Here is a 143614-nt window from a genome sequence, read left to right on the forward strand (position 1 = left end):
AGTCACTCTAGACTTCTCCCTCCCTCACACCTGTCTCCCACATTCCACCAGCCCCCCGGTCTCACACTGTCTGCTCGGGCACCTCTCACTCCTCACGTCCGCGGGCACCGCCGAGTCAGGCCCTTCTCCAGGCTCAGTGGGTTCACGGTGATAGCTCCCGAAAGGTCTTAGAGGAGGAATAAACTTCCCTCTACCCTCAAGGTCCCTTGGGCTGGTCTCATAATCAGATAGACATGAGACGGATCAGCAAGAGAAAACAATCAAATCTAATGCACACACGTGTACGGGAATCCGGCACACCCGAGAGCATCAGAGACAGACTGGAACGTGGGTATATCAGACATCCCGACCTAGGGATGAGGTGGGGTGCCTTGGGGGCTCCAGGGGTCATTTCAGGCTAAGAAGAGCACATGTTAATAAATAGATGTTTTCCCTCCCCTACGGGTAGGTCCAAAGAAGTCTTTGATCATCTCTTACCATAGGCCAGGCCCCGAATTCAGGGTGTCTGATAGACCATGTTCCTAGGTAGTACAGGGAAGGGCAGAGGTTTCTCGTGCATCTAGGGCTAAAGTTGCCTTTCGCTCAAAACAATCTGCAGACCACAGAGGCACGTCTTGGGGCGACTCATGCTGAACCTCCACATAGTCTCGTCTCTACATTTCTACCAGCGTGCTCTTTCTACAATGAGAATCTGACGTGATTCTCCAGGGCAGTTCCCCTTCTCCTTCGGGAAAAGGCCAGGGCTGGATCTGGTACCTACCACCCGTCTGCGCTCACCTCCTGCTGCTCAGGCACCTCCTACCACTCAGAGCACCTGCCACTGCTTTCTCGTGTGACCTCGCCTTGGCACCTGCTGTACCCTCTTCCCAGGATGCCCCCCCCCCTTATCCATCTACCTGGAAAATTCCTGCTTATCCTTCAAGTCCAAGTCCAAGTGTCACCTCCTCCTGAATGTCTTCTAGACCCCACTGGGCTGAGAAAGGCTCCTCCCTCACACTCTCCAGAGGAGTCCTGGTGCTGGTCATTAATCATTGCTGTTGCACTCATCTGTTTCATATGACAGACCCCAAGGTAAAGGAAGTCTCTGATCTTTGTACTCCTGACCCATAGGAAGTTTTTGCACACAGGAGCTGCTTGGAACATGCTTATTGAATGAGGGAGTGAGGGAACGATCAAATAAAAACTTGATGGTCAGTGGCATTGAAGGGAGCGTGTGTTGAAGGAACTTCGGTCCCATTGAGAAGACTAGAAACTGGAAGAACAGGCTGTCAGGTGAGCCAACAGCACATGTACTGAAGTCTTCAAAAGCAACAGCAAAGAGAGGAAACGTCTTGAGCCAGGCTTACCCCCCGATGACCTTCCCTCTCACCACCCCAAGTCTATCTGGGCCACCTCTTCCTTGCATCTGGCAAAGCTCAGCCTGGACAAAACAAAATTAAGAACATGCATTTTAGAATAATGATGGCAAGACGGAGTTACAATGATGCACCCTCCTTGAGAGTGTCTGTTCTTCATGACCATGCTCTGCCCCTCAGCGTGGACAACCCAGGACTGACCCCTGCTCTTTCTCGGAACACTGTTTCCTGGCGCACCAGAGCGAACGGAGAGCACCCGATGGGATGAAACTGCGCGGACTCACCCAGGCGGCTTCCCGGAGCAGCGGCGCTCAGGTCCCAGCCAGGTGGATCGCTACGGTCTTGGCAGCTTCACTGCCCGGGCAGCAGAGGCCTTGACGGCAGGACCCCACAGCCCAGGTGATTCTCAGGAGCGCGCTAACACCTCCCAGCCTGACATTCTGCACTGGGAGCTTTCCAAGGGCCTTCCTGCCTTCTTGTCCAGTTTTCTTAGGAGGCCATCGGGTGGTAAATGGTCTAATTCCCCCACTACAGTTGGAGAAAGCGAACCTCCGAGAGGGTCAACAACAACCCCAGATCACACCGCGAACTGGAGATCAAGCCAGGACCCGCACCCGGGCAAAAATAAATTCTCAAAGGCACTCCACCAAGGCTTCTTAGAAGCATTGTCTGTTCTTTATTTAAGTCTGGGGGAAATTAAATTTGGGAAAAAAAGAATAGAAGCACAATTAAAGGATCTGGCAAACGACTATAAAACCCAGAGGGAACAATTCATTCCTTTGTGCCTTTTTTTTTTTTTTAGCTGCCTGAGCTCGCACATGAATTTTCTTATGTCTTATTCCCAAATGTTCTTCTTTTCTTTTTTTTCTCAAGTCAAACCTTAAAATGCTGAAGCCCAAACCCTTCGCCATCTGACTTCCTCTGGGGCCTGACCTTCCCTTGGTTTACTCCGCCAAGGGCTGACCAAGCCACACCCCCCTCATTCTTTTCATTTTCCATCTCTTTTTACTCTGAGAAACGTCACAGGTATACCAGAGTACACACACAGCAGCTCAACTCTAAACAGGAGAACAAATAATGCAAAACAAAAATAAGAAAACCCAAAAGCTAGGCCCCAGGGGCACACAGGTATTCCCGTCTCAGGACATCGCTGGCTCGCTCTTCAGCCACACTCAGGTGGGCTGACCCCAGGCTTCAGGAGATGATCTGCCTCTAGCTCTTCCTCCTCTGGACTGAGAGGCTCCTGGACAGTCACTCTGAGGCTCGGTTTCTTCACTCGCAACACAGAAATCATCAGAGCAACCCCACCGAACGGCTGTGCCAATGACGCGAGCTCACGTCTGGGGGCCTGTAAGTCATAAACGCTCTTGCAGTGAGCAGAACCACCGTTGCTCTTTCACGGGGCCCGGGGAGCCTCGCCAGGCAAAGGTGGTCAGGTGCCAGGGTGTCGACAGAGGGTGTGCATCACAGGCTGTGCCACCCTCCGCTCAGACCGAGCCCTTCGCGCCACTTTGCTCTCACCCACTTGACTCCCAACCTTGCCGCCCGTGACTCCTTTTCCTCCTTGCTTCCAGGACAATGGGTCCATCTGGTCTCACCGACTCCCCTGGGCTCCTCTGCTCAGCAGTCCTGCTTGGGCACCCAGGCCATCCCAACTGACTTTTATCAAAAGGCCCCCCTCTTCTTCCAGCCAGATCCGACGGGCAGCACCTCTACCCAGTAGTCAGGACTCGGGCCGAAAGCACGGCGGGCTTAGGAAAGGAACAAGGACCCCTGGTGACAGGCAGCCCCTCTCCTGTGCATCCAGGAGGGACCCGCTCTTTTCAGAAGGTGGTTTGGGGACCAGTGGCGGACAAGATGAAAACTAGGACCTCATGAAGCTTCCCTTCCAGAGGAGAAGCTGGGTATGAACAGACAGATGTCTAAATACATAGTAAGTAAAAGAATACGGTGTCAAGTTGGGAAGGAGGTAATGCAGAGTTAGGGACTAGCAAGAGACAGCAGGTAGGGTGGCTGATTAAGGCAGGGGCCAAGGTCATGAGCTGTGGCTTCAGCTTCGTGAGTGCCCGCCCTCCCCCACTGCGCTGTGAGCCAGGCAGCCGCTCCGCCCTGCAGGGAGCTGCTATGGGGTGAAGCCACCGCTGTAGACAGCAGAATGGAAACAGGAAACACTGAGCCCTGGGTGCTTGGCTAAGCCACGGTGTCAGTGAACCCCGAAGCCCACCTCACCCCGAACCTTCTCGTTAGGAGCCCCAACAACTTGTTCAGGCCATGTTGATTGAGCTTTTCAACACCCAGCCACCGAAGGCATTGTAACTGATGTGCCCCTGTGGGTTATGATCCCACCCCCGGGCAGTTTGTCCATCCAGCCAACACCACTCTTCCCATGAGCTTTCTGACAACCCTAAGCTTCACCATCTTACGTGTCCAGGCCGCCTGACCCAGGCAGGGCGCCTCGTGATACGGCTGGCGTATTAATGACACGTGCCAGGTGTCTGTCGAACCGAACCGAGTGACTCAGAGCAGTGCTTAGACGGAGAAAGGACGCAAGAAGTCTGCGTCTCCCAAAAGACAAGGACACTCCAAAATAAAACTTTGCAGCCCTTTCTAGGTCACAGAGAGCTTTCTGATACCTTATACCATTTTACCTCGTACTACCCCGGGGACCATCATGGCCTTCATTTTACGGACGAAGACAGAGAGAATGAGTGAGGTCGAGGTAGGGACCCAACAAGAGGGGACCCGCAAATGAGTGCAGTGGAAAAGAGGGGACTCAGCCCAGGAGGACATATTCCAGCCCAGCTCATTCCAGAGCACACCCCACACTTCTCGGGTGGACTTGCGATGTGCCGACCCTGGGCTTGGGGGCCGCAGACATGAAACGCCATCCAGGGGTTAGCAGTCCAGCAGAGATCCTCACCCACAAACATCTCTTCATAGAGGATGCTACAGCTCACGGGGCTGAGAAAGGTATCCCTTTCTCATTTTCTGTAACAACCTCTGTAAAGTTCCCATTCTCCCCGCCCCCTCCTGACTGAAGTCAAGCCAGTGCCAGGCTGTCTCGGTCAATTCCATGTTTCCTTCTCTGCCTCCCTGGGACGTGTCTGAGTCCTGAGCACTGAGTGGGTGTTGGAGGTGAGGGAGGCCCCCATCACCATGGTGCTGGCCTCCGCCTGACCCTCAGGTGTGGTTGCCTGTCCACTGGCTTCATGATGACGCAAACACCCCAGGACCCGCCTGCTGGCTGACTCTTGTGGTGCTTGGAGACATGGAGGACCCTGGACTTCTCCCTCCCTGCTCGGAGCCTAGGAAATAATGTGGCTGCTTCAGCCCTCTCTGCTCTAAGCCTCTTGCATCATCTCCACCTCTGCTCTGAGGCCGCAGGGGACGAGGCACACCTGCACGCTGCCCGGGTCCCAGACAGAACCGGGACAGGGCTCCCTGCTCGTGGACATTCATGCTTATCTGGGGGCCCCCATCCCACCCGTTCGGAAGCTGACCGGGGAGGAGGGCCCCTTCTCTGCACACTCACCATCTGCTTTCTTGCTTCCACATCCTTCCTCTTGGGAGACGGCGATGGGCGGGAGGCCCAGCCCAGCAGGCGTTTGGTCGGAGCTGCACAGCTTGCACCAGACTCTGAGGTCGGCCCTGAGACCCGGACACTTGACCACGTGGTTCTTGCTCTGTGGTTCCACCCGGACTCCCGAGGGCTTTCACCTGGCAGTCCGCAGGGAGAGAGTTCCCAACAGGTTCAAGAAAAAGGCAGCATCTTCTGCCGCCGGGGCGGAGCGTGATGAGGGGAGCAGGACAGGGGCGGCCCGTCCTCACCCCAGGCACCTGCCGCGCACTTGGCCCGCTCTTCACGCGCCTCTTCACGCATGGTACGCTCTTGCAAAAAAGGGGTGATCCCTCTCCTCTCGTCTGTGTCGGGGACCTAAGTAGATTAAACGATAACAGGACCTTGCGTTTGCCTAACTCGACACAGCTGACTCAGCCTCGCTCCTCCCTCAGTGCATGGCGTGACCACGTCTCCGTGAGGGCAGGGGTCATCGCCCGTTTTCCAGATGAGAAGACCGAGGCTCAGGGAGCTGAGGGCACTCGGCCCGGGCCAGTCCTCGCTCACAGAGTTTCGGGGGAAATGGGGGTGAAGCAGGTGGAGCAGGCAGCTGGCTGAGGGAGCATCTCAGTGAGGGTGATTATCATCACCTGGGAGACCAGCTTGGGGAGGGCGCGGGGCCAAGGGAAGGCTCCTGCACCCCGAATCCCCGCAGGGCAGGGAGCCCTGGGGCCGGCCACAGCGGATTCAGGTCAGTGTTATAAAGATCGCAGGTTTAGAATTCAGAGGGGGAGACACGATTCATGTTTTTCCCTTTAAGTCACTTTTCCTTTATTTTTCAGCCAAAACCTTTGCTGCTATCAGACGGAGTGACTTCAGGCGAATTCGGAGGTCGTGGCTGAGGGAGCTGGGGGTTAGCAGGTGTCACGGGCCGTCGCCGGCGTCCGAGCAGCTGACCGAAGACCAGCTCCTGTGCCCACCTCCGCCGGCTGCCTCCCTGCCTGGGGGAGGCGGCTCCGTCACCTTTTGGGGGGCTGAAGACCCGACCAACGGACGGGCAGACCCACCTGTGGCTGAGACGTCTTCCTGGCCTGGAGCGGGCCGCTTTCCTGCCCCGTCCTCGGAGTCCACCCCGCGGGGAGTCGGGGAGGCCGAGCGGAACACGATTCTTTCCAGCACGTGTGTCGTCCGCTGCCTCAAGGCTTCTGTCACAGCGGGCGGGCTGGGCGGACTCCACTGTCGTGATCAAGGTAGTATCTTTAGGTCTCTCAGCGGGGGACGCAGCGGCTGGGTTCCCGCGGTCCCCACAAAAGCAGGTGCTGAGACCAAGCAAAGGGGTCGCTGCCAACTGTCATTCTGCCTTCAGAGTGGCGGAGGGCTGGCCTGGGCTCGGACTCCCGGTGGGCAGGGTGGCGGAGGGCTGGCCTGGGCTCGGACTCCCGGTGGGCAGAGTGGCGGAGGGCTGGCCTGGGCTCGGACTCCCGGTGGGCAGGGTGGCGGCGGGCTGGCCTGGGCTCGGACTCCCGGTGGGCAGGGTGGCGGAGGGCTGGCCTGGGCTCGGACTCCCGGTGGGCAGGGTGGCGGCGGGCTGGCCTGGGCTCGGACTCCCGGTGGGCAGAGTGGCGGAGGGCTGGCCTGGGCTCGGACTCCGGTGGGCAGAGTGGCGGAGGGCTGGCCTGGGCTCGGACTCCGGTGGGCAGAGTGGCGGAGGGCTGGCCTGGGCTCGGACTCCCGGTGGGCAGAGTGGTGGAGGGCTGGCCTGGGCCCGGACTCCGGTGGGCAGGGTGGCGGAGGGCTGGCCTGGGCTCGGACTCCCGGTGGGCAGAGTGGCGGAGGGCTGGCCTGGGCTCGGACTCCCGGTGGGCAGGGTGGCGGCGGGCTGGCCTGGGCTCGGACTCCCGGTGGGCAGGGTGGCGGAGGGCTGGCCTGGGCTCGGTCTCCCGGTGGGCAGGGTGGCGGCGGGCTGGCCTGGGCTCGGAACTCCGGTGGGCAGAGTGGCGGAGGGCTGGCTGGGCTCGGACTCCGGTGGGCAGAGTGGCGGAGGGCTGGCCTGGGCTCGGACTCCCGGTGGGCAGGGTGGCGGAGGGCTGGCTGGGCTCGGACTCCCGGTGGGCAGGGTGGCGGGGGCTGGCCTGGCTCGGAACTCCCGGTGGGCAGGGTGGCGGCGGGCTGGCCTGGGCTCGGACTCCGGGGGGCAGGGTGGCGGAGGGCTGGCCTGGGCTCGGACTCCCGGTGGGCAGGGTGGCGGAGGGCTGGCCTGGGCTCGGACTCCGGTGGGCAGAGTGGCGGGAGGGTGGCCTGGGCTCGGACTCCCGGTGGGCAGGGTGGCGGGGGCTGGCCTGGGCTCGGACTCCGGTGGGCAGGGTGGCGGAGGGCTGGCCTGGGCTCGGACTCCCGGTGGGCAGGGTGGCGGCGGGCTGGCCTGGGCTCGGACTCCGGTGGGCAGGGTGGCGGAGGGCTGGCCTGGGCTCGGACTCCCGGTGGGCAGGGTGGCGGCGGGCTGGCCTGGGCTCGGACTCCCGGTGGGCAGGGTGGCGGCGGGCTGGCCTGGGCTCGGACTCCCGGTGGGCAGGGTGGCGGCGGGCTGGCCTGGGCTCGGACTCCCGGTGGGCAGGGTGGCGGCGGGCTGGCCTGGGCTCGGACTCCCGGTGGGCAGGGTGGCGGAGGGCTGGCCTGGGCTCGGGCAGAGTGGCGGCGGGCTGGCCTGGGCTCGGACTCCCATTGGGCAGCCAGAACCGTGGGGACGAGCACAGCCTTTGGTCACGGAAACAGTTTCCTCTGCCCCTCTCCTCTTCCCATTTGCTTCCAGAGCCCAGCTCTTCCTCTGATGTGCCTGTGTCCCCAGGACAAAACCCTCTGAGCGGGAGTCCTGCTCCGGGGACATCTCTGAGTGCCATTGCAGCACCGTGCCCGAGGGCCTCAGCTAGCCCCACCTCAGATGCAGACGTGGTCTGGGAGGAACAACGGAGGGCGTGGGCCCCGCCGAAACCTCTCCCCGCTGGTGGCCTCCTTCCAGGGAAGGCTCACCTCTCCCCACGTCCTCCTGCTAATGAAACAGATCCTCTGTTTCTGTTTCTGCTGGGCACAGAATGCGGCCCAATGCATTTCCTAATGGGTTGTTTTCCAGCCGGACTGAGCAGAATCAAAGCCACGAACCACGCGCGAGGGCCCGAGGTGGTTGGGAGATCAGAGGAGGCCACTTCGGATGCAGCAGAACAGTGTGAAATAAAATCCGAGGCCAGTGGGATTCTCTGTCTTTTATGAGGAGTAGGAGGATATTTCTACGTACCTATAAATGTATGTCATTAATGAATTCTGTTCATGTTATTTTGTAAGTTATCTAATAATCACTGGTGCCAACACTGTGCTTTTAAGTAATGCCTTCATGTAACCAACCCGTTCTCCATGGCTAGTTCCAGACCAGTGTCCCCTGACCCTCTTACTAAACACACTCACAAGAACACCCCGCAACAAACCAGGCCTCGGAGTCGCGTCTGTCCTACACGACCGCCCTCGGCCCTCCCTCAGCTGTCTCTGTCCCTAGTTCACTGGAGACCGAGGGCCCTATTGGTGGTCATCGTCTCTCGTAACCCAGGCCATCCGACTGAAGCACTCTCCACGAGCGTAGCCGGTCACCCAGTGCCCCGTGCGTGCACTCATCGCCCTCCAACCGCACCTCAGCCCCCGTGCCCAGGACCCCAGTCCAGAGGTTGCCATCTCCAAATCCCTGCACCCCTTCCAAAGTCATGGTTTTGCAAATCTGATTTTCAGACCACCTCTTCTTATCCTGCCAGGAATCCCTCAGTCTCACGGAGGCCTCCAGTCTCTTAGTCCAATGACTTATGTTTCTCTTCTCTTCACCTGCCCCCTCGCGACGTTCCTTACCACGTGATGACCTGTTTCACGATTCGGGCGTGCCGCCACCCTGCAGGTGCTCTAGCTGTTTTACCTTTCTCTCCCTTCACCCCACTCATCCCACGAGCTGAACATTTTCTGTGCCTGCAGCTCCAGGAATGGCTGCAGAAAACCACAAAAAATCTTGTCCCTTTCCGTGAAAGACTCACTTTCAATGGGGCCGCAGTGCCCGGGATTCCTACTCTATCTCGCTGGGCAGCTTGATCTCCTATCCCTTCCAGCGATATTTTCACACCTTTTATTTTTCCACTCATGAAATTTCCCATCCTTACCTCATTATTATTATTATTATTGTTTTAAATCCTCACCCGAGGATTGTTCCATTGATCCTTAGAGAGAGTGGAAGGGAGGGAGGAAGACACACACGCACCCATACACACATCAGTGACAGAGAGCAACATCGATGGGTTCTGAAGGTCGCAGGCCGATGCTCTAACCGCTGAGCAAAACCATCCAGGGCTCCCATCCTGACCTCTTACCTTTCACTTGACGGTTAAAATAAAAGCCACCATATGGAAGTGCTCCTGGTTCCCAGACCAGCTCAGTAAACCCGCTCGCCTGGGCATTGATCGTTTCTTCCACCCCTAGTTCCACGGGGCGAGCCTCCTCCTTGGGAAGGCCACTCTCTTCGGTGCCCCAGTTGGCTCTCTCCAAGGCCACACCCCTCTACCGCTGTCACTCATTGCCCTTCCTTCCTCCCACGGGCATGGTGCAGGAGCTCCCATCCTCAGAACCTGACCGCTTGCAAAACTCTGCCAACTTCAGACAAGTCGTCTGTCACCTCTCTCCACTTCTCTCCCCTTTCATACTTTCCCCTTCGCTCCTGGAACCACTCTGATCCCGTTCCCCCCTCACCACTCCAGAGCGCTTCCTCTCCGAGTCCCCAACACCGTCTCTGTCCTCATCCTGCTCGGATTGCTCCCGAGGGGCCAGCACAGCCTCCCTGACCGCCAGGGTGGCTGCCCTCCAAGGACAGCTCTTCTCGGCTGTCTCTCTCCCTGGTTGTCTCTGTTACATTTCTGGCTGCTCTGCCTTTGACTGGCAGCGTGCTGATGCCAACCTCCTTTCATTGCCGTTGTTTCCGCCGATGCTCTTAGGCATGCGGTTGTCCATCCTTCCTTCCAAACAGCTGGTGTAAACAGAGTCTGCCCCTCAGGCAGAGCTGGGAGCTGTCCCCCTGTAGGGCCTGCCTGTCCCCGAGGCAGCGCCCCGCACACTGCACTGGGGCCGTCAGCTTTCCCAGAGCCATCCTCTGTGCGTGGGGACGTGCAAACCCCTGTCCTCTATTTCCTCTGCCCTGCAGGGGGGCTGGGGCACCGGCCACCAGGCCCAGGACCCTACACTCACCATGCGTGGGGCAGGGCTTCCGCTTTGCAAGTGGGGGCCAGATGAGGAAGGGGAGACCTACGGGGAGAGGGAGCCCCTTGGCCGCACAGGTAGGTCCTGGGGAGACTTTCCATCTCGTGGAGCAGGTGGGGAGGGGACGGCTCACGCGCCACAGACTTCCACTGTTCCTACTGAGACGGTGTCACTTTTCTTGAAAGAATGTTTCTTCTTTGCTGGGTATACCTTAGGACACTTTCCACCGAATTTAAATGATGGCATGTTAAATAGTTTTCTCAGTTAAATTGTTATTTTGCTGGGAAAAAGTTCTTCCAAGCTCATTACTCTTGTTAAGAAGCCCCACCTCTTAATAAAAAAAATTTTTTTTTTAATCCTTACCAGAGGACATTTTTCAACATTTTGTTGAGATAGAGTGGGAGGAAGAGAGAGAGAGAGAAACATCAAGGTGAAAGGAACACGTCGAATGGCTGCCACCCACACGACCCAACCAGGGCTGGGGACAAACTGCAACTGAGGTACATGCCCTTAGCGGGAACCAAACCCGGGTCTCTCCGGACCACAGGCTGATGACCTAACCACTGAGCCAAACCGGCCAGGGCAGCCCCACCTCTTAATTCATCTTTATCATTGACCATACTGTTTCTTGGCATGTTAGCCTAGGGGTCAACGGCGCGAGCTCCAGTCTGTCCAGCCTGGATTGAAGTCTCTTGTTAGCCACTTGTTAGCTAAGTTACTTAGTTATTAAATGGCTAGTAGCCACCTCAGAGGATTGTGGTGAGGATAAATGAGCTGCTCCGTGAAAAAATGCCTCCCTAGCATGATATTGGTTCAGAGTAAGAAGCCACTTTTTTTTTTTTAATCCTCACCGGAGGACATTTTTTTTTTTTTTCGATATTTTGTTCAGATAGAGTGGGAGGGAGAGAGAGGAAGAGAGAAAGAGAGAAACATCGACGTGAAAGGGACACATCGAGCGGTCGGTCGCCACCCACACGACCCAACCAGGGCCGGGGACAAACTGCAACCAAGGTATGCGCCCTTAGCGGAAACCGAACCCGGGTCTCTCTGGACCACAGGTCGACGCTCTAACCGCTGAGCCAAACCGGCCAGGGCAGAAGCCACTTTTAAGTGATACTTCTGTTCATCAGGTCAATCTGTGCTTGGTGACAGATGGCCACAAGGGGGCACCAAGAGCCAGGTGTAATGGTGAAGGACTCCAGGAATTCATTTGGCTCATCCCAAGTTATATTTGCAGTGGTACCGAAAGTAGGTATTTTTCTCGAGGACAAAAGGTGGAAGAGCAAGGCCCCTCCTACATACCAGCAGGTTATTTTTCCAACTGGAAGTAGGCTGTGAGGTGGAGTGTCTCGTTCCATTTCCCGGGTACTGTTCCTGTGCAGAAGGCAGAGCTCAAGGACCTGGGAGGACGACAAGGTTCCCTTTAGGAACAGTCAAGTCCAGTAAGTTGGTATTGACTTATCGCATCCTCGCCATGCACTAAGGATACCAAAAGCAGAAGGCATCCCTCACCCTGTTCTTTTTGTTCTCATTGAAGAGGGCCCCAGGGACTCGCTGGAGCATTGACCTTTGCTCAGAGGCTGATAAAAAGTCAACAGATATTCTGGAGCAGGGAGGAGGTCATGGAATGATGAACGCACTCAGTGTGATTTATTTGAGCAAAGTGCCGGGAAGACGACTGGCAAGTCCTGAATGCCCCCTTGGCAGCGAGAGTTTGCCCAGTACCGTGGAAACACAGGTTGAGGGAGGCTAAGCAGACTGTGGTCAAATCTCTTGGCAAGTCATTTAATACTCTGAGCTTCGAGTTTCCCATTTATAAAACCATGATATTCCTTTGAAGGCTTGGCATGAAAGAAAGAGATGTGCATTAAGCGTTCAACGTACAAGGGGCCCAATAAATTGTACTTTGGGGGATTTCACTTCGTTGGTTTCATTCTCAGAGAAATTTCCCACCTTTACTGCCAGATGGCGCCAGTGAGCAGCGCTGCCCTTTCCAAAGGCGTTTCTTTCCACCCTTTGGGCGCTAGGTAATTATCCTCCTCCCTGTCACCGCTCGGGCTGGCATTTAAATCCAGGACTGCACACAGACTCTGTGGTTTTAATCCATCTGCTCCATGAAGAACTGTGAAACTCAGAAATACCTACTCCTAGCCAGACACCCATGTCTCCAACAGGACTTGTCAGTGGATAAGCCTTTGTGATATATAACCAGGCAGTTGGGCCTTCTAAAGAAATCAGACATTTAATTAGGAATCTTTTCTTTTCTTTTCTTTTTTGGGAGACGTGTCTCTCCTATATGTTAGAAGAACTGGAAAGAGTGCAGAAATGCAAAGTTCAGGCCACGTGGCTTTGAATCTCAGTCAGAGGAGTGAACGTGGACAAGGTATCGGGTCTTTCTGAAGCTCACTCTCTTCCTCGGTATGATGGTTGTCATAGTAACTCGGCGTATGCTCAGGTGCACGAGAAGCATTCGCTAAGGATGAGCCGTTCTGACTGTCAAGAGCATGAGCTCTGGAGTCCGGTGGGCATCGACTGGACCTCTAGCTCTTCACCTTCAACCTTGCATGACCTTGAATGAGTGATGGAAAGTCTCTGAGCTTCCCTCCCCTTGAAAGTGCCAAGATCACTGTGAAAATCACAGGGGTGCTTGTGGAATACCATTTATTTACTTTTGATTTGTATCACGATCCATTTCAGACAGGGTTTGCGTTTACCCACTCACAACAAAAAGTAGCCCGATGACTTTCTTTCTAAAGCAGGCAATCAATTCAGGGTGAAGGGAAAGCAGAGTGAGGAAACACAGGAGATAAGGTCAGGATCTCAGATTACACGGCAAAAGTCGATCACTGCTAGTGATGGGTCACAGGCTCCGCTCCCAGCTCCTCAGCATCCAGGCGGCCAGGAAAGGAAGTCTGGTTGGCTGAGCGACTCCGAGTGAGGGAAAATGCAGAGGAGTGCTGAAGACGAGCCCAGCTGCTCCTCGGTCTGCGCCTGGAGGAACTGTACGCAGCACATGGTGAATACACAATGGATGTATAAATGGAAGTGTGCTCATCTCCAAGCACAGAGGGAAGAGTGCATCTAGGAATAGAAGGAGCATGGGAGACGGAATTTGCGAGCGGAACAAAGCTGCATACAAATTTGCCAGGTGCCTGGAGGGCTGGTCCAGGGAGGGAGTCGGTCTGCAAGGGGAGAGCTCACCAGTGTCTGCACCGCCCATCGGTCAGCAGCACAGTGACCTCAAAGCCAGGGACTCCTGGTTGCGGGGTGGAGGTGGTGCTCCGGTCGGACTGGAAGGCACAAGGACTGATACTGTAGGAGCCTGGAAGGAGAGGTACTTGAGAACGTGGTCCACACAGCTGCTTAGGTTTACCATCCCTTCCTCCTGGACATCGGCTGTTTAATGACAATCCCCAGAGGGGAGTTAGTTGGGTTTTTTTGTTTTTGTTTTTTTTTAGTGTGTTTTGCTTTGTTTGGTTTTCCTGAGGACTCCTCTTCATGGCTCTTGAAGGCAGAAAACAGTCAGGATGGTTACAGAAAATACTACTTTTTTCTTTAAGTCTTCTCAGCCACGACTGCCCACGCTGGTGGATTGTTTGATGTGACCGCCTGAGCAAGTGTGTTCAGGCTGGAGAGAACATGCGTTTTAGGGAACCGTGTTCTTAGTCCCTTTCCTCCACACCACACTCTCTGCTCCTTCTCTCTCCTTTTCTTTTGGGTTAACCCTCACCTGAGGATAATTTTTTCCATTGATTTTTAGAGAGAGCGGGGTAGAGAGAAACATCGATGTGGGAGAGACACATTGGCTGCCTTCCACATGCACCCCGACTGGGGCTGGGGATCGAACCTGGTACATGCCCTTGAACAGGAATCTAATCTGCAACCCTCAGTGTGCAGGCCGACGCTCTAAGTACTGAGCCACCCTGGCCAGGGCACGCCTTCCTTCCTGTGCCTTTCCCTCCCCGTCTCCCTCTCCCCTCTCCTTTCTTGCCCGTGTCCCCCTCTGGCCCTCCCCCTCCCTCTTCCTTTGCAGGACACAGTGGATAAACCAGGCAGAAATCTGTGTTTCCTTCTGCTTTAGCCACGTTGAGGGGGCAGGCTCGGAGGGGCATCCAAGTCCCTGCATCCCCTGGGGACCTGATCCTAAAGGAACCTATATGCAACCACAAGATGACCGCGCTCTGCTGCTCCCCCAGAGTTTGGGCCCAGAGGCTGAAAATGAACTAGTTAGTGATCACAATTAGCTTTGGTTCCTGCACACACACTTGGTATTACTGCTTTGCTCTCAGCAACAGCGGAGTAGTAGTTGCTCCTTTTCAGACTTACCCTCTGGGCTCTTTGACCGCTGCAGCCGGGACTGCAGCTTATTATCTCTGCAATCATCAGTTTTCTAAGAATTCTCCCCAGGGCCGGTTCCTGGTATGGTTGCGATGCCTATCTTTGCACCCTCTGTGTGCCTTTGTGACAGGGCCTGGCGGAAGGGGCACGGGGCGAGTCGAGACATCAGGGTTCCCGGTGTGACTGTCACAGACAAGTGGCTTTGGACAAGTCACTTCTGTTTTCTGGAACTCGATTTTCCCATCTGTAAAAAATAAAAGGAATTTGTACATTGAAAATAATTTTTTTCATGTGGGTTTTTCTGGGGAAAGGGTCCCTGGCTGCCATTACTTTCTCTAAAGGGTCTTGTTGATGTATAAACTCTTCCCATGCACCCCGGGGCGATTCTTTGGCTGTGTGTTTCGAGGGATGTCATCCATCTCATTGTTCAGCAAGATGTTGCTGACGGCCTACTGTGTGTCAGATCCTTTGATGTGGTCCAAGGATGCAACAGCAAACCACGGTTTCCAAGGAGACCACACTCCCGTGGGGCAGACAGGCCCACAAACAGAGGATTATGGTTCGATGGCCAAGGTAAGTGAAGGACCCGGACCCGGGAAGTGTTGGCCACTTTCCCTCCACAGAGGACAGGAGCCGGAGAAATGGAGCAGGGGAGGTTAAGGGCTCCCCTTCTGATTTGCAAAGTGGAGGGTGCGTTTCCCATCTGCTGACCCTGTGCCCCCCCCAACACCCTCACACAGGGTCTCTTGCCTCCTGCCTTATGCTGCCAGCAAGCTTGCTGATCTTTTTTTTAAGAATATTTTTTTCCTTTATTGATTTTAGAGAGAAAGGAAGGGAAAGGGAGAGAGAGGTAGAAACATCAATGAGAGAGGACATGGATTGGCCGCCTCCTGCATGCCCCGCACTGGGGATCGGGCCCACAACCTGGGCGTGTGCCCCGACCGGGAATCGAACCGGCCACCTCTTGGTGCACGGGTCGACGCTCAGCCACTGAGCCACACCAGCCGGGCAAGCTTGCTGATCTTAAGTGGAAAAGAGCCTCCTCCTTCCTGGATGTAACCCCTGCTGTGTGTTCCTCAGACCTCCTCCTTCTGGACAGGAAGCCCCACACCCTGCAGGAGCCCAGAGCCCACCAGCCCCCCTTCCTGCCCTCGCTGGGCTCCCTTGGGCCCGTCATGTCCAGGACCATGATTCTTGCTCAGATGTAGACCTGAGCGGTTCCCAGTGACCTCAGGGCTCTGCCAGGAGCACAGTTCAATGGTGGAGCAGAAATACTTACATCAGCACATGGCGAGCCAGAGGGGCAGCCACTACAGGAGGCCAGGGTTCAAGTCCCAGTCCCCTTACTCACCATGTCGGTGCCCCTAGTCCAGCTGTCAGTGTGTCTGCCCTCCACGGTTCCACTTCACAGAGTCTGTTCTCCATGTGGCAGCCAGAGGGCTCTTTTAAACATGCAAATGAGAACATGCCATTTGTCTGTGAAAACTTTCCACACATTTTTGCTGCACTTAGAATAAAATCCAAACTCCTCACCAATTCCTGTAACTCCTTCCATGGTCTGGCATCTGCCTATCCTGGACCCCTCTCCCCCTCACTCAATAAGCTCACTGACCTTCTGCCTGTCTCTGCACGGCAGCAATGTCAGTTCTACCTCAGGGCCTTTGCACTTGCTGGTTTTGTGTACTGAACTGCTCTTTACAGATCTAGGCAAGGCTTTTTTTTTTTTTATCCTCACCCAAGGACATTTTTGCACTTATCTTCAAATAGAGTGGGAAGGAGACAGGAAGGAAGAGAGACAGAGAAACATCAATAAGAGAGACACACATCGACTGGCTGCCACTCACACAACCCCATCCAGGGCTGGGGACAAACTGCCCTTAGCGGGAACCAAATCCGGATCTCTCTGGTCCATGGGCTGATGCTCTACCTGCTGAACCAAACTGGCCAAGGCTAGGCATAGCCTCTTCTTATGATTCAGATCTCAGCTTAAAATGTACTTTGGGGGGGTGTGAGAGAGAAGTCTTCACTGAGGATCTCATTGAAATTTCCCCACTTCACCCATCACAACTTCTTCACTCTTTCTTGTACTCTCTGGTGTGTTTATTATTATCTGAAATCATCTTGTGCATTTGCTTATTGCTGTCTCCTCTGCCCCACTAATGAGCCTTGTCTGTCCCGTTCACCGGTCTATTCTCAGCAACTGGAGTAGGGTATGGCTCATAACAGATCATCGATGTGTGTTGAATGACTGAATGAGCAACGATGGTAAATCAGACCTCGATTCATACGTGTGCACTGTGAACAGCCAGACCCTGACAGGCACAAGACAGCGCCCGGGAGGAACCCCTGGTTTTTGCTAAGGGTCCATTCCTGGTCTCCCCTAGAAGTGCATGGTCCCTAATAAGTTCTGTTAGTCAAATTCTAATCCTTTTAGCTAAATAGAATAATGCATATTAAAGTGCTTATTAGCCAGGGTTCTGGCATGAAGGAGGCACTCAGAGAATGCTGGTGGTGGAGATGATGATGATGATGATGATGATGTGAGGACCTGAACCTCCTTGCTCAGCCAGGCTGCCTAGAAGGGGAGAAAGATATTTAAAATGCCCTTGGCATTATTTCCCCCTTCCAGAGCCATCCTATTAAAAAATTCAGCACACATGACTCTCATTGCCTTTTCCGAAACCCACAGCCTGTACAAGCAACTGAAAGTAATAAGCATAATTTAAATGCTGTGTCTTTCCTAATTAAAATCTATCCAGAAGGGGATGCCAGAGTTATTTTAGTCCATGTAGCAGAGGAAGTTCCATTATATTAATTCAGGCTTCTAAACAGAGCCCAAGGAGAGGGTGTGTGTGTGTGTGTGTGCGTGTGTGCACATGCATGTGTGCATTGCATGTAGGGTAAGTTTGGGGGGCACCATCAGAATGCATAGCTCCGAACAGGTTGCAGGATATGAATTTTCAAAGGGAGCTGTGGACGGAACCACTGGAAACTGCTTCCCAAGGTGCCTGGGGCTAGCGAGTAACCCTGGAGTGCGCCCGGGCCTTGTCGGTGGTTCAGGGGAAAGCTACTGGGGCGGCCTCTCCAGGGGCAGCCACTGCGCAGCCCTCCCTGCTGAGGCCCCGAGGGCCTGGCGGCTCTCCGTGGAGACACCGGTGCCAGAGCACTGTGTCCGCAGCTCCCCAGGACAGCAAGCAGGTGCCCTCTGCTCACCCAGGGGCTCTTTCCAGGGACAACTCCCCTGAGCAAAGCACACTGGAAACCAGCTTCAGACAGAGGAGAAGACAGTGGAAAAACTAGGAGGGAGAGCAGAGAAGGCAGCACACACTGGTTGAAAGGTTAAGGGTTCTTCTCTCCCTGGGGGGATTTGCTTTTCAGGGGAAGGAGTTTGTCTCTGTGCCCGAGGACAGTGGGCTGAACTGTGCAGGCCACTGGGACACACTTTCCCTTTTCAGAGGATCACCTGGCCCCGAGCTTCACTGCAACTGCTCATGTCTGTGAAAGGCAGCTCCCTGTGTTTCTTCGGGTTGATGCATGCGTCCCCTCCCCGCAGCCCTTCGGCCGCGTTACCCCTGGAAGGAGAGGACGCAGTGGTCTGGGGAAGAAGGAAGACGTGATGTCAGAGGACTCGCTCCACACCGGGCGGGAAAGGGGGCAACGAGCATCGACGGGTCTGAGAAGGGGGCTCAGAAGAGACAGAAGACAGGTGGGTGCAAGAGGTATGAGAGGTGGGTATTTCTGCTCCCCAAGTCAAGGCCCAGCCCAGGGTTGTTGCGGATGGGAGAGCAGGAAAGATGACGAGGAGCACCCAGAGAGGGGAACGGGAGCTTCCCCTGGGAAATGTACATGTTTTAGACAGCCCTGGGTGCGCCCAGCACCCACCCAGCATGGCTCCAGGGGGGCTGAGGGAGGTGTCAAGGTGAGGGGGCCGCAGTCCGTCCGGCAGGCAGGCTCCAGCTCGGGGCAGGGGACATACACGAGAGCTCCTGGGGCCCCAGGGAGAAGCAGAGGCTGGGAGACATGAAGGCCCAGAATAGATGCGGGTGTAGATGAAGTGGCTTCAGGAAGCGGGACTCACCGCAGGAGGCCAAGTCGGGGACCACACACAATTTCGGAGGGACAGAGTGGGATTCCCTTCCCGGGAACGTACCCAGGAACCGAAGGTACCCAGAACCTCAGCACACAGAGCTGAGCCGACCCCTGCCCCAGGGTTTGTGGGTTTCTCCTCCACCCGGAATCTGGAGAGAGAGAAGGTGCAAAAATAACCTGCCCTGGGCAGTTGCGTTAGAAACGATTGAATTCTTAACCCAAAGAGGTCACGGTGAATGAAAGAGCCCGTTTTAAACTGGAAAAGAAGAGGTTACTTTTAGTTGACCAACTGAGTTTTCTGGGAGTTCAAACAAAGATGAAATCAATTATAGATCATGTTAAGAGTTACAGTTTCCCTCCATAACTGAATTGCCATGTGAAAATGTTGACCTCTCTATTGCAACGACCTTACACATCTGGAAGTAGATTTAGAGCAGAGAAGTCATTTTCCTGCACGTTATCTTTTCTGAACTTTGCCTCAAATTGGATGTGTCCTGGCCGGTGTGGCTCCGTTGGTTGTGTGTTGCCCGGTGCACCAAAAGGTTGGATTCCTGGTCAGGGCACACGCCCAGATTTGGGGCTGGTCCCCAGCAGGGGGCGTGCAGGAGGCAGCCGATCCATGTTCTGTCACATCGATGTTTCTGCCTGTCTCTCTCTCCCTTCCTCTCTCTTTAAAAACCAATAAAAATATTTCAAAAAGTCAGAAGAGATGTCCTTATGCCATCGTGACAGATGCAGAAAACAGAGGCCCAGTGACAGTCGGAGGACGTATCCAAGGGCAACGACTCAGAAAAAGGCCTCTCCCGGGTCCGTCGTGATGCCAGCTGCTGACGGCCAGGTAAGAGAGCGGTGCTCGCTCGGGGACATTTCCGGAGACGGTTTCGGTTGTCACAAGCGGGGAGCGGGGCTGCCACCGGCCCTGCCGAGCACCCTGTGATGCACAGCACGGCCCGCACGGTGGAGAACATCTGGCTTAGCGGGCGCGGTGCGGGGTGGAGCCCTCCGGTGCGGTCCGGGGATTCCAGGGGAGGGAAGTGTGTCCCTCCCTTCACAGCTGTACAAATGGACGTGGACCCACAGCCAAGGCGATTGCAATTTAATAAGAAAGACACAACCGATACGCCTGAACGCTTGCCAAAGACATAGCCTCAGAAAAGCTTTGTTTCTGAAACGGTGTGTGGGTGTAGGGTGGGGGTGGGGCATGAGTCCAAGGTCCGTGGGAGGACCGAGAGGAAGCTGTGCCCACCCTGCGCTGGGGGCCACCCACCGCTGGACGTGGGCAGGTCATTGCTAACCTCCTTTCCTATGTGCAGCACAATTGTTTCCAGTAATGATCATAAATTAAAACAAATGCGAACAGCCAGAAAACGATGACATGTCTCTTCTCTCGGACATCCTATACATCATCATAGGAGGAACGAAAAGTAAGGAGCGTGAAAGAGGAAAAAGGTAATAAATACTTTTTCCTAACAGTAATCTATTTTATTTATAAAGAAAAATGTACGCTGGCCTGTTGGCCTGTTGGCATAACGAATAATGTCACGGATGCTGGGTTCCTGCGCTAGGTCCTGTGAGCGCGCCGATGACGTCACAGTCGGTGTCCGTCACACATTCATGTTCAGTGGACAAGGCAGCCAGGTCTGTCAAGTTAGCTTCACTCGTAGTGGGTGGAACGTTTTTTCTTAATTTTAATTTTGAAAATTTCTTTCACGCAGAACAACAGGTTTATAGATAGGAATTTTAATGCCTACATAAGGGCCACTTTGGCAGAGATACGTAAAATACCCCATTTCTCGATGAAGCCCAGAAATCGCCATCCTGCCCCGTCTTTTTCGCTTCAGGACTTTCTGCAGTAGCTCTGTGCAAGTCTCCACAGTTGAAAACATCTATTAAAATACTTTCAGCAGGAAATCCATCACATTTCTGTTGCATTGGCAGACAAATGGCTGAGCAGCCAAGAACACTGATATTACTGTCTTTAAAACCCCTTCTGACAGTGTACCCCCTTCTTGCCTACACCCAGGACTCATCCATCCTTTCGCCCATCCCGGGTGCTTCCTGGACGTGTCACCGTTCAGGGAAGGAGCTACGTTGGAAGGCAGGCTGCATTAGCTCAGGTCCCGTGTTTTTTAATTTTCACGAAAAGGATACGAAAATACAAAAACACACAGAAGAATCAAGATCACACCACATCACATGGGTAGGGTTAGTTTTAGATGTTGTTCGTAACGTGCCCCTGGGATGCTGACACTTTGTGGAGGGACAACACTGGACACATCTGTGTCTAAACCACACTGTAAGGTTAGTCAGCCATCGGAGAGGGGGACAGACGGATAGCTTGGAAGTGGGGGAGCTTCAGAGGAGGGGGGGACTACTTCCAGCCAGGAGACCGGAGATTTCAAAAGAAAAGTGACATGTCAACTTGTCTTCAAAAATGGGAAGGTTTGGGTCCTTCAAGACCACGCTGAGGCCTAGAAGACTGGATGGAGGGGATGCAGCCCTTCAGGTGTCCACGTCTCCACCTGCAAAACAAGAATCAGAGCATCTCTGCCCTTTGGGTCCACATGGGAAACAGCAAAGGAGAGGACGGGGTGTCCTGTGAGACAGGTGCCTGGGAAGTAGGGGTTGCTGCGATTGTATTTAGCTGTGTGGGACAGTCAGCACATTGCCCGCCCTCCCTGAACCACCGTGTGCTCATCTGAAAAATCAAAGGATTTGCCAGATGAAATGTCTTCAAGGCGTCCTCCGACTCAAAGGGCACTGCGAGCCTACAAGTGCTCTGCGGTGGGTGTCTGAGAACGGGCTTCCTGCTCACACAGACACTGCTGAGTGGGGATGTGGGAGTCAGCTGTGGTATTCACGAGGTCACAGGCAGGGCCCAGGACGCCGGGGCTCTTCTATCCCATCCTGCCTGGGTCTTGAATCTCCATCCCGACTTCCCTATAGTTATTCCACCTCTCATCCACATCTGCCCCTCACACCCACCCCAGGGGAGGGGAGAAGGAGAGAGAGAGAGAATACGACCATTTCAGCGCACAGACAGCTCAAATCCAAGCTTCCCACGGAGAACCGTAAGGCCAACGGGAAGTCTCATCTTTGTCTGCTTACCCACCGTCTCCTCTTTTAAATTACTTTTCTTCTATTTCTGAGATTCATCATCATTCAAAAGAAAGAAAGGCGCTTTGGTCTTTTACGGGTACCGTTTCATGAAGCTTTTGTCCAAGTTCTTCCCTCTGTAGCTCTGGGAGCAGCAGGGGGTGGGGACTTGGAAGAAGGGTGCTGGGGTTTGTGCGATGCTGCCCGGTGGGGGGGGGGGCATCTCGGTCACACACATGGCGAGGAACAGGGGCAGATTCGGTCCAGGTTTGCCTGCGCCAGGCTCACCCTCCTAACCACAGCGAGTGCCTTTGCTTCCCTGGGTGCCTCCCATGAACCCATGGGGTGCAGCGGTCTAACACCCAAGCTCTGGATTCAGGCTTTGGGCCCGGGTTTAATTCTATTTGCTTCATTTCCATTCTTTCTTCATCTGCAAAACAGAAACGATAACAGTGTCTGTTTCATAGCATCAAGAATTAAATGAGACGTGACAGGTACGGGGTTTGGGTTCGATTTTCCTGTTGTTTCCAGGCAGCGTGCCAGGCTCTGTGGGATGGAACGAAGTCAGCGAGAGGGGCTCTGGACCGTGTCCTCCCTGACCCAAAGCCTGGCGGGGCTGAGGAGGCACAATGCCTTCTCCACTCAGGCCTTCTCCTCCAAAACACTGTTTGCTTGCTTGTTTGTTTTGTTGTTAATCTTCACCCTAAGATACATTTCCATTGATTTTTTTTTTTTAGACAAAGTAGAAAGGGGGGAGGAAGAGGATGAGAGAGAGAAACATCAATGTGAGAGAGAGGCACACTGACTGGTTGCCTACCATAGGGACCCCGACCAGGGTAGTTATCAAACTTGCAACCCAAGTATGTGTCCTTGACCGGGAATCAAACCTGAGACCATTCGGTCCCTGGGCTGACTCCCTAACTGCTGAGCCAAACTGGCCAAGGCCAAAACGTCCTTTTGATTGATCACCAAGAAGCCACCTCCTGGGCACTAAGGCAAAATCCCAGTAATTCTCACCCAGTTCCCGGCTAAGGAGGCCAAGAGCGACTTCTCAGCCAGTGATTTCCAAAGCGGGCACTGAACTCACAAGTTTTGCGGATGGGTTTGACGGCTGGGCTCCTGCCATGATTTAAGTATAAACAGGAGAGCCATCCCACGAGGGCAGCCTCGGGTGGGCCCTGGCCACTGACGACCTGTGAGTGACTGAGCGTCTACACGGTTTGGCTTCGTATCGGTTCCTGCCACCTTGGAATCCAAAGTCTCTCTAGACAGTCATTTCCTCCAACAGATTTGAAGACGCCAAATACAAAATCAGTTGCCCCAAGAGGACCTTGAGGTAAAGCCATTGTCCCCATTCTTCTGAGACAGGAGAGGGCGACGACAATGAAAACAGTGCCCCCTCCGTCTGAGTGGATGCACGCCCAGCAACCTGGGCGCAAAGCTCTGCTCTGTTAGGGCCGGCAGAGTAGGAAACCTCACCGAGGTTAGAACACGGCTCGTTCCCACACCACCAGCCACCTGCTCCCTGTTCTGGGCAGGAGATTTGTTTTCTGTGCTCTCTGAAGGAATAAATGGTCTGAAACACTGAACGGGAAAAAGTACGCCAGGCAGACATTCTTCTTCCCGGACTCCCACGGATGTTATCGATTGAGGGCCTCGGATGGGCCAGCACCTGGGCATTTGTTATGTCATTATTTCTCCCCGGAGCCCTCAGAGTGGAGGTGACAACTTCATTTCACAGATGAGGAGATTTAGCTTCAAAAATGCTTAGTAGCTGCTCAAGGTCACATACCTGCTAAGCGACAGATTTGAATCATCAGGCTCCTCACCCCAGAGCCCCTGCCCCTCATGCCAGAGACGCTGAGCTCCTTGGCCGGCTGCAGCCCCTGCAGCGCCAGTGTTTCGAGCTCCCCAGGTGGCCACTGAGCTGTCTGGGCTGGGAACCACTGGATGGATCAGCCTCCTGTAGCTCGGAGGTTTTATTCCACTTTGCATCACAGACGCCTGGGGAGCGTGTGTGGGCGGGGAAGCCGCGGATCTCCTCGACAGAGAAAAATAATAATCAATTTGGTTATACACAAAACCTGCGTACGTCTTCAGGAAATCATGGAAGTTTTGGAGCTTGTACGAGGATTCCACAAAGGGTCATGAACTCAAATTAAGGCTGAGTTTATATGTAAATCCTTGCCTCCAAGTCCGTGGCCGCATGTGGGTGTTCGCTGAGCCTCGAAAAACGACGATTTCCGGGCCCCACCCCAGATCTACGGATGGGGCATCACTGGACCCGTTGTCCCGGAGCAGGTGCCCGAATGATTCTTGTTGTCCACCCAGAAGACAGCCTGAGGACTGGGTTCAGGGACCACGGCTCTAAGTGGTCCCCACACAGTGGCTGGGAAGTCATTCCTGTCACTTCTACCTACGTAACTCAGGGCAGCTACTTACCTCCCGAGCCTTCTGTTTGTCTTCTGTCAAATGGGAAGAACAACGGTCCCTGCCTCACAGGGTTGACAAGGGGCTACGCAGAGTACGCCACGGTAGGGGTCAGCACAGCCTCTGGCACATAAATATTCGCTAAGTGTTTATCGCTAATTCCACAGTGTTCTTTTATCATCTGTGTAATGAATCTCTGTAAATGGTCTCTTGGTGATAGAAGGGGGACCAGAATGTAATTTCTAGCAGACTGTCAATGCAAATACATGAAAGGAAGAAAAAAGTCAAAGTTTATTAAACATGAAGGATAACAGATACAGAACGGGTTTGCATCTAACAGCGTAAACCACACCACGTCATGGTACACAGTTGAAATGACCTCGGGTGAACTTTCACCTGCTGAGTAGATGCCATCTTTGTGGTGTTGCCAAAAAGACAGTGGTAGATTAGTGTGATGTTTGGTAAGGAGCTCCAAAATGGCAGATTTTTATGTCTCGACTTAAATATTTACACACACGCGCTCTCCTGAATACATGTGGTCCTCTGTGCAATGTCCAGACTTTAGTTGCCAAGTCCTGCTCATCAAGGTCTAGGCTAAGGCTCGTTTTTAAAATGGCATTATCAGTCGTAGAGGAAATCTTCAGGAGACCTTGGCCTCCACAGACGGGGCCTAGCTGCTCTCAGCAGGGAGCTGGCAGACAGACAGCAGGTGTCTACCCAAGGGGCGCAGAGGACCTGGTATCCAGTCCCCTGCAGCCGGGTTAAATCTGGGCCTCCACACCCCCCACACAAGCAGGCCAAGGGAGCCTGCCTTGGGATCACTCTGATTAACTCTGATAAAGTTTGAGTTTTCCTAAAAGGAACATTAGGGGAAAATTAGATAAACTACTGGGAAAAACCAAAAAAACATAACATTGCATTTTACAGATGTCTGTTGTTTTACCAGTGGGACAGTGGAGAAGAGATCCACTTAAAATGCTTCCAAAAATAGACCCAAGACCATGCAAATGCACATTTAGAAGTACTCTGAGCTCCTCCACAAGACCAGTGCGTTGACAGGAAGCTCTGGGTTATCTACATAGCTTCCTACACAGCCAACGCAGTCACCTCTGCGCTCCCCTGGAACCCAGAGCCTCCTGCTTGAAGCAACGGCTTTGCAGGTGCCTGCCACACTTGCAGATGAACAGCCTATCACATCTCGCCCAATGTGGGGTTTCAAAAGGCGGCCACTTTCTCAAGAGGAGCCCTCCCACTCCCTACCCGCCTCCACAGGTAGCCCCAGCAGAAGGCCAGGGTGATTTGTTTTTGCCTTCCTTTGCAAGTCTAGTCGAAAGAGACGATGATGCGACCTTCTCAGGAGGTCCTGGACCACTCATCCCCAGTCGTATCTAAGTGATGTTGGCACGATAGGATTTGGATTCATTTTTAATGGCCAAGTAATTAATCTCTGAAAGATGCTGATGATGAAAAGGTGAAAAATGACAGCAGGGCTCATAATAGCTGCCGTCTGCAGAGCTCCTTCCACTCTGGTTGATCCAAGTCGTTCCAAACCGGGCCATGCCCTCCCACGCCGTTCAGCAGCACTGCCGTATTTGCTAGTTAACTGCCCTGGACAGAAGGCAGCAAGTCTAGGAGTGAGTGTTCATGTGTGTGGTGACAATGACCTACATATAAGGCACCTGTACAGACTCCAAAGTTAAAAAATGTTAAGACGAGGTAGGTTTCTAAAACCTTTCCTGGCACCTGAAAGAATACGTTTTATTATGATCTTTTTATTTCTTCTGCAGAAAACATTGGTGATGCTCATTTGATACAAACAATCTAATTTAATACAAACCAGTGCTCAAATACAGGTGTTTTTTTTTTTCAGCTACCATTTTATACTGCAGTGAATTTGGGTGGTCCAGGGTACAATCCCTTCAACATGTCTCCTCTTAAATATGTTATTTGTCTCTGCTTTAGTGAATACTGACTGCCATTTAACAACTCCGTGGCAATTAGCCTCTTTACCAAGAAAAAGGCCCGTCCCAGGCTCAATGGTGTCTCCCTGAGCATCACATCTGCAGTTCTGCTGGTGATCGCCACAGGTCTTGTTTGTTTCTTTCCTCTGTTCTTTACCTGAGCAGTGCATTCAGTTCCCACACTCTTCCTTCTCACACTGTAATCTGTAGCTCACGACAAAATGAATACCTAGCAGGGAGCTCCTGGCCAGGTTTCCCAGGACTATCACACCACAAGACAACTGCTGAAGGACTGACGAGGAGACCGCAGGTCCCCCAAGAATCAGATACTCGGGAGGCAGGAAACTAGGAAATCCCAAGGATGAAAGGGTATTTTAATCTAGCACAACATGTTTCTTTGCATTAACAGCAGAATCTCTTGACATTACACAACTCAGTGAAACGAAAGAAACAATCTTGCAAGTCAGAACATCCATCAAATCATAAGCCACACACGCAGCACCAAGACCAACGGTACACTGCCTGAGATGCTCGCGCCCACGGGGGAGAACAGAATTGTTTGGGGTGTTTGCAGTGAGATTCCATTCTAGGAAGTCATAATTTTGAAGTGAGCATTTTTGTGGCAGATGCTTTTCCTGAAAAACACGGTAGCATCCAATAAATATTTGACTAACATCCATTTTGTGCTTTTGGGTGACGTTAACTGACTTCTTTCCGAGACCTAATAGGAGACAAGACATCTCCGTACATATTGTGGAGTAGGATTCATCACCGCAAACCTCGATACAGTCATAAAATTTCAAAGCAGAGAACATGCTGATGTGTCAGTGGTAGGCTTAAAATATTAAAGATTTCAAAACCCCCGAGCCCTTCTTCTCTGTACAACATGGACGAATATATATCTTTGCTCTATAATTTCAAAACATGGAATAGTTATCATTTTCTCTTTGCTATATATAATATATGTCTTCCAAAATACATTGTCAGTATTTATATCTGAAAAATACTGTACAAAAAAGAACTTCCTATAATCACTCTGTATAAACATTAGACAATTTAATAATCTCTCCTTTTGGTCTATAGTAAACATTATTTAAACTGATTGGATGAACCACAGTTTGTGACAACACCATCCCCCTCTGAGATACACCAGTGTCTTTTACATTCAGTTTTCAGAAGTCCACTTTATAAAAGCACAGACGTTCAAAAGCAAACAGAATAAGAAACGTAAGCTCCAGAATCATTAATTTATGAAGCATTCAAAAAGGACACCGCTAGGAAAAGGGATCTCACAAAACACCGACTCATTAACTTAACCGATTTTTAAAAACAGCAAGGTATAATTCACAAAAATAGATATATTACAAAAAATGGGGAAAACGAAATCTTAAGTAATCGAGTTGTTCTGAATATCAAGAGGGCTATGGAAAAAGTTAACTATAAAAGGGGGAGGGGTAAGGGAGAAGGGAGAGCACAAAACCAAACATACCAAAGCCAAAAACTGTTCCAAGATGCTTTTTTTTTTTTGGCTCTTATACTGAGAAATGAACCCCTCCTTCTTTTGGACCCGGCATTTCCCTCTGCTTCCCTGTCCTGGGGATGTTCAGGCCATGCTCAAATGCATTACTGTAATTTTTGATTTTTGAAAAGAGGGTGAAATCCTTAGGGAGGGAAAATATCCTACGTCCACTAGTAATACTCAGGCAGCATGCGCTAGCGTACAATAGGGTTATTGCTTTAGGTACAGACAGTGCGGAAACACGCTGTTCTACGTAGTACTTACTTATCGGGGGTTGGTGGAATTCAAAGGAAACTTAGTAGATAGCGGTAAGTAAATATGAGATCTAATCCATCTAAACAGCACTTGAAATCTGAAGATTAACCACCCAAACTGAAAATACGAGGAGAGCAACCTGTAACTGAGGAGCGAGGTGGAGCAGCGCTCAGTCCCTTTGTGCACCGTGTCAGCGTGGTAACTTACAGACTGAACAGAAGCAGAGCTTGTCGTCTTGGAAACGGAGAGCTACTGTTTTCCCAGGGCCCTTTGTGGTGGCTCCAAACCCGGGGTCCTGGGCAAGCAGTTGAGGGCGAACAAGACGCCACGTTGGAAGGGCGGGAGTGGGGAAGAGGGAAGGGGCAGGAAAACCCACGAGAGGTCCCCATAGTCCGTAAAAACTTGGCACCTTTCTGTTTCTGGAGCTAAGTGGGGGTGGGAGGGTTCTCTGACCGTGGCAAGTGCCCAGGAGCGCGCGCGCGCACCACCCACCACGCGCGTGAGCGCAGGCACGCCGCCGCGGGGCCGTGGTGCTGGGTGCTGCCTCTGGTAAAGTGCTGACGTCGGGAAGGCCGGTTCGCGCGTGGTGCTGTCAGACGGGAAACGAAGCGTCCATCGAGTCCAAAGCCAGCCCCCTCCGAAGGCCACCCTACAGCGGCCCGTGCCTGGCCTCGTACTTGGCCAGAATGTTCTTGCACTTGCCCAGCTCCTTGCGCAGGTCAGCCACCTCCTGGCGGAGGGCCGAGTTCTCCTTCTCCAAGAACGAGGCCCGGATGGCGATCTGGTTCTCCTTCAGCCGCCGGGCGTCGCGGGAGCGCTTGGCTGCCATGTTGTTCTTTCTGCGCCGTGCCCAGTACTTGTCATCCTGCTCGGTAGTTACAGAAGGAAGAAAAACAAGATATTAGATTTCGGCAGGGCGGAGGCTCGGCCGGGCGCGGGCAGGCGCTGCGGCACCAGCCCGGGTGTCTGAGCGCGTGTCTCCTTCCCGACCATCTGCACGTCGGAGAGAGCAGTCCCTGGTCCACGGCTCCCTTCCAGGGGCGGGGACCGACTTGTCACAACACGCTCCTAACCCTCTGCCCAGCAGAGTATGTGCCCGGAGGAGCGGCCAGAGGCCGCGCGGAAACAAGTGGCTCTCCGCGCGCCCTAAATTGCATCCCAGATTCCTCTACTCTTTCTGCTGAACATTTTACTTTAGGAATCCTTGTCTTCCGTGGCACTCACATGCTTTTTGATCGAAGTTGCTACACAGGTTGTTGGAAGGCAGCTGGGCAATATCTGTGGACTATTGAAATGCACACACCACTGTCCTAGCAGCTCCGTGTCTAGGACCTCATCCTGTAGCAGTGGCCCTGGGTGGGCCCACAACACGGGCACGTTTTCACTGCAGCGCAATTCCCATCTGCAGTGGGAAAAGGCTGGGGAGGAAACCTAATTATCGGTAGAGACTTAATAACTACATAATGATGGAGGATATTCGGCAGCCGTTAAAAATAATGATCCAGTTGAACCAGAAAGATGTTCATGATGTACCACTGTGCAGGTGGAAACAATAGTAACCCGTAGATAAACAGGTATGGCCTCCTCCCACTTTGGTTAAAACGTCGTAAGATTAGGTATTCATAGAAAGAGGCCCAGAAGGAGTTATGCCAGGCTCTTAAAAGTGATGCTTTTATAAGGGGGGGGGGGGGTTCAAGGAAGGAGGCCAAGGAGAGAGGGAGGATCTTTAACTTTTTATTTTATAGCCTTCTTAACTATTAGAATATGATATAACGGGCATGTACACTTCGGTAATTAAAACAGAAATTAAAAAAAATAAACTTCTACCTGGCACTGATCAACACGCTCATATTGGTAGCTAGCATTTAAATAATTTATTCCAATTTCCTGTTTAACTGTTCTCTACCCCTTAATTGGCCTGAGTATGTTTAACTGTGGTCAATAAGAAAGCAATCCTTCTTCCCCATCCCCCCATCGCCGCTCCCCTTGCCAAAAGGAAGGAAAAGGTTCCTCGGAAGACTGGAAAATGCAGGCCTTCTTTTAGACCTTCCTGAATGATTTACGGCGCCACCTGGTGAACTCAGCTACCACCTTATTTTTCAACAACTTGCAAGAGCAAATCCCTCGATCCTAACAAGCCTAATAATACCTGCAGTTACATGCCACCCAGAATAAGTGGGTGAGACCAGTTCTCACCCTCTGCCAGGATTTCAAGAGGCAGTTGGCACTGGGGGAAGGTCACATGGGTTGGGGCCAAAGCTGCAAGCCAGGTCCAGGGTCAGTGGTCTTCCCCATACCTGCCCATGACCCCCGCAGACACCTGCCCTGCACAAAGCCCAAGTGTGAGATGGAAAGCATATGCAGCCACCTTCTGTCTGTGGTCCAAAAGCTGGGACTCCGATCTTATTTACAAAGCACTTTCAGCTTTCTAAACATTTTATAATACCATGTAACATCGTGCAAACAGGGATCTTCCTAGTAGCTGGCACCACACTATTCTTAGAGAGGAGGGAGCTTGGAGCAGGTGTGCACGGGCTGTTGGTGGGATTTGTGGCTGTGTTTTCAAAGGGAGCAGGGAGCCAGAGGATGGGGAGAGGCCAGGCGCTGGGCGAGGGGCTGGGAGGAGCTGGGGCAATGAGGGGCTTCCCCGGGGTGAACGGGCCCCAGTGAAGCCTCCAGTTCTGAGGAAGTTGTTTGTGTTCCTTTGATGTCAGCCCCAATTCTGTCCCCCTTGGTGGTGTCAGTAAGTCTCCATACTCCTCCGTGCTCCTGGGAGTGTGGCTTCCAAGGTCAATGGAAAGAGGGGCTGACTTAGGATGCATGAGAACCTGCACCCAGGGAACAGGAGCTTGGGAGGTGATGCAGGACATGAGGACAAGCCCCTGGGAAACTGTAGAAGCTGTGTGTGTGGTGGGGGGACAGATGGGGGAGGAAACCATGGACTTGGTGGTCTGTGACCAGGTCATAGGGCAGGGAGTCACCAGCTGACCTCAGTGTCACAACCAACTTCTCTGTCCCTTAGAGCTCGTCTCGCCTCTAAGGTGTTTTCCAGCCTCACCTGCCCACACATGCAGATGAGGTAGGAAAGGTGAGGAGCGGGGCGGCGGGAACGGGAATGGAGCAGAGGTCGCAGAAGACAGGAATGACGGAAGGACTGTCCTGGCCTAGAAAAGCCAGGTGCTGCCCTGGCCGGTTTGGCTCAGCGGTTAGAGCGTCGGCCTGCGGTCCTGAGAGACCCGGGTTCGGTTCCCGCTAAAGGCGCGTACCTCGGTTGCAGTTTGTCCCCGGCCCTGGTCGGTCATGCGGGTGGCAGCCACTCGATGTGTCCCTTTCACGTCGATGTTTCTCTCTCTCTCTGTTCCTCTCTCTCCCTCCCACTCTACCTGAACAAGAAATGGAAAAATATCCTCCGGTGAGGATTAAAAAAAAAAAAAAGAAAAGCCAGGTGCTGCCCTCTGGGTGGTTGGGGAGGCGAAAGCAGGGCACTGAGTGGGGCTGATAAATGTGGCACTCCATCCCGTCTCCTTCCCGTCTACCTCCCAGGTGCTGATGCCATCTGGCTGCCCAGCAAGGTCCCCCTCAGTCCTGTCCTGTCATCCTGCTGAGGGCCTCGTGTCTGATGCCTCCTCCCCTCACCAGTCATGTCCTGACAGTCAACATCCCCTCGAGGGTAAGAAACATCGGTACCGGCTCACCTTGGAATCCCCAGCCCGGTACAGGGCTTGGGCACAACAGCATTTGAAAAACATTGGTCAAGTGAATGAATGGATGTTGAAAAGCATTAAGACATCAAAGTAATTAAACTGATGCTCAGCTAGGCATCCCAGTGTGTCACCCCGTGGTTCTCCCAAGGGATGCACGCCGACCCGACGAACTGCTCAAGGGAGGACGGGCAGGGAAGCCCGTTTCACTCAATAGGTGTGCTCGTCCGGTGCTGGGGCCACAGACGCCCCTCCCACCCACCAGCTCCGCACGCTCTGCCGGATGGAGAACTGTTACGGCTCTGCTTCTTGGTTCGCACGGGTCACGGTCTGTGGCCTGAGGCTTCACTCCCAGCTGAAGAAATCCAAGGACACGTGGCAGGAGAAGGTTCCTGTCTGCTCCCCACCTGCCATGTGAAAAGGTCAGGCCTGCCTATGACAACAGTGATAGGAATAATCTCCGCACGGAAGGTTTTCGTGGTCTCTTTGTTGCCAAGGTTACCGGGGCTATTAGGTAAGCTTGCTCTGTGCTTTGAACTTGTCAATCTGGAGACTCTATGAAGGTCCGGCTGGAAGTTACATCTATTACTCAGCAGCATCCTTTCAAACCTCCCTCCATTCAAAAGGAAATCCACACTGCATGGGTTCCGGGTTTAGTAAGAGATGAGCTTTAGAATACAACAGAACTGGACAGCTAAGAACACAAGATGAGACAAACCATCCAGATGAAAGAAGATGCCTCGTCGCCCGCGGACCTGATCCTACGGCGCCCCCTTCGCACCCCGTCGTGGGCTAACCATCCATTCCCTGACTAGTTTAGATTTTCTGGTGTTTTACTATGCACTTCCTCTTTTGATTCCCAGGGTGACAGCAACTGGTCTGTCACCCAAACGCCCCTGTCGCAGCGCTGGTCAGGGCCAGCATGCCGCAGTGATCTTGGAAAGCTGGGGGACTTGGGGACCAGGCTAGGCCTTACTCCACCTAGTGGTTAGCAGCGCTCACCTCATTTCACCTTCCTGCTTCTCCATTTCTTCATCTGCAAAACCATAACTGAGTCTGATGAGTGTCTGCGCCCCCTCTCCACCCTGATATCTGAGTTTTGCATCACTTCAACCTCAGGTACGTGCGTGATGCAGTGGCTGGAACCTGCCAGATCTTGCCCTCCAATGCTCTGTCTAGACAGGAAACGTAGAGGTGACCAGTCCAAGGCAGAACCAGACCAATGAACCGTATTTCGGTCTGAGAAATTGGGGTCAGAAATGAGGAAGGGGGCTAATCATGCCTGGTTCCAGTACCTTGAATATATATAATCATATCTTTATTGTCCATATGATGGGAAAGAAGGGCAAACACTGAAAATTCGAAGCAACAGCTAATCAGAAGTGGTTCTAATTGAATATTAGTGGACACAGCATCGTTTTGGAAAGATTTCCTCTCCTAAGGTATCATTAAATGTGTCAGAATAATTTTATTTTAAGTAGCATCTGACTTCTTAAGATAAATCTATTTTCCTTTACAAATACTGTGTCCCTTCGACACAGCAGAGAAAAACCTACCTGGAATTAACCTTTTGTTGAGATATTTGAGTGATCGTTATCTGAGGTACAGTGTGAACATTACATAGGAATAGTGTCAGGGAACCCACCAGCCTCCTTAACGAAGGCCCACCCTGGTCGCCCAAAGTTGACAATGTGGAGAGAGGTCCTGTCTCCAGCTGTTGTTCCCTGAGGCCCTCAGGGAAATGGCAGCAATTAATTATCAATAAATTCCCAAAGGGAACTTCCCTTGGCAGAGTAGGAGGTCAAGATGCCCTTCCCCAATCCTTTTCCTTCTCCCAACCTCGAAAGGTTGCAGTTTGATTTCATTAGCCTCTCACGGGTTTTCTTGCACAGAGTAGGGAGTTTGCCTCCTTCATCGGCTGCAAATCACTCCCACACTTTATGGCCTCTCTTTTCTCTCTGTGCGTTACCAAGACATGAAAGGCATGTTTCAGTAGACACCCGGAGGAAGCGACTGGCCCAGAGTCACATGCCAAGAAATAGGATCAGAAATCAAAAGTCCTTTGTGCGCCAGCTTGTGTGATGTTCCCCGGGTCACCCTTTCAATCTGCCTCTTGATCCTCCCACTCTGCTTGCCCACGGCCTGATCACCAGTTCCAATTTACCTTCAGATCATCAGGGATGAAGACTTTCCGAGCTTTCTTAATCATGGGCTGCGGCTTCAGTTCCTCCTCGGAGAACTTGTGTTTGCGAGGGTCGAACATTTCCTGACCAGGGATGCTGGAGAGGACGAGGTCTGCCGGGTCCGGCTCATAGCCCACCGGGACCTGGATGGTGTCGGGATCGATGGGGCTCGGCGTATTGCGGTTTGCGGGCAACAGCTGACCTGGAACAACACAGGAGTTTCAAGTCATCAACATCCTAGGGAGACCCCGTAGACACAACTTGGTGACGGACGCTCCAAGATGAGTGATAAGTCTTCACGTTACTTATTTCTGACCCTGACATTGTTTATCTTACTCATCTTCACCATGTCCCCAATTACACAGGTGCCTGAGCACGCCTTCACGGCGATCAGGCACAACCAAGACCCACACACACACACGTAGTCGCAAACAATTTAAAAAGCACCTGCGCTCATTCTTCCCTGCGGCACATTCATGGAGCACCAGGCCATGAGCTAGGCACTGTGCAAGGTGCAACGGGTAGAAACACATGCCTGTTACCTTCCAGGGGTTTTCCAGGGAAGTCAGGGAACCAGGACAATGATTAGCCAGTGAAGATGTGGTGCAGGCGCCCGGATGGACCACAGGTGCTTTGGGAGTGTGGGGAGCCGTAGGTGACACAGATGGGGGTAGGGAACATTTCCTAGAGATGACGCCTGGGGTAACTGCATCTTGAGACAGACAGTCATTAGCCAAACCAGGTCATCTGGGCACAGATACGCAGCAGAAGGCTGTGATTTTGAGGAACCATAAGCAGTCTCGGTGGCTGTGGTGCTGAATGGGGGGGGGAGGGGGGCAGGTCTAAGTGCAGGAAATGCCATGAGGAAGGTGGGCAGGGGGATGGGATAAAAGGCCCTGAGCTGACCTCAGCGAAGGATCTGGGTGCTGAGGTGGGAGGTCTGGAGGGGAGACCCAGGCAGCGTGAGAAAGGACTGGGGGGCAGGGCTGGGTGCGGGAGGCCCACTCCGGGCAGTGAGGGTAACCCACCCACGCAGGACGGTGGGCAGTAGGGACAGTGAGAAGGGGACGGCCCGAGAAATATTTAACAAACTAGAAAGGGCACAATGGAGACAATCTCACTTTGGCCTGGGGGTCCCACAGGCTAAAACAAACCACGGAGATTCACGAATGACCCGGGACCTGGGGTTTGCTGAGGTCCCTGACCTGTCCTAGTGCTGAAGGTGAACTTCAGTAACAGACCACACTGCTTCTGGGGGAGCTCGGGATCTCCACTTCCAGTTTCCCCTGAAGTTTTCGCGCGCTCCTTTCCCGCCCGGAGAATAAATGCGTGGGTGCAGCTCGGACAGCCGTCTCCTGTCTCCTCCTCTTCCTCACTGCCAGGGTCTGACGGCCAGTGCATCCCGCAGATCTCATTAAAACCCGCCCTGGCGGAAGCCCGAAGCCACGGGCTGGCGTTCTAGCTGCGCCGTGCAACCCGGCTGGCGTGATTTCTGGAAAGGCCTGGTGGGGAGCTTGCAAAATGAATGTTCCGGGCGACCTTTTTGGTCCCCACTCTGCTTTGAGCTCTCTTTGTCTCCTGCTTGCCAGAGAGGAGGAGAAGGGCCCGAGGACGGCGCTTTCTCATTAGCCAGCCGCTCAGCTCCGGCTTCTGGAGACTGCTGAGCTCTGTACTGGACGGCGCCGCCCGATTTGATCTGTGCCTCCTGACATTGCCTCAGAAAATGAACCCTGTCTGAGCCGAATGGGGATTTCATTTTCCCTTTAGGATTTCTCTCTGAACTCATCACAAAGCTATGGTGCCCCATCTCCACAAGCAGGGCTCCACCCACACACACTCTCTCAGGGGCCCCCTACCCCTGGAAGCTTCTCCCTTAGTATGTCCTCAAGCTAACTGCTCCAAGTCACTTCACTTCCTCCTTCGGTGTCCTGCTCGTTATGCTACCTTAACAAAACGAAAGTGCTCTCCCTGATGGCTGCAGGAATGCTAATTTTTACGCACACACCCTCCCCTGGCAGACACCAAGGTCTTTGTGTTTGTGTTTTATCTGGTTTATCCCCAGCCCTCACCACGGCGCCTGCATTAGAGTTCAGCTGCTACAGAAAGTACTGCTCATTTGTCGGTGGCCCCTTGCGACGCGGGCTCTGACATCCGTGGGCCTTCTAACAGTAACACCCCCGTGTGGGCAGAACCGTCCCCCATTCTCTTTCCAGCCCTGTCTTCCAATGGAAGTAGGTCAGCCCTGCTGGCAGAACGGGGAAAACCTAACTGGACCCCAGACAAGGGCAATGGCTTCCCCAGGGTCAAACCCCTTCCAAAGGAGCCAAGATAAGTACCCCCGGGCCCCACTTCTCCCCAAAGCTGCCCTCGCGCCATCTTGGTTGACTGCATTTTCTACTGAATCAGCTTGGCCGGACTCATTCCCCCCCTTTACTCCAAAATGTCAAGTGTCACTGGGTCACAGGGAGGAGGACTTTACTTTCCGTCCTACCTTCTGTGGATTTGCACAACTGTAATGTAAACATTTTCAATTGAAGAATGCATCATGCCCTGGCCAGTTTGGCTCAGCGGTTAGAGCGTCGGCCTGCGGTCCGGAGAGACCCAGGTTCGGTTCCCGCTAAGGGCACGTACTTCGGTTGCAGTGTGTCCCCGGCCCTGGTTGGTCGTGCGGGTGGCAGCCACTCGATGTGTCCCTTCACGTTGATGTTTCTCTCTCTCTCTCCCTTCCTCTCTCTCCCTCCCACTCTATCTGTACAAAAAATGGAAAAATATCCTCGGGTGAGGATAAAAAAATTTAAAAAAAAAAAGAATGCATCATTACAGAGCTTTTTAAAAATGACCAAAATTTTAACAAATGCAGAAATGTATCGGCAAGTCATCCTCTCCCTTGCCTCCAATCCAGCTTGTTGCCTTTGGGGAGGTGGTCCCCCTTCACTGCTTGTGTGAGCCCTTCAAACCTTGGCTTTCACACATACGTGATTTAACTACCTGTACACCTTAAATAACTTTTCAACATACCATGCACGATTTCTCATGTCCGTGTGAACAGAACTACTTCGTTCCTTTCAAAGATTTACTAGTAGCGACCTAATCATTCTCCAGCTGGGGGAGCATTTGTAGGTACGCGAGTGTTTTTGTAGGAAAGAGCCCAGGAAATGGCACTGCTCAGGAAAGGCAGGTCCATTTGCTATTTCTAGACGTACTGCCAAACTGTCCTGCCTGGTCACACCTGCACCAACGTTTGTGAGAACGCATTTTCTCACAATTAAATATTCATTGTTTAAATGTTTCCCGTCTGATACACACAATTATCTCCATTGTTTTCATTTGCATTTTGCACCCTGGCTGGTTTGGCTCAGTGATTAGAGCGTCGGCCCATGGACCAGAGTCATGGGTTCGATTCCGGTCAAGGGCATGTACTTCGGTTGCAGTTTGTCCCCAGCCCTGGTCAGGGTTGTGCAAGAGACAACTGGTCGATGTGTCTCTCTCACATCAATGTCTCTCTCTCTGTTTCTCTGTCTCTGTTTCTACCCCTCCCTCCCACTCTATCTGAAAATAAATGAAAAAAATATCCTCGGGTGAGGATTTAAAAATTTTTTTAAAATAATTTGCTTGTTCCTAGTGAGACAAAACATCTCACATATTTATTGGGTATTTACTTCTCTTGTATACCACCTCTTCATATCTTTTGCCTCTTTTTAGAAGAGATTTTGTTGCTTATTCACTTGTAAGAACTCTTTATAAACTGGATTTAATCCTTCCATCTGTTTTAACTACAGAAAATATTTTCTCCCAGATTGTTGTTTGTTTTTTAACTTTGCTTATAAAGTTTTCCACTGTTGCCGAGATCTTACATTGTAATGTAGTCATATCTTGAGATCGTCGTATGGCTTCTAACCTTCATACCTTCTCTACCCCAAAATTATATGACATACACACATATGTATATATACATGTATATACATATGCATGTGTTTCTCTAATACAAATACAATTGATTTATATTTTCAGAAGTTTGTGTGGCCTAGAATTTATTTTTGTGTATAGTATAAGCACGGGTCTTTCATTAATGCTTTCCAAATGTCTTAATATAAATGGATCAGTAAAGTCTGATATTTGACTGGGCAAGTTCTACCTACCCCCACATCATTGTTCATTTTAGAAAATTTTCTTTGATATTCTTATACTCTTTTTTTTTTTAATTCTCACCTGAGAATATTTTTCTATTTATCTTCAGATAGAGAAAGAGGAGGGGGAGAGAGAGGGAAGGAAGGAGAGAGAAACATCGATGTAAGAAAGATACATTGACTGGTTGCCTCCCACACGACCCCGACCAGGGCCGGGGATGAACCACAACCAAGGTATGTGCCCTTGACTAGAATTGAACCCGTGACTCTTTGGTCTGCGGGCCGCCGCTCTATCCACTGAGCCAAACCGGCCATGGCTATTCTTATACTCTTCTAGATGAATTTCAGAATATATTTATTAAATCATGTTTAATGTTATTGGGATTTCTGAATGAAGATTACATGAAAACCATAGGTTAATTTGGGGACAACAGAAATCTTAAAAATATTGAGTATACCCAGAGTCTATTTCTCCATTTTTATTTTTTTGGTCTTTTTCTTATATCAAGCAGTTAAGTCTTATAGTTTTCTTCATTTTAGTTTTCACATGTTTTTGTTGTCTATCCCTTAAATGCTTTATAGTTGTTCCCTGTGTACGTTTTCCCCATTATACCTTCTAACTGGTTACTGCTGTCTTGAAAATGCTGTGTTTTATCCAGCCTCTTTACTCTTACTAGTTCCAACAGTTCTAACATTTCTAGCTTCTTAGTTTTCTAGGTAAACAATCTTATCTTCTGCCTCTAGAGACAGTTGTTGCTTCATTTTAATGTTTATAATTCCTGCTTTAAAATAAAAGTCTGACTGCATTAGCTGGACTGCGCCAATGAGGAGTGAAAGGGACGAGAGTGAGATCCCTCCTGTCCCCGACTTGAACGGAGGGAGCCCATGACGCGGCTTCCCCTTCGACGGGAAGGCTTGTTCTAGAATCCTCGGAGACACGGTTCGACAAGGTGAGGCGATTTCAGCCTTCCCAGCCCTATTCTACTGAGTTTGGGTTTTGTTTTTGTTTTTTATAAGAAATGATGTATTAAGTTTCCTCAAATGCCTTTTTAGAAACTGTTGAGATCATCATGTGGTTTTCTCCTGTACTTGTTAAGTCCGAGCCTGGTATTTCTCCAACGCTCTCTTTGAAAGAACCAGGGTGGACGAGATCAGCCCTCTGATGTAGACTCTAAAACTTACTGGCCTCTGAAAGCATCTCGATGAAAGTAGCTTCCAGGAGGGCCAAGGCGGATTTTCGGAGGAAAGGATGGAACCAAGGAATCAAATCTGGAAGCAGGTTAGAAGTCTCCTTCAAACCCAAAGTTGGCCTCCACCTTTGCAACAGACTAGGCATCACTAAACCTGCAAGCAGTATAATTAAATAGAGGATTCTTCTTATTCTTACATACTTTAACAAGAATTTAGTATCGCACATTCAATTAGCTGGTTAGCTAGAAGTCACCAATGAATAGGAACAGCAGCGATCTGCGTCCTGTGCCCTCATCTCTTCTCATGTCGATGGTTACGGCTGCATCAAAGTAATACATTATAGTTGCATTTACTAGTTAACCCTCAAGACTAATTGCAACACCTCCAACCTTTCTGATGTGTTCCTCATTCAGGCAGTTAAATACATAAAGCATTGGCTCCACAGCAGCGATGTCAAGGCAGACACCAAACCCTAGTGTTTTCATTGATGAGCATTAGCTGGTGAACATTATTCTCCATGAGGAAAGGTCGAGAAAAGAGAAAACGATCTGGTTTTGGCCAAAGGGTTCTCTATTAGAGCTGATGGGTGAAATTCCTTATGATTCCAAGTTGAGTCCCAGTTCTTGGTTCAAGGTCTTTCTCCTACAACCAGTCTGTGGTCTGTTTGCTTATCATCACCTCCTGGACCCCAGCTAGTCATGATTTGAGTCTGAAATACAACCACTTACCCTCTTACACATCGCCTTCAGAAAAAGCAAAACCCACCATCAGGGCTCACAGTCTACTTCACTACAAAACAACCCTGCTTCTAAGAATCCCTGACGTTCCAGGGAGCCAATGCACTTAGAAGACTGTAGGAACATTATAGGGCCAATAGAAAGTGCTCACGCTATATACGGAGACTAAATAAAAATATTACAACTATATCCTAAAGATATGGGCTTCCTGGACTCTAAGGGCGATTAGCCGATCTCTGTTCCAATGGCAGGAACCCGTCATCTTGTCTAACAAACACTCTGCACAGGCTGCCTTCTCCTCATGGCCAGAGCTCCCATCCACACGTGTCCTGTTCCGCGTGGCTTTGCAGAGCTAGGCACAGTCTGTTTCCCCACCTCTTGAATCTCGGCGGGCCCAGTGACTTGCATTGGCCAACAGAAGGTGGCAGAGGTGACCAGTTTCAAGACTGGGCCAAAACAGGCTGTGCGTGTCCCTGCTTCTTCGCTCTAGCACATGAACATGCTGTCTAGTCTGCTGGGGGCTGAAGGACACATGGGGCAGGCCAGGTCATCCTAAATCACCTGCTCCCTAGACCTGTTGAGTCCAGCCAAGATCAGCACAGCCACCTGACCGGCCCATAGCAATTTCAGATGAGTGAACAAATAAACCCTCATTCGTGGATGCTACTGAGTATTTGTGACTGTTTGGTCAACTTTATCACAGCAACAGAAGACTTATCTACAGGCCGAGCTACGAGTATGAGGAGATGCTCATACGACGTGGACATCATTGCAGCATTTTTAAATGCACAGGGTAGTTAAGCTGTGAAGTTACTCAGACTTGGGCTTGGATTCTGATTCTGCCGCCTGCATTTGTGATGAAAGGACCAGAAAGGAACAAAACCTACTCTTAATAAGGTCTATTTTAGGCAACAGGGACTATTAATGATTTATTTCCTTTTAACAAAAAAAATCTACCTCTCTGAGTTCCAGTTTCTTCATTTAAGAATGGAGATTACTATGCCTGCCTCATAGGGTTGTGTGAGAAATGAATGAACTAATGTATATAAAAATAAAGTACTTAGCATAACACACAATACTTAGAAAGTTCTCAATAAATGGTCTATATATAAACACAATAATAAAATATAGGTATATGATCACAGATGCTTTAAAAAAATCAAGTAAGGCCTGGCCAGTGTGGCTCAGTGGTTGAGTGTCGACCCATGCACCAAGAGGTCACCGGTTTGATTCCCAGTCAGGGCACATGCCCAGGTCGTGGGCCTGATCCTCAGTGGGGGGCATGCAGGAGGCGGCCAATCAATGTTCTCTCTCATTGATGTTTCCATCTCTCTCTCCCTCTCCCTTCCTCTCTCTCTAAAATCAATAAAGAAAAAAAATAAAAATTAAAAAACCGAATAAGCAAACACTGGCCACTTGACCAGGCAGCACGTCGCTCCCCAGATCTACTGCCATGCCCTCCAGAGGCGCCCCCCCCCACCCCGAGTCCCTGAAATGCACTCTTCACCCAGCCCCTGGAAGGCATTTCAAAACTGCAGGTCCGCACAGGTCACTCCCCCATGTCCAACTCCCCAGAGGGTTACCATTGCAACATATGATAACAGTCGCGGCTCCTCCTCACCCCGAGCCCAGCCAGCTGGCCCCCCTCACTCACCCAAGCATGACCCTCCCAGGCCTCCGTACTGGGCAGTCCTTCTACCTCAGTCCCTCTGCCCTGCTCTCCACCTGCCCGGTCCTCTGGCACCGTCCAGACACTCGCTCAACGCCATCTCCTGGGATCCCCTGGCTTCCCTCTGCCATCCTGCTCCATTTCCTTAACAATACTTATCTCCACTCAAAGTTATCTTCTGTGTTCGCTGGACATCTGTTGACCACCTCCCTCCACTCACGGGGAGCTCCGCGGGGACTGTGTGGCGTCCCCAGCTTCTCGATGGAACCCACGAGGAGAGGACACGCAGTATAAACTAATGAGTAACCAGAAACAAACACCCCCAGATCCTAACAAGGGCGGTTTTTGGAAATAGTGACGATTTCTTCTTATTGCCTTTTGCCAATTGTCTATAATAAGTATCTTTTACTTTAAACATCAGAAGGAAAAAAAAACCAGTATTTTTTAAAAAATGGGTTTTGCTTATCACTCTGCACATAACATCCTCGGGGGCTATGTCAAATATTGCCAGGCGAAGACCCAGAAAGGAAGAGGAGGAAGACGAGGAGAAAGAGACCAGAGAGAGGGGACAGCGAGGTGGAGGAAGCAGAGAGAGAGAGAGAGAGAGAGAGAGAGAGATTAAGGAACCAAAGAAGGACTACAAGGAAAGAAGAAAGGAAGGAAGAAGTCAGGAATGGAGAAAGAACGGGAATGTGGAAGGAGAAGGACACAGAAGCGAAAGGAAAAGGATCAGAAAGAAAAGGCTTAGGAAGAGATGAAATGAGAAGGTGTCCTCTGGACCCCGGTGGCTGGGAACCTGTCAGGCCTCTGACACTCTTCACAGGTCCCAGGCCACACGGCCGATACACTGACTTGAAGGCACGGACACATCACACAGGCACCTTCCTTTGCTCCCACTTCAGACAGGGCGCCCGGTGAGTGCCCTGACTCCCGGACACCCCGAAAGGCCTGCTAGAAAGACCCCTTTCCTCTAAGCGGCTGTTGGCCAGCCGCCCTCTCCGCAGTTACAGGCTGTCAGCAGAGACATGGGTAAAACCAGAGCCGGCTCAACTGATCTCGGAAACAGTCACCGACGGGCCATTGGGATGGAGCCCGTGGGGGCCGGCCGGCCTCCCAGCCAGCGAGTCATCACTCTGGTCCCAGGGACCGAGACTGGGTGGGGCCCTTGAGGCGGTCCCCACGCCTTTCTGACCTGTTACCTCATGTAATCCTCACGGCAGCTCTGCGAAGGCGGAAATACTAGTATCCCCATTTTCCAGATGTGAAATCAAAGAACAGAATTAGACATGCTTAGGACAAGTTCAGAGATGATCGTCTGCCCGGGGCTGCCCAGCTGGGAGAGGCGGCAGAGACCAACCTCGTCTTTCTGACTCTAAAACTCGAGCCGTTAACCTCGGAAATGGTCCCGGGAAGCCCTGGGCTCGGTGCTGCCGGGGCGAGTCCTGCACCAGGACCTGGGCCGGAGCCGCACGTGGACCATTCCGCTGACCCACCAGCCACAGTCCGGGGCGGGGGCACTGCGCCCCACATTTTTGCATGAGGAAATGGGGGTGGGTCAGCTGGAAGCCCAGGTGCAGCCCGTCTCCAGTCTGACCCCACAGCCCAAGCCCTTCCCATCCACTTGCCCTCCCCTCGAAGGAGCAGGAGGGAAAGAAAGGGGAGGACCCCGGCAGGCCCCTCCTCTCTAGACCAACAGGTTCCTGGGCAGCAGAGGGTCCCCCAAAAAGGCAGGAATGGCCTCCCGTCATGGGCAAGAGCCCCCAGGAAGTTGTGGGCAACCAGCCACCCCATTTTCTTTTCCTCTCTTCCTCCTCCTCCCCACGCTCCTCCATCACCGCAGTCTAGATGGCGGGCGGTGCACGTTCCGTATTCACGCCCGACACCTGTATGCGGATGGACGCCCGTCAGGTTGGGGTGAGAAAGGCCGTTGGGGCTCTGTTCTGAGGTTCTGCTCTGGCCCTTGTCCCTCCCGCTGACCTGTCCCGTGAGTCAGCTCATCAGAAAGCGTGGACAGACTTGGACTCGTGGCTTTGCCCCTACATCGCTCTGTGGTCCGGGGCCTCCAGTCCAGCACTGAGTCTTGTACCCTCACCTCTCAGGGGTGGAAATAACACTCCCCTCGTGGGGCTAGACGGGGCGGGCGGTACCTGGAAGGGCCCCTTGAGGGGTGTGGGTGCACACCTCCCCTCACACACTCCCCAGCTCCCACTGCCCTCTACCTGCAGCCTGGGAGGCCTGAGGGACGTCACCCACGTGACCCCGGGCCGAGGACAAGCACTTTGCCCGGGATTGCACAGCAGAACCCAAACGCCCGGACATGACTCGGCAGCTCCTAACTTGGCAGGGACTGGGCTGGACTAACAAGGCCTCTCATTCCAGGAGTGTTTATCATCCTGCTCCCGGCCAATGGTGTCAGCAAGAAACCTGGCACCTTGACCTGCCCGATGGGGAGGCCAGGGGAGCTCAAGCCAGAGACTTCGAGAGGCGGTTACGTGGGGGTGGAGCAGCGGTTCTGGCGGGTGGTCCAAGCACGTGTGGGCCCACTGGCCTCTTCGCCCAGGCTGGGACACAACACCCTCTCCCCCTCCCTGTGCTGACAGCCTCTCGTGTAGCTGTCGCAGCACTTCAGGGTACAGAGAGTAACAGAGTGGCCGGAAATGAACTCACAGTGCCGGAGACTACGGTCCCCTGACATGGGTATGGCGGGTCGTGTGGGAAACAAGAGGCGCTGTCCTACACACACTCACGTCCCTGCTCCCACGCCACCCCAAAGTCACGGAGCTACAGCTGAGAAGGCAGGCCTCCTGGCCTCCGAGGACTTGTAGGGGACCCGTGGTGAGGCGAAGACCTGGGAGCAGAGGGTCACGTCCCAGCCAACTGCCAACTGCTCCAGCCTTCGCACCAGGGTGTGCGCCGCTGTCCTTCGGACAGGCTGGAGGCCACTCCCTCCCTAGGCTGCCGCGGTGACAGAGGGTGTGACAGCCAACGACCATGTCAAGCCTCCCTGCAACTCCACACACTGGAGGCCAAGCAACAAGAGACATTTGGGAGGATCAAGTGGAGACTCAAGCCCAACGCGTGGTTGCCTGGGCCCGTCCTCAGCGCCCCCAGGGTGTGCATGGGCTGACGCCTTCCCCTCCCGAGGAGAGGTGCAGGAGGGGCTCCTGCCTTCCCCTGCACGCTGTGTCCCGACCTGGTGGCCTGCGTGCTACATCCTGACAGCTCCTCTCCGTCGTCCCTGCGAGCAGAGCCAAGGGGTACATTTCACCTATGGAGCAACTGAGCCACCAGGCAATTTACCTGGGTGCCCTGAGGATGGGGACACAAGCTCCCCCAGATCCGGGGTCTATTTTCAGAGGCTCTTTCCATGTCTCATGACACCCTGCACCACCTGAATCAGCACCCGGCGGGCCCCTGGGGGCTCCTTGACTGGTGAAATGTGCAGGCCTCGTCATTGGAGCCTGCAGTTTGCAAAGGGCTGCCATGGGGGGTTACCGCACCGACTCTTCTCCTTCGGGAGATGTTACATTTCTGTTTGAATTTAGAGGAGAGAGTGAAGCAGGAGATCAGGTAGGTGCATGCTCCCGACGTCCACCGTGAACCCCGGAACCAACTGTGCACAAACAGCCCTCTCTCTGCCTGAACAACACCCTTCCTCCTCTCCCCAACCCCAAACCAAGCCAAACAAACAGAGGAAGAAAAACAGGATTGTTTTAAAGCCCCAGCTTCCGGATGAACATGAATAGGGCTCAGGTGTGTCTGTGGTTGTGCAGCCTCTCAAGGAGACCCACGAAAATTCTTTCCTGTGCGCGTCTCCAAGTGGCACACCCAGAAGTCAACGTGCTTTTCCCAAGCCGCCTAGCCTTGGCCCCTGGCCAGCGCTCACTGCCATTCTCACACCAGGCTCACAGAGTCCTAACCAGCCTCGACCACTGCCGACGTCTCTAAGCCGAGCCCACCCGACTCCCAGTGACCACCAGCCTCTCCTCCCGGTCTCCTCGTGCTGGGAAGGATTCCTCCATTCTGTCAGCTAACCACCCCTCTCACGCAGGAGGGAGAAATGAACCACGGGTCACAATCCAAAGACCCCATCCGCTATGGGCACTTTGGTGACATTTCCTCACTTCAGTCTGATCACCCATTAAATAACGGCATGAATGGCCGGCTAGTGTGGCTCAGTGGTTGAGTGTCAGCCCATGCACCAAAAGGTCACCGGTTCGATTCCTGGTCAGGGCACATGCCCAGGTTGTGGGCCAAATCCCCATTGGGGGCATGCAGGAGGTGAACAATTGATGTTCTCTCTCATCGATGTTTTTATCTCCCTCTCCTTCTCCCTTCCTGTGTCTCTAAGACCAATAAAGAAAAAAATTAAAATAATGGGATGAAAGTCTGCGAGGAGAGAAAAGACTCCTTCTAGCTCCAGCAACACATTTTCCCGGGAGCGCAATGGAGGTTTTGCTTTGAGGTTCAGATCGCTGTCACAGGCCAAGTGCAGGCCATTCCACGAGGACCTGGACGACTGCAATGCCTCCCGAACTGGTCTTGCTGCCCCTACGGTCCCGTCTGCCAGGGTGCTCTTCCCAGAACATCTCCACCATGATCAGCCCGAACTCTATCTTGTGTTCTCTGCTCGAGCCAAGCTGCTCTGCCGTGTTTCCTGGGCATTCTTGTGTTGTTGTTAATCCTCGCCAGAGGATGTTTTTCCATTAGTTTTTTAGACAGAATGGAAGGGAAGGAGGAAGAGAGAGAGAGAGAGAAACATTGATGTGAGAGAGGCACATCAACTGGCTGCCTCCCAAACGACCTCAACCAGGGCTGGGGATCGAACCTGCAACCCAGGTACGTGCCCTTAACCGGGAATCGAACCTGTGACCCTTGAGTCCGGAGGCCAACACTCTCCTAACTACTGAGCCAAAGTGGCCAGGGCTGCTTCCTGGACACGCTTACCTCACATCCTCCCACCTGTACCCTGTACCAGGCCTACCGTCCATCAAGGTCTAAGGCAAGCCTGCCTCCTCCTGACTGCCCCAGCGCTGACGGCAGCTCTGCCTCCCCTTACACTTAGTATCTGTCACACTGCGCTTAGCATATGCCAGCCTAGAAGTTTTATCAGATTCAGTGACTCTGAAACTTTTTTAAAAAAAATTTTTTTTAATCCTCACCTGAGGATATTTTTCCATTTTTGTTCAGAGAGAGTGGAGAGAGAGAAACATCGATGTGAGAGAAACACATTGACTGGTTGCCTCCTGCATGACCCCAACCAGGGCCGGGGACAAACTGCAACCGAGGTACGTGCCCTTGACCGGGATCGAACTTGCGACTCATGGGTCCACGGGCTGATGCTGTAACCGCTGAGCCAAACTGACCAGGGCATGACTCTGGAACTCTTAAGCAATGTCTACTCTCAAACTAGATGGGAAATCTCTCCAGGCAAAGTCTTTGCCAATGCCTTGCACATAAGATTATTAACTGAGGCTTGTTGATTAAAACTCACTTGTTTAACATTTACTGAGCACCTACTATGGACCAGGCTCTGAGAATATGTAAATAAAGCCCAATCCCTAGGAGTAGACAGTCTGGAGGTGGGAACAGTGAGCCAACAGGTAACTAGGGTGCAAGTGCTAAAAGCTACCAGAGAGGCTTGTCCAGGGAGCCAAAGGTCGGAGTTCAAAGGTTGATCACTAATCCAGATTTCTGGAGGGTGTGTAGGAAATGCGTCTCAGAGGAAGATGGCATGTTGGCAGATTCATGAAATTGGCCAGACAGGTCAAGGGTGGAGGTGATGGAGGCTAAGGGAACGGACTGTGTGAAGCTATGAAGTTGTGAGACAATTCCTGGCAGGGAATTGAAAGTAATGGGTACAGTTGCAGCTCAGAGAAGGAAAGTTGAGAGCAGACAGAGAAGGGCTTTCTATATTCGATCGTACCCTCAAGGGGATGGGGACCAACTGATGAATCCTGGAATGGCCACCCAGTGGAGGAGGCATCTGAGGGGGGACTGGAAGTGGTAGGCGTTCACCCCACATCGACAGCAGAGGACCAGGCACGGTCAAGAGTTATTACTGGGGTGCGTCAGTCTGAGTCTCAGCCAACTGGATATGGGAGGAAGAAGGAGAGAGCATAACCCCCAGGGCGGGACAGCTGTTAGCGAAGTGGTAGCATTCACCAAAATCGGGAATACCGCGGAGCGAGCACATTCGGAGGAACAGGCAGCATCTGACTGTGGACCCGGAGCTGGAGGAAAAGCCTGGACCTCGGAGGAAAAGGCCGAAGGACGTGGAGCTCAGCTTCACACATGACGAGGCCGTCCAAGAGAATCCTATAGAGAGGCCCCCGGAGAGGAGACAGAGCAAGGGGGAACCAGGGAAAGGTCCCGGGAGCACAGACGTTTCAGGGATGGACTGAGGAGGAGCACCCCGGGAGGCCGCTGCTCGGAAGGCAAACTGGTTCTGGACAAGCTGGGGAGGGTGCTGACCACACAGCTGGACTCCTAATCACACTGCTTATTTCCTGGGCAGTCCCTGGCCTCCTCATCAACAACCTGCATCATCACCTCCACCAGACAAAAGAGAAAACAGGACGAGACAGAGTAAGTCACTGGCTCAAGGTCGAAGAGTCGGAAGAACACACTCAAACGAAGGCTCACGCCAAAGTCCTTCCCGCCTCCGCCCACACATGTCCGCCAGCAAAGTGAATGCCAACAGCGAGTGTCCAGCGACCTCCTTCAAGAGACACGCATGCTTCTCGGGACGTCGGGGCCTCCCGTCCATTCTCGGAGGGAGTGTTTGCCAGGCATGCTTGCATCTTGACGTGTTGAACGACCCTGCCCACCAGAGGTCGTCCCCTTTGCCGTCAGTTACACTAATACCTAAAGTTCCCACAGCATCTTCTTATTTTTTTGTTAATCCTCATCCGAGGATATTTTTTCCACTTTTTGGAGAGTGGGTGAGAGGAGGGGAGGGGGAGAGAGGAAAAGAGAGAATGGATGTGAGAGAGACACATTGATTGGTTGCCTCCTGCACGGGCCTGACTGGGGCTTGGGATCAAACCTGCAACTCAGGTACGCACCCTTGACAGGGAATCGAACCCTCAACCCTTTGGTGTGCGATCTGACACTCCAATCACTGAGCCACAATGGCTAGGGCTCTATTTATTTTTTTTACTCTTGGTCTGGCAGGTGTATGTTTGGGGTGTTTGGGCTACGGAGGTGGGGAGGGTGGTGAGCAAAACCCTGTCGAGACCCCCTTGACTGCCTGCGTTTAGAGGTGTCTGTACCATGGGCAGTGTGAATAACACAGAATAGGGACACTGTCTCCTTATTAGTTAATGATCATTCTTAAAGGTTACTAAATTAGTGTTGCTAAGCAATCGAAGCTGCCCGGCGGGGTGGGTGGGTGGAGTGTTTATGCTAAGTCAGGGTTATGGATCCTGGGGGGGAAATCAACTTAATTCCACGAAGTCAGCTGGTAACGAAACAAAATGGATTCTGTGCCCCCAGTGTGTCATTTGGAGTGAGGTGAGTGATGATGTCCTCATACCGCGGCCTCCGCAGCGGCCAGCGCCCCGGCTTCGTGTAAGTGTGCGGCGCACGAGCTGGTCCGGCCCGGTGGGCACAGACCGCTGAGATGAGGTGCTGAGGGAGGAGTCACAGGATGAAGAAGTGACAGCTCGGACCTCCGTCATTTTAGGCAGAGAGAAAGGGAAGATTATAGAGCAACAGATATAGTTTACAAGCAATCTATACGCTGGATTAACCCTCAGCAGGCATGCATCTGATTTTTACCTTCACATGCAAGCCAAGACCTGGAAAAGGCGTACAGTCCGGTTTTCTCGAATAAATTCAGGTCCCACATAGGAGAAAGATGTAGACCAGTCACAGATGTAGACCACGGATAAAGACAGGGGCTTCTTACATCGAGACCTTACCACCACCTTGTTGGGGGGGGGGGGGCGCAGGTAAATTTCCAGACATATGTATAAGCCAGCCTATAGCCATCCAGTTCCCCAACATACACGAGAATAACATTCTAGACCAGACAATTTCTTAGAAATGTGTCGTTTGGGAAAAGCTGAAATTTTCCAGCTTGCACTAAGGTTAGCCAAGCTACACCCATCTGGCTCCCGCCTCATGTCGTCTAAGGAGAAGCCTGTCTGGGACAAGAGTCCGCCTCTGTGTTTCACAGGCACGGGTGAGGCCTGTGTGCTCCTGGGTAAACAGAAGCTAGACGCTAAGTCATTATCAGACCCTGATGCAGGAGCGGAACTCGGTAGCTCATGTTCTCCTTCAGCTTCTGAAGCCAGAGCCCACGGGGAGCGTGCGTGGGACGGGAAATCCCACCACTCTCTGCGACCCTCCGGCGGACCGTGAATATCCCAGCGCCTCTGAAATCTCTCCCAAGGCAGTGTGTTGACACCCGCCACCCCCGTCCCAATCGGCTCAGACGTCCTAACACAAAAGTCCCCAGTGGAAGGCAGCTCTTACCTCATTGGGGAGTGGGTGGCTGGTAGGGAGACCAACTGTGAAGATACGCCAGGCAAACGATAGCTGGGAGGGGGCCGGAGTCAGCTCCCTCAAAAGGAATAGTTAGCCCTGGCCGGTTTGGCTCAGCGGTTTGAGCGTCCGCCTGCAGTCCGGAGAGACCCGGGTTCGGTTCCCGCTAAGGGCATGTACCTCGGTTGCAGTTTGTCCCCGGCCCTGGTTGGTCGTACGGGTGGCAGCCACTTGATGTGTCCCTTTCACATCGATGTTTCTCTCTCTCTCTCTGTTCCTCTCTCTCCCTCCCACTCTGTCTGTACAAAAAATGGAAAAATGTCCTCGGGTGAGGATAAAAAAAAAAAAAAGGAATAGTTAGATGAAGACAAACGGTCTTCAGGTTGAGGGGTTGTCTGGGGAGCAGGTGGAGGCGTCTCGGGGCTTCACAGTTGGGGACACTGTGCTTGGCAGCTGCTCGGCAGACAGAGACCCACAGAGGAGGACGGCAAGGGGTGGCCCCAAGGGGAAGGATCAAAGGCCCCAGGGTCGCGAGCTTGGTCTGAAACAGGGTGTGAAGAAGGCAGGCCACCAGAATAACTCCATAAGAGGGATCATCCTTAGAACAGGTTTTCTGAAGAGAAGTCCATTTTCTCCGTCCCTCTCTCTCCATCGATTGAGGCTAATGAAGCAAAAGGAAGGAGACAGTTCCCCAACCGGCAAGCTGTTATCAGCCTGGGGACTTCTACTGAAATAAGATAAAGCAGTATTGACTAGTGACATCCACACACTACCTGCTTCTAATGGAATCCGAGGCAACACCCAAAGAGACGACATAACTCTTTCTTAACCGCCTGTAAGAAGAAATGGTTTATGACTAAACCACTACGGAAAAGTGAGAAAAGTATCAAACTGTATCTAGCTGTTACTGCCCTGGCTCTTGGAGCTTTAATCCCACACTATTTCATTAAGTTCAGACTCATTTCATCTGCAGTGTCACAGGTCTGCGGAGGGAACGGGGTTCCGGATCGACCGCGTTCAGGGAAACCTTGCTGCTTGGATCTGAAAGGACGTGGCCCACGCACCCTCCCTGAGCACCGTCTCTCCATTTCGCCCCTCCCTCGAGGCCACGTTTTCCACGCCGGTGAGGGACCAGAGCCACTGCCGCGCTTTGCAGCAACACAGATGTGCAGCAGCTCTTCCGCATCCATCAGGAGCTCTGGAAATGGGGCCTGGGCCCCACATTTTTGCTTTGCTTTGCTTCTTTTCGGATCTTCGTTTGTTTCAGGGAAGAGGAAAGAGCCTCCTCACACACTGGTGGTGGGGGTTTGAACCAGCACAGTTCTTCGGCTCAGCATCTAGGAACGCCACATCTAGGAGCAGGAACTCTAGACGTGCCATGCAAATATACGAAGAATGGCACCCCTGCGTGAAGACAAGCTAAGAGTACTTGGTAAATAAACTGTGGTGCAGCCAGACAGGAGGCTTCTGTGAAGCTGGTAGATCTACATGGACTGATATGAAAACATATCCAAAAGATAGTACATAAAAATGGCCAGGTGCATACCATTATGTATAATGTATATCCATATATTTCCATATTCCTATATACACACTACATATATGATCTTGTCAAATAAAGTCAGAATTGTGTGTGTGTGTTTACAAACACAAAGAAAATGTCTGGAAGAGTATCCAAGAAGCTGTTAATAGTTAAATCTGTGAATGGGACATAGACTCCCAAGTGGTACACCTGCACAGTTCTGACTTTATTTTTAAATGATCATATAGTACTTTTAAAATGAAATAGTTTGAGGTCATCTTTTTTGAAAGGGGAAAGAACCCATCGACGATCGTCACGTGAGGCCACGGTTGAGAACCAGTGGTCTAGAGCAAACAGCTAGCCCCTGTGGATGTCAGTGGCTGGTACCCTCAAGCTGGTAGGGAAACCCACTGCCCACACAGGAGGGCCCTGTTCACATCATGTCATACCTCTAACTTGCCAGAAGGTGGCGCGCCAGAGGAAATCGCCCAGCTCTTCAGCCAAAACTTGTCAAAACCAATTTTTCATCAGCCTGTCTCTTTGCTACTGCAAGGACTATCTTATTTATGCCCAGATCCTTCTTTGTCGCTGCTTCCATAAAGAAAGTTTACACACACTTATGCCCTATCCCTTTTTTCCCCCATAGAAACCCATGGGTCATTCAATATATTCAAATACAGCGCTGGGTAGATGGTTTCCCGAAGGGACCGGGCAGCGCTTGCTCAGACCTCCCCCTCCCCCTCCACACTCTTCTCCCTGTGGTCTTGGTTCGCTCAGCTCCTTATCTTATTCCAGAGTCAATTCCACAAAGGTGGGCGTCCTTCGGCGACGTGGGCCATTTGTCCTGAGCCTGTCCACACCTGTGGCCCGGGACAGCACTGTGAGGCCTGGGGCAGCCCAGGGCAAGCCCACAAGTTTCCTGCCCTCCCACGAACACTGATTTTCTGGAAGTGGGTGTGTTGCCACAGCAACTGTCAAGTCACATCAATTATGCTGCCTCTAACCTCCCAACATCTTCTTTAAACATACGGCATTTCAGACACGTGACTCGGGGCCCGGGGGTGCGGGGCCCCGGCCCACTGCTCAGCAGTCTCCTTCATCTGGGGAGGAGGGAGCCAGTCACTTTGTAGATTAACCACCACACATGTTCTTGGTATTTTTTTTTTCCTTTTTTATTCCAGTCCCGTGTCTCTTAACACGACGATGTGAATTATTTCCTGTGTGTATCTAACGGAAAATAACTCTTAATATCAGTCAAGAGAGACCTCAAGGACTCGTTTAAATGTTCCCTTCCTGTTGATATAATTTTTGCTCATTCTTCAAGGCCCAGTTCCCGGAGCACCTCTGACCTCCCCTCTGCACCTCATTCTTGCCTTCCTGGCTCCACCATGTACCTGCCCTACACACTGTTATGTACCTGTCTCTTTGCAATTCGTAAGCATTTCAAGTTCCAGGGACGCCACCTTCCTTCTCTCCGAACTCCCAACACCTGGTTCAGTGCCTGGTACATAGTGGGCCCTCGGTCAACGGCCCTCAGAAAAAGGGTAAATGCAACTCCAAACCAAGTATCTGTTTGTTCGTGGCTCTCCACTAATTTTCATTCTTACCTAACAAGGACAGTGACGTGACGACCATGTATCCGGGTGAAAGTAAGGTCCAAATAACAACCTACAGAGATCCTTTCTTAAAGGGAGACTCCAGAAGGTTCATTCCCTGGGATTTTTCTACCATCCTCTTTTTTGTTCTTGTTTTTCAGACCCAAGGAGTACATCAAAAGGGAAGCTTCTCCATCTAGGGAGGAGCAATGAAGCCCCGAAGAAGGAAGCCATAACATTCCTGGCGTCCTCGCCAGGCAGCCTGACATCTGGTCCACACTCGGGGAGGAAAGGCCACATCCCCACATGGAGATCTATTTTTGCATTCCGAACTGCTGATGCTTCTCCCGAACAACCTGCCCCAGACACAGGAAGGGGAGGGAACTCATGTCTACCAAGAGCCGCTGCAGGCCCTGGGCTGGCCCTGCTCATGCACAGATCCCAAGAAGACGTTCTCCCCACGTTCCGCTTCTGCGAGGAGCCCCCACCAAGCGTGCCTCTGGAAGGCACTGGGCAGCGAACACAGAGTAAGCACCTCCCACTCCCTCCATTCCTCCAACTGATGGCCACGTGCAGAGCTGATGGCCAGCCCATCCATACACTCATGCATGCTCCTTTATTTTTTAATTTAATTTTTTTTTTTAAGAGGGAGAGGGAAGAGAGAAAAGAGGAAGAGAGAGAAACATCGATGTGAGAGCAAAATATCCATCAGCTGCCTCCTGCAGGCCCCCTACTGGGGATCAAGCCTACAACCCAAGCATGAGCCCTGACCAGAAGTCCAACAAGCAACCTTCCAGTGCATGAGACGATGCCCAACCAACAGCTACGTCGGCCAGGGCTGATGGATGCTTTATATTCAGAGAAAGATTGGTGCACACTGTTGGGTGCCCGATTCTCGGGATTTCTCCAGTCGGGAGCCGGAGCACATGGTGGCAATCAGCCATCACCCAGTGCAGCTGCCAGTGGGATGGCCATTCTACTGGTGCCCCCGTCACCCTGCAGGCCTGGGGGAGCAGCGTCGCAGCACACCGCTGAGGTCTTCAGGCTGCACCACGCCCTACCTTTCAGGCTGGCTTTGTGCATCTGTCTGTTTTTCTTTGGCACCGAAGAAAGATCACTCTGGTGATCTGGTGTCTTCTAGGGTTAAGGAATACGCCTTCTACGTTCCAAGGGAAACATCCAGGGAATCTGTGCAAAGGGCGGTCCGCCCGCCCTCTGACAAGTACAACCAGAGGGAACGTAGCATTCTAATGAACGAGGCTGTCCTGTTTTCCAACTACACTCAAAACAGGCGCATTTATTAATACAGGGGATTGAGGCCTCAGGAAACACACTTGGAATTATTACCGTTTGGCCTTATGAGTTAATGAACACATTTCTCTTTTTCAAAAGTTCCCCAAGACCTCAACTGGCCTATAATGTTTAAATTCGTAAATAAATAAATGTATATATGATGATATACGGTAAATACGTCGTTGCTAATTCTGGGTGGTAGGAAGAAGGGTGCATGCTATGTATTATTTCTATTCTTTAATGTTTTAAATCTTTCTCAAAACAATTTTTCAAACACAGCAGTTGTCTGGATAATCTTCTGCTCTCTCCTATCCAGAGACCTCTGCTATCTCACCCTACCGACTATGAAATGGAGACGCAGGGACTAGGAGCAGCCTGCGGGAGGGATCAAACCTCCAGGGGTCCAGGCGGTGCAGTCTTTTCCCTGGTGTGGGCATACAGCGTGCAGGGGGCTTGGGGTGAGCCCTGCCCAGGGAGGATTGAGGACATCGCAAATCTCAGGATCAGCGGGTCCCAACGCCCGACCTGCTGCTGCCTGGGCAGCGAGCCCGAAGGGCAGGTCCTGCCGCACAGCCCGCGCCTGGGTGGTGGGCCGCACCTGCTCACGGTGTGGACCCTGGAAGCCCGTCCTCCTCAGCCAGGCCTTGACTGTTTTGGGAACCCCACCGTCTGGCTGGTGAGGGCAGAAGCGCCATCCCATAAACCGACGGAAGCCCACACTCAAAGAAGCCATGCCCTGACGTGCCACACGGAGGCCCCCTCCCACCTCCGCTAACCAAACACACACAAGTTGGTGTTTCTTAATCTATATCCCTCTGCACCCCTCCCTGCGCCCCATCCAACATGGAACTTCTCTACTTACTTGGTTAAAATCCCACTTAGGAAGGTGTCCGACGAGTGCTCAGAGCTCTCACAGGTGATCCCGGAGCAGGAAGGCTGGAGCCCCGGAGGCGTGGAACACCGCGGGGCGGGGGCTGTGCGGAGGTCCACCTGTACTTGTGAGCACCTAAATCCTCTCGTCCGAAAGCACCTTTCTCCTCCACTAGTGCATAACCAGGAGAGGGGCAGCTCGCCGAGGCCTCGTGCCAGCAGGGGCCGGTGTGCACTTCGTCCCCAGACCACCCAGCCCCGGAGCTCGTCCTGCCCTCACAACCCTTTGCAAAGACACACCGTGTTGAGAAACATTCTGCCGGCACCACTGACGATGTTACGTGAACACATGAACTCGTTTGACATCAGTAATCGTGAAAGTAAGGTCTCTGTCATTTCCTTCATTCAACACCCCCTCTGTGACAGCATGAGCGGACCTGGAGAACACTGTGCTAAGTGAAATCAGCCAGTCAGAGAAAGACAACTACCATGTGACTTCACTTACATGTGGAATCTAATGAACAAACTAAACTAACAAACAAAACAGGAACAGGCTCAGAGAGAGAGCACAGACTGACAGCTGTCAGAGGGGAGGGGGTTACTCAAAGCACTGACAACAGTGTGGTGATTACCAGAGGGAAAGGGGGGGGAGGAAGAAGGGGGTCAAAGGGGGATAAATGGTGATGGAAGGAGAATTGACTGGGGGTGGTGAACACAATACAATATACAGATGATGCATTGTACACCTGAAATCGATATAATGTCATTAACCAATGTCGCCCCAGTAAATTCAGCAAACGGTGTTAACGGGGTACCACCTGTGATGTGACGCACATGCTTAGGAGCTGGAGACAAAGCTTACTAGTCCCTGACTCTGAGAAGCTTCCACATAAGTGCAGAGAGTCAGCAGGCGCCTCCCGAGAGTGCACAGAAATGCTTTGGGAGTTTGGAAGATGCGTTTCACATCCTTCACCTGTTTGAGGCAAAATGAAAAAAATCCTGCAGGAGTCAAGTGCTCACGCTGGCATGAGAACAGTCCAGACGCAGGTCCAACCGCGTACCCTACTGACTTTCAAAGTAGGCACATCCGGTGACACCTGAGTGACAGCTGTCCTGTCACAACACACACTAAGAAATAGCTAATTATGAAATGAAATGACATCCCCTGCACTCCTCCCCAGCTGAGGGCCGGGCTACAGCCTTGAGGTGTGGTCTCTCTGGGTGGCAAATGGCAGCCAGCCAGGGCTCGCACGTTCCCTGTGGCTAAGACCCCAAGCAGATAATGCCCAGTGGAGAACGGCCACCCGACACCGCCGGCCGATGATCTCGATCGTCTGCCAGAGCTTCTGTCCCTCCAAAAAAGACAACGTGCCACCAAAAAAGTACCAATCTCACTTGCAAGGGGAAGGGGAGCCAAGTTTCAAATACATTTCTGAACTTCGACCCTTTCTCAATCCTCTCAGTCCTCTTTGAAACCGCAGGGCAGCCTTCCTCTGGCCAGTAACCTTATCTGACCCCACCCAGGTGACTAATGGGACTGCAGCAGCACCCTCTGGGAAACACCCCTCCCCCACCCCCACATGCGTCCATCAGCCATGGGAGGGCTTGGCGCTCCTTTCGCAGCTAATTACCAGCAGGTTTCTGAGACAGGTGGAATGGAATTCTGTCACCTCCCTTCTGCAGAGTAGGCAGAAGCGTCACCCGGTGACAGGCAGGAGACCGCATCCTGGTACCCGAGGCTCTGCACAGGCTCCTCACCGTGGGGCCTTCCTGTCCTGCGTCTATGCGCCTTGCTGGAAAAGTTTCTCTGAATCTTGATTCGCCGCTGCTGGGCTGGGTGGCGGTGACAACTGACGCAACAATCCAAAGCAGTAAACACTACAATCATAATGGGGCCTGCACTTGGGAGCTCCCTATGGGATCTATGGGTTGGTGTGATGGGGGGAGGAGTTTGCCCATGGTTTCTTATAGGGGGGTCTATTCCCTTGAGAAAAGAGAAGTCACTGTTATTCCAATGAACCTTTGTTGTCTCACCATTCTGACCTTTCCTAAGGAGGGTCTGACATTCTAAAGTCCACTTTATTTCCAAACCCAAGTCCGGCTCCGGCAGCCACCTGTAAGGACGGGGTATGAGGGAATACAGAGAGAAGTAAATCTTACTGCCTTCCCCTCTCTCTGAAATGCAGTATTTGTTTTCCTGCCTTTAAAACGATCAGCCCGGGTGGAGAAAAGTGAGCCGGAGTTGGGAGTAGGGGTGGAGAGGGGAGGGTACTACAAAATGGCAAAAGACATAAAAATAGACCAGTAAGGGAAAACTGAATGGAAGAGGTCCGTTTGTTTATTTTCACAGTGTTCGCCACTCCGGGAGGCTTGCTGGAGTTCCTTCCCTCAATGGCTGGCCTCCGACCAACATCTGAAAAGTCTTAGATCTTTGGAAAGAAAGATTTGGACAACAACACTGTTTTATCTGGGAGGGTAGCTGGTTTACTCAAGAGTTCCAGGACTTTGGTTTTGATGTTATTACCTTGGCCTAAGTTTCTGTGTCCTGGGCGGTCCTGGGTGTGTTTACTGATTTAGCAAGTGAACCGGGAGAACCTGGGAGGGAGGAGGCTTCTCTGCAAGGATGCTGCCGCCTGGCCGGATCACCTGATCACCTGGGCACCTGGGCACCTTGAAGGCGGCAGTGACGAGGAGAAGGTCGAACTGTTTTTAAAGGTCCTATCTCTGGACACTCAGGAGAGGGAAACAACACTTCTCTAACTTACTCCCCAAATAGACACCGCCGGGGATGTTCTGCCAAGGAGGGATGCGAAAGTGTGTTCCAAAGTGAAATGTAAGCTTGGCCGGCGGCCCGGCGCTCGGCTGCGCTTTGCAGGCTGCAGGCTGCAGGCTGGCTGGGGAGGAGCACATTGCTCTGCACGTGACGCGGCCCCGGCCGCCCTGCGGATCGCTCTGTGGCCATAGCATAGACGGCACAGCAGCGGCCCCGGGAGCCGGGAGCCCGGAGGAGGACCCAGGAGCCCAGGGGCTCGCAGATGCCTCCGGCTGCACCGAGGCCGCGTTCCTGGCCTGCCGACAGCAGGAGCCCGGAGTCGGAGACGCACAGAGGTGTCCGTGGCTCGGGCGAACGCTGCTTAAGACATAAAAAGAGTCCATCAAACCCGATCCCCTGTGCATGTCCCTTCTCCCAAGCAGGCCGTGGACCCGAGTCCTTCAGACGCACTTTCTCAAGATCTGCGGCGAACCTGGGATCCAAGGAACCTTCCCCACCCAACTGAGATCGCTCCAAACAGGGCAGGCGCCGGACCCCGGGTGAAAGGGTGTGTATTCTGGTCTGGTGTGAGGTGTGGAAAGTATATTTCTACTCCTCAGCCCACAGGGACCTGGAAATGCAGTCAACTTTCTATGGCCCTATGTCGCCTAGGGAGGGACTCATGGCCACCCAAACAATCCCTGCGGGGGCCCGGGCCCCAGGAGCTTGCTTCTGTGGGCTGCTCTGGCCCCTGCCTCTGTGGCCTTGGCCTCCTCTGACCGCAGGAGGGGTCCCTTGCTCAGTGTCTCAAGCTTGTCAATCTACATTTTGGCGGGGCTTTGGGGAGGGGTGGTCCGGGCTGAGTTGAAAATCAGCTGCCCTGCTCGTGGGCCTGCTTTCAACACACTAGATCACTAACCTCCGGACCTTCAGACTCGCTGCGCCCTCCAGCCAACCCGATCTCCCCGATTTGGAGAGTGTGTTGTGGCCGAAAGGTGGCTGGGGCAGAGGACCAGGACCCCAGGGAGCTTCTGAACCTCTCAGGGACTCTGCTGGGGTTGCAGGACTTGGCCGGCCAATGGGCTCCTCTGGCTCACAGGAGCGGAAGGTCCTAGAAGACGCTGCTCTCGGCTCCCTGACCATGGGTCGGCAACCGGCTGAAACCAGGTAATTACAGAGCAGGCCGAGTGGACGGGCACCTCCCCGGCCCAAGGGAGCCTTCACCATGGTCAATCCGCAAACCGGTTAACCAGCCTCAGGACAGTGGACAGTTAATCTCAGGCGGAGCTCAAATGCAGTCATTGGAAACAGCAGGAAACCACAGCAGGAAGAGGAAGTCAGGCCCCCTGTCAGTGAGAGAGTCCCCACAGTCAACGTTCAAGCCAGCCCCCTGCACCTCACTGCCCCACGCGCTCCTAGACCCAGTCCTGGTCTCACAGCACCCCTGATGCCAGGGAGCACCTAGTCAGTGCTCAATAAAATGCAGCTGTGAGCATGCCACGGGTGCAGCACGTGGATTTGAACTGGGGAGACCTCTGGGATGTCTGGTTGGCTGTGGGAAGCATACTGGGGGAGCTGTGGACAGCACCAAGCCCGTCCTCCAGCGTTCGTCACAGGAAGAAAAATCTGAAGAGTTCGAACATCACCAGGAAAGGAGATCAACAAGAAGCACATTCCAAAGGTGAAGAGAAACAGGCTTCAGTATGTCTGTTCCGTCTGCATGGACAGCTGAAGGTCACCCCCAAGCCTCGGGAGACTGGTGAATTCCCCAGTGCTTTCCTGAAGAAGGTGGTGGCACTTCTGCCTGAAACATAAGGATCACAGGGTGCGGCGGACTGGGGCCAGCCCTCGGTCCTTCCAAGGGCTGGGTTCCAGAAAATCCACAGCCGTGGCCGCTGGCCACACCACCCAGGCTCTGTGGTTTGTGGGGGGAGCCCTGAGCCCCAAGCCTGTGCTCACTGGACCCACGGGAATCTGATGGGGATTTACTGCTGGAATTACAGCTTCCGTCAACCTTGCAGCTCCTGTCCTGTGACCAGGGAGCAGAATCAACAGCCTGCCCTCCTTCCACTCTCTCTGTCAAGCTAACTAGAAGAAGCCTCCCTCAGAGAGCGAAACAGTACGTGCCAGGAGCTTGGAAAAACACTTCTCCAGGACACAGGAAGTGGCACTGGCCCCAGTCCTTGACCTTGTGCCCGGTGGAGGGACAAGTACTGAAAGATCTTCCCAACCTGCTCTGTCCGGACCGCAAATACGCGGCACAAAGACTGTCTCGCCGCGGCCTGGGGCAGTCACCCTAACTAATCACAGAACTCCCTTCACTGAGCCCAGGCCAAGCCTCCGTCCGACAAGATGACATCCCGAGTCCACTGAGGCAGCCGTGAAACCTGCCGCGGTCCTGCAGCCCTGCACCCTGCCACCCAGGGCAGCAGCCAGGGAGCACGTGGCCACACCTTCCAGAAAAGTTGCCAGCAGAAGACCGAGCTGGGAACCTTGGGGGGTTTCCTTTTCTTGTTTAAAAATTATTTTGTCTGGCTAACAAGCCACTGCTAAAAAAGTCCAAGCCCAGCTGGATAACTTGCTTTCAGGGTGACTCTGGAATGCTGAACGCCAGGCAGAAGCCAGTGGCTCCCATTCACAATGAAGGCCATTTTTTTTCTTTTTTCTTTTTTAAAAATTATTATTAATTAATTTTGTTACAGATGTTTCTCCTTTTTCCCCCATTGACACCCTCCTCCATTCCCCACCCCCAGCATTGTCGTCTGTGTTTATTGGTTATGCTTATATGCATAAGTTCTTTGGTTTATCTCTGAGTTTTGCAGAAGAGTACCCACAGTGCTCCTAAGTTTCAATCAACTAAATGCATGGGAAACCACAGCAGTCCCCATTCTGTGTTAAAGCCGGGATGGAAGAGGGTGCTGGACATCAGCTCCTATTAGAAATGACACTGGTTCTGGAATTTAGTCTCCCCCTGCCCCCGAAGTTTGTCAGTCTGAACACCCTACTTCTATGTCTCTGGGTCTATTTTGTTCATCATCTTATTTTGTTCATTATATTCCACAAATATGTGAGATCATGTGATACTTGTCTTTCTCTGACTGGTTTATTTCACTCAGCATAATACTCTCCAGGTCCCTCCATGTGGTCTCAAAGAATAAGAGATCTTTCTTTTTATACAGCTGCATAGTACTCCATTGTGTACATGTACCACGCTTTTTTATCCACTCATCCGTTGATGGACACTTGGGCTGTTTCCTGATCTTAGTAATTTGTAAACAGTGTTGCTGTGAACATAGAGGTACCTATATTCTTTCCAATTGGTGTTGCAGGCTAGAATGAAGGCCATTTTTAAAGAAATAACTAGATATGCGCAGCCTGTGTGGCTCAGTGGACTGAGAGTTGTCTCATGGGCTGAGAGGTCCTGGTTCGATCCCTAGTCAGGGCACATGTCCAGGTTTCAGGCTTGATCCCCGTAGGGGGCGTGCAGGAGGCAGCTGATCAATGTTTTCCCTCACACAGATGTCTCTCTCTCTCTTTCCCTTCCTCTCACTAAAAAAACCAAAAAACATATTTTCAAAAAAGAAATTACTAGATTTAATGCTGTTGCATCCCCCCACCCCCACCCCAAAGGTATCAGATGTCTTTTGCTTTGCAGCTTAAGTTTTTAATCCCATCACCCTTTACAGGTGGCAGGACACAAGCCTTAATCCACCCATTTGCTTGGGAACAGTATCATCACCCCAAGAAGCTTGATCTTTTTGCACCAAAATTTGAATGCTAGTCTTCCAGTTCACAGCAGTCTTAGAACACGAAGGCACGGAACTAAAAACAGTACCCACGTTTTACAGATCAGGAAACTGAGAACTTGAGAGATTCTGTGACCTGTCCAGGGACACACAACCCAACCCTGGCAAAGCAGCTCTAGAACCCAGAGCTCTTTGTAAACGGCCTACCTTGAAATTGTTGCTACAGGGTTTCCCCTCTTGCCACCTAAAACCCAGTGGCAACCATAATGCTAACCCGATGTATACTTTGATTGGACTTTTTTTGGCCAATTTGGTAACTGGCTGTCTTATTTTACACTATGACACACTTGTAAGTTAGAAGACATAGACGATTCCCACCTTACGGGTGATGACTCGCTCTGGGTTATAGTTCTGATTGACAGCATCGCTGGGACCACACATGGGATCTCTCAGTGACCCGAGGAAGCAGCATGATTCTCGCAAAGTTCGGCCCAGCAACTCTGAAATCAGGAAGTGAGACTCCAAAGACTGAACTACAAGTACGTTTTAGCAAAGCATCTCTAAATACCAGACTTTCGCTCTGAATTAAAACTCACTGGGTGACAACTCTGACCAGGTGCAGCCCCAGGTCAGATCACTGGTAGCCCATTGGACGTACTGTAACAGCCACGACAACCCCGTGCAATGGGCTGCCATGTTGCAGGCAAGAAAACGAGGGGTTCAGAATCTAAGTGACTTGTCCAGGGCATCTTGCTTCTTAGGAGACCCCCAACTCCAAACCCAATTTAGTTGATGCCTAACGGGTCTCACAGTGACATGCTGACCCTCTGAGGACTGTTTCTCTGACTGTCTTCACGAATGCCTTGCTATTTCTGCTTTGAAAATGATTTCATCCTGATCTCCATGGTTTTTGGCCACTGAGATACGCCCAAATGTATTTTTAAGCTGCCTGTAACCGGAATGCAAGAGCTGATGAAGGAAAGAGAAAACATACTTTGGCAATGCAGCCACAACATTCAATCCTCTTGGGGACAGACTGAATTCCGGAACCAGTATCATTTCCAACAGGAGCTGATGTCCAGCACCCTCTTCCATCCCGGCTTTAACACAGGATGGGGACTGCTCTGGCTTCCCATGCATTTGCGTGATTGAAACGTAGGAGCACTGTGGGTACTCTTCTGTAAATCTCAGATATTTGACTGAAGGTAAAAACACGCCGAGGGAGCGTTCGCCAGAATGCAGCCTCCCTCTTGAGGCAAACCCCTGCCTGGTTTGATGCTGGGTCTCTGCTGTCCTGAGGCAGGACCGGTGCGCTTCCAGAAGCCGTCCCGGCCTCCCCCACGTGTGCGGTGCTTTACCTGCTGGGTACCACTGCCAAGAATTCCACCTCTTGAATCTGCTGGAGAAATTGTTGTCGGGTGAATGCCAATTCTTAAATGACCCAACGTTCAGTTATCCTCTTTGTATAACATCTGTTTTCACACTTGTCTTCCACGTCATCTTCTTTCGCTTCCTCAGTTCCTCAGGGTTCCACCCCACTTCCAGCGAGGGGTCCCTTCTCCCTGCCTGGAGACCTCCCTGCCACGCTGCCTTCTTGCAGGGAGGGCTAAGAAGAAAGTGAGACAGTTACACCCGGGGGAGCAGAAGGCTGGGGAGTCCGCTGCCGCTGGGGACCTGAGATCCTGCCTGTCCCCACTCAGCAGCCCCTCACTGGCAACTAGAGAAACTGCCGGTTCCCGCGAAATGACCCGAAGGCATCTCCAACAAGAAAGAGAAGAAAACCCCAGGCGCACACCGGAGGGCGCGCTGGAAAGGCGGACAGCACTCACGGGACCTATGTAAGTCCCACTTCCCCCTCCCCCACCCGCTCAAGGTCTTCGGGCGCAGTCAGAGGGCGGTGGGGGGACAGAGATGAGAGGCACAGCCCTGGCCATGGCGCAGACATCTCTCAGTGAAGCCATTTCAACACGGCGGGCACCGCACTGGTTACAGGACCACAAACGGGGTTTCGGGGTGAGGACCTCTTTCCACAGAGGCCAGTACACAGCCACTCTGCCTCTCCATGCCCCTTCCTCACCTACAAGGGCTGCCCAGGCGGGGAGAGTTCCAGGCCATCGCCGCGACAGCACGACACGGGCTCCCACCTGAGTGTCCGCAGGTGACCGTGTGGGCGGAGGAAGAGAAGAAACAGTCATCGCAGCCTCGTCCACACGCTGAGCACCGTTCCGAGGGCTGCACGGACGTGATCTCGCCCGCTCTCCAGGCCCGCTCCGGGGCAGGCAGACCCAGCCCCACGTGCAGAGGAGAAAGCGAAAGTGAGGAGGGGTCACGGAGCCGGTGAATGGCAGACCCAAGGGCTAAGCCAAGGCCGCAGGTGTAACCACTGCATGATGCTGCCCGTCGAGGAGGAGGGGGAAGAATAAGAGGAGGCTGCTCAAATAGATGATTATTTCATTAGTAAATGGCAGAGGAGGCCGGCATCCTTGGGGATTGGTCTATGGCATCCTCTCTGATGCCAGGTAAATAAACAAAAAAGCTTTTGATTCCATACAGGGATATGAAAACTGAAGTTCACAGGAATCAACCAATGAGTACATAAAGAGCGGAACAACAAATCGATGTTTCTCTCTCTCTCTCTCTCTCTCAAATCAATCAATAAAATAATTCATTTAAAATACAAAAATTTAGTGAGGTAGAGAAAGTGGGAGAGCAGGGGGGAGCAGAGGCAGAGATAAACTGCAACTATTTTATGGGAGTATTAATCCGAATTACTGAATGCCAAGTGACAGGACTTCTTTGGCTATTCCTAATGCATGCTGTAATTAAGAACATCAACTTAGCCCTGGCCGGTTTGGCTCAGCGGTTAGAGCGTTGGCCTGCGGTCCTGAGAGACCCGGGTTCGGTTCCCCCTAAGGGCGCGTACCTCGGTTGCAGTTTATCCCCGGCCCTGGTCGGTTGTGCGGGTGGCAGCCACTTGATGTGTCCCTTTCACATCGATGTTTCTCTCTCTATCTCTGTTTCTCTCTCTCCCTCCCACTCTACCTGAACAAAAAATGGAAAAAAAAAAAAAAAAGAACATCAACTTATATACACACAATTAAGGTCTTTAAAGCCTATTTTGTACTCAGATAAGTGAAATGTGCCGCCCCAAATTGTGTGTGCATAATTAATGTGTTTGGCAATATCTTTATATAGAAGACAAAGATGACGATTTCAGTGTAATCAATTCAAGATCAAATGATCACAGAATCTGAATCAGTGCAATGTTACTGCCAGGCAAGCGTGCGGGGAATACGAGGAAACTCACCCCGCTTCCTCACACCCAGTGTTGGTAACCCTGAAACTTCCTGTCATTCATCTTCAAACTTCTAAGGAATTCAACAACTATATAACACTACACGACTTGCTCGGGCTGGGTAAATTTCACTTATAATGCTAAAAAAATACTTATTTTTTGACACGGATGTAAACATTTCACAAACCAGTCAGGTGTCACTTGCCATTTGAAATAAAGATACTTTAGATTCTACCAGGAAAAAAGACACGCCCACCTCCCTGGGGAAAGCGTAGTAATATAAAGGAATCAACTGGAGCCAAATCAATTCTATGAATTTCTTACACAGCCAGTTCTACAAAGTTATCTTTTCTTCTTCCCAGAAGCTCTAGCAAGGCTTTATTTCCAACTTTACATTTTATATTATCTATTCTTTTCTTTGTACATCTTTCCCAGGCCTTTGGTCTTTCAGAAGCAATGTTATTTTGGCTGGTTGTGAGATCTCCATCCTACTTTGGTTTTTAAAAGCCTCCATAATCTCCTTCAGTGATACAAGGCACACTGAATCCATTCTAAGGTGAATTAAGTCTTCTGTTCGACTCTCAGGGCAGGTGGAGTTTAGCCGTTTGCCACTCTCAGTAGAAGAACCCCGCATATCTTGGGGAATTGTGAGCCCTGTTCTGAGTAATCTGATTACTGCAGAGCTAGATGACCTTGTGTGGCTGGTTCACAGCATGGCTTCCCATTGGCCAGGGCCTGGTGGCATCCCTCCCCAAGCAAACCTTGGCTTTTCCCATTCAGTTCAATCCAAGAGGCACTTCCTGTTCATGAATGGACAGCCTTGCTGCACTCTGTCCATTAAGGGCGGCCGCTCGGACGGCGCAGCCATGAGACTCTCCTCCTCTGCTCTCCTGGCCACGCCAGGCTTCTCAGCAAAGACATCCAAGCACACTGCTCCCCAGAGCTAATTAGAAAAGAAAGCATCGCTCTATCCCACTCAAGGAGTTTCTGCCAAAGCAGTTATTTCTGCTGATCCATTTATGCAATCCCACTTTCTAAGAGAACATTTTGTCACAGATGATTTAGTGTGGTAGCTCCCTCGAGCACCTCTCTGCGGCTCGCACGCCTGGCTTCTGGGACTCGAGGGTCTCCCGGGCACGATTCGAGAGGGAACAAGGTTTAATGAGCCATGAGCTATCTCTGATTTTAAGACCCCAAATTACAAAGCATCTTCCAAAAATCACCCATGAAAACACAAAGCCCTAGATTAAACTTCCCCAAACAAAACTTTTAGGAGCCTGGTGTGACGGGGGAACTGTGTGACTTTCAGGACAGCAAATGAGACTGGATCCCCGTGACGAGCTGGATGGGTAGGGACTTGAGACAATAACAGTATCTGTCCAAGTCAGAGGAGAAGGAAAACATGTTAGGAATGTTCATGCTAAGTCACGGAGTGCGTATCCACCGGAAGCCAACTGAACAGAAACAGGTACTGGATGGTTTTTCCCCAACAGACATTCGACTCTGCCAACACTCCTGTGACTGTCTACCACACATAGCTGGAGGTGACTGCACACACGGACTGTTATTTCTGATTGCGGTGAACCAGTTTGGGTCACGACAAGGCCAGCTCCCCGCGACCTTAGCTGGATGGCAGAGCACACTTCAGGGTCCCCGCACGCCTGCGCCACTCAGCAGCCCCCCGCCCTCCCGCCGGAGGGGGTGTCCCCCCGCAAAGCTCCTGTCCTCCAGCAGCACTCCCAATGCGGAGCACGTCCGCACCCCGGGGCCACCACATCTGAGCACGATGTGCAGTTACTTCCAGTTTCGGGAACGAAGGAAGCCACACATACAAGGTCAGACTCAAGAATGCAAAGCTGCAATAATGATTCCTTTGTCTCTCAGGAGTAAAATTAATAAGCTGGCCAGAAACGTAGCTAAGTATTTTTAGTTTGATGACACTGCTGCAGGTAATCCTTATAAGCAAGTACTCTTTGTTGTCGCTAAGGAATGAAGGCCTTCGTTCCCATTCTCCTTCTCTCACGTAGACACACACACGCTTACCAAACACACACACACTCCCAGAAACCCGCTCCGTGTACTTGTTTGCAAATAACGTGCGCTTTATAAAACAGAAGCATTTGAAAGTGATGAATGCTAGCGGGTTTGGGTTTGTTAAAATCTATTTTTCTACTCCTCTGAGACCAGGCCTGCTTTCAGACTTTTAAATTCTGACCATTCAAATCCCTCAAATCGTTTCCTTGCCAAAGAGTGTTTCCCCCAATCACCCAAATTACGGGCTTTACCAGTGAAACCGAAACCCTGTGTTTTTGCATTACTTTGTCTAGATCATTAGAACACTGTGTTTTGAAAAGCTGTTTGATGTTCAGGGCAGAGTATTTATTTTCAAAACAATAATAATAAGGAAGTCCCGGTTTGCCAGAGGAAACTATTGTGAAGTATCTAAAAATGTTTCCAATCCAACCTTGAACCCAAGTGGAAATGTCCACATGCAACTTCCCGACTCAGAAACCGTCCAGGGCTCCCCACTGCCTGCTGGACCAGCTTCAAGTGCTGGAGCCTGGCATTCCTGAAGCTGCCAGCCTGGCTGGCACCCACCTCTCCAGACTCATCTCCCTGACTCCTTCATACGAATTTTCTGCACCAGCCAAATTGGATCTACACCTTGTTCCCTAAACACCCTGTGGGCATCCCTGCTTCTACAACTCTGCCGCACCGCTGCCCACGCACCAGCCTGGCTCCTCCACCTCACTCCAGGCCCAGCAGCAGGGCCAACTCTTCCAGGAGCCTGGCCCCGGGCACTCTTGCCCTGGGCCGTGGCTGCTTCCTGTGAGGTCTGGCAGATCTTATTGTCTGCACCGCTCCCTTATTTATTCTGAAAGTCTCTACTCACTTTCTCTCTCTCCTCTTTTCAGTGGGCACTGGGGGCACCAGGACATGTTAGCCTGCTCACTCATCCTTGTACCGGAACGTTCTGTCTTCCCTGCTGCTCGGCAGTCTCCTCGAGACCAGCAGCCCAACAGTGCCCTTGCCCATGGTCCCCAGGGTGCAGTGCAAAGCAAGAGCTCCTTCTGGGGACCGTCCACGTGGCTCCTTGCTCCTGCAACCTCCGCTGTTGCTTTCTAGTCTTCAGATCACTCACTACAGAAAAGTTACAGGACTGACGTGGGCAGGGGTCTGCCTCCTGGGTGCCAGGCGCACGCCGGACCTTCCCTGCACTTCGCTTTAGGAAGCTCACATAAACCCATTCTGCAGATGAGAAAGTGAAGGTTCAGAAAGAGTAGGGATTTGCCCATTAAAGGGCCGCCTGGGGGAAGGAGGAATGATCATTCTGGGGCACTATGTGAAGTCTTCCCTGGAAGCAGGACATTGAAGGGAGACCTTTCTCCTCTCCCAGCACCATCACCTTCCTTTACAGTCTCTTTACCCCCGAGGCCATTCTGTGGCCTTCAAGGATCATTCCTAATGCCTGGTATTAAAAATGCAATAGTGACACTGATTGATTGGCTGATTTACTAGCAAACAGGTCGCGGAGAAGTCTTCTAATCGAGAACTCCTCTGAACTGCATTTTGTTTGTTTGACTTTCTAAATCTCATGAGCGAGGAGGGATGAATCAAGATTTCCCTTAGCAACCCGCGGTTACCAAAATCTCAGAGGCTAAGAGGGGCAGTCAAGACTGAGGGAAGCAGAGGAGATATTCAAATGACTTGATCAAAGGCCTTCACTGACCAGGAAGGGACACGTTTGGAGACTCGGGTGCTAGGTCCTCCCGTGAGAAACGAGAGCAGATGGCCGCGAGGAGGGCACGCGGGCTCAGAGCGCACCGTCCACAGTCCTCCGAGGCCGGTCCGGTGAGTATGCCGAAGTCCCCGGTGGGGAGTCAGACGCTCAGCCCGTTAAAATGACCAGCTGAAGACCCTGAGCAAGCCAGGCGGGGTCCGGATTCACAGCCAGGGTGGTCTGTTGATCGACTGCACGCTCTAGGACAGGGCTCCACAGCCCACATTAGAACCGGGTCTCATACACGGGTCTCGCACACGGGGCACGCGATGGGCACTGTGAACGGAGAGCCAGTAGGCACCGACGCCTGGGGGGAATTTAACTTTATTCCAAAACCAAGTTTAATGGCTTCAGGTGGACATTTGCTGGGGCCATGCCAGAGATTATAATAAATGAAAAATATTCTCATCCATTCCCATAACAGAAACAAATATAGACCTTGTACCTCCCTGTCCTATCTCATATATTCTTTTCCAGTGTTCCTTTTAAATTGTATTACTTCCCCTACTACCTTCCCTCTTCCCTCTATTCTCACTGCTGAGACCAAAAAAAAAAAAAAGATTCCTGGGTAAAAGTGATTAGTGCGGTTGGCAGAGAGGTTTCTGGGAAACCTAATAAATCACCGCTGTCTTTCATCCTCTGGTTTCTACTTTAGGATGTTATCAAGGCTTTTATTCTTCCCACCTCCCCCAGCCCCTTCCTTCTCCTCCACCTAGTTCTGTCTTTATACTGCTCTTTTTCTAGTCTGGTAGGCACAGTGCTGAGCTGCTAAGACTCTGCCAAGACCCTTGGCAGGAGCTGGCCTGCAGGAACCCTGCCCGCCACAGCGGTGCAGAGAAGACAGGGCCTCTGGGCAGACGGGCGGGACAGAAGGCCAAGTTTGGGGTCTGGCTAGCATGTTGGAGAGAGCAGGTTTCCCTGGCATCTGAATTGCCCCACAGAGCTCCGCCTGCTCATGCCAGGGTCAGCGTTACAGTTTCTCACGGGCACTCGCTGCAGTTTGCCTGGGAAGACAGGCGAGCGTGGGGGAGGGGTGGAAGCCGGCCAGCACACCACCTCGAGTTGGGTGAGCTCCCCAGGGCGCAGCCACGTGCCTGCAGCACACGGTCACACAGGCAGGCAGCCAGGGCTCTCACGAGAGCTGGAGGGGCAGGGGGGCTGGGCACCGAGCAAGTGGCTGTTTCCACACCGGCAGAACAGGAGGTGCTAACCCAGAAGTGATGTTGCTGGTTTCACATCAGGGGAGTGACTTGTCCTTACCCAGAATGAAGGAGAAAAGTCAAACAGGCTACATAGAATACGGGGCATGCTGAAAAGAAAATGCATGTCCTATTTCTGCAGAGGGAAGGGGACTAGATGAAACGAATCCCAAATATGAAGAGCAGGGGTTCAGAGAGCAGTCAATCATTCCTGTTCCTGCACCCAGGCCACTGACAGTATATTGACAGCTGCAGGCACTGAGTGCCCAGGTACCACACACCATGCCATCCTCTGCGTGAGTTATTTCACTGAACCCTGCTGAACCCCATGGGAGAGCGACTATTTAAAGAGGTTGAGAAATTGACACAAAGTTCCACAGAAAGCCAGTGTGGGTCTAGGATGTGAACCCAGGTCCCTGGGGCCGGAACAACCAAGTGGTCCTGTGTCCACACTGATCTGCAAAGACCTCTTGCCAGAAGGCCAGGAACTGCCATCCTGGAGAGTCGGCACGCTAACGCCAGGAGAACAGGGCACGCCCGTCCTCTGCAGGGCTTGGTAGAGAAGATAGAGTCTTAGAAGAAACAGAGAAACGTCTGCCTGCCTCCAACACAAAGCTGACTCTCTCCCGTGCGTGACCTCCTTGATCGGGTGCTCTTCCAAGCAACCCCAGGCACCACGCACAGCATCCACCAGCCTGCAGACGCGTCAGCAGGCTGGACGGGAACATATATGAACGGTCTGCATGTAAGGAAAGGGAAAACCGAAGCTTCACCTCGTGAGTTTGGGAAAAGCAAGTGAGTGCTGGAGCCTCAGCAGGACCTCCCCTCATCCCAGAACCACCCTTCGTCCCACAACCACCAGCATCCTCGCCAGCATCACTAGACCCCACGACCAGCGTTTTCCTCCCACGCCAAAACCGTCTCACAAGGGAAGGTCAGCAGAAACGACGCCAATTCCTTCTTACAGAGGTACACTGGGTTCTCCCCGGCCAGCCCACTCTCCTGCGCCTCCCGCTGATGCTCCCCTCTTCCCACAAACCCCCACACAGAAGGATTTTCACTAAGCCCATGTCCGGGCTCAGACCCAGGAAGAGTGCCTTCTCAGTTCTCAGTGGACTAGGGTCTAACCATGCAGGACACCCCCAAGCTATTCAAAGAAAAACCACCAGAAGAAACGAGTTCAGCTCTGGATTCACAATCATGTGATTTAAAAATAATCCTGCCTTTGTTTGCTATAGACGACTTTCCCCAAAGAGATCGCTGTCCTTCAAGCAACTGCTTAATTCTCGGGCCATCAGATCCTTATTTTTCCAGTACCTGGCGCTTCCCAGTACCACCTCGGAGGGCACCTGCAATGCAAACACTGGCGTGGTCAGGACGACTCCTGCCATCTCTGCTGGCCTGCGACGCCCAGGATGCTGCACCTCAGATGACTGAGGAGACCGCACCAGGTGGCTGGAGCATCCAGTACACACTCTAACCCCTTCAGCAGGATGTCACCCAGAAAGCCGAGCAGCACCCCAGAGCCACAGCAGGTCTCAATGGGTCCCTGGGTTGTTTCTTCGAGGAAAAGTACATGTCTTCTGATATTAAAGTCATTCTTTGATCGGACAGCGAGACAGAAGACTAAGGATGGGTTGCACAAAATAGGACAAGGGGGTTGGGGCAGTCATGGTACATGGAATGAGAATTCACCAGAACGCTCACCTTGTCGTTCCAAGACATGTTTTGGGCAGACCTAGAAATGCACAGCGTCAGCTCATGCTTCACCTCCCTTCAGCCAGACAGGGCGCCCCAATGACATAATGCGACTGAGTGTAACTCAAAAGATGCCAACAGGAGAAAACAAAGGCTGAATAAAATTACTCTGAAATCGTCACCTGGTTAACCTGATGGCGTAGTTTTACAGACTAAAAGTGTGTAACTATGCTCTTATTGATATTATATTTCTCCTTGAAAGCTAATGTCTCCCAACATTCTCGAAGGTTCTGCCGCAGAGCATTCCAGGAGGTAAAAAGCATCCCTGTGCGTTGACAGGATTTGGAATGAAGCCCTGAGTTTGCTGTCCAAATGGAAAGTCTGCATCAGAGGTTCTCAACAGGGGCGATTTTGCCCCCAGGGGACATCTGGCAGCGACTGGATTCATTTTCATTTGTCACAGATAAAGTGTGTGAGTGTGCGTGTGAGTGTGCGTGAGTGAGTGTGTGTGCACTGTTAAATGTCCTGCAATGCACAGCAAAGGCTGACCTGAAACATCAGTACGCCAAGGCTGAGGAATCCCGCTCTAGACTGGGATTATACGGTTCCCAGAGGCTCAAGGCTACATCTGTGCTCCTCCTTGGAGGACTTGCTTTCCTCAAAATTACCGGGGCACTTCCATTCCTGAGTGTGACAGTCACCACCGTGATTACATGGAACCACTGAGAACTTCCTCCTTTCTCAGGTCTGCTTGTCAGAGAGCGTCCATCAGGTCCACCCCCTAGAGTTTTAGTTTGTATCATAATCTTTGTAACAATCAACACTGTGTAAACAGCAGAGGGGTATTTTATCTGCATTTGGTGTTTGAAGAAGAGCTTTAAACATTTTTCCTTTTTCCTTAGGAGTATCCAGTTTTCAAGTCAAAGTAGATTATTTTGAAGTGTGTTTCCATGATAAAATAAAATAAAAAGACATGTAGCCTGGCTGGTGCGCTCAGTGGTTCAGCATCGACCCATGTACCAAGAGGTCGCTGGTTCGATTCCCGGTCAGGGCACACGCCCAGGTTGTGGGCCGGATCCCTAGTGGGGGGCATGCAGGAGGTGGCCAGTCGATGTTCTCTCTCATTGATGTTTCTATCTCTCTCCCTCTCCCTTCCTCTCTCTCTAAAATCAATAAAGAAAAAAATTATTTTAAAAAGACATGTAATTGAAGAGTTTATTTGTAGATCCCAGTGTCCTCTTTGATCCTCGTGCCTTTCCTTCCTCCATAGTCTGACATGTGACAATCACTGAAACTCAGGAGTGCTTTTCTGAGGACTGCAGATCTGACCAGGGCCCTTCAAGTTCCTGAGTCACTGACGAATACTGATCCTAATGACAAATGACCGTTACAGACGCCTTAAATCCCCAAACCCCGATTCTTGAATCTCACTAGGAACCAAGGTGTGAGGGCCCAGTATTTGCATGCCTCTCGGGAAAATATCTAGTATTTCTAACATAGTATATCTTGTGTTGGGGCAAAGGATTGCAAAATATGTGCCAATTGATGGTAAGTGCTAGGGTTCAGACACCCCAATCCAATAACTACTGGTCCAAACCTCCGGATATTTCTCTCCAGAAGAGGAAGTTACCCACGATACCTAACTACTCTAAGAAGGTATTTCAGAAGATGGGAATTGAAATAAATGATAAAAGTTGACACAGATATAACAACAATCATGACTGCTCTCATTAATAGAACACCTGTGCTAGTCATTGGACCTTTTATACACCGTACCTTTAATCTTCACAATAAATCACATAGAAATTATACCATTCTACACAAAGGAAACCCGATGCTTCGAGAGGCTGTCACTTTGTAAGGTCACACAGTTACAAAGCAGCATGTCCCATTCTGCAGAGCAGAAAGACTGAGGCACCACGGTGCCGTCTCACTGGGGCTCTGTCCCCTTCTCCCTGGTTTTTTTCCACTTTGCTGCTTGTCTGTTCCTGGGAAGAAGCACTGTATGTTCTTAATAACAGGGGCTCAGGTTCACATAGAGGAGTATTTTCCTAAGCTTCTGCAGCCTTCTGGGTGGTCAGAGGTTAAGACTTAATTCCATTCCGGCCAGGGGCCTTGAGCTGACATTCAGAGGAGGTTTCGGAGAAGGGGGATGGGCAGCACAGAGAGATCTGAATGGGAGGACTTGAACGCCAATGCTAATATTTCAAGGCTCTTCCTCCCTTGTATCATTTCCTTCATTTTAACCTTGCTCTGTGTGTCACAGAAATTCGACACGAGTCGAGGACGCCGGGTTCAGGAACGCTCTCCAGCACAAGCCTCCCATTGTCCTGCTTTCTGTCTTCCCCTGCAGCTCAGGCCCTGGGCTCCTCGACCTTCCTGACGATTTATCTGGCTGGATCTTTGTTCCTGGTTACGTGCACACATAAAATGGTCTTTCTTCCTGTTCGTTCTGTCCGACGGGGTGCTAAAGGCACGAAGCCACAGATGCCTCAGTGTGTGTTTACCTCTGGGCAGCAGTGGGTTCTGAAGTAGCGGTCATTTCAGGTGATGGTTTTTGTAATATTTCAACACCATTTACAGCTAACCTTGTGGCCTTGCGGGTTCTGATCAAAGTGGATTAAGTGTGTTAGACAGATGAAAATGAGACAAAGAAATGTCAGAACAATTTGCTTTATAGGAATACTAAAGAGAGACACATCGGGCCTGGTGCTAAAAAGGCGACGCCGTGCTTAATATGAGAGCTGCTTTGAGATTCAAGTTCTCAACAAGGACAACACAGACGAAAAGATAAAAAAGCTATCTCCCTATACCCCTAACTCACATCATTTTTCCCTCTAGGCCAGACAAGAGTGAATGTAGGTAAACCATAGCCTTAGAGTCTACCCAAATCATTCAGCAACAACCTGTTCTCTGTGCAGCTGGGGGGTGTGGGAAAGAGACGAGAGATGAGATGGACATCTGGATTAATTACCCAAATCATTAACTTTCAGTTAGTGCCTCTTCAACTGCGGTCCTTGGATCGGCCATACCAGAATCCCCCCAGAAGCTGGTTTAAAATGCATATTCCTGGGCCCTGACCCCAGGCCTGAAAAATCAGCATTTCTAGGGTAGGTCCATAGAACCTGCATCCAGTTCCCTCTCCAGGTGATACAGAGGCTCACTGAAGTGGGACCCCACTGCTGTGAGTTGAAAGACAGTCTGGGGCAAAAATAGGTGTGCAGTTTTGAGTACGCGAAACAGTGTTTATTCTTGCATTATCATTTGTTAATTACTGTATCATCTTCCAGACAACTGTACACCTACTTTTGCCCCACCCTTTTGAGGCTCCTCTTTTAGAGCGAGCTAGTCCCCCCCTGTCCCCCCCATGAAGATGTTTATGCCAACCCCCACCCTGCCCCTCCCTGGAGCCCTCCTCCCTGCCTGGAGGGAGAACCTTCTGAGAGTTTACCTGGTCTGACGGGGCTCTGCATACAGTTCGGGGACGGGATGCCAGGGTGAATGGGGGCGGAGGCCCGACTGCTGAGGTCCATGACGGAGGGGGCCGCTGAGGAAGCCGGCTGCAGCCCCGGAGGGTGAGGGCTGTGGTCATGCTGGGGGCTGGGGGGAATGCCATTTTCCGACAAAAACTCCTCCAGGTCCATGTATTCCAACTGGAAAGTATCTCCATCATAGGGAAGGGTTTTGTCCCATAAGGTGGGTCCCAAGAACGCCGACTGGGGGATGGTCGGGCTATGACTCTCATCATCCAGCTTCTTTTCCTTGTCTTTGTCTTTATTAAACGCTGCAGGAAAAGGGGAAAGTTGGACTTGAACAGAGGAAACGTGTCACTTTTTTTTTTTTTTTTCTTTTACCAACCTCTCCTCTGCTACAAAACTGCTAGTCACAAATCCAGAGTTGTCTGGCCGCCGGATTTGTGGAGCTAGAGTTAAAAGTTCAGGCAGGACATGGATCTCTGACTGTTTTTCAACATCTTCCTATTTACTTTGGAAAGAAAGCACCAGTCCTTGGGACAGGGCTACAGCATGCTCTAGGATATAAACAAGAGAGCACAGTCTTCAGGGCATTATTTGAGGAGGCAAATAATTTAAATCCACAGTGGGAAAATAACACCTGCAATTACATAAAACTGCTGTGACTTTTAAAAAGAACATAGGCAATAACCAGGCATGATTTAGCATCCAGGAAAGTCATTCCAGTAACAATATGAAGTTATTCAGATTTGGAAAGCCACTGAGTTGGTGATTCTAATTTTGGTAAAGCAGGGACTCTCCACCCTTCTTTGAAGTCATGTATTGAACACCTACTATATATCTCATCCTTTCCATATAGCATCTCCCAACATCTCATCATCAACTGTAAATAGCAATTATCCCCATATAATGAAGAAATGGAGGCTCCGAACCTCGCAGGAACTCGACCAATGCCACACACTGGCAAAGAAGAAAGCAGAAAACCCGTCCTGGGCTCACTTGCATGTGTTTCTAAAGCCACTGGGCCACACTGTATTTTACCAAAGGAGCTCTTTTAAATACAAAGTACTTTCTTCCTTCCCTCCCCACAACGACTAACAAAAATTGCACATATATGCAACCTGTCCAGAGCACAGCTAATGGAAAAGGTGGTTCCTCTACATACCTATGCGGGAGGTACACAGCTATGTTTACCTGGAGATACTGCCTCACCCCATGAGGGTTTTAACCAGTGCTTTGAATTCTGCCAAGTCTAGTACTCAGGCGCCAGTGGAATCTGGGATTAAGGAATTTGGTTTCTGAGTTTCTTCCTCAGAGGAACACAGCCTCCACCGCCATCCATTCTAATCCTCTACAGTCTCATCTCCCGAGAATGACTTAAAACACCCACGGAGGCAAAAAAAAAGAAAACCACGGAGGCAAAAAAGACTGCAGGCAGCACCTTCCTCCCAAGGGCCACTCTTTAAGGGGGGGGGGGGGTGACAGGGAAAGCAGTGCTCTGCAGACCGAGAACCAAACCCCTCAACTTTTGCAATGCAACAGGTTGTCCCCTAGGGCAGAAAATGCAAATGCTCCCAAGCTTTTTGTATCCAAAGGATCTTTCAAGACTTTACACTCTGAGCCAAACGGTCCGCATTTGCTACCGTGATAGAGAAAGCAAGAAACCGCATCAGCCCAAATGACAAATCCCTGATGGCACCAGCTTGGTCCAGTGCCTCCTCGCACGACCCCTGAGGTCCCGCTCCAGCCAAGGTTGCCTGGGGAAGGTTTGGGACTTACCAAGAAAGGGCTCAAGCCAGAGGAGGCTTCTGCGCGATTACACGTGAGCCTGCTCCTCTCTCCCCTCCCACCAAGAAAGTGCACCGGGAAAAGTGTCAGCGCTGGAGGCGTGCACAGCTTCCCGCCGAGAGACAATCCCCCCCACCCCTCGCCAGCCCTCATCGCACCCCCCCCCCCCTTCTGAATTACTCTTCACTGGAGAACATGCGTCTCCGCTCACACCTCGTGGGTTCCAAATCCTAACGAATAACAGAAACAATAATATGATCCCAATACCCGGCCTGGGCAGTGAGACCACCCCAACTCGAGCCCCCACCGCTAGGGAAGCAAGCCCTCCGATTTCTCCTGTCCAGCAAAGCAGCTCTGCCTGGCGCAGGCGGGTTCGCTCTGCAGGCAGATAAGCCCGGGTCTGGGAAACACTGACCTGTCAAGTTACATCTCCCACCTGCGCCGCCGGAGCGGGACCCAGAGAGGCTGGGCCGGGTACCCAGCGCTATTTTAACCGTTGCTCAGTGTGAGGAACCCCATTTTTCGAGAAGGGGTGGGGTGATGGGTGAGCTCCTCTATTTCATTAAAGCAGAGCCAGAATGCCAGGGGCCTGGGACGGAGGGAGATGGATGCTCCAGCGAGCTAAGGAGGGTGCTCTGCCAAAGAGGGGGACCCCAGGAGCGTCGTCCCTTCCCAGAGCGGGGCAGCCAGCAGGGCAGCGCTCACCGTCTTCATGATGAAGGGGGAGCTTCAGCGGGTTCTCCAGCAAGGACCTGAGCACGCCGTAGGGAGGCGGGATAAAGGTGGGATTCAGGGGGAGCGGTCGGGACATTTTCTCCATCGCGATGCAATTTTTTTTCTTTTAAAAAAACAAAATGTTGCTGAGCTTTTTCCTCCGTCCTTTGCCAAAAGTACTCGCTTGGAGACGAGGGAAAAAAATTTTTACTTGTATCTTTATAAATGCATCTGCATAAAAAAATAAAAACAAAAAACTTTCAGGTTTCCAGTGCAGACGGTCTCCGGAGAGCGCGCCAAGTGCCCGCCAGTTCCTCGGCGACGTGCGGGATGCTCTCACCTGTCTTGAACCCACCGTCTTGCAAAATGTTCAAATTGCAAAAAAGAAAGACAAAATATGCAGCCGGCCGCAGAAGGGCGGAAGACACCGCGCCAACGCAGCCCCGTCGCGCCAGCACCCGAGGCCGCGCGCGGTCCCACCCCACCCCCCTCCCCGCGCCTGCGGCCGCTGCTCCCCCGCGCTCCGCGGCCCCGCAGCGCCCGGCTCAGCGCATCCGGCCGCACATGTGCCGCGGCCCTGACAAGAGTGACGTCAGGGCCCGCACCGCGCGCCCATAGGCGTACAGGGGGCGGGGCCACGCGCGGTCCCGCCCCCGCCCCGCCCGCCGCCGCTGCGTGTTTAGCGTCGGCGCGCGCGCGGATTTTGGGGGACCCTGCGGAGCTGGTAGATTGCGAAGGGGAAAGAGCCAGATCCTCAGGTCCGAAGACCTGGGCTGAGAATCGGATTCTTTCAGAGTAGAAAGACGAGTGAGGAATTTATTTCAATAGTTTTCAACCTGGAAATAAGCTGGGGAATTAAAAAAATTCCAGATGCCCAGACTACATCCCAGATCAACTCAGACCTCTGCGCTGACATCCAGGCGGTTAATCCTCATCCGAGGATATTTTCTGCATTGATTTTTAGAGAGAGTGGAAGGGAGGGAGGGAGTGTGTGGGAGAGGCAGAGAGAGAGGGAGAGAAACAACTGTGTGAGAGAGACACACCAATTGGTTGCCTCCCCCAGTTGCCCCGGGGCAGGATGGAAGCTGCCACCCTGGGCACCTGATGCTCCAACCACGGGGCAACGCTGGCCAGGGCAAGCATCCTTCGTTGTTAAATAAGCAGTTTCTAAATAAGTGGTTCCAATAAGCAGTCAAGTTTGAGAAGGACAAGTTTAGATCACCTGGAGGTAGATACTCTTCTAAACATTTTTCCTGGCCCCAGCTTAGCACCTCCTTCTCCCGACCTGCTCCCTCAACCACGGAAATTAGCTCCTTCCTGGAAAGTCTAATAAGATACAAAAAGTAGAGTGGAGAGGGGAGCACGGGAAGGAGCGCTGTCAACTGTTCCCCACACTGTGGGGGGGGGGGGCACATGGAGACACAGTCACTCACAATTGAATGAGGGCAGGTGAGAGACACACCCTGATGGGATTTTAGAAATATTTGCTACAGGTGACCATCAGTAGGTCAAGTTATAAGGTCTGTATGGTAATTACAACAATTTCCTAAAGCATTCATAAAGGGGGTCTTGGTGTTCATTGCCCTAGCAGCAGCGTCACCCTCTGTCAGTTTGACCCACTGCAGCCTGGGTGGCCCGGAGCACTCTGCACCCCGGCTCCCAGTGTGGGTGGGACCCCCTCCTGACCTGGGTGGGCCCGGGAGATGGCATCCGGCGGGCAGAGCTTCAGGCCAGCAGGTTCTCCCCCTCACTCCCCACATCGCCTCTCTGAGACTCTGGCAGCAGGAGCTGGGGAGGGTGTGCAAGGAGGAATGGGCACAGATGAATGACATTCTTTCAGTGAGACATAAAGGCCTCTACAAAGGCCACATCCCTGGGCTGCGACACGGTGGAGCCTTGGTGGGTTCTACTGCCCTGCAGGAGGGAAGCCCCCCAGAGAGAAGGCGCCCGGAAGCCAGGAGACCAGGAGGCCCGCGTGGGTGCAGGGTGTCCCAGGCAGAGTGACTCTGGCAAGTGCCTGTTCCTCTCCGAGCTGCAGTTTCCTCATCAGAGGGCATATGATCAAATGACCTCTACACTCCCACCCCCACCCCCAACGCGAAAATGACAACAAAAAGTTTAGGTAACATTCTCAGCGAGGTGATGTTATGTTTCAGATTTCAGCCAAATTCTGGACACGCCAGACTTTCAGCATTCCACATACATTTACTGAGCATTTATATGCCACAGACTGAGTGCGAATGGGGAGGAAAGGGTGACTAAGACTATTCTGTCCCTCAAGAATTTAGTTTAGGGTCTGGCATATTTGCAAACATAATATAGTCTTAGAAGAGCAAGGATGTGTAGATAGCGGTGACAGGGGCACTTATTTGAGGGGAGTCCAATGAAGGTGTCTGAGCTGGGCATGGAGCTAACGGTCTCTCATGAACCTTCCAAATCCCTCAACTCTATTACATTACTCTTCACAGAAGAAGGGACTCCCTCTCCATCCCTGTGGAAAGGCAAAGGCCATTTCCCTGCCTCCATTTCCCCACCTACCTGTAAATCTGAAAAACCTAGTGGCTTAAAACAAGCCATTTCCTTTCTCACCGTTCTGCAATCTGGACTGAGCTCAGTGGGGATGCTCAGACGACTGGCCTCCTTTACTCCGTGTAGTGTCAAAGCCTCTCCGTGGCCTCCTTACGTGGTTTCTACATGTGGTCCCTCCAGCGGCGTAGTCAGACTTCCTACACGGCAGCTCAGGGCTGCCTAGGTGGGTGCCCGGGTGTGCAGTGCTCATCAACACTTCGCTCGCTCGCGTTCCACTGGTCAAAGCATGACACGTGGCCCAGCCCGAGTCAGTGCGAAAGGGACTACACGAGAGCATGGACGCTATGGGGCAGAGTTCATTGTGTGTGGGCCCCCCCGAGTAACAGCCTACCATAGTCATTCAGTTATTTTATGTTCAAATAAAGGCAAATAAGATCAGGGAATTTATCTAACATTGCTGGGGAGAGCAGGAGTTGGACCAAATCCTCTGATCATAAGTCCATAAGTAAGTCCAGTGTGTCACTGGACGAATATATATCCACTTGGTCAGCCATTCAATCCTAGTTCAAAACAACTTGGTAAAGCTCCAAGTGGAGTGCAAAGATACATCAGGCCAGAGAGATCATGTCGGAGGGGAGCTTACACACAGGCTGGGGGTGTGCCACGTGTAACCATGCCAACTTTTGAAGTGATCTTCTAAGAGAAATGTAGAAAGACTACCGAAGAGGCTTGGAGGGTAAAGAGATTCGTTTGGGGAAGGGAGCCAGCAAAGTTCCTCAAGCCAGGGCATTAAGGATGAACATGCAGAAATCAGGGATGGGGACAGGAAAAAGGGAACTCCGGAAGAGAGTGACACGGGCAAAGACATGATGGAGAAAGCAATTTGGCAGAAATCTGTACGTGTTTTCATCTCTCTTGGATAAGCAGGTAGGAGTGGAACTGCTGTGTCATCAGGTAGATGCATATTTTACTTCAGAAGAAACTGCCAAACAGGTGGATTATCTGACATTTCCAGCAGCAACATCGGGTGGTGTTAATTTTTTTTTTTTAATGTAGCCATTCCAGTGGATAGATCTCGTTGTGCTTTTAAGTTGAATTTTCCAGACGAAAAATGATATTAAGCACTTTTTAATGTGCTTATTAGTCATTTGTATATCTTCCTTTACAAATGTCTGTTCAAGTTCCTTGCCCATTTTTAAATCGGGTTGCCTTTTTACTATTGAATTTTAGGACTTTTAAAATATATTTTGGATACAGTTTCCTTGCAGATATATGTTGTGAATGTTTCCTTTCCATCTGTAGCTTGCCTATTAATTTTCATAACATTGTCTTTCCATGAGCAGAAGTTTTTAATTTGATAAGTTCAATTTACCAGTTTGTTTAGCCTGGTTTTTACTTTGGGTGAACTAAGAAACCTTGGACTACCCTGAGTCTCAGAGATATTTTCCTCTAAAAGTTTTATTTATTAAAAGTTTAGGTTTTTCTATTTAGGCCTCTGACTCATTTCAATTTAATTTTTGTGTATAATATTGAGGTACAGATTGAGGTTCTCTTTTTCTCGTGGGGATATCCGATTATTCTAGCAATGATTGTTGAAAAGACTTTCATTCCCCACCTTGAATTGCTTTGGTGCATGTATCGAAATTGTTTGACTGTATATTCCTGTGACCAGAACCTTGAACCCAAGGGAAATGTGTGCTTTATCTCCAGGTGCAGAATAATGCTATTTCTCAGTTTCCCAGGTTCTACTTCATATCAAGCAACAGAACAAAGTGCATTAAAGTTCATGGCTAAAATGAATGACCCACTCTCAACGGCTCATCGTTTTGTTACAGGACCCTCTACCAAGCTGTCCACAGAACTTCAGTAAGAGCCGAGAGGCAGAAGCAATGGCCCCTTCGCTTTTTATGTATACCAGCAAAGAATCAAGTCTACTGGATCCTTTTGGTTACAACTGTCAGTATTTCAACCAGTATATGCTTGAAAAAAATAAAAAGGCCCCAAAGAAATCTCCTTGTTGAACAGAGACAGACTCATAGACCGAGAGCAGGCTGACAGCTTGGGGTGGGTGGGTGGGCAGCTGGGAGGTGGGGGGATTGAGCAAAACAAAAAAAGAGAAAAAAATTCATGGACGCAGACAACAGCGTGATGATTGCTGGGAGAACGGGGGGGAGGGGGAAAGGAGTATGGGGGTGATAAATGGTGATAGATGGAGGCTTGTATTGGGTGGTGAACACACAATACAATGTACAGATGATGTGTTGTAGAATTGTGCACCTGAAACCTGTATAGGTTTGTTAACCAGTGTCACCCCAATAAATTCCCTAAAAGGGCGGGGCGAGCTACTCATTCAGCTAACACAATTGCTAGAGCTATGTGAAGTGGAAGTGTGTCCTATGTCAAAGACCACAGAGAACGGCCTTTGGTTTACTTTGTAAAGTTCTAGAACATTCTGGGGTGATGAAAATGTTCTGGGTCTTGAAAAGAGCGTGGGTTACACAAGTGTGTAAACATTTGTTTCAACCAGGTAAACCATATACTTAAGATCTGAGCACTTTACTGCTTGTAAATCATACTTCAATACAACGAAAATGAGAGTAAAGCAATGCAAAATAAGAGAACGCTCCTTGTTGGAAAAAATCCAAACAAATAAATATTATCAGAAGAAGATGGGACAAGGCAGTGGAAAGCCCTTTAATCGTCTCTTGGAGGAGGGAAGGAAGGATAGCAAAGCGCCTGAGGTTTGGACCTGTTCTAAAAATAGGCATGACCGTAGAAGAAAGGCCTCTCGGAATCAACTTCTTAAAAGATGCCCGGCCCCACTCTGCCCTGAAGCTCTGCCAGTCAGCCTTGTGCCCAGCCGGTGGTTTCCACCTGTCCTGTCGTTTCGGGCGTTGGAACAGTGAGCTGGGGTACAGAGCCTTCTTCGCGGCCCTCTGGGCACCTGCCCTGCAGCTCTGCAGAGAGATCTTCCAGCGCCAGCAGTGTCTGTGTATCTGACTCCCAATGGGTGTGAGACCTACTTGAACACACAATGCCTGCCACTGTCCCCGACCAGGGCCGGGCGCCTGGGCTGCATGGAGGTGAGCACGCGGCTATGAAGGGCTTTTTACGCCAGTGAGCCAAACCTCTAGATGAACCTGTTTATCTTGTTGCCAGGAAGGGCACTTGATCCAGGGAATTAATTCAGAAGTGAAAGGCACCACGTGGAAGTGCGGCTGGATAGGCCTCCCTCGGCTTGTCGGTCTCTCCTTCCTGAAACCTCTAATTCAGCTACACCACCAGCAAGGAAATGATATTTAACCCGCCTAAGTCCTGGAGACCCTCCAATCTGTTCGCTTGGTGCGGGCACAAGCAAACCAAAAGCAATAAAACGTGCTGGGAATGCTGAGCGCCCCTCCAAAGGCTGATGTGGTAGGTGCTTGCCCACGTCCCTGGTGCTCTGGCAAATTTCAGTGTGAAAGACTAGGAGAGATGGATACAAAACGTAGTAAGGCAGCAGATATGTGCTTAGACGTCAGAGGCCTGTGTATGTGTGAAGAAAGAAAGGTGAAGGAAACTGTGTAGAAGAGAAAGGAAGGAAAGAAGAATGTAGATGGCAAGGGGAGAGGCAAAAATCTCTGCAGTGTGTTGCAGTAGAATGAGGACCAGGTTCGGGGCCAGACGTAGTGTCGGTATTTACTATATTTCTACTAAAGTAATAACAACACAAAGGAGAAAAAGGGACAGTGTGCTGAACTGTTCTGGCACAGTGTTACACATTCTTAATATCTCCTATATCACTTGCAACAATTATAGGGTATACAGCATTTTTTTTTTTTATCCTCACCCGAGGACATTTTTCCATTTTTTGTTTAGATAGAGAGAGAAACATCGACGTGAAAGGGACACACCGAGTGACTGCCACCCGCACGACCCAACCTGGGCCGGGGACAAACTGCAACCGAGGTACATGCCCTTAGCGGGAACCGAACACGGGTCTCTCCGGACTGCAGCCCAGTGCTCTAACCGCTGAGCCAAACCGGCCAGGGCATGCAGCATTATTTTATCCCCATTTTACAGACGAGGGCAGTGAGGCCCAGAGACATTGGTGACTTGCGATGGTGCTCTGGCTAGCCAATACACGCCGAAGCTAAGAGTTGAGCATGGCTCCGCTGGACTCCTCAGGCTGTGTTCTTAGCCTCCATGCAGTACAGACAGACATCCATTCAATAAGCACCCTGGGCTTCCAGCCGGTTCAAATTCTGCTTCTGTCCTGGGACCTCAGATAACCTTTCTGATCTCAATTTTCTTTATGTGAAATAAATGAATGCCTGTGTTTCCCAGCACACAGAGCTGGCGGAGGACTACCTGAGACAGGGCACCTGGACGTGCTTGGTAAGTTGGGAGGGGCGAAAGGAAGGGAAGGATGGCTCCCTGCGGGCATTTTTGCATTTTCTGGTTTCTCCGCTCCTTTGTAGAGAGGCTCCCACTGAGCCTGAGCATCTGTCTATATAGTCCACAATAGTAGAGGCTACTTTCCACCCAAACACACGTGTCCTTTTTGCTCCTCACCCTTTTCTCCCTCTCTCCGGGGCAGCCACCTCCCATTGTTCCAGTCCCCAAAAGAAACCCAAGTTAGAAGGTCAGTGACAAATTAAGTACAGCAAGTTCCAAATACTGTAGTCCCTTAGCCAGAGTAGGGGAGGGATGCCCATTTCCTGTATCTTACTAAGGGGCGAGAAATAGAAATCTGTGGGTTAATTAGCACTTTAAAATGATTTCAAATCTAGCCTTGGCTGGTTGGCACGGAGGTTAGAGCGTCGGCCCACAGACCAGAGTCGTGGGTTTGATTCTGGTCAAGGGCATGCGCCTCGGTTGCAGTTCAGAAGACCTGGTGGGGGTCATGTGGAAGGCAACCACTCTCTCTGAAGATGAGTGAAAAAAGATCCCCGCATGAGGATTTAAAAAAAAAAAATTATTTCAAATGTAGTAAATATAGCTGAACTAGAGACGGTTAAGCCAGAGAGACAAGGGATTATCGTGACTCCGAATCCTACCTTCGATTTGCTCAGGATCTGGGGTTGATCAGGCTTAGCAAAATCAACTGGCATCAACCACACTCTAAAATGTAATTTCCAGCCCTGGCCTGCGGTCCTGAGAGACCCGGGTTCGGTTCCCGCTAAGGGCGCGTACCTCGGTTGCAGTTTGTCCCGGCCCTGGTCGGTTGTGCGGGTGGCAGCCACTCGATGTGTCCCTTTCACATCGATGTTTCTCTCTCTCTCTGTTCCTCTCTCTCCCTCCCACTCTACCTGAGCAAAAAATGGAAAAATGTCCTCAGGTGAGGATAAAAAAATAAAAAATAAATAAAATGTAATTTCCAGGCTGCACAGTGGGCTCTTTTAGGTTCAAAGAAAATATAAGACCAGATGTCCTTAGGTAATGAGAATCTACTGTTAGGCTAGACAGGCAGAGAGGAAGACCCCAAAACCCTGTAAGGGAATACATGTTGTCACAGACCAAGTTCCTCCATCACCAGTGCAGACCTGGGAGAACTGGAACAGTGGCCTTTCATCACGCAGAAATGCGGGGCCAGCTTCTCTCCATTCATTGTCTTCTTCCCTGAAGGTCACCGTCTTACATGGAGTTCTTGCAGTGGGTGGCGTTTCCCATGAGCCCTCTCATAAGCGACTGGCCAACCTCATGCCTATAAGTGTCTTTGTTGGGACATTAGTAACTGGTTCAATTACTAGAGGCCAAGGCATCTGGTATAATTCTGACACGTGGCACAAACCATGTACAACCAGGTTTGCTTGGTATGGCCCCCCTTTAGAAAGGAGCCCCGGGCATGCTAGCGATGTTGGATTTCATGCAGTACTTACAACTTAGTGTCAGCTGGACAGTGTCCTCCCTGCCCTGGAGGGAGACTCTCCGTGGGAGCTTTCTTGCTGAGCATGGAATCGGAGGCAGGTGAGCTGGATGGCCTTAAAGATACCAGGCAGTGCCAGCCGGGCGCACACAGCCTCCCTGTAACTTTTTTCCCGGTGCGTAGCCGTGTGGACGTAACGCCCCTGTCACCGGACTCAGAGCCAGGGTGAGAGAAGCAGGAGAAAGGGTCCTGCTTGGCCCGAGGTGGTTTCAGGTCTCCCCACTCTCAGGGCATACACGTTCCTGGGCAACTCATTCCCACTCACCACGTCTCGCAGGCATCGCATCTGCTGGCTCTGCACAGTGCTGGTCGGATGCCACGCTCACCAGCCTCCTAGGACCCTGCTCCCCGGCCCTTCCTGCTGTGTGTTGGGTCAGGAAGGGGACGTTAAGACTGATGGACTTTCAGCAGGTCTGTCTTCCTGAGACCACACCCTGCTCCCCTTCTGAATGCACAAAACACTGATGGAGGCTCTCTGGGCCGGTGCTGCGCTGGGCGCTGAGGGCGAAGGCAGAGAGAGTCTGGGGTTCCTCGCAGTCGGGTGAGGAGACAGCCACTTAACCAGACGCCTCTCTCAGTGTGATACGTGTCATCCGTAGGTAAAGGCAGTGTGCACAGGGAAGTAACTAACTCTGCCTGAAGGGCTGGGGAAGTCTTCACAGGGGGCCTCAGGGAAGATTTTACGGATAGAACAGGAGTAGACGTAGACGGGAGGCGGGGAATTGGAGAGAGACGCCAGTACCAGCACACAGGCATGGGATAGCAGTGGGAAATACAGGCTGTCCAGTTTTCTAGAATGCAAAGTTTACTAGAGGAAGAATAATACTGACGGTCGTGACAGGAACAGCTACTATTTGCAGAGCACTGGCAGGGCCGGGCCCAGCGCAGAATGCTTCCGTTGCATGTCTGAAGCCCACCTTCAAGCAACCCTACAAGACCAGCAGTAACGCTTCTTACCGATGAACAGTCTCGGCTGCAGTCACAGGGCCTTGGCCAGCCGGGGAGGTTTGGAAGCCCACGCCTTGCCTCCTCGCTGTCTCCGGCTTCTCTCTTGCGTTGTCTCCGTTGCCTCTGCAAACGGGCCTCTTCCATACACTGGGGCGTGAGTTCCAGCAGATCAGGGTTCACATCGTTGGCTCTCTTCCACTGGATAAGGACGAACCCTCTTTCTCCGTTTTTGTTTTCAAAAAAATCCCAGGGAAGGGCTCAGACGGGCTTACCTTAGGTCAGCGGCCCATTTTTTGGATTAATTAGCAGTGGCCTGTAGACCATGCTAAGAATGTGATCACCCCAACGGACCACATGGTTAGAGTGGAGGAATGGCAAGTTTCAAGAGGAAATCCTTGGCAGACAAAATCATGTGCCCACTGCCTTCTTCATCTCATAGATGAAGGGTATTCACACTTTGAGAGGTTCAAGGACATGTTGAGGTCACACTGCTCATACGTGGAAGACACTGGACTCCAATACAAGTCTCTCTCAGTCGTTCTCAAGCAGAGAGGATTTTGTCCCCTCCCCTAGGAGATATCTGACAAGGTCTGGAGATATTTCTGCTTGGCACAACTCAGGGGGGCTGCTCTGTGGGTAGAGGCCAGGATGCTACTAAAATTCTACATTGTCTAGGACAGCACCCCACAAAGAAATGATCTGGCTCAAAATGTCAATAGCCAAAGTTGAGAAAGCCTGGTCTATCTGAATATTGAACCACCACTACCCTACCCTGCCTGCCTCTTCTAAGGTCTCCTCCCTACACATTTGCAAAGTGTTGGGTTATTACAACCTCATTCTTTATATTTAGATTCCTACCGGTTTTTTGTCAGAGGGTAGCTACCTTGTTTCCAAGTGCTGGGTTCAGGTTTCACTAACTACATATCAATGCTAACAGCTGGTTTGGCTCAGCAGTTGGAGCATCGGCCTGTGGACCAGAGAGTCCCGGGTTCGGTTTCCGCTAGGGGCACGTACCAAAAAATAAAATAAAATAAAATAAAATAAAATAAAATAAAATAAAATAAAATAAAATAAATGCAAAGCAATGGACAAATTGAACTCAACCTCTTTAGAATTTGTGTTCTGTCCAAACTAAAGCTGGGGTCAATGCAAATGCTTTCCATGTATGAGGATTATAGCCTATGTCTATCAAGAACTGTCTTTTCATGAGCAAAAATGGATTTTCAACGAGATGATCAAATTCTTTCATCTCTCCCCTTAGTTATTTTAGCCAGAGACACTGGTCTACCTGAGGCCGTGGAGAGGTTCTTTGGGGACGGAGCTGGCGAAGCGGCCCGTGTTCTGTGCTCCTTCAGGTGACGGTTTGCTGGGTTGTGACCATAGAGGAAACGGGAGAGGCTCAGGGAAACGAAGCTTCTTACCACCGGTCCTGGAAACAGGACGTGGCTTGTCGCCCGGGGCCACAGGGGGAAGCACAGCGGCGGTCTGGAGCAGAAGGGGCACGAGCCTCGGGAGGGCCAAGGCCAAGGCCTTCCTCAGCGTCTCGGAGGGAGGCGGGACGGGCAGTTTAGGACGGGCTGCTCCGAATAACTTGGGTGGGTGGCCTCTAGTTGCCTGGCACCTGGCCCTGGGGTGATGACGGCAGAAGAACATTGCCTCTGGGGGTGCAGGGCCAGATGGAAGAGACATGACCCTGGACTGGCTCGTTCTCTTATCACAGGCACGGTCTCTGCTGAGTCCTTTCCTCGCTCCAAGAATTGCCTAGCCCCGAGAGGGACAGTCCTCCTCTCCCCACGCCAGCCAGGAAGGTTTTAAAAATATCAAACCATCATCATATGCAGAAAATAAAAAAATATAAACGATGCGGCCTGGCTAGTACAATTTTCCAACTCAACCCAGTAAGCTTGGCTATCACAGTCGCACAGGAGGTCCCAGTATCTGAGAATCTAATTCTCTTTGCAATATCATCTTAATATAATCCCTCGTTCCTGCTACCCTCACACAAACCAGCTCTTCCTCTGTTCACATTCCCTCCCTCCCACGGGGCTCCAGTCACCCAGCCGTCCCGTGGAAAGCTGCATATTTGACCCTGCTTTCTCCCTCATCCCCGCAGGTGGCTTTCTGAGAATAAAATGCAATATTTAACTTCAGAGACAGCCTGTTTCAGAAACACCGTCTCCCTCTGTCCTGTCCCCGCTGCTGTGAAGACTGTCCCCGCTCTCCCTCAGAGGGTTCCAGCAGCCTCCTTGCCGAGCGCTGTCTTCGCACTTCCCTTGTCATTCCCGTCTCCGAGTAATCGTCCACCCAAATTATCTTTCAAAAGCACGGATTCAGTTTTATCTACTTCATGCTGATCAGCCTTGCGTGTCTCCACGCTGCAAGTAGAGTGAAACCCACCTTCCTCCGCAGGAGGTGACCAGTCCCAGCTGACCACCAGTCTCCTTCCCAGCTCCTGCCCAAAGCCCCACCCTCCACCTGCACCGACCCCCACCAGCAGGAGGCAGCATGCACATCGCGGCTCCGCCCTCTGTTCGCTGGGAGACTTTGGGCAAGTCATTTAGCTTCTTGGTGCTTCAGTTTCCTCAACTATGAGACGAGAATAGGAAGTATATGGACTTCACAGGTGAGGATCAAATGCATTAATCCACATAAGAACTCACACTAGAGCCTGGCACGAAGTGTGAGCTCAATAAACGAGAGTTTCCATGCTTTCGCATTTCATGCTTCCTTCCTGTCCCCGTCTGATAAACGCCCATCTCAACCCCTGGGCTCGGCTCAGCTGCCACTGTTGGGGAAGCCTTCCCGACGCCCTCAGCAAAACTCAGTCCTCCTTCGCCTCCTGAAACTCACGCACGTATCCACGCCCCCCACTGCGGCTCGAGGGGTGGTCCTTTCCTCTGATGCCCCTCACCACCCCTAACCCTTTGCTCACTACACAGACCACCTTCGATAACGCTTTGAAGGTGTGACAGTAGATTTCACGGGGGCAACACCACCATCCGGTCATCTGCCCGGCATGTCAAGGTGCCGCCCACTGGGCCGGAGCGTCATGCTCCCCAGGTCTCACCTGTCCTCTGCTCTTACCTGCTCACCTTGGGAGCAGTGCACACTATCACTTACAGGGTTCGGGAGCTTGGTGCTTCCTCCTCTGCTTGTCAGCTTTCATCCACATCCGAATGTTCACCGTGTTTGTTATCAGGGCTTCCCAGATTCTCCATTACCTCTCTAGCTTGGGTTTCTGTTTACCTGCCGCGGCTAAACCTCCAATCGTGCGGCTCGCCTTCCTCATTGGTTTCTGCACACACTGAGTCGAAAGGTTTCCCATTCAGTGAGACCTGTCTCCATGTCTCCAGTTGCTACACAGTCAATGCGTCAGTAATTATAAGTCTCCGATAACCTGTAATCTGGGTATCTCATATCATTGCCTAATAAGCCTGGATTCTTTGCTAAGAAAATAGCAAACAGCCTATAAGATTTCCTTTTTTTTTTTTTAATGAAAAAAACAACAACACAAAACTCTTGAGCCCAGCCAGTGGACTGAGTGTCAAACCCATGGACGCAAAGCTCCTGGTTCGATTCCTGGTCAGGGCACATGCCCGGGTTTGGGGCTCAACCCCCAGGAGGGGGCTTGCAGGAGGCAGCCGATCGATGTTCTCTCATCGATGTCTCTCTCTCTCTCTCCCTTCCTCTCTCTCTAAAAAATCAACAAAAACATTTTTTAAAAAAAATCTTGAAATAGTGAGCCATTTCAGTCCTGAAAGACAGTAACCACACTCGGTGTTCTTTATCAGTAGTTGTCAAACTTTGGCCAAGTGTAGAGGAGTTGTTAAGAGGCAGATTTCCTGGGCCTGCTGCTAAACATTTTCCTCAGAGGGCTGGGGTAGGGTCGACGTTTCTGCCTTCTTGACAGAGGATCAGTTTCCTAAGGCTGCTAACGAACGACCACAAATGTGTCTGAAAACAGAAACTTTCCTCTCTGTTCTGGGGGCCGGAAGCCTGAAAGCAAGGTGTCAGCAGGGCCACACCGCCCCCAAGGTTCTGGAGGACACTCCTTCCGCCCCTCCCAGCTCCTGGTGGCCCCGGCAGCCTTGGCTTGTGGCTGCATCACTCCCGTCTCTGCCGCCGTCCTGGCCTTGGCCTCTGTGCCTGCGGGTCTCAAATATCCCTCTTCTTCCTCTTCTAAGGACACCTGTCATTAGACTTAGAATCCTTCTTCAACACAGGATGATTTCATCCAGAGACCCTTCATTTCACCTGCAAAGATCCTGTTTCCAAATGAGGTCACACTCTCTTAGTAATGAGGGTTAGGACATGGACCTATCTTTTTGAGGGAACAAAACTGAACCCTCTACAGAGGTTATTATGATGTATGGGGTTCTGGGGCTTTCTGTAAAAAACCCTGCCCCAGATTCTAGATCAGCTTTAGAACTTACCTTGACACTAGCTTTTGGGATATTTAAGGCAGTTCTATCCTAGACACTAGTAAGTTAAAATTATAAGAAAGAAAAAGGAGGATGAGCTCCGCCCCAGCAGAGCACATCTTTCTCCTCCCGTGGCTGGGGGTGGGGTGGGGTGGAGGACAGGCTGAGGGCTGGCTTCATTCCTCCCCTCTATACTGGGCACCCCATCGCCCCCGCCACCTCCTGAACGCCTAATCGGTTCCTTTCCAGCCCTTCAAATAAGACTTGGACTGTCAAAGCTCAGTTCTAGGCTCAGACATCGCCTCTTCATCAAATGCAGAGCCTCCTGCTGGAAACATGCGTATTAAATGCATGAATGAACGAACACACAAAAGAATGGACGTCTCTCCTCTTCCTTCAACTCATTCAGAATTCTGTTGAATATTGTCCCTTGAAAAAGAAAATCAGCCCCTCCTCCCTGTAATCCTCTCTAGGTTTTCTCCTTCCTATATCTTATCAGCATAATTTTACCATAGAGATAAGACTCCTCCTCTTTCTCTTCCTGTGTGTTAGTCACCTTCCCCATCCTGTTTCAAACCAAAGAAGCCTTTGAAACCAAGGATCTGCAAGAAAACCTGCGTTTTCTACAAAAGTAGAGGCGTCTTAATTTCATGGCTGAAATCTGCTTTGTCTCCGAGCCTCGTGTCCTTTACCATATGTTAATTTCCTGCACACCTAATCCTCCAACTATCGGTTACAAATCCCTTAGACACTTTTACCTTTCATACTCCACAGTCCCTTCTCCTCCACAGAAGTTCAGGTCCTACAACCCCTCCAGATGCTATGACCCCTTCTGATGTCAGGATTGGGGTGAATCACACTGGGCCCCATCCCAAAGCTCCGCCTTCCCCTTCTAACTCCATTCTCAGCTATTACCCTGAGAGCAAAATCTGGCCAACAGGACCTCTGTGCTGGTGCCCACCTCGCCCATCCTCGTGCCCCTGCTGTTCATTCTCCCTCGGTGAGTCCTTGCCACACAACGAATGGATGAAACCCATGAACTCAATGTGGGCGAAAGAGTCCAGACTGTCCGCAAACTTTCCTCGGGTTCAGAGCCAGCTTAGTAGCAGTTACTCTGGGGAACAGGGGCCGATAAATATGCAAAAATCGTCTCTCAAAAAAAAAAAAAAAGTCATGATTTGTAGCACTGGCTGATTTCCCTGGTGTAAATACTCTGATCTTGGCCAATTTCAAACTGCTGGCGTGATGTCACTTACTGCGAAGCTGGGAGAGGCTGTGCGGGAGCAGGAAGAACATTATGTGGCATTTCCACCAGACACGTCTAAGAGATGTAGCCTCAAGGACACAAGTTATAGTAAACGGAGTCGGATATTAGGAAGTGGTGAATTCTGAATATTTATTCCCTTTTGCTTTGTGCCCAGTGATCTCTCCAGCACACACTCACATTTGAAATCCCCGACAGTAAACATCACCAGAGAATACAGGATTAAAACAACTTCCACGTCCAACTACACTTGGTTTCCACCGTCCTTGATCCTTCCTCCTCTCGTGCATGTTTATGCAGCTTTGCAACAGTTAGTGAGCTACGTTCCAGGCACTTTTTCCTTTTTTGACACTTCCATTGAGGTCTGATTGACATACAGTGAACATAGCCACTGTCCCCTAGACCTCCTCACACCCTTTGTGACCCCTCCCTCTGCTGCTATACTCTTGCTTGCATCATTTTCTGTAAGTTCTTAGGTTTGATGGGGCGGGGGGGTAATCCTCACCCAAGGACATTTTTTTCATTAATTTTTTTTTTTTAATCCTCACTCAAGGATATTTTTCCATTTATTTTCAGGCAGAGTGGGAAGGAGAGAGAGAGAGAGACATCGATGTGAGAGAGACACATTGACCAAGATTCCTTGGTCCGAGGGCCGACGCTCTAACTGCTGAGCCAAACCACCCAGGGCTTTTTCATTGATATTTTAGAGAGAGTGGGAGAGAGGGAGGGAGAAAGAGAGAGAGAAACATTGATTGGTTGCCTCCTGCACTTGCCCTGACTGGGGCCAGGGATAGAATCCATGACACAGGTACTTGCCCTTGACTGTGAATCGAACCCATGACTCTTCAGTAGGCCAGCTGATGCTCTAACCACTGAGCAACACCAGCCAGGGCTTACTTTTGCTTTTCATACAACTTAATTCAAAGTTTATATAGACTTATTTTAATAATGTTTATGTTTAACAACCAGCTCATAAATTCCAGCCCTGGCTGGGTAGCTCAGTTGGTTAGAGGGTCATTCCTGTAAGCCAAGGTTGCAGGTTCAACCGCCAGTCAGGGCACCATTGAATGCATAAATAAGTGGAACAATAAATCTCTCTCTCTCTCTCTCTCTCTCTCCCCTCTCCCTTCCTCTCTGTCTAAAATCAACAAATAAAATTTTTTAAAATAAAACAGAGTAATTCCATTAGTAGAGGAAAAAGAAATAAATGGTCTCTGGTAGAAAAATAACCCTCTCCGTCACAGGAAACCATTGTAGGGATTTGTGCAAAGGAGAGACACATTCGGACTAATGTTTCAGAAGTTATTATGGATACTAGAGGACAACAGACTCCAGAGGGCATGCGTAAGATTGGAAACAGAGAGACATGTTGAAAAATAAAGGTAGCCTGGCCTGGAGTGGTAGCAACTGAGGTGGTGAAAGTCGTCTGATTCAAGATGTATTTGGAAATCTACCTTCAAACATTCTGAGGGCTTTCTGAGGGCTTGGATGTGAAGTGTGACAAAGGACAAGGATCTTTGGATGAATGACTTCCTTGAATCATTGAGGACTTAGCTCAAACGCTGAAGTCGTCTTTGACCCACTGCGGGTGGCAGCCACGTGGTCACATCATCCCGGTCTTTCTTCCTGAAATGTATCTCCATCGAAATGGTCTTGTTTAGTTTTCTGTTTGCTCCATTACTTTCTGCCTCCTCCCACTAAAAGGTGTGCTCCACAGAGCAGGAGCTTCGTGCATCTGGTTCCTGGCGCTGCTGCTGGCATCTGGAACAATGCCTGGAACATGGTCCTAGTAAGAGTGGCAGCCGACATTTGTTTAATATTTGTTGAATGAATGAAGGAGTTCAGATAGACAGTGGTGTTTCTAAAGATAATAACAGAATATAAAAGGAAAAATGAAGTGATAGAATAATAAAGTGAAATGACAGAAGTCAGAATCTACACATTGAAGGGTTTATAATGTTCTTTTAAATGATTAAATGTTGGCTGATGCTGCCACATAAGCTTTGTGAAGTTCTTACTCTGATGTGCCCTAGCAGAAGAGTCAGGTTTTCAAAAGGAAGAAACAACCAGGGACTATGTCATCCACATACCCCTTCTGGAATGAAAAGATATCATCAGGGCCATTGAGCATAATTAGAATAAAGTATTAATGAAAGGAGTAGTGTTGAGGCATACAAAGATTATTGGTGAGCATTGAAATACATTAAACATAAAATTAAAACAATGTTTTATGGTTACAAAACAATACAATTCTTGAAAATATGCTATAAAATGTAAAATAATAATAGAATATTGATTTGGCAGCTTTTTAAAAAATATGTTTGTATTGATTATTTTAGAGAGAGAGGAAGGGAGAGAGATAGAAACATCAATGTGAGAGAGAAACGCTGATCAGCTGCCTCCTGCACGCCCCCTACTGGGAATCAAGCCTGCAACCTGGGCATGTGCCCTGCCTGGGAATCGAACCGAGACCTCTCAGTCCATGGGACAATGCTCAATCCACTGAGCCACACCAACCAGGCTGATTTGGCAGCTTTAACAGATATGAAAGTCACAGTGGTTTATTTCTCCCTCTCACAGTGGTCGGTTGCCAACAATCCAAGGCTAACCTGGGCTCCTCTCTCATTACTCCCCATTCCCCACAGGGTGGCCCTCATTGGCCTCTGGGATAGAGCTCACCACATGTCCACTGGGTCCATATTCTAGTGGCCAAAGAGGTTAAAAGAGGGAGAGGAGCAGAGATTGCACTCATATTTCCTACTCTCATCCAATTAGTTGACCACTTAGTAGCAAGGGAAGCTGGGAAATGTAGTCTCTAGCTGAGTGGTACATGTCCACCTAACACTTCCTTTATTGGAGACCTGGAGACAAGAGGTGTGTGGGGAAGGGAGAAACCTTCATTTGTTGTCATACTACTTCCAGGGTTCATGTGAGGGTGAAATTAAATGTCAGGACAATGCTTGTTACTTACACTCGCAACACAGTAAGTATCCAGTAATTATTAGATATTCTTTTCTAATGAAAAAAAATATCTTTTAAAAAAAATAAAAATGATATATATTTGTTATAAAATATTCAAATAGTATAAAAGAATGCAAAAAAGTGAAGGCCAATCTGAACCCCACCTTAGAGTCAACCACTGCTAATACTATGTCCATATCTGATAACTTTTTAAAAATATGTTTGTAATGATTTTAGAGAGGTGGGGGAGAGAGAGAAACATCAACATCAATGAGAGAGAAACCTTGATCAGCTGCTCCCTGTATGCCCCCTACTGGGGATCGAGCCTAAAACCTGGGCATGTGCCCTGACTGGGAATTGAACAGGTGACCTCTTGGAGCACGGGACAATGCCCAGCGAACTGAGCCACACTGTTTATAGTGTTTATAAAGTGTTTCTTTGACTCCCAGTATACAGTTACTCTTAAAAATGTTTCAACACACAAAAAAGAATATGTATTCCCTATTTATAGGTTGGGTAAATTGTTGGTGTTTATAGGTTATTTCAATCATGTTATGTTTTACACTTTTATGTTATGGTATTTGGTGCAAAGAGATTTATGGTACTTATATTTCATGGCAGTTTTACTTCCACTTGATTTTGAATGTCTGATATTAACATCACAATCCTTCCTTCCTTCCTTCCTTCCTTCCTTCCTTCCTTCCTTCCTTCCTTCCTTCCTCCCTCCCTCCCTCTCTCCCTCCCTCCCTCCCTCCTCTCTTCCTTCATTCTTTTCTTCAGGACACTCAGGTTGATGCAAGAATTTGACCTAAGCAAGTTCAGGACTTTTAACGAGTTAATGTTTTTTAAAGGGTTCGATTTTCTCCTTCCCTTCTCTCATAATAACTAAGGTACAGTTTACAGCCACCTGCTGTGTACTCCTTAATCTTAGGTCCCGTAAGAACACGAGATCTTATCAACACAACATATCCCATTTGAACCCACTTCCCCCATATTGAAAACCATTGTGCCAAATTGTAGCAGCAACTCAACTCGAGAGGGTTCTAGTTTTTACTAGATTGCAAGTGAAGCTACCAGCTCACAGCTACTGTGACGTTCAGAGGGAGCTTTAAGGGCTACTTTGTTTCCCTTGGGAAGGGCACTGACACCTTGGTCTTTGTCCACATTCTGTGTTTTCTCTGTAGAAGGAGCAGCCTCTCCTGAGTTGCCCTGTTTACCAACAGGCAAACTCGAGCCTCCCAAAGTTAGTTTAATTCCCTTTAAATTCTCAAGAAGAGGAAACCACGAAGAAGAAACACTTTCTTGCTTCTTTGCACCTATTCTTTTTTTTTTTTTTTTTTTTCTCCTTAAGAAAACAGTGATGATGGGGCCAGGAACCACTTGAGGGTACTTATTATGTGCCAAGCACTTTCCATACATCCTCTTACTCTGATCCTCATAGCAACCCGGCCCAGTGAGTGTGGCTTTGGCCCTAGTGCGGATAAAGGGTAGTGAGGCTCCGAAGGTGAGGGGACAAGTCCAGTTACGCAGGTAGACCAGTTGCCGCAAGAGGGGGCTGGGGGTCAGGTCAATTCCATTCAATTCCAGAATGCCTGCTTATTCCCCAGCTCCAAGAGCTGGACCGCTGGAGGAAACAGGAAATTCTTTGTTCTTCTGTGTTTTGAGCAATGTTTTTCTCTCCTTGAATGTTCCTCACCGGAGTCCAGTGAGAACACATTGCATAGGCAGCGGCGGGGAGGCGAGTCTGGAGGAGTGGAGAGGAGTGAGGGCTAGAACCCGCCCCGCTTCCCGTTCAGCAAACGCATGCAATGTCCTTACATCAGCCCTCCGGAGGGTCGATGCTATCACGCCCTCGCCTTTTAGTGCTTGTAACACTACACTGTGCCTCTCTCTGATTTCACAAAGAACATGGATACCATTGATAGCAACTGCCACACGCGGTTTTGTAGTCGTTTGGGGACAGGTTAGCTCCGTAGAAAAACATTATACCTGGTTTCAGAAATGATAACTGCATTGAGAATGGCAAAGGAGGTAACATTTTATGAATTACTTCAATTTCTTTTTTTCTTACAACCAATATGTAACATTGGAAAAGGGCTGCCCTTCTTGGGTGCAGATCTACTCCCATCAGTGTGGGCTGCACTTGGAACCCAAGGTGTCGTATACCAGTGGACCTCGGGATGGCCTGATGGGAAGGGGGAGCTGGTTTGGAGCAAACACACTGCTCAGAACTGGTGAAGGGTGGAACCTGTAGAACTTTCCACAAAGTCAGGTCCTTCCACAGACTGCCTGAGTCAGGATTCTGAGGGGTGCAGTCACAGGTGTATGTCTTTTACACAGCTCACAGGTGACTTTGATACGCACCCCTGGTTCAGAGCCTCAGGCTGGAGCAAGCCTTCCCCAGGAGGGTACACTGAGCAGCAATGACAAAATAGTGTCCTCCAAGTCCTCCAAGGGACCACCAATTCGTCCCTAACCCTTCCTCACTCTAGGGAAAAAAATAATGAAAGAATTGTGTAATGAGCCCTGGCCGGTTTGGCTCAGCAGTGGAGCATCAGCCCGCGGACCAATGAGTCGCAGGTTCAATTCCAGCCAAGGGCACGTACCTCGGTTGGGGTCCTGAGGGAGGCAACCAGTTGATGTGTCCCTCTCACATCGATGTTCCTCTCTCTCCCTCTCTGCCTCCCACTCTATCTGAAGATAAATAGAAAAAAATATCCTCAGGTGAGGATAAAAAATAAAAAGAATTGTATAATGAAATAAACACAGGCCAATGTCCAACGAGGAGTGATGGGATCAGCCCACTCTGAGGAACGCGCCTCCGTCGCCTGCTGTGAACACCTGACGCAGATGGTGCCACAGACACTCACAGGCTGGGGAGAGCCTCTGAGAAGAAGGGCAGTTTTTACTAAAAAAGCCCAACCAAGAAAACCAAACTACCGTCTCGTCATCCAAGTATACAATGAATCAATGGAAACATGAGAAATTATGGAGTCTGACGGCTTTGTTTTCCATTTGGAGAACCTGAGCCCACAGTGGGAAGGTGACTTCTGTCACTCGGCTTTTCCTCACGGCACAAACCAGGCGAGTCAGCGGCCAGCCTAGGAATGCAAACCACGCTCTCTCTTCCTCCTCGGAACCTCGCCTTCGTGAAATTAGGAAAAACCCAGAACCAGCTGTTCAGCCCCATCCAGCACCGAGGTTCCACTCTTCAATAAAGAACTAACTAATAGTCCAGCCGAGGCGTTTAAGGGCAAAACAGCAAAACACATTCTGCTTTCATCGTCCATATCAATTACCTAAATTAGCATTTTCCTAAGTAGCCTTCTTTTTAATTGAAATTTTGGGGTGACATTGGTTTATAAAATTATACAGGTTTCGGGTGAACAGTTCTATAATACATTGTATTGTACTGTGTGTTCACCACCCCAAGTCAAGTCTCCTTCCATCACCGTTTGTCCCCCTTCACCCTCTTCTCCCACCCCCATCCCCCTTTCTCTCTGGTAATCACCATACTGTTGACTTCTTTTTCACCAGCCTGAATGTCCTTTTGAATGTCACAGTATTCTTTTCTCCTTGCAGGTACAGATGCCAGCAGAAACCAAGTTGGGATACTTACAAGTTTCTGGCAGTCTGTTCTCAAATACGTGACCAGCCTTCTTCCTGCCGGTATTGATGTCCTCTTGGGTCCGACTCCGGGCCTCTTTGAACTGTTGTGATCTGGCATTTGTGGAGAGGTGTGGCAACGTCTGGGCTTGTTCTGGCTTGTGTGGGGTTGCTTTCTCTGTTGCCGTGGATTCACAAAAAGACAGGAGCAATCAGGGACAGACATTCAGTACCACTTTAGATGGTCTCATTCTTATTCCCCACACCCACATGTACACACCAGGTGGTTCCCTGTAAGGATTAATTGCATTGATCTGATAGTTGGCATTTTTCAAACTTGAATTCAACTAGAATTTTATCACGAGTCTCTCTCTCTGTCTCACACACACACACACACACACACACACACACACAAAACCCAGAAATGCTGTGTTATGATTTATGGCATTTCTAGTAAATCAAGTGTTAATCTTATCAAGTGCTTCATTGATTTGAAATAAATAATGGACGACTTACTGCCTGAATGCTCAATATTTTAATGCCACCTTGGTACAAACTAGTACAATTCCTTTAGAGAATAATTTACAATGTTTTAGCAAAAGCTACACAATATTTGTATCTTCTATAGAGTAATCTCACTCCTGGAATTTATTTAAAAGTGGAGGGGGAAACGCATTATGCACAGTTGTGTTCACTAAAGACTGGCTTAGAACATAAATGGAAACAATATGCATTCCAACTATATGCACCGCTAAAACAATTATAGTAAAGAACTCCTTGAGAAAAATATTATGTAACTGTAAGCACTTCCCTTTGTTTGGAACACTTTCCCACCCCCTCGGTCTTACTTTTCTGCCAGCTAACTCCCACTTAGCCTTCAAGACGCAGGGTACCCACCCCTGCACTCGGCTGTCCCACCGCCACCTCCACGGTGCTTACATAACACCTGGGCTCACTTCTATTAAAGGGTTGTAGCCCACCACGTTGTAACCCATTGATTTTGCTTGTCAGTCTCTCCCACTGGATGGCAACTCATTGAGGCAGAGCCTGTCATTTGTGCAACAAGTAAAACATCAGAAAGGGAGGCGCTCGAAATAAAATCGTTCCCCATACAGAAAACTCAGGCTGCCACTGATTCAGTGTCTTCGGCTCCCCCCACCGCCACCCCATCCCGTGAGCAGCAGCAGCGGCTCTGGAATCTCTTGTGGAAGGTGAGAAATCTGCTCCCAATCCTCCTGGGGGCGTGTCTTTGTAGGAGAGGGGGTGGAAGGAGATTAGAAACGGGCCTGTGCACTACCCCTGCACAGCTCCACGATCCATTAACGTTCTTTTCCATTTCCTTCCACAACTTTGTTTCCATGAATGTCTGAGTTACAGTACTGACAGATGGGACTGCAGGCGATCGCGCTCCCGTCTTCCAGGCAGCACTGCTGCTAAGGCATGAACGTGGACTCAGCCCCGCGCAGGGCCAGGGGTTTGAGGTCGTTCCCTCCCCCCTTCATGTCCAGCCCCACTCCGTCCGCGCGGCGCTCCCTTTTGCCCGCCCGACTTTGGAGCGCGGCGCTCCGTAGGGAGGAGAACCGGCAAATCCTCGCGGGCGCCAGGCGCTCGCGGACCGGCCCGCCCCCGCCCGCGCCCGCGCCCGCGCCCGCGCCCGCGCCCCCGCCCGCGCCCCCGCCCGCGCCCCCGCCCGCGCCCGCGCCCGCGCCCGCGCCCGCGCCCGCGCCCGCGCCCGCGCCCGGCCCCGTCACGTTGGCTGCAGAGCGCATCCCGACTGCGCGCTGGCGAAGAGGCGCCAGGGGTAGCTAAGGGGAGCGGGTCACGTGAGAGGAGGAGTCTGACCTACTTTCCCCAGCGGCCTGCGCGTGCGTACTCGCCATCTGCGCGCCGGCGGGGAGGCTCACGTGGAATCGCACGTGCTGGGTCCTGGGTCCCGAGCTGCGGCGGGGCGCGCGCGAGTCCCTGCCGGCTGGAGAGGTGGGCCTGGAGTGCGGGGCCTGGGGTGCGGGGCCCGCCGCGCTGAGCGGGTGCGGGGGCAGAGCCTGCGGCCGCCCCGCTCAGCCCGACCGAGACCTTGCTCCCGGGTCCCGCAGCCCTCGCCCCAACAACCGCAGCTTTGGAGAGCTGCTTCGACGCCCCACGGGACTTCCCACGAATGCATCGAATTTAACACTCATGAGTTCAAAAATTACAACAGAGGTACTCTACATGTGCCCTTTGAATCAGCAATTTCCACCCCTTGGGATGTGTCCTACAGATAAGCTCCCACTTCGGTGGAATGTCGCCCTGGAAGGACAATCATTACATCACTGACAACACCAAGGATGGGGAACGCTCCAAATGTCCAACAACAAATCTGGTCGATACATGGAAACATAAATCACGATGGGGCTGTGTTTGGAATTCTCTGCAGTGGTTAGGAAATGACAGCTCTGTTGATACTGATCCGAAGAGACCTCCAAGAGTCACCGTGATCTAAAAACTGCCAAAACGACGGAGGATAGTGTGTATGGGATGCTAGCGGTTATCTGATATATATTTGTAACTGTAAATATGTATACACACGCATATACACAACTAAATATATACGTAAGTGTGTATATATATACACAAAAATAAATATACTTATTGTAAATGTGTAGAGTAGCTCAGGAAACATTCACAATAATGAGAGAGAAGCTACAGTGATGACTGAGAGGTCAGAGGAAGGAAGGGGACTCACACACTTTTGTAACCCTTTAATTGTGTACCTGTATGATTAATTTATTTTTTAAATAAAATGTAAAAGCAATTATTTAACACTTACTCTGTGCTGAGCACCAGGTTGTATGCAAATCATTTCCTTCCAAAAAGTTTGTCATGTACGATGTCTACCACATTTCCTATTCTGTTTGGCTTGTATTTTAAAATTTCAAGCTTTTTTATAAACTCCGTTAGGAAAAAATTTTTAACTCTTAAGATAACAGCAAATCATCTATAGCTTTTTGTTGGTGGTCGTATACTTTTCTAGTTTTTATGTCCACAGTAACAGTTGAGATCACAGAATATATGTAGTTTTATGTACTGGTTTTTTTTTTAATTAAAATTTTTAATGTTGACATGATTGCAGGTGTCCTCCTCTAGATTTCTCCAAGTCTGTCTCTTAAAGGGAAAGGACACTCAGCAATAAACATTTGCATGATAAAGCCTACAAAACACATTTACATGCATAATTAAGCTTAACTCTCCCAATTACTCTGTGAATTTGTAATACAGCTATTATTGCTATTCGGGTTTGCCAGTTATAATATATTCGGTTGCAAGTAACAGAAACTCCTACTCTAAGTGGCTCGAACAGAAAGTTCATTTTACTGAACCAGGATAGGACAGACTTCGGGGATAGTTTGATTCACCAGTTAAACAATGTCACCAGGACCTGGTGTCTTTCCATCCCTCTGCCATGCCTTCCATGGCGTCAGCTTCATCTAAAGCTTTGGGCAGATCTCACTTAATGAAAATGCTTCTTTCCCAGAGGCAGCAAGCAAACCTCTTCCCCACATGCGTTGGCCTGATTTGAGGCAACTGCCCACACACCATAGCAGTAGATAGGATTATGCTGATTCGTTTGGGTGAATCCATCAGCCTATGTGCTTTGGGGGAGCGAGAGAAAACAAACAAACAGACTGGGTATGGATGTTGAGGAGACCACCATGATGCCCCTCGCATCACTTCGACTCCTACCATTGCTATTACCTCCCCTTTTCCAGTTGGGGATTTGGTGCTAGATCCTGACTTGCCCCAAACCATGTAGCCAGTGTGTGTGTGCTTCTCCCTGCCCTGTACCCCTTCCCAGGGAGGAGGTAAGAACATCAACACCGCAGGGGAAGAAATCTCTCTCTACTAGGAAGACAATCCTGAGTTATGGTGAGAGATCGAGGGATGCATATAAAGGAAGTAAACAGATACCATGTTTAGGTGCCGTTTCTTTATCCACCCAGCCAATAAGTATTCGACTCCTACCGTGTGTGGAAGCACAAAGGCTCTTGGTGAAAAATGGAAGACATTCATGACCAAGACCCTGAACTCAAAGGGGATATAGTCAAGTTAGGCAGACAAGATAGACACAAGACAAAAACATTAAAATAAAGATACGAGACAGCATGCAGTGAAGGCCTGAGTGGATGATAGAGCAGTGTGGCGGACCTGCAGGCAGGGGGGCCACGTGGGTAGAGATTGGTTGAGAAAGGTAATGAAGAGAAGAGGGCCTTGGGGGATTGCTCAGCAGGTCGGGTAAATACGGGAGAAGGGAAGGGCTGGTCAGCTGGTTGGGCACTATGTGAGCAAAGGAGTGGAGGCAGAAACGAGTCTAATATTTTCGAGAATAGAGACCAGACTTACTGGCGGGGGTGGGGAGGGTTTGTGTTGGAGGGGAGTGAGAGATGATGTTGGAAATGTAAAAACCCAGGTTCATATCCCACGTTGTTATAGATGCAGAGTAATTATTTAAATACTTTTTTTTAATCCTCACCCGAGGATATTTTTCTACTTATCATCAGATAGAGTGGGGGGAGGGAGGGAGAGAGAGAGACAGAGAGAAACACCGACGTGATAGAGACACATCAACTGGTTGCCTCCAGCATGACTCAACCAGGGCTGGGGACAAACCGCAACCGAGGTACGTACCCTTGACCGGAATCGAACCCATGACTCATTGGTCCGAGGACTGATGCTCTAACCGCTGAGCAAACTGGCCAGGGCTGCAGAGCAATTATTTAAATTGCATTGGCTCCTGCTCTCACCTGCTTGACATTTCTAGTTACATCAGAGAGGAACCAAGAGCCTTTCACATGGGCTCACAGGTCAGCCAGCAAATTACTGTCACCTCACAGCATCTGCCACACCCTTCCGTCCTGCCCTGGACCTCCTCCTATCTTCCTTCCTTAGGGTGCGGGATGAGAGATGTCTCACCACCACTCGACTGTTTGTATAGGAAGGAGGAGGAAGAGTCAAGAATGACTCCAAATCTATGCACCATGTTTGTGGCATGCTAGGTCATCATGGTACACGTTCACACAGAGCATGCCCATAACGGACACATTCCTACCCTAAGGAGAAGGATCTCCTGCAGCATACTGTCAAATATTCAGCAACTATCAATTGGAGATCAAGGTGTGCACACAGGCAGGAGCAGGACCGAAGTGAGGCAAAGGAAGCTGCTAGTGAAAAATTTAAGGCGGTACTCACTCCTGGGGTCTGGCAAGGGCCACTTTCCAGGAAGGGTCTGCCACTGTCTTTGTCCTGTGGGCTGGGCAGGCCCCAACTAGAAACCTAAAAGTATCCATCTGAAACTTTACATATATCAAGAAGTCTTAATAGTTGTCCGCAATTGATGTTGATTTTGACTCTTAACCATATAGTATTTATTTCTGTGTTTTTTTTCTCTGTTTCTTGTAAAAGTCTTTCTTACCCATCATTTTTTCCTTCAGCCCAAATCATACTCTAGATATTGAATTATTAACTAGGTGTGAGAATTTACTGGGTATGTCAACTGGCTGTTCATCTGATAACTGAACAAACATGCATTAAGACCAGGGATGCATTTGCTGTTGGGACTATGGCAAGAATAAAAATCAATGAAAGGCTTGCTTTCTAGAAAATCCCAGCCTATTTGGGGACAAGGAGGAGACAAGCTCATAAAACACATAAGGGCAATGAGCAGGTGTAAGTTTGTCAGGGGAAGAGCGGACACAGAGAGTGGGTAGCTCTCTCCATCACAGTTGGCAGTGGGTAGGGTGTAGGAAGAGGTCAAGAGATGTCTTCATGTAGGACGTCAGGCCTGAGTCGGGTCTTCAGAGGCGGGACCTTCTACCCATCCCCCATAAGCCAGGCATGGCATTATGCAGTTGAGGTAGGAAAGCAAGAGTATTTAAATCTCAGATATTCAAATAAAACTCGTGGTCCTCTCAGGGACAGGCGTGTAACCAGAAAATTGCAATGTGGTCAACAGAGGTTTGTGCCCTGTGCCATGAAAACACAGGAGAAAGGGCCAGGTGCCTGATGGGATTTGGGAGACCTGTTTCGGTAGCGTGACAAAGCTACGCATTCCCCCAGTGCAGAGAGCTTAAAGATTACTGTGCAGGGTTGAGCATATTTGCATAAGGAGCCAAGTTTTAAAAGGGCTGGAAACTCCCTTTTTCTTTCTCTTTTGATGTTCAATATTGTTTGAAAATATCTTATGACTGAGATGGTACCAACCGAAACCAATAGGTAAAACAGGATACCAAAATGTCACCACAAAGGAGAGGCATGTGGTTGGTGACTCTGATTGTCAAATTGAGGATGTGACATGTGTCTGAGGCTGTCCATCTCATCACCAAGCGAATGTTAGCAGGAACCATCACTCTGGGAGCACATAGGTGAGCATAATTCTTGAGCAGCCTTTTTGGGTTATCAATAAGCCATGGCCTCCTTCTTTGGCAACGCCCTTGAAACTGGTTTTAGATAATCAAGTTGCTGATACCTATCAGTCAGGATGGGCTAGGGTGGGTCACAGTAACAAACCAACCAAATCCCAGTGGCTTGAAAGAGGAAAGATTTCCTTCTCGCTCCATATCCACGGCAGGTGGGCAGGGGCTCTGCTTCCTCTTGTCCTTAGGTGGTCTCCTCCGCACAGGGGAGACAGAGCTACAGTAGGTCCTGCATCCGCAGTTAAATGCTCCCCCTGGAGGTGACATCATTGCTTCCACTCACAGCCCAGGGGCCAGACCTAGGCACCTGGCCCCACCCGACCGCACGCGGTGGAGTGAACGCAAGGAAGACAAGGGAGCTGGAATATTGGTGAACAGCGTTTAACAACTACTGCACACATGGCCTCCTTTCTTCTAGCTGGCTCGCCAGACTCGGACTACCGTGGGCAAACGGAAGCACCAGGGTGATACTGACGGCGGGATGAATAATAACCAGTAACATTGATGGAAGGCTTGCTGGTCTCTTAGAAGAGAGCTGGACACTCGTCTAAGCACCTCCCCTGTAAGAATGTACTTAATTCTCCCGACAGTCTCGAATCCCAGTAACTGTAATCTTAGGGCCGAGAGGGACAGTCTCTCAGCATGAGGGTAACCTTCCAGTCATATAGATTTTATTATTAACAGGAAAATGAACTTATCTTAGAAACCAGGTTTATAAAGTGGGACATATTGATTTCACATATACATCCACTTTCATTTTGTAAAGGATGGCTTCAGCTTAACAAAACCAGGGAAGTGTAAATTCAAGGGCATGATAAATAAACCAGGGCATTGTTGCTTTTAGTCCTTTGTCCACAGTAATAATAGTTACTTTATCAATTCATGCACAACATTTTATTACACACTTTCCTCGTCCCGAGCAACCACCACAGGCTTCTCAAGGGAAATAGGACGCCCTCCCCCACATCAGCTCAGGGATCATCCCTGGAGGAACATGGGCAAGAGTGTGTGTGTGTGTGTGTGTGTGTGTGTGAGAGAGAGAGAGAGAGAGAGAGAGAGAGAGAGAGAGAGAGAATCGGTTATGCCTGTGCATCCCTAAGTGATTTTCTTTTTATGTCCACACACTTTGCCTGCTATGGTCTTAATGTTTGTGTCCCTCCCAAATTCATATGTTGAAATCCTACCCCCAGAGATGAAAGTATCAGGAGGTGGGCCTTTGGGAGGTACTTTGGTCCTGAGGGTGGAATTCTCATGAATGGGATTAGTGATCTTATAAAGACTCCAGAGAGCGCCCAAGCCCCCTCCGTCATGTTGAGGACATGTTGGGCTTTGAATATGTTGGAAGGGCGCCCTCGCCAGAAGGCTAGCATTTGTCCCCTTGATCTTCGACCTTCCAGTCTCCAGAACTGTAAGCAGTACATTTCTGTTGATTATAAGCTACCCCGCCTGTTACAGCAGCCTGAACAGACGAAGACATTGCCCAGCTATCACTATTTTCAAGGTCCCTGGAGGGAACGACCTACCAAAGATTTCTGAGAACGTGCCACTGATGTGGGAAAATGTTTTAGGAATCACACACAAAACTTCTGAAATAATAACGGCTGACATTTGAGAGCCTATTATGTGCCAGACATCATGCTCACTTCTCTACATGCATTAGGTTGTTCACCCTCAAAAGAATCCTACGAAGTGAGTGACATTATCCACTCAAGCTGACGAAGGCTGGACCGAGGCACAGAGAAGTTACACCGCTGGCCACCAGAACCAAGTTCTTCCTGACACTGAGGAGCTCTGCCCTGTCCTTCCTCCTTAAGCCCTCCTCTTGCCCACCCGAGTCTGGTACTGAGTTCGAGCCCTGACCCACCTTTAACACTTATTGTCCTCTGTCCACTTCCTGCTGCTGGTTTTTCAGCTGTTTTCTGAGCGCCTCTGGGTTGATTGTCCCAACATCCCATCCATGCTCCTGGACTCTCTGCCTGGTTGGGATACAGAGATGAGCAAGATACTGTCCGTGCCCTCAAGTATCTTGTAGTGTGGTAATGAGACAGATGCACAAGTTACTGATTGAGATGTTGAGCAGGGTGGAACTTCATGCTTTATCAGAAGAGGTGGGGGAGCAGCTCGGACTTACTGAGAGTCATGAAAGGGGAGCGAGACATGACAGCTTTGCCCCGGCCACGTGCTAGGTGCTGAGCGCGCAGGGATGAAGGAAGGACGGTCCCTGCCCTCCAGCGGCCCACCGCCGGCAGGGCCTGGGGTGTCGCACAGGGTCCCTCTGCACCCACAGTGATCGCGCCCCTGGGCAGATCTCAGGTAGTGATCCTGTGCTGCCCTCAACTCCCCTTGCTGTTGGGCAGCCTGCAATGCCCACATGACGTGATCAGAGACTCGAGGAGGAGGACTCCTCAGTGCCGGTCTATTCTATTTTCAAACTTCGTCCCGAAGGGCAGTTGGAGGTTCCAAGGGGGCTCTGGCAGGGGCGGCTGGAGGAGAAACGGGGGGAGGAAACTCAGCAGGAAGACTGAGCCACATCCCTTTCCAGTTTAGCCAGGACGGCGCTGCTGTTCCTCATTCGTTTGTTTTCGTTCCGTGCCAGACTGCACTGCAGCAAAGGCTGCGAGGCTGGAGAGGACTGGACGGCGCTGTCCGCATTTCCAGAGAGGACACCTGGAGGACAAACGGCTCTCCCGGAGATCAGTGTCACAGAAGCCCGGGGAGACCTGGGTTCTCCACTGCTGGGCTCTGCCCGTTCCGCTGCACCGCAGCCGCTGCTCAAGCCCCCAAGTGGCGGGCCAGGGGTCCTGGCGGGGCGACTCTGCAGAGGGGACGGAGGAGCGTGGAGGAGCTGGGGTTGATGGCCACACCCTAGCACCGCTCCCTGCCTGCAGGGCAAGGCGGTGGGTGAGCTCGTAGAAAGAACCCAGGACTCTCTCCCTGATTCGGATCAATGGAGCTCAGCGGAGGGCTCCTGGGAAGCAGAGGGCAGCGGGAATTGGGTGTGTTTTGAACGCGGGCTGGCTAAGAAGTGTCCCAGGAGAAGCAGGAGTGAGCAGCTTTTCGCTGGGCACCTGGAAATCGGCAGCTTTTAGGGTGGTGCAGCCTTCATTCAGGTGGGAGTGGCCATGGGGGAAGTCGAGGCGAGCCATCGTCCGTGCCATGAGGAAGCTGCCAGCCCCGTGGAGAGGTTCGGGCATGTGCATTTGTACCCGCAGTGGAAGGGAAAGGGAAAGGGTCCAAAGAGATAACAGAGTGGGCGCCAGGTGAGCTGGACACATGTGACGGGGCATCACTGACGTCGGGGCACAGGGTTGGCTGAGCTGGCCCTGGCGGTACGGTGAGCCACTGGGGGATGGGAAACTGGCTCCATGCAGAGGACAGGCAGCAGGCGGGGGCAGAGGCGGCCTCGCCCGGTCTGCGTGGGGCATGGGAGGACTGGAGCCTGGCCTGGGTGCACACTCTGCAAGTATATTTTGAACCCTACCGCTTTCCGGAGTCTGAGGGGGTGTCCTCGGGTGGCCCTGTTCCCTGGAATACTCAGTGGCCATAACTGTCACGCGCAGCTTTGCGGCATTCGGTGTGGCTGCCTCCTGAGAGGAAGCCAGGATCGGACAGAGACAGTCAGAGGTTTCCAAGTGATGCAACAGGGGTCTCCTCGTCCGTCCTTCGCCAGAGAGAGCTGAGATGCCTGCGGGCCGGCAGTGGCTCTGGGAAGTGGCTGCGGGTGGCACTCACCAAGAACTCCGCCCCCCTAATTTCAGCGAACAGCTTGGAAACCAGCCTGAAACCATCAGGAACGACCAGCCCCCCCTGAGCCAGTTTGAAAACACTGTTTATTATTCCTTTGGCAATTCCCCAAACCCGCCACCTGACATAACTCACAGAGAGGGATGCAGCGTGGGGAGCAGGGGCACCTTCCTAGCCTGTGAGACGAGGGTGGGGAAGTGCCCACGGTGGGCAGCGAGGGGGGGACAGTGTGTGGGGGGGACAGCGGAGGCGACGGCGGAGGGACGGCGGAGCAGACCTGGGGCAAGGTGGCTGCATTCTGATGCATTTCCGTTCTTAGAAAATTAAGTCATTGTCAAAAATCTTGGGGATTGTGAAATGCTTTCCAAGATATCTGGTTGCCGTGCTGACAAAGCAAACACACAAATTTCTGCACATCCCATTATGGATGTGTGACCACGTGGACAAACTCCTCATCAGAGAACGTCGAGCTAGAGAACCAACTAAGTTGACTTCTTTTTGAGCCAATTTTGATCATTTATGTTTTCCATGTTCTTTTTTTTAAATCTCCAAATTAGCATGGAGGTAGGCACAATATTTTCTTAAAGTTTAAAAACAAAAATCCCCTCCCCATGCTTTTGAAAAGTTCTAATGTACAGTCTTCAGACCTGCCACCGAATAATATTTATTTTATTATTAAAACATCCTAGTACATTGCAAAGTACATAAAAGGTGTGAATGAACAAAGCATGAGTCCATTTTTATAAACATATATATGTATAAAATGAAAGAATAAAATAAAAAGGAAGATACATGTACCTCTGTGCTTATCTGTCTCCTGCTTTGAGTATGCCTTTGTAATTAGCTGAGTTTGTTTGTTTTTTAAATAAAGAATGAAGGCAATTTCTTGCCTTCCTCTTCACTGGGAATAAAGGGGATCATTCGTTCGCAGGCTATGGTTTCAAATCCCTCACCTGTATCTGTCGAGACACACAAGCATGTGCAATGCACAGAAGCAGGTCCTGTCTCCAGCTGCAGTCTGACTGTCACGGAAGGGACAAAGGGAGGCCACAACCTCTCTAGCTTGAGGCATCCTGCATTCAGCACAATGACTCAAGTCCACCACAGCCTCACTCATGGCCAGACCATTGGCGTGGTACTTCTAGCAAGCTAAGGACCTGCCTGTTGTCCCAGTGCGCCAATATTGGGCCAGACTCGAAGCATTCTGCCCTGACGCTATTTATGGTCAGAGAAGGTGCTAGTTAGTATGGGTCCCAGAGACTGGACTCAATGGGGCTAGAGTGTGAACCAAAAGAGGTGGTATCATAGTGGCAGAGGGAAGCCCATGGTCAGAGCCAAAGGGCAACACGTGTTCAGTCAGAGTCAAGGAACAAAGCGAGAGCTCAGGAGATGAGGTAACAGACTGGAAATGAATCAGCTGTGACCTCGGGCAAGAGGGTGCCAGCCTTGGGCCGTGTAAGAGGTTAGGGGCCGCGTTTTCCAGGACATCGACTTTGCGGCTTGAGAATGGCTGGGTTGATTTAGAAGAACTTAGCTGGGTGCGATGTGTGGTTGATTTGTTGAAGCCAGGGTATGCCTAGATATTGATCTCTATTCAATCCAGTCTTGTCCATTGTTACAGCTCATCAAGACATTCATGGGACCCAATTCTGTCTCCAGTGTGTTAGTGCTCATTCTTAGCTCTGTCTGTGATCCACAGATCTGATCAGTGTGTATTCAGGTCTTCATACCACTCCGCTGAAAACCACCACCAAGGACCCTGCTACATTCTCCATCGACTGCCAGCTCACCCACCGTTTACCTTCTAGTCTGTGAGGATAGCCTGAGAGACCCCCCAACATCCTTTATTGCAGAGCGTTACCCCAGATCCATCAGTTTAATGACCCTAACCAAAAGAGACAGGAGATGAATCTGACAAGACTTGCTTTAGTGAGCAGATTCTATCTCATTGCAGCATTTCCTCCTCCAGGCTAAGAAACCCCAGGAGTTCTCATCTTCTCCTGACACCAGAAACGGGAATAATGAATTACAGCATAACAGGGTGACAATTCATCTCCACGGAAGTGAGGTACAAACCTCGCTCCCAGCTGCTTTCGTGGATGTGTAGACTCAGTTTGCCTACACGTACCAGCTGTCTGGATACCTGCACAGGTACCCACAAAAGAACCCGATCGTGGTACCAGATCTGGTCTGCGGCCTGGTAATTCGATTTTTTTGGGGGGGTGTCTAGAAACTCTGATCATGCCCCCAGAACTGAAGAGATCCAGGAAAACCTTTCTATGACAAACATCCATTCATTCAACAAATTCTTTTCCTTATTTGAGAAAAAAAAAAAAGATTCTTTGTATCTGCTTTCTGACTGACACTGTCCTGGATGTAGAGCAGCAAACAAGATAAAATCTCTGTCCTCAGAGAGCTCACATCAATGAAAAGAGGTAGATAACAACTAAGTCAATAAAAAATGAAATTTCAGATATTTGTAAATGCCGTGAAAAAAATAATGCATTGGGGGTAAAGAGTCATTGGGACATGGCTGATGGATAAGTATTTATTTTATTTTTATCCTCACCCAAGGACATGCTTTTCCAGAGGACAGGAGAGAGAGAGAGACCAATGTGGGAGGAGAGAAACATCGATGGGTTGCCGTCTGCATGCACCCCAACTGGGGACTGGGATCAAACCCGAAACCTAGGTATGTCCCCTGACCAGGAATAGAACCTGCAACCCAACCTTTCAGTGCACAGGACCATGCTCCTACGAAGTGAGTCACCAGCCGAGGCGGGGTAAGTAATATAGATTTCCACTCTCGTGGCCTGTGCTCGTGTCCCCCCTCTGGGCCTTCAGTTTTCAGCTGTAGACGGCAAGACAACCACACTGGGATACACGCTAGTTTGGGAAGCGAGACATTTGCATGAAGGGAGAAGGATGGCAGAATGTGGAAGGTTACAGCTTGTCCTGTGCCTCTAGCAGACCCAGTGGAATGAGATGAAGTAAAATGCATAAGAACATTACATAATTGTGGTTCAGCAAGAAAATATAAACCGAATTTCAGGTGATATCTTAGACAAACGATCTGATGTAGTCCTTCTCAACTCAAGCTAAACATGTCTGAAGACAGCAAGTGTGCAGTTTGGGGCCCTTCTGACTTGACAACCCTCTCACCCTGTGTGGGCTGCTGAGCCCACCTGGCCTTGGGCATATCCCGCGAGAAACAAAAGAGGGGTTTGAGACCTGCCCGCTCATGCCAGCACGTCCTGTGCAGTGCTTGTTGCTAACATGACAATTAAAAAACGATACAAGAAATATAGGCTGAGTCTGACTTGTCCGTTTTGCTGTCTTCAAATCTGCACTCGCCTCCAAGAAGTCTGGGCTAGCTCAGGATAAAAACAGTAGCTACAGATTTTAAGCACATTCTATGTGCCCAGCCCTACCCTATACGATTAATGGACTTGTCTCTTCTACTTCTCACAACAAAACAATGACTAGTATATTAGTTAAGATGGATAATGGTTTACCCAATAGAATTTAATTTTTTAGAAATTAAATAATGGTCTACCCTGAAGAAATAATGGTTTACCCAATAGAATTAATTCTTTTCTCATACCACAAGGCCAAGGTGATTCCAGGTTGGTTCAGGAGTCTGCTCCACACAGTCATGCAGGTATCCAGGAGGTTGGAAGCTCTGCCACACCCAGCCAGTGGGAACGTAAAGAGGATGGAAGATTACAGGTGGGAGGTTTCTATGGGTCGGGCCTGGAAGAGTTGCTCATCACTTCTGCTTATGGTCCATTGGCTAGAGATTGGTCATATGGCCATTCCTAAAACTTCAGGAGAAGTTGGGAAATGTAGTCAGTGTGTGCCCAGAAAGAAGGGGCAACATAAAAACTGTTACCTTGATTTCACATATGAAGAAACCAAGGCTCAGAGAATTTAAGTACCGTGTTCAAGAAAGCAATTATGTAAGTAAATAAGTAAGTAAGCAAGTATGTAAGCTAGGGTCCTGGTATTTGAGCTAGGTTATTCTGATTCTAAAGACATTCTTAACTTCCCTAGCTGGTTTGGTTCATTGGTCAGAGTGTCGGTGTGCGGACCAGAGAGACCCGGGTTTAGTTCCTACTAAGGGCACGTACCTTGGTTGCAGTTTGTCCCCACCCCAGTTGGGGTTGTGTGGGTGGCGAGCACTCAATGTGTGTCTCTCTCATATCGATGTTTCTCTCTCTCTCTTCTCCCCTCTTTCCTTCCTGCTCTATCTAAGAATAAATACAAAAATGTCCTTGGGTGAGGATAAAAAAATAAAGAAATAAATAAAATAAAGACATTCTTAACAAATACTCTAAATGGCTTCCGGAAGGACATGCAGACTGGCGAATCTTCCCTGGGTGGTACTGACCATACAATTCAAATTTTGCTTCTCTGATCCCTATTTTTTCTATATTTTTTTGGCTAGCCAATCCTATTCTTATGCCATAGTCTTTCTTTAGGTAGGTTAACATCTATTAGGCTGGAATCAATTTGCCTTTTTCTTTGTCCAGGAAAAATGTTCATATTGAACATTTTTGTTCAATTGATTTGAATTGATTTTGCTGACATTGATTTTGCTGACAAATTCGGAATTCCTGGGTGCATTGCATTGTTTCTTCCACTTAGATGACCCTGCTGTTAGTCATCGCGGTGAGTCAGGATACTTCCTAGGGACTGTCTTTTACATCTGTGTCTTCAAGACAGCACTCTTTTTTTTGTTTCATCACCAGGATAACTATTTGCAGCTGTTCCTCCTCAGAGGCCCTTGGATTCCAGGGTTCTGTCTGTCTCTGGTCAGTTTTGCTGACCTCACGAACACACTGTCATCATGGGAGTAAGCAAGTCAATGACGGCTCAGGAGATTATAACTGTTTGTAATACAATAAAGGTTTACTTACACTTGGTCCTGCCCTGTCTGTTGCAACATCTTTCCTAATTTCTTCCAGTTCTGGACACTCACTGCCCCCACCCAGACCTGTAGCCCATAATATGGAAAAGGGGGTAATTTCAAGACAGGACAAATGAGCCTGACTGTTGACCCCAACTCAGAGGTGTTTGTTGTCAGGGTCTCCTTGGTGGTAGGGGGGCGTGATGCCGACTAGTTGATCAGTGATTGGAAATCTGCTCCTTCATCATCCTGAGAGCAGATATCACAGCTTCCTCACCCCAAGAATGTTGCTCAGAACCATACATGTCTTTTCCAGCTAGAACAGGGTATGCAGCTATGGACGGGGTCAAAGGACAGCCCTGACTATCTAACCGTATATATGTGTTAATCCTCACCCCAGGATATTTTCTCTCTCTCTTCAGATAGAGTGGGAGGGAGAAAGAGAGACAGAGAAAGAGCCATTGATGTGAGAGAGACACATCAATTGGTTGCCTCCTGCATGACCCCGACCAGCGCGGGGGACCAAATTGCAACCGAGGTACATGCCCCTGACTGGAATCGAACCTGCAACTCTCTGGTCTTCGGGCTGACGCTCTAACTGCTGAGCCAAACTGGCCAGGGCCCTAACTATATTTTGCCCAGAAACCTTGTTAAGAAGCAAGGGGATGCTGGCTGTCCCTGCAATGTAGGGCTTTCAGGAATGATAAAAGCACTATCCTAAAGAGAAAAGGGTAAAGAAATTAGTTGGATACCATTTCCTTTCAAGCTGGAGACCCATTATTGTTCACCCCAATTCTGTTTAAGTATTCCCACTTTCAAAGCTCTCTAAATAGTAAATAAATTGCGTAGGATGGGAAGTAAAAACTGCTTTCACTACTCTTTTCTGAAACTGTTAATGAGTTTCTTACTATTCAGCTATGAGCAAAAGTGTGTAAAACATACAAAATGCATCCTCTAGTGTTCTAACCATGAGCTTCAACCACCCATTGCCTATATATATATATATTTTTTAAAATTTTTCTTTCTTTATTGAATTTAGAGAGAGAGATGGAAACATCAATGAGAGAGAACATTGATTGGCCACCTCCTTCATGCCGCCACTGGGGATTTGGCCCACAACCTGGGCATGTGCCCTGACTGGGACTTGAACCAGCAACCTCTTGGTGCGTGGGTTGATGCTCAACCACTGAGCCAAACCAGCTGGGAGCCTATATATTTTTTAATAACATAAATATTCAACTCTGAAGGTTGAATAGTCTTTCATATCCTGTCACATACAATCAATATAACACTGGCCCACTAGGACTGACAAAAATCCCATTTTCATAATGACCATCTACCTTTCTTGGGGAAAATGGCAAGAAATGGAATGGAGAGTTGGTTTCTGTGACATGGTGATTAAAATATTTGAGAAAGGTAAGTAGGAAAGAGCATTTGGGGGAAGGTGCCTGGTAAGCAGAAGTCCAAGGTGGAGGGAAGAGGGTTCTGAGATGCGGGGTAACCTCTGCTGGGAAGGCACGCCTCTGAGCACTGGCCTGGAGGCGCCAGTCAGATGCTTCTTGCTCCCCGAGGAGATTATCTGAAGTTTATTGGAACAGGATCATGTGTTCCACAACCTTAGTGACCATCATTGTCTTGTTCTTCACTGTGTTCCCAGTTCTAACTCCAGGATCTGACATGTGGTAGATGCTAATTGAATAGTTGTTGAATACATGTTGAATGAATGAATGAATGAATGAATGAATGAATGAATGAATGAATATGACAAGAGCCAGGTTACTCTTTGGGTTTCTTGTAAAGAAGTTATGCCCTGGCCAGTTTGGCTCAGCGGTTAGAGCGTCCGCCTGCGGTCCGGAGAGACCCGGGTTCGGTTCCTGCTAAGGGCATGTACCTTGGTTGCAGTTTGTCCCCGGCCCTGGTTGGTCGTGCGGGTGGCAGCCACTTGATGTGTCCCTTTCACATCGATGTTTCCCTCTCTCTCTCTCTTCCTCTCTCTCCCTCCCACTCTGTCTGTACAAAAAATGGAAAAGTGTCCTCGAATGAGGATAAAAAAAAAAAAAGAAGTTATAATATTGCTGGGGAGAACCTTCCCATTTCACTAACATTGGGGCATTGGGGAGGTCAGGGTGGAGTAATGATCACCCAGAGGCTAAGAATACAGCAGAGGTGGCCAAGAAGAGCTAAAGGTCAAGGCCACCATGTGGCAGACTGAGGTCACAATATGATAGACTGCCAAGCCTGAGGCATGAAGCAAATGAATACCCCCAGGAGACCAGGGAATTTAGAGGCCAATTATTCTATTGAGGATGTAAATTCAGTCCAAGCCACTGTGGATTATTGCTTGTAACCTTAGCAGCGGCTAGACCTCTCTCATGTCATCCTCTCTCCCTGTTTCTGTCATGTTATTGTGATCTGAGAGAAATGAGGGTAAATTTATATTTTAAAAAACTTCCCTCTTGCCCTGGCCAGTTTGCTCAGTGGTTAGAGCGTCGGCCCGCGGATCAGAGAGTCCCAGGTTTGGTTCCCATTAAGGGCACGTATCTGGGTTGTAGTTTGTCCCTGGCCCAGGTTGGGGTCATGTGGGTGGCAGCCAGTCGATGTGTCTCTCTCATGTTGATGTTTCTCTCTCTCTTCCTCCCTCTCTCCCTCCCGCTCTGTCTGAAGATAAATGCAAAAAACCAAAAACAAACAAACAAAAAAACTTCCCTCTTAAAACCTAAGTCTAATTCTGCCTTGTGAAACAAGAATTCTAAAGAAGTCTCATTGTTTTATACATGTTAGTCCTTCAAACAGAGACTGTATGATGGAAAAGAATTCCATTTTCCTTTTATCTTGGAAAAATCCAGAAATGACTTCCTCCTACTTATATTGCAGTTGTTGGAGAATTTTATTTAAGCTATGCCTCATAGTTTCAACTCACCTTCTTGAAGCTCAAAGGACAATTAAATTAAGACACCTCAAATTGATTAATGAATAGAAGCAGGAACATGGGCTCACTTTTCTGACAATTCCAAAGTCATTTCAGGTTGGAGCCATATTAATTTGGCTTTGTTCATTAAAATGTTAAAGTGCAGCCCTGGCTGGTTTGGCTCAGCGGTTAGAGCGTTGGCCTGTGGACCAAAGAGTTTCAGGCTCGATTCCAGTCACGGGCACCTACCTGGGCTACAGTTCGGTCCCCGGCCCTGGTCGGGTTGGGCAAGAGGCAACCAGTCGATGTGTCTCTCTCGCATCAATGTTTCTCTCTCTCTCTCTCCCCCTCTCACTCTATCTGAAGATAAATGGAAAAATATCCTCAAGTGAGGATTTAAAAAAATTTATTATAAATAAAAATAAAGTCTGGCTGGTGTCGCTCAATGGTTGAGCGTCGACCCATGCACTAAGAGGTCGCCAGTTCAATTCCCAGTCAGGACACATGCCCAGGTTGTGGGCCAAATCCTCCCTGGGGGGCATGCAGGAGGTGGCCAATCAAGGTTCTCTCTCATCAATGTTTCTATCTCTCTCTCCCTCTCACTTCCTCTCTCTCTAAAATCAATAAAGAAAAAAATGTTTTAAAAAATAAAAATAAAAAGTTAAAGTGCGATGACTGTCCAGTACATAGGACCCATAGGGATAGAACTGTCTTTGTCATTCATTTTACCAAATTACTTCCTTTTGGGTAGGATTGCCTCTATGTCTCTCCTCTGTTTCCGGAGATATTTCTGAAGGAGGAGAGCAGAGATCTGGAAGCAGTCTCTCCTGGCTGACTTCCATCCGCTCTCAGGCTTTGAAGAGCACTCCTTGGTCAGGAATGGCCATGCACATGTCTGTTAGCTGTGGAGTCTCCTTCCCCACCCTCAGGCTCTGCAGCTGCGGAATCACTGCTCCTGTTCTCGGCTCAGAGCAGACAGGAAGTGGGTGTGCTGGGGTGACTTCTGTTAGATCACTGACGATCTGAAACACACGCGCCGAAGTCTGTTTCCTTCCTTCACACCATGACCCAATCCGCATCGGCTCCGCAGCATTAATTGCCTCAGAGAGCATCATTAAAGGGAGACACCAAGAACTTCGAATAGAGGCAAATTACTTTTTTCTTTCCTTTAAAAAAAGAATTCCAGCCCTGGCCGGTTTGGCTCAGCGGTTAGAGCGTCGGCCTGCGGTCCAGAGAGACCCGGGTTCGGTTCCCGCTAAGGGCATGTACTTCGGTTGCAGTTTGTCCCCGGCCCTGGTTGGTCGTGTGGGTGGCAGCCACTCGATGTGTCCCTTCACATCGATGTTTCTGTCTCTTTCTCCCTTCCTTTCTCTCCCTCCCACTCTATCTGTACAAAAAATGGAAAAATATCCTCGGGTGAGGATAAAAAAAAAAAAAAAGAATTCCAAATAGACATGTGAGATTCAGATTCAGAGGCATTTGTCTTGAAATCTAAGCCCTTTTAATTTTGTAGGCAAAGAAAAATGGAGATTTTTTAAAAATTAAATTTTTTTATTATTTATCTTTCTAAATTAAGTTGATTGGAATGACCTTGGTTAATAAAAGTACATAGGTTTCGGGTGTACAGTTCTGTGACACTAAGACTGAAGGAAGCCGGTAGAGGTAATTCCCTCCGTGGCTTCCTATAGAAGGTGATAGGCTGGACCAAGGAGCCTCTGAGCAGGGTGAGGGGCTCCGCTGCCAGTCTTTCCCCCAGATGGGTGGGGCCCCTTCCCCCAGCCCGAGTCCCCCTGGCAGGGGCCGATGGCAGTAGAACAGAACCCAGCGGGGGGACACCAAGAGCCGAGATCGGTCTTACGCCCAGTGCGGCCGGAGCTGGCAACGCTGCAGAGAAGCCTTTCCCAGCGCTTTGGGGAGTGTGCGGCCTAAGCGGGGAGCGGGAGGTCTAGGCAGAGAAGGCTTGAGATAGCATCCCCCACCCAACAGGCTCTTATGACACCTCGGAGGCACAGGGGGACAGCCCGAAGTTCCCCGTGCCCCCTACAGGGACACAGTGGCGGCCGCAGGACTGGCTTACCCAGGAGGAGCCTGGCCCCCGGAATGAGGACGATGACCTCCGTGGACCTGTGGGCCGAAGGCGAGGCCTGATGGCGCGCGCTGGCAGACACAGCGGGGGCCAGAGTTTATACGGGGCGCACCGCATCCCTGCAGTGCCAGTGGATGCAGAAGGGAAGCTGCGGACCACACTCCCGGTCCCTCCAAGCTCCTCCCGCAGTGAGATGCCCCGTGGGCGTGGGGTGGGCGCACCCCTGCTAACTGGGAGCCGGAGGGGCCTGGTCGCCGTGCATTGACCCAGCTGACCTCGATTGAATACGTTATGTTTGCTCCGTCAGGCAGAATGAAGACGCTGGCTAGGTATTAAATGAGTTTGAGAAACATTTTTACGCAGCTATGTTCTTTGCATCCGCGAGCTGTACATGCCTGAGAATCAAGATCCACTGTTTAAGTTACGGCTCTTGGTGGTGACAGGCTTGTTCAGAAAGTGTTCAATTTAACTTAATTTAATTTAATTTCCTTTGCAGGAATCTTAAACAGGGGGTGGTGCCTCTGACATGGATGGTGTAGTTGTAACTCGGTCTGCAGACAGAGCAATGGATTGGATAGCCTGGGGGCCCAGCCCTGGGGTTTACTGGTCGGATCTCGGCACTTCGGGACATATCTGCTGCTATTTGACCTGACCCCCTTCATGGTCTTTTTCCCCTGTTTGCTATTATAATACTAAAATCTGAATGAACGTAACTGTCATGTTGAACCTCGGGGTTTGAAGGCTACATCAGGAAACAACTTGGATCTGTTCTTACCACCGCCCCGCTTACTCATCTCGGAGAGGGAATCCTTCCCTCCTCCCTTTGATCAAGTCCAGGGCCGGTCTGTCAGGTTCAGGTCTCTCTGAGGTCGTGAAAAAATCTTCGGTCACTTCAGTCCCCAAAACCTTCCCAGGGAGTCCCAAGTCCAAAGTCCACGAAGTGGAAGCTTGTGGGTGTGTGTTCCCACCCCCACCGTGCTTGCTGACACCTTTTCTGACCCTTCCAGAGTCAAAGTGGTGGGCACAGGGGCGCGGAGAAAGCAGAGGCAGGAGGGCAGTGTCTGTGGGTTCATCTGCACCATCAGCCTCTGGGCTCACAAGACGTCTAAAGGGGACTTTCTCTTGGGGTGCATGTGGGTTCTCTGCAGCCCCCCCTCTCCCCAAGGAGGGGCTCTCACCAACGGTGCCCTGATGTGAGGCTGTTCCTAGACAGTCGCCCAGGCTCTGCCCTCTGCTGCCCGCCCCCCCTGCACCTTTTCTGTTCAAGTCTAGTGCTGCCCACTTATTCTGCTGGCTCCCAGGAGAAGGTTTCTTAGGTCTGCTGGTGGCGGGGCACAGATTCCTTCCCAGCAAAGCCTCTGCTTTCTGCCCGAGGCTGCGGCAGGCGCTCGCTGAGGTGAGCGGGACACCACGACCCCGGGTCCCCAGCGCCAGCTCTCTGAGGGCTCCCAGGGAAGCCAGTCAGTTTAGTTGAGTAGAGAAGAAAGCATCCTACACCCTTTCTCCATGGGTGCGTGTGTGGGGTGTGTAGGAGAAAAAGGGGGCATGGGGTGGGATGCGACTTGTAGTTTTTTCTCTTTTAAAGTCTCTAGTTTCCAAACTCTCCTCACCTCTCCAAATTCACCCCTGCGGATGCTCCAGAGTAAAAGGACAAGGATGTGACCGTGATTTCCGTCGTCCCCTCTGCGAGTCCTGGCAAGTGAAGGTCATCTCACTCTGGAATGTAGGTGTCGTTGACACCCATGGTTTTGGGGTGTCCGCCATTGTAACAAGATAGTTAGAAGATATAATAAAAATGTCTTTAAAATTTTTTCTTTTCATTGTTTTTTGTTTGTTTAGAGAGAGGAAGGAAGAGGGAGAGATAGAAAGAAACATCAGCCCTGGCCGGTTTGGCTCAGCGGTTAGAGCGTCGGCCTGCGGTCCTGAGAGACCCGGGTTCGGTTCCCGCTAAGGGCATGTACCTCGGTTGCAGTTTGTCCCCGGCCCTGGTCGGTTGTGCGGGTGGCAGCCACTCGATGTGTCCCTTTCACATCGATGTTTCTCTCTCTCTCTGTTCCTCTCCCCCCCCCCCCACTCTACCTGAACAAAAAATGGAAAAATGTCCTCGGGTGAGGGAAAAAAAAAAAGAAAGAAACATCAATGTGAGAGAGCAAAGCAAAGATTGGCTGCCTCCTGCACACCCCCTACCAGGGATCAAGCCCACAGCCCAGACACGTGCCCTGACCAGGATGAATAGGCAACCTTTCAGTGCACTGGACGGCACCCAACCAACTCAGCCACACCAGCCCTGGTGTGTGTGTGTGTGTGTGTGTGTGTATATATATATATATATATATATATATATATATAAAATTTTAAACAACACACCAAATACCTAGGACTAAGCATAAGTAAAAATACATAGGCATTTATTGAGAAACACAAAAAGGATTTGAATAAATTGAGAGCCATTCCAAAATCCCAGATAAGAGGATTAAACATTATTAATATGACAGTAATAGCCATGTATTGAACACTAAGCATGTACCAGCTACTACACTAGCAACCTTTTATTTTTAGGTCTCATAATCTATAACCTCAGAATTCTTACCCTCACAATGTTTCTGGATAGACATTAGATGGACTTGCCTACTCTGTGGCACACGGAGAGACACACTGAATAAGGGCACCATGACTGGGCTTTCACAGAGTCAGAGTCCAGAGGTGGAAACTGAAGCTGGAAGGGGGTCGGGTGACTTACCCAGGGTCACGGAACTTGAAAATAGCAAATAGCAGATTTAAACTTTTATTAAAAACCCATGCTGCCTGGCCAGTGTGGCTCAGTGGTTGAGAGTCAACCCATGCACCGGGAGGTCGCTGGTTTGATTCTTGGTCAGGGGACATGCCCAGGTTGTGGGTCAAATCTCCAGGGGGGGGGGGGCATGTAGGAGGCGGCCAATCTATGTTCTCTCTCATCAATGTTTCTGTCTCTCTCTCCCTGTCCCTTCCTCTCTCAAATCAATTAAGAAAAATTATTTTAAACTAACCAAAAAAACCCATGCTCTCAAGTACGAGGGTATAGAAAATAAGCATCTCCCAAATGGTCCATAGGCTCAACATGGTCTCAGTGGGATAGTACATGGAAGGGGAAGTTTTTCAAATTGATTCTGAATTTCATCTGAAAAAGTCAACATGAAGACAAAGTGAAGAAAATATAGACGAAAGTATTAAAATGTTTGTCCAGCATCAGCTATCAAAACAAATTACCCAACTACCTTAACTTTTAGGTAAGATGCAAGAAAGCAAATGTGACTAAGACAGAAGGGATTGCTTAGGAAGAGTGGGTACATTCAATGTTTGACGAAAGATAATTTATCAACAACAGGATAGGGAACATTCCACAACTAATACTGAGGTAATTAAATCTATTTTAAAAATTCAAGTTAGATTCTTATTTTATACTTCCCAGCAGATAGATTTCATGTGGATTAAGTATTTTTAAAATTTAAAAACAAGGAGAAGTCATTGGCAGAGAGTAAACTAATTAAGGGTGCATGAGATTTAAAGCATTAAAGCATCAGGAGAGGTCATTTGAGGGGAGGAGGGTGTCTGGGGAGGGGAAGGAGAAACATCTGTAACAAAAATAAATTAATAAAAATCGCAATAAACAAATAAATAAAGGCTGTTATATCTGTCTACTGAAAAACCTAAGTACTTTGTCGCCAACACCAAGAACAAAATTAAAAGATGTATGACAGACTGGGAAAGTCATTTGTGAACAAGCAAAATGAAAGACAAACAGACTTCAATTAAAAAGAAAAATATTGCCCTGGCCAGTTTGGCTCAGGGGTTGAATGTCGGCCTGTGGACCAGAGAGTCCCGAGTTTGGCTCCTGCTAGGAGCACATACCACAAGAAAAAGAAAAAGAAGGAAAGAAGGAAAGAAAGAAAGAAAGAAAGAAAGAAAGAAAGAAAGAAAGAGAGAGAGAGAGAGAGAGAGAGAGAGAGAGAAAGAAAGAAAGAAAGAAAGAAAGAAAGAAAGAAAGAAAGAAAGAAAGAAAGAAAGAAATCTGGTTTTACAGACACTGACACTGATATGAAAATGTTCAAAGGACACACAAATCGGCAGGATCGAAATGAATGATGCTTGGGGCTGGTGAGGGTGAGGTGAGACCCCCCCCCCCCCACGCTCCAGAGAGTCACACAGTAAGAAATGTCCCGGGAGATATTTCACAAGTATCCTAAAACCTTTCCAATGGGCATTTCTTTGAATAGAGAGATTCCATTTCTCTAAAAATCCAATGAGATATTGAAGCCCCAATTTATATTTAAATATGGTTAATTCTCACAAGTGACTTAAAATGGTGATCAATGAAAATCAGGGAACTTTTAATTTAATGATGATTTATGCCTAATCTATGATGGAGAGTATATAGCTGTTTACACTTTTTAAAAAATCTTGTTTGCAAATAATATTCAATGACTGGAGAAATGGTAATCATATAAGAGTAAGTGGAAGCCCTGGCCGGTGTAGCTCAGTTGGTTGGGTGTACCTGAGGGTTACTGGTTCGATACCAGGTCAGGGCACATGCCCGGGGTTTTGCGCTCAATCCCTGGCAGGGGGTGTGCAGGAGGTAGCCGATCAATGTTGCGCTCTCACGTATATGTTTCTCTCTTCTCTGGTCCTCTATCTCTAAAAATCAATCAACTATTTTTTTTTTTAATTAGAAAAAAAAGAACAAGTGGAAAGGAAGAGCAAGATACAAATTTATGCACAAGGTGTGATACTAATTTTACCACACACATATGTGTTTACGGGTTTCCAAGTGTGTATCTTCACAGAAGAAAACACACACTGTCTGCCTCTCTAGAATTAATCTCTTGTTTATCTTTCTAGTTTTATGATTTTGTAAACTTTTAAGTGAGGAAATAAGTCTACCTATCAAGAATGAATGCTTTTCTTCTTTATCTTTCTAATTTTACGAGTTTGCAATTTGATGAAAACATCATAAATGGACCCATCAAGCAAAACCGTGATCTTATTTTTGGCATTTGCTATTTCTCTTTGAACCCTATCAAAGGAAGTAACACAGGCCTTTCGGATGGCAACTCGCCAACCTCGCAGATCAGGACTCTAATGACCCCTCCTTCTGAGATCTAGTTTCAACCCAGTTTAAAGTCCACAAAACAAACACATTACTCCATAAAGGAGAATGCGCGCTCACTGTGCAGGCGTTGAGTATGAATCTCTCTATGAAATGAAAAATTGAGCAAAAAATGAGCTTAATAACTGAGGCGTTTCCTCTGCTCAGGCTCTTCTCATTAAGGTTTAATAACGTCCAACGCCCTTAGACAAGTTCGATTCGGTGTGTGAGTGAGCCAGTCTCCTCGCTGGACGTTGAGAGCAAGCGAACATTCTCAAGGGGGGGAAGAGGGGGGGGAGTCAGCATGCTTGGGAGATCATCTGGGGTTCGTCAGTGACCTCAGCGGTTTTCATCTCACCCCTTTTCCTCCCACTAAACACACACGTGCACACACACGAACACGCTTGCGCACACACGCGCACGCACACACGTACCCTACCTTGTCTGGTGGGTCTACCCACCACCGGAGGTGCTAGACCCATCAGCCTGCTTCTTGATGACGCCCCGAATGGCACGGAATGAAAAGCCTGTGACTGACCCCTGACGGGAACCCTCGCGGTGGAGGGGAACGGCTGGTGGGTGGAGAGCATGTCCTCAGCAAGCCCAAGCCGTTCTTCTCCCCTGATGTCACCGCAGGGCACTGCTAACGCGATGTGCTCTGTCCGCGCAGTCCGTTCGGGCTGCTGCAACAAACACCGCAGCTAGGCGACTTACCAACAACAAACACTTACACTGTCACTGTTCGGGGGCCCGGGGAATCCAAGATCATGACAATGGCAGATGCAGCACCTGGCCAGGACCTGCTTCCCCGCAGACGGCTGTCTTTTTACTATGACTCACGGGGTGCAAGGGGCTCGGGGCTCGGTGGGGTCTCCTATAAGAGCACGAATCCCCGCATGACCTAAGCACCTCCCAAAGGCCCTACCTCTTTATACCATTACACTGGGGGGTTAGGATTTCAACATAAAAATGGGGGGGGGGGCACGGCAGTTGTGAGAGCAGAGCACTGCCGGCGTGGGCGCGGTCCCGGGCTGCTCACCTACGCAGAAGTGGCCGCAGTGAGGAGGGGTGCACCGGCCAGGTCAGTGTCACCGAATTTCACCCCGTGGGGTAAGCGTCGTCATCGCACGTGGGCAGATGCGGAAGGGGAGGCTCGGAGAAGCTTAGACCATCTGCCCGAGCAGTTCGCTCCGGTCTTTTACCCCCCAGCTCGGGCCTTCCGCTGCTCCTCCCGCAGCGAGGGCACAGGACTGGTGGGCCTCGGCGCGGCCGGGAAGGCGCTGGCGCGTCCGCCATCGGCCCGGCAGCTCCCAGCACAGCCACCGCCAGAGAACCGGGCTCCAGCCCTCCTACCCGCCCGACGACTGGACAGGGCTCGGTTCCTAGGGCATTTGTTCCTACAGGAGTCATTGGGTCTCCTCACACTGTCGCTGTCTGTCCGGCAAGAGTTTGAAATAAACGGGATCATTTCCCTTTGAAAGCTTCAGCCTTCTTTTCCTTTTGGAACCTGCAACCCAGGTGCGTGCCCTCGACCGGAAATCCAACCCAGGACGCTTTGGTGCGCGGGCCAGCACTCTAACCACTGAGCGTACCGGCCAGGGCAAACTTTTTTAATTTGAAAGATTAAAAAGCTTTCTTATTGCTATTTTGTTTTTCAGTTTTTGTTTTTTTTTAATGTAGTGAAGCTGGGCGTCTTATAATAGGTTTTTTAAATTTTTCTTTTAATGTAAATTGTCTATTCGCCTTGAACACTTCTCTTTTGGATAGTTTGTCTTTTTATTGATCTATGTTATATTTCTCTGTCTCTCTGTCTCTGTTTCTATCTCTGTCTTCTTCTCTCTCTGTCTTGGTCTCTCTCTATATCTATCTATCTATCTATCGATCTATCTATCTATCTATCTGTATGTATACATATGAGTATCTGTCTGTCTACATATATGTCTCTCTAAGTGTCTGCCTTTGATACCCTTCCCAGTTTATTTTTATCTGTTCACTGTTTAACACTACTCAGCTATCTTTTGCCCCATAAAAGTTTTATTTAATGTAGATAATTTGTTATTTGTCTTTTACTTTGCATATTACCTAGGAAGGATTTCTGTACTTCAATATTATGATTGTTTGAATCTTTAGATCTTTAATTCATCTGGCATTTATTCTATATGACATGAAATGTCTTTTTATATATAGTATATAGTAAGTATATGGTATACCCAACATTTCTTGATTTTTTTTTTTCTGTTATAGGGACCTATTTTTCTATTCTTGTCTCAGTATCATATCGTTTTATTACTAAAACTTTAGAGTATAAGGACAAATTCCTATCATTTAAAACATTTCCTTGGCTATTATCTGGCATCTGCTTTTCCAGATAAAGTTTAAGATTTATGCAGTCAAACCCAAACCTCCCATACAAATACTTCAGCAGGAATTCACTCTGGCAGTGGTAGACTCACCTGCTTCAAACAAATCCCTCTGTTAAGAACTATTAGGACAGCTGGACAATATATTTTTTAAATCTTTTTGAAAGTATTGGAGAACTACTAAAATAGCAAGAAATATATATGTATATATAGACATACATATATAGGAAGATTGTGTGTGCGTGTGTGCGTGTGTGTGACCTTTATGAAGGGATTGGACAGCCACCAAGGCAGCGAGTACTTGAGGGGCAGGAACTCAGGGCTAATGAAGTCCTTAGAGTTGAGACCGATTGGTGTCAACTGGTGGCTGAGAAGCGGAGAAGCTAATGAGTTTTCTTTTACTCATATGGGGGAGGCATTGCCAAAAATTGAGTACAGGGCCCACCAAGGAGGACTGACCTCGATGAATAAATATCCAAGGCTTTCCACTGAAATCCTTGAAGAGCTATACTTTAGAAGTAGAAATAGCCCAAAACAAACTAACCCTAGCTCTCACAAATGCTGAAGCCCAGCATAAAGGGTTAGATGGTCAAGGTGACCTACATTTATTATAACTGTTGTCACAAGCAAAGTCATCTTTTCTAACGATCATGACATCTTTTATAGCCTTGAATTATTCTGTAATTTTTCATATACAATATTTAGAATTCAATATACAATAATGAGTCAGGCAGAGACAAGAATTAACAAAAAAAATCAAATTTAAAATAGAGAAAATATTGATAGACACACAGATTATCTAGGTGATGGAGTTATCAGGTGTGAATTTTAAATTAACTATGATTAATATGTTCAAGAAATGAGATGACAAAATAGAAAATTTCAGCAGAGAACTAGAGTCTATAAAAAAGAAGCAAACAAAAACGGTGGAAATGAAGAATATGGTAACTGAAATTAAGAGCTGAATGGTTTACCATCACATTAGCAACAGCTGGAGAGAGAATTAGTAAACTGGAGACAGGTCAGAAGAAAACATCTAGATAATACAAGAAGAAAATAGCATGTAAACCAGGAGGATAGAAAGACATGGTGAAAAGGTCCTGCATACATGTAGCTGGACTCTAGAAATGAAGGAAAGAAAAAATGGGGCAGAAGCGTATTTGAAACATACTAAGATTTTCCAAAAATGGCCAAGAAATCAAATCACATTTTCATGAAGTACTACCAACATCATAATAAGTAACAAATAAACCATGCCTATTCAGAACATGGTAAAACTGATTAAAATCCAAAAACAAAGATAAAATATTAAAAACCATATGACTGATATTGTGCTAAAATATACCTGCCTATAATTTTCACCAGTTCTAGTTTTAACCACAAAAATTTCAGAGAATATGGAATTTCGTAATTTTGAAGATAATTCTTCCTCTCTTCTCACAATTATCTTTGTGGAAGATAATTCTCAACAGCTTCTGAAGTTTGAGAAACAGTTTTCAAACTCATCTCTGCCTAAGATCCATGACCATCCATCTTTTCTACAAACAATGAGCATCTATCATGCACCTGTTACTTCCTAAGCGCTGTGAATGTAATGATAACCAGCACACACCCTCTTCTATGAGGAGTGCATCCGTAGAGGGGGGAAGACAGTCGGCAGGAACACCATGCTGTGTGATAACTTGAATTCTAGGTGGAAGCAAAGATGCTCTGAGGGTACAGAACGAGGGCATCGGACTCAACGTAAGGAAAGAGGACGCAGTTCCTAAGGGAACTGACAGCTGAGATGAGATTGAAGTCAGCTACATATTTTTTTTCTTTTTGAGTGGAAAAGCAAAACAGGTGTTCTGGATGCGGAGAACCATATGTGCAAAAGCATAAAGGAGTGGAGGAGCATGCCATCTGGTCTTCCTGCTTATTCTCAACCACAGCAGATGAGCCCCTTCCAGCAGCCAGGGAGTGCAGCTCCCAGCAGCTCTAGAATTGCATTGTTCCAGCTCAGCAAACTCAGTGGGAAGGGCGAGCTTTTCCCTCCGTTCCATGTGTCATTTTCCAGAGATGGGTGCTTGCTTGGCTCTTGTGCCCACCTCTTGGGCCACTTCGTTTTGTAAAGGAACGCAGTTCTAGGACTGGACAACCTTGAAGCATGTGCCCAGCGTTTGGAGGAGGGGAGGACACGATTAGAGAAAAATCGGTAATTTCCATCTTCATAGAAATCTCCTGGAGTAGGGAAGCAGTCTGATTCCAAGGGAGAAGACGTTGGTCAGAAACAAGCAATGCCTTTTGCATCCTCTCAGCCTAAACAGCAGGCGACATCTGCAGTCCCTGCCTGCAGAGTTCCTCTGTGTTGCCATGGGAAGAGGAGGAATTTGGAGTCTGAACTCCTGGCCAGTTTCACCACTTACTACTTTTGTCATCCTGAATGAGTCATTTTTTAAACTTCAACTTCTGTGTTTATTTTTTTGAAAAAGTGTGCAGTGTTAGACTGGCCAGATTCTTGTAAAATTTAAATGAGATCATCCATATATAAGCACCTACCACAAGTCCTGATATGCAATACCTATTTAGATTTTCTTGGATTCTCAGGCATCTGCGAGATCAGGCCTGGGGTGAGAAGTGTATACATATTTGGATCAGGTATTCCTGAGACTGAAGAACCACAGGAACAGGCTGTGGAAAAGGCTGAGCTGGTGAGAGTGAAACAGAGATTTGAGTCATGGTGAAGAGGATTTGGGCCAAGGGCATAATTGGACTTGGGTTTGGGGTTGGCTCTGCCACCATCTGTGTGTGTGTGTGTCGGGGGGGTATGTGTGTGTCCATATCTATGTGTCTTTTTTTTTTTTATCCTCACCCGAGGACATTTTTCCATTTTTCATTCAGATAGAGTGGGAGGGAGAGAGAGAGAGAACGAGAGATAGAGAAAGAGAGCGAGAAACATCAACATGAAAGGGACACATCGAGTGGCTGCCTCCCGCACAACCCAACCAGGGCCGGGGACAAACTGCAACCGAGGTACATGCCCTTAGCAGGAACCGAACCCAGGTCTCTCTGGACCACAGGCCAATGCTCTAACTGCTGAGCCAAACTGGCCAGGGTCATATCTATGTGTCTTGATTACAATGATCAAGTTAAAGGTAAATTACTGACACCATTACAAATGATATTGATGAGGAAGGACAAGGGAAAAAAGAAATATCTTGATTTGACAATGTAATTCCACCCTTTGTGTGAATTGTTTGCCATTTGTACCAACTACTCTGCAGCATAAGAAGAACTCGAAACATGACAAACTTCGCTTCAGATCGAACTTTTTGCAGGTCGCATTGGATGACAACTGTGGACCGTGGAACTGCGTTCACGCATGCTCAGCATGCAGCCGGGCGCTCTGCTCAGAATGTTGAAAGAGGAAGAACTGCTGAGGAAGCAAAGACAGAGAGCAGGTCTCCTGGTGAGGCTGGTCTTGGTCTCCCGTCTCCGCTGCCACCAGTTCCTTCACTAGGGCCTCGGCAGCTACGCCCTGATTAGACTCCTTCCCTGGAAGACGTTCAAATGTCCTAGGCGTGCCGAGAAGGGAGTTGGAAGTGGATGGGCATGAGAAATGTTATAATTACGAAGCATCTTAATATTGAAAAAGAAATTAAATATTTAAATTTATTTCCATTAATAACACAAGACGCCGGCATCCCAGCACACAGTTTTCCCCCTCCCCTCCCCTCCCCTTCCCTCCCTCTCCTCCCCCCTCCCCTCTAGCCCTCCCCTCCCCCCTCCCCCTCCCTCTTTTACACTTTCACCTTCCTTTCCCTTTCTTAATTTTGATCTTTATTGTTTGAACAAAACATAATAAATAATTTAAAAATGAACATGTATTTAAACAAAAACAGTACAATCATTATGTAAAAAAAAAAAATCAAAAACTTGGCTGACTTTAAATGTTGCTCTTGTAATTACTGCTTTAAATACCAGTGAGACTGTGGAGGGGAAGCTGATTTCTGCAGCCACCGCTTACGCGCTGCCATGGAAACATCTGGGCTGTAACGTTAACAGTGAAGCTTGTCACAACAATCAACTTTGGCATGGGCGAATGACAGTGAATGGAACAATCTGGACTCTGGGGGTACTTCCATTAAGCAAAGTGTGTACACCTGTCTCCAGAGAGAGAAAAAAAAAATATGGATGACTCTCCTCCCTGTGACCACCCTTAATTGGAGAGCAGTGGGCTTCCTGTTGGGTTAGAGAGTAGCCTCTGTTACTTTGCTTCTCTCATAGCCTTGGGTTCTCTTTCTCATGGTTTTGTTTTTGCTTTTGACATATGCATTGTGTTTGGTCATTGTTAAACATATATACTGAAACTGCTGCTAGAAAATGGATTTTCTCCAGCACTACAATTTAACTGTACATTCAATCAAATTTTTAAATCAAACTATATTTCTCCTTCAGGGCAAATTCTTCCAAAAATCATCTCCAGATTTTGGCAGGAGTAACTTGACTGCGAGACAGAGAGAATAATGAGGCTGGGAGGCAGCAGGGGAGGGAAGACCAGTCAACCAGGTGCTGTCCGCCTGGGCTTGAACCCTAGTTTTGTCCTGTATTAATCTGTGAACATGGGCAACTAAGAAAATTGCACTTCTCCCCCCTATAATATAGGGAAGATAATGGTAAAAGTACAAGGAAGTGCTTTGTGAGTTACAAAGGGTTATACAAATGGCAGCCGTTATTATATAATTTAAGTCTGTTTGAAGTTTTTCACTTCCTCTTTACAGAGAAAGGTCCTTGTTTAGAGAGACTTCCTAAGATAGTTTTTTGTTTTTTTTTTGTTTTTTTACCAGGGACAGAGAGGAAAAAAAGATGTCTGTCCCATTATAAAGCATGATTAGGTCACACTGTGAATTAAAATGTTAATTCACATTCATTCACTCATTCATTCTTATGGAGATCTGAAGCTTATTGAGATGCTAGGAAATAAAAGGCACTGTACTGTACTAGGCAGTGGGGATATTAATTTATGCTCTGCTTTTCTGGAGATTTCCTTCCGATGAGAAATGAAGGCAAAAAAAAATCCACATAAGTAAAAAAGAAACTATACACGGTGATAAGTAGTACAAAAAACAAAGAAGGGAATTGGAAAGGCTTTAAAAAAAATGAATATTGGACTAGACAGATATAATAGAAGAAGTACTATCAGAGGAAGAGGTAGGGAAAAGTATTCAGAAGAAGCAGCTTGTGCAAAGGCCCTGGGGTAGAGAAGATGTTGGCTTACTGAGAAAGTGAATCAAAATTAGACCAGTGTGTCTGGGGCATATGGGCCAAGGAGAGAGGCACAAGTTGAGACTGGAGACAGCTAAAGGTTAAATCATGCTGGGCCTTGGTCATTGTAGTTTATGTAAAATGGAAAACCACTGAAAAGGTTTTAAACAATGGAGGAAATAGCTTCATGGGCTATTCTACTGTGAGTCTTTAAGAGTTAGAATTGTAGCTAGTTTGCTGAGTACCTTAGCATACTTGAACATCTAAGTACAAGACGCATTCTGGTTACCCCCACTCAGGGAAATCTGAAGATTAGGCCGAGTTCATTTTCCTGTCACCTTAGAAGTTTACATTGAAAACAAGAGATGGTTTTACTAGTGGAAGATCGCACCATCTTCCGTTTGTAGTGAATGGCAAACTTATGATGCTGATGGTCTTTTGGAACTGAGAAGTAGGAAAGAACCGATCAGGGCTTTTTATCAGCAAGGCATGCATGTAGAACTGAAATTCTCTGAACTTTAATACATCTAGAGGTCTTTAAGTGCATGTTAAGAGGGCTTTGTTAGTTTCCTCTAGTTTTTTTTCCCCCCTCCTAAGACAGTCAAGGATTCAGAGCAGAGATTTCAGCAAGAATATGAATAAAACTTTCTGTTCTGTTGTGCTTTCTGTTTTAAAATTTTTGTTCTGGGCAGACTCCTGTCACGGAGCAAGAAATGCTAATTGGACATTTGATTCATCTGGACAGCTGTGAATGGAATTTTTGCTAACCAGCAGCAGATGCCGACCTAACACAGCGCGGCCAGCGGCCATTGGCATAGATGTGATGTTCGTTGTCCGTGCCTGTGCTCCAATCCACGAGCATCTCCAAGTCTTTTTTTTTTCCTTGAAAGATGTTTATTACATATTTCTATAGATTAATCTTAGTGATTGTAAATGGCCAGCTCAAGCCATTGGCGTGGAAGGAGAGGATCTCTCTGAGCACTCACAATACTCCGAAGAGGAATTAGTGGGAAATGCCTGCTCGTGGTTAGAAACGCAGGACAGATGCTGGCATTATTAACAGGACACTGCCTCCTCGCCGTCCACCTCCCGGATGGGGCGCATGCACTTGGTCTCCGAGTGATCCTCGTTAGCCTATTTAGGAATGAGTGCCTTTCGAAATGAACCACCTCAAAGCAGGAATTCAGTACATTGTGAAGATGATACTGATCTTTCTCATTTCCTTTGAAGTTTGATGAATCGGGGGATCGATTTTAGACCAGAAGCTGGTTCCTTTAAAGTAGTTATGTTTAACCAGGACTGAACCCCCCAGATCACTCATGAAATTGACAATAAACAAGCAAACAAAAACATGGGTTCTATCTCCAGAGATTTTTATTTCAAAACTCTTCTTTGATGATTTTGATGGACACCCCTTATGGAGAATCCCTTGTCAAAACCAGATTTTAAGAAAAAGAATAGTTGCGGACCTCGGTCCTTGGCTCAGTGTGGTGTATATGAACAGTCACAGCACGCTCATGCATGGTATAGTTCCCACGGAAGGGAGGTTGGGAGAACATCAAAGGGTTTGGCATTCCCAAATCCGCTGGCCTGGGACACTCCCTACAATGATCCTCCCTGTCCCAGTATGAATTTCTAAAGGAAACCAAGTCAAAATTTCCACTGCAGGTTCCCTGGTGGAAATGATAGGCTTGGTCCCCACGGTGTGAAACAGAGGCCCGTTCTCCCTCGCATTCTACGTCAAGGAGAACAATGCCCATTGGCCACGCCCATCTGGAGGGGAGCCGCCTTTTCTGCGCCTGCCTGTTTCCCCTGGGCCGAGCTCCTGGGGGCCTCCGGAGCAGTTCCCCCCGGTCTGCACAGGAGAACCGCCTGGGGGGCTGGTGGTGTTTGCAGCTGGACAGATCTGCCTCGTTCCCCTTTTCTAGAATGAACATTAGCTCAGCCTCCGAGCGCTGCTGCTGGGGTACATGCAGGCATGGACGTAAGGCGTTCAGAAGGGAGCCCGGCTCCCTGGGGGCACCGCGCCACCGCATCCCCGACATGGTACCATTTCCCCAGGGCAGAGCGCCTGCCTTCTCTCCCAAACCACCCTTCTGCGGGCTGTTCGCGCCTGGATTTCTCTAGATAATTAAAAAATACCTCCTTTCAGATGTCAGTGTGCTCTCGCTGAGAGCACTGAGCCCTTGGCCCTTGCTGTTACACAGCCCTCGGTGCAGGGATTAATTGGGCCCTTTCCTGAGGCAGGTCTCAGATAAGGCGCAGGGGGTGGGGCAGGAGGCCCGAGAAGACCCGGCGGGGTCCACAGCCACGCTTCGATTCCTCCAATTTCCCCAAGTGATATTTTCAAGTCCCTTCGTTTAGAAACTGGTATTAATTTTCATTTTCTCTCCTCTTCGTCCCTTCAAAGTCCCTTCTATTACCACATTGCAGATGGCTTCAATCTGGGCCTCCTTCACCACGCCCTTCCCGTGGGTATGTCACCAGCCTCATCCAGGCGCTGAGCACCGCCCCGTCGAAAGGAGGGTTCCACCCAGCTCCTCCTTAGGTTCCCTAAATCCTGGCTTCTCCTTCTCCGGACCCCGATGAGGACCACCGACAGGCCCTGCGGCAGGCTCTGCTCTCTAACTGCGCTCAAGAATCTTACGACCCTAACTTTTTGGCTCGGTTTGGAATCCCATAATTGGGTGCCTTTCACCTATTCAACTTTATTTCTGATCCCCTCATATTTCTGAGCCTTTCGCCTAATGTGGTTGTCCCACCCCTCCCTTCTCTGCTCCCCGCCACCTCCTAGGTCTCTGTTTCTTCATCTTCTTCATAGACTCAGTGTTTTCTAAGCTCACTTCCTGCTCTACAACGGAGGTCTTCATGCTGGTCTCTTGGACTGGAAGGTTCACCTCGACATGTACCCACCTGCCTTTATCCAGCTCAGCCCACAAGCTCTCCAGTCCAGTGTTCCTGAATGTTCCAGGTTACGGACGCGTTTCTCTTTCCCGAGTGTCCACTGGCACTCAGGTTCTTCTGAAATCTTCGTGCATTTGTGCAGTGGTGCAGTCTGCACCTGCAGCCTGGCGGATCCCACGGCCGGTTTGCGGTCTGGCTCTCCCAATGATTATTTGAATGAATGAATGTTCCTTGGCACCCGCTTCCTCACTAGAGAGGCGGTCCTGCTACAGAGACATAAAACTCTAGATGAGGTGTCAGAGTGTCTGGGTTTGAATCTACCACCCACCAGCTGGGTTCCCTGGAAAGTAGTTACTGAGATACTAAGCCTAAGGATCCTCATCTGTAAAATGGGCATACGGGTAGTAGACACCCCAGAGGGGAATTGTGAGGAGTAAACAAGGTAATCCACACAGGGAAATGTCTAGCAAATTCCTGGGACGTGGTTATGATTATTATAAATGGGGGCAAATCACAGTTGGGAAGAGCGACCCCCCTTCAGGTAGTCCCTTCCATGCAGAAGGAGCTCAGAAGTGTACGAGCCCCTCATTCTTTCCTCTCTTTTGCTGAGTGCACCTTGGAGAGGGAAGGGGCGTGGAGTCAACGACATGCCTGGTACACTCCGGAGAAACAAACTGATCGTGCTTGGCTCAGTTCCTCCCTTTCTTCTTCCTGAGAGTGATCACCCACGTGACATATGTCTACTCCTCTGCTGCTCCACGCCATGCATTTTGTAGGGGATCCCCTCACCATGAGGAGGCGCGCTGTGCTCCAGGGATACCTGTGTGAGTGCATTTACTTCTGGGGTCCAGTACCGGGAAACCTGTTCATCTGAAAACACTTGCTCTATCACTATATCAGAAATAAAGATACTTTGGTACCTTCATCTTTTTCTCAGTTCATTTAGAACTGAAGGAGAGAGACCTTTTTATTTCATTTTATTTTTATTTTTTAGAGAGAGACAGAAGCATCAATGAGAAAGACACATCAATTGGCTGCCTCCTGCATGCCCCCCACTGGGGACTGAGCCCACAACCCAGGCATGTGCCCTGACTGGGAATCAAACCGGCCATCTCTTGGTCCGTGGGATGGCATTCAATCCACTGAGCCACAGTGGCTGGGCGAGACTATTCTTACTGAACTCAACAGCACCTATTTATTTTTGTTTTGGTGACGATTAGATTACATAATGCCTAAAAGAATAGAGCATAACACTTGGTCAAACACAGGTGTTTGTAGAAGGCAGAGTTCTTTAATTTAGGCAACTTGCTGGTCAACTTACATAGAACAATTCCAACAATTTGCTGGAAGTCCATGGGGTTTCTCACACAATCAAAGGAAAAGGTGATGCACTAGACGCAGTGAGGACAAGGGACACAGCAGCTCGGGCAAGAACTGATGGAGGACTGTCTGGGGGCATTGCCAGCCAGGGTGTCGGCTCCAGCTACTTTCTGTCTTCTTGTCACTCTGCTCCAAATTCAGATTCCAGGGAAAGAGTTTTTGATTCACATGTTTACCCAAAACAGATGAATCCAAGACATCTGAGCTGGGAGCCTCATTACACAATGGCCAATGGGGGACGGGTCGCCTTCACCCCCGAGTCACAGAATGTGGAATGAATGCTAGATGACCGCATCAAGCAAGTGTACCAAGTAACCTCTGCCATCAGTACGTATGCGTGTACGTAATCTCATCACCAGTTTCTCAGCAAGATTTAATGCATCCTAGAGGTAACAACCATGCCTTACATTTTTTCCCCATAGCTTCATAGCACTGAACATATTTTCTTTCCATGATTACTTCCAAGAACACACATTGATTTACTCTAAGTATCTTATTCCTTGATACCATGTTTGTTTGGACCCCGAATCATCTTGGGTCTCATTGCTAGGCAGGTCACACCGAAGCCTAGTGCCCCTGAGCACACTGGGGCAGAGTGAGTACTGACTAATTAGTTATGAAGGGGAGCTGTCATCGCCTATTCTGTTGAAAGACAGCGTGGTAAGTTGGCCTGAGTTCAGAAGGTAGAACACAAAGGAGAGTGCAAAATGTGAATCATCACTTACTGTAACTCAAGGACATCATTGGATAACCAAGCATGGGAAGTATAGCTATAGTGTCAGAGAGTCAGACATTGAGGCAGACCCGGGAAAAGACGGGAAGAGACCAAGACAAGGGAGAGGACCGAGACAGATAACTAGAACAAGTCTTCCAACGGTTCCAGAAACGTCTATGGGGAATAGGTATTATTCAAGTAAAAGTTGCTGAGGGACTACTTCTTGGTATTTTGAAATAGAAGGGTCAGCCACTGTCATAACCCACTGAAATAATTTCTTCTGGGAAATGCAGACTCTGTATTGTATGTGGTGTGTACAAGCTCACACAGGCATCCCTGGACCCAGCAGACCCCCTTCCACTGTGAAGTGTCCTTTCCCCAGCAGCCTGGGATCACAGAGCCAGCGCAGTCCAGAATCTCGGGTCCCACCCCAGACTCTTGCATCTGACTCTGCATTTTGACTCCCATGCAGCTTGTACGCACATTTTAGTTTGAGAGGTACTGCCCTTGGCTATTCAAAGATCATTAGAGAGAAAATGGGAGGACTTGGGTTCTCATATTCCCACCCTCCAGCATGTGACTCCAGACATGGCTTGTTCCCCCGGAGTGTCAGCTTCCCCATCTGTAGAGTGGGTATGACGTGTCTGCACTGCTTGTCTTTAGGACTTGATGGGCAGAATCAACGAAATGTGAATATGAAGGGACTTTGCAAACTGGAAAGGGCCCCGGAAATGGAAGGTCTTCAGTCGCTCAGTACACGAGGCAGGAGAGGAGACAGCCCCGTGGCCCGGCTGTCGCACGCGAGCTTTCTGTGGCTGGATCCTCTCCTGCTTGTTCCGAGGAAACGCCACCGTGTGCGAACAAGTCAGCAGGTGATGATGCATTGGGTTTTGAACACGTTCATTTCTTTATCGGCTCTATTTGTTTTCTGAGGGCATTGCTGGAGGACATTAATGCCCCGAGTGGTTAAGCATGCCAGCTGGCACCGCACGCACGGCACAGTCACGGCGGCGTCACAGCTCAGGGGAGCAGCGTGGGACTGCCATCCAAACCCCAGCTGCTCCCGGACGTGCTCCCATCTCCTCGGGGACAGAGCCACCACACCCGCCTCTATTTCCAAAGCCTTTTATGTGTGATATAACTTGGCACCTCTGTAATTGATTGTGTTCTTCTCCAGGGGATTCTGAGCTCTTGGGGGCGGGACAGAGGCTCTTTATAGCTGCTTTGTTATCTCTGTCTCCTCGGGGCTTAGCACGTAGCAGGAACGCAAGAAATATCTGTGCAATTTGAGTGATGGAGGAAAATACAAAATCTACCCTTTCCCCTTATTCATTTACTTTGGACATCAGTGGACCTTTCAGATAAGCTGTCCAAAAGGTCTGAGCCCCGGGAGATCACATCCACAACCAAGGCCAATGTAGAGCACCATGATTTTATTGTACAGGCCGCGGTACAGGCGGGCTGAGCCCCCAAATGGGGTCAGCCTTGAATAACAGTTGGGGTGTAAGTTATATACTCTGCTTCTAGCTTCCCACAGTTCCTGCTGACTACTCTGCCTGGCCCATGGTTCTCTCTGCAATTGGACTGGTCTGGTAACACATCCTGCATCTGCTGGGTGATTCATTGTCTTGCGGATAATCCGATAATCCGTACTCAACAGAAGGCTGAGCAAAGGTCCTGCAAGCAACGCATTTTTCAGTTTCTGCCTTTTGCAAGCTTTTACCTTTACCCTTTAAAAAGTTACTAACCCCACCCTGGCGGGTTTGGCTCAGCAGTTAGAGCATCTGCCTGCAGACCAGAGAGTCCCGGGTTCGGTTTCCGCTAAGGGCACGAACCTTGGTTGCGGTTTGTCCCCAGCCCTGGTTGGGGTCATGTTGGTGGCAGCCACTCGATGTGTCTCTCTCACATTGATGTTTTTCTCTCTCTTTCTCCCTCTCTCCCTCCCGCTCTATCTAAAGATAAATGCAAAAAAAATGTCCTTGGGTGAGGATAAAACAAAAATAAAACATTACTAACCCTTTCGCTATCTTTGATAGAATAGACTATACCCTGTGTTCCCATCGCACCCTTCGAAATGCTCAGCACACAAGTGTGCATCTTAAATGAATGTCTGTTCTGATAGCTTGTGAGCTCTCTGCTGGCAGGGATTGTATCTCTTCCTCGTCCCCATAGGGCTCAGATGATGTCTGTCACATAGTTAGGTGTTCAATCAATATCTGTAGAATTAAATTGAGTCATTTGACATAGATTTCAATTTTTGAGGATTTCTACTGCTATATTGTGATTTATAAGAACTATAAATGTGTTCATTCAGATGACCGAAAAAATATATGAGATACAGTTCCTGCTTCACAGACCCTAAAACCCTTGGGATTTCCGAGGGGATGAGAACCATAAAGGTGTTTTTTGTTATGTTAATGAGGTGACCTTTGGAAGCACCTAAGGGTGGGGCTGGCTGCCCGCGGAGGAACCGCATGATTAGAGGGTTGTCACTTTCAGTCCCAACTTCCAGGGAGGGGGGAGGGGCTGGGGGTTGAATCAGTTGCCAGTGGCCAGAGTTCATCGGTCACGCCTGTGTAATGAAGACCCGGGCCGGGTTTGGAGGGCTCCGCGGTGGCCGTGGGGCTGCAGGAAGTGGTGCCGCGAGGGAACGTGAAAGCCCTGCCCTTCGCCCACACTCCGCCCCGCGCATCTGTCCCCCTGCTGTTCAAGTTCTATCCTGGTATAATACACCGGCGGTCTAGTAAGCAAGACGTTCCCCTCAGTTCTGTGAGCTCTCCAGCAAATTAACCAAACTGAGAAGAGGGTCATGGAATCTCGGGTGTACAGCCAGTTGGTGAGAAGTTTAAGTAATAGCCTGGACTCGGGACTGGTGTCTGAAGGCCAAGGAGGGGTCATTAGGACCCGCAGTCTACAGCTGGTGTGTGAGCAGCACAGCTAACAACCTGGGCTAATGACTGGTGTCTGAGGTCGGGGGCTGGAGACAGTCCTACAGGACTGCGCCTTCAGTCTGTGGAATCTGCTGCTGTCTCTTGTGTCAGCATCACACACTTGGCGACTGAGTCGAGAACTCTAATTTACCATCTTTGCCGGTCCTTTCCACAACCACTTTATTTCAACAGTAACCTTTTCCAGGTGGAAATCTGGCCAATGCTTCCCTAGAGAGAAGTTTAGGAAGCTTCCTATCAGTTCTTTTTCCCTAGTGCCTACTGCCTGGAGAGAGGGCCAGTGACCCTTCCTGATCGTCTACTTTAAAAACATGTGACAAGGGTTATGAGCTCTAGTAACAAAAATTATGCCCAGAAGGGCAAGTGGCATGACTGAGGTCACAGAGCTACTAGGAGGCAGAATTGGAACCCAGGACTCACTGAACTTCCAGTGGCTCTGTCCACAGAATCATACTGCCTGTGCGGTGAACGGAAGAGTCTTGTATTTTCTTTCTGGCATTTGTTCTCCAACTCTGTCTGAATCGGGGCCACAGAACCGGTCAGTGTTTGAGAATTTCATTCCCTGTATACATTCATTTTCAACAAAAGTCATGTCATAACCCAACCTTCCGTTGTCCACACTAAGCCGACTCCTTCCAACCGGGCCATGTAATTTGACCGTGGCCTCATTCCAGCTTTCTCAGATCTGGGGCAGTGATGGTCAGCCTGTTTCTCATAGATGCTCTCTGGTTGATCCATTCACCCAGCGGTAGGAACTAGGTTAAGGCTCAAAGTAAGCTCTGATGCAAATGCACTTGGATTTTCAAGAAATACATCTTCCTCTCTCTCAGATACACCATCTCTCATTGGCTTCTATTTACCTGGGTCCTATTCAACTCTCATATTTGATAAAGTCTGAATAGGAAAAATGATAATCAGCATAATTATTGTTTAGCTGTAGACTCACTGATAAGCATTATTTTAATAATATATTCTCAATATTTCCATTTTATTTAATCTCTTAATTTTTTAAAATAATTAAGATTAAAATTTTTTTTTTCTTTATTGATTTTAGAGAGAGAGGAAGGGAGAGGATGAGAGAGATGGAAACATTGATGAGAGCGAACATCGATTGACTGCCTCCTGCATGCCCCTCTCTGGGGATTGGGCCCACAACCTGGGCATGTGCCCTGACTGGGAATTAAACCGGCGGCCTCTTGGTGCATGAGTTGACGCTCAACCACTGAGCCATACTGGCCAGGCAAAATAATTAAGATTTTAAAAAATTGATTTGAGAAAGAAAGGAAGAGAGAGGGAAAGGGAGAGAGAGAGAAACATTGATTGGTTGCCTCCCACAAGTGCACAAACTGGGGATCAAACCCACAACCTGAGTGTGTGCCCTGACTGGAAATCGAACCTGTAACCCTTCAGTGCATGGGACAAATGCTCAACCAACTGAGCCACACCGGCCTTGCCTCTGACTTAAAGTTTAAATTGACTTTTTGAAACATCCTTTCAACATTCATTCACCATATACACAAGGGTACGTAAGTGTAGGTTTACAGTTGTTCATATGGAAAAAGACATGCAGGTTATGATTATTATAATAGCTTTATTAACTCAAAAAATGTCACAAGGCAACTGTAAGCCTACGTTTGTCCACCTTGTATTCAATGCCTACCTTGTATCATGTACTTCGCTAGGCAGTGGGAATACTAAGGGGAGAAATCATGGGCTCTGACCTCAATATAATCCATTCCTACAAAAAGTGCCCACGTCTGCCTGGTGGCCGCAAGGAAGGCTTTCCCGAGCAGGAGGCTTTGCTGGAGACCGGAGAGAGAGCAGACAAGCCCAGCAGCAGTCAGGACACGTAAGAACAGATACAAGAACCACCAATCCTGTAGTCCAAAAAGTTCCGCCCATACACTATTATTTAGTGCCTTTGAGAGCAAAAAAAGAAAGGAAGGATCAACTTTTTTAAGGACAGGAAAGGTATGTCTGAAAACATTCAAGGCCATAGTTTTGCTCTGAGCACATTCGAATAGGTTTTTCCTGTCCCGATGCAGTCATTTTGTGGGAAAGAACTCTCGTTCCCACTGCCAGGAAGGGGCCATCAGGCGGACGGAGAGAGCCGTTCACCGGCCCCTTTCCAAGCAGGAGTGGTTGCGGTGCTCTTGACCGGGACAAATGGGACAGTCTGGTCACTGAGAACGGAGTGGCTACGGTGATAAAGGGCCCTTCTGTTCATGGTAGTGTCCTCTCCAACCAAGCCACATGGAGCTCTAGAAAGACGTGTGTGCTTCTCTGGTTTGGACCAGACGGAGAGCTTATTTTAAACGCTGGCTCACCATATGATTTATTCATCAGATCATGTAACACAGACAGCATCTAGTCTAAACTCCACTTTGTAGGTGAGGAAAGTGCGACCCAGAGCAGTCGAGCAAACTGACCCAAAGCCACAGAGCTGATTAGTGCCCCGTCTCTATGAAACCAGTGCTGACCTTATAAGAAAGGCAGACCTGCCTTATTCAGCATTCATTTTCTTTTTTTTTCATTAATAATGATTTACTGAATGCCTACGTTATCTAAACGGCTTGTTAGGCTATGGATTGTGTTCAGTGGAGAGGCAGTGTCCAGTGTGACCTGAACATTCACTGCTGTTGGGTCTGGGGCTGGCTGCATAACCTCTCTAAGCCTCAGTTTTCCCATCTGTAAAATGGAGGCGATGTAACCCCGGTCTTAGGGACAGCATGAAGATGAAATGAGATAATGCATGCAGAGCTCAGCACAGTGTCCCCGACATACCTCAGACTGAATTCGCCGTGACAATTTAGTCCTTCTGGGCTCTTCTGTCAGAGCAAAGACCTCTGTCTGTCTTAAAGATGGTTGTGAAAGGTTTATATTCCCTGAGGGTTTCCATTCTCTCAAAGCCCCTGTCTAGCCCAGAATGACAACACTGCAGGCTGGAGTGGCCTCCCTCACAGCCAACCGTTCTCTAGATGCCCCGTCCTGCTCCCCCAGGCTCCTGGCAGCCTCCTGTGGAGGGAATGTGGACGAGTTCTCATTGCAGCCTCATAACCTTGGGAGGGAGCTTTGAATGGTAGGCCCTCACTTCCTGAACCCATTCAGGGAGGAACAGGGACCGGCTCCCGGATGGCATAGCATCCAACTCTGAGCCCCGCCAGGTTTGGGTTGGCTTGCAAGATCTGGGACTTGTCATAATATGTCTGGCATTCTAAAAATGGGTTCCATACAGCCCTGCAGTTAAAAAAAAAAAAAGAAAAGAAAAAAACAGCAGCACAGCACATCTGCCCTTTGGCAAGAACCAAGGGAGGAGCTCAGTTGAGTACATACTTGGCTGTGCATGTTCGTAGCAGCATAAAAGAATTTTCTTGGTTCCTTCTGAAGCTCGATCACCTCTAATGTAATAAGTCATCTTCTGGGCAAGGGCTCTGCACATGCCTGAACATGCTGCTTCTCTGGTCTCCCTTTGCAAATCATGCCCTGTGAGTGACTGTGCGGCCTCCTCGTGCGC

General features: G+C 49.8%; 1 protein-coding gene across 3 annotated transcripts; it reads right to left on the reverse strand.

The window, feature by feature from the left end:
- Positions 1–28349: 28349 nt before the first annotated feature.
- On the reverse strand, positions 28350–99397 carry HLF (HLF transcription factor, PAR bZIP family member). Of its 3 annotated transcripts, none has more exons than XM_036269801.1 (4): positions 99348–99397; positions 75174–75506; positions 33739–33959; positions 28350–28741 (listed from the first exon to the last, which is right to left on the reverse strand). In XM_036269801.1, exons 2-4 carry the CDS (start codon positions 75364–75366, stop codon positions 28523–28525), a joined length of 633 nt encoding a protein of 210 aa, XP_036125694.1. In that variant the 5' UTR covers positions 75367–75506; positions 99348–99397; the 3' UTR covers positions 28350–28522. The 3 variants fall into 3 exon arrangements, with proteins under 3 accessions (XP_036125694.1, XP_036125693.1, XP_036125692.1); XM_036269800.1 differs by lacking the exon at positions 99348–99397 and adding an exon at positions 77689–78165 and having other exon boundaries at positions 28350–28738; XM_036269799.1 differs by lacking the exon at positions 99348–99397 and adding an exon at positions 77689–78165.
- Positions 99398–143614: the final 44217 nt, after the last annotated feature.

This window comes from Molossus molossus, unplaced genomic scaffold, assembly GCF_014108415.1.
Source record: "Molossus molossus isolate mMolMol1 unplaced genomic scaffold, mMolMol1.p scaffold_m16_p_19, whole genome shotgun sequence".
NCBI classification, from domain to species: Eukaryota; Metazoa; Chordata; class Mammalia; order Chiroptera; family Molossidae; genus Molossus; species Molossus molossus.

What these genes read in the sequence shown, in the direction of transcription:
- HLF (XM_036269799.1), bottom strand. Translation starts at nt 77,803, where the DNA reads ATGGAGAAAATGTCCCGACCGCTCCCCCTGAATCCCACCTTTATCCCG. An exon ending in CCCCCTTCATCATGAAGACG is followed by an intron (nt 75,507 to 77,688) that starts GTGAGCGCTGCC and finishes CTTTTCCTGCAG; the next exon opens with CGTTTAATAAAGACAAAGAC. An exon ending in GCAGAGCCCCGTCAGACCAG is followed by an intron (nt 33,960 to 75,173) that starts GTAAACTCTCAG and finishes GTGTTGTTCCAG; the next exon opens with GTCAGCTGTTGCCCGCAAAC.